Below are 129700 nucleotides of genomic sequence, written 5' to 3' on the forward strand. Positions count from 1 at the left end.
AAACAAAAATTAGAGGGACTGAAAGTAGGTTGGTTCATGAACCTGTAATGAAGAACAAAGCAAAAAGAAATCAGGGTAGAGGTGGATGTTGCAGCGGCGGTGGTGAAGACAGCAGCTGCTAGAGGCGACTAAGGTAGTTGCTGGTGGTGGTTCGGCCATGGATCAGTGGACAGAGGAGAAGAAGAAAAAAAGAGAAAGGGTTGTGGCGGTGGACTGTGGCAAGGAAGGAGAGTGTTGTGGCACTAGGGTATCGCGAAGAAGAGCGTCGCGGTGGGTTCTGGGCTCGCGGAGGTCTACGACGTTACCGGCGGAAAGAGGAAGAGTGAGCTGGATTGATGATCATGGTGAAGAAAATGAAACTGAATTTGAGAAGAGAAAGGATTTTGATTTTTTTAAATATTATTTTTGTAAATCATGTTGCTTGTATGCGAAGTTTGTATTCGTAGGTTTTGATGAATGACAAACCAACAAACGACATGAAAGGACAAATCAACAAACATCTTAAATGAACAAACATGAAGAGTTGAAAGCAAACACAACAACAACAAGAAACTCAAGTCCACAACTTTTGAAGACATGTATAGAGTCTTAGGACTTAGGTAACTTCTTGTTAAGAACCAAATGTTAAATCTCTCAACACACACTCACAAAATGTTTTGATGATTCAATGCTAGCCAAAAGGTTTTAAAAACTTGTTTTCAAAGGTACAAAAGCATAGGAATTGACTCCAACAAGTTTGAGATCAATCCTAAGCATTTTAAAGTGTTTTTAAACCGTTCTTTGAGGTTTGCATCGATGCACACTTATCTTGCATCGATGCAAAGCATGCAACGACTTGTTGCATCGATGCAAAGATGCTTGCATCGATGCAACCTAGCTGAAAATTCAAATTTCAGCATCAAAGGCATATTTGCATCGATGCAAAGTGTTATGCATCGATGCAAATAATTCAAAAACATAAAAAACGGCTAGTTTTGACATAAATGCTCCATCCCATTAATTCCCCAACGTTTCTAAGGTTTGGGAAATCTATAAATGGATGGATTGAAGCCTTATTTCATAAGTTTTTGATATTAGAAAGCCATCTCGTTCATATTTTTCCTTCTACACATTTTTAAGTGATAAAATACACTTTTTGAGAGAATATATCATTTGGTTCAATAGTGCTAGACTTGTAATCACACACTCTTCTAGAGAGCACTCATTTCATCTCAACAATTCTTTGAGAATTGTTTTTTTTTCTTGTACACCTTGTAAATTGGAGTGTGATCTCCAAGTTTGAGTCAAGAGTTATAAACACTATAGTCGGTGAGGATACCAAAAGGTATACTAAGTACTCAAGGCAAATCTTAGAGAAGGTATCTCTAAGTGGAGTGGGTTAGTATACGAGTGGTGATCATATACCGTGAGGTGTTAGAAACTAAGGACTCGGATTGTAAAAGGTTTTGCGCGAGCACCTTGAAGCTTGGCAATAGTGGAACTTCTCAATTGCGATTGAGAAAGAAAGTGGACGTAGGACAAGGATTGTGCCGAACCACTCTAAACAACGTTTGCTTCTCTTCAAACTTATCTCTTCAATTATATTGCCTTTTTACTTTTGAACAAATAAATTGTGATCGAAAAGTAGCTTCGTAAGTACTTAAGGAGTGGCTTAAGTCCGATTGGTGAAAATCTTGATCAATTTATTTGAGTTAGTGTCTATTGGAAAGTAAAAGCTCCTTATAAATGCTTAGCAATTGAGTTAAGCTCTTGGAAAAATACTAGTACAATAACATTTTTATATATTGTTCTTAAATTTCGCAAAAAGATAAATTGTTGTTGCATTACTCAATTCACCCCCTCTTGAGTAATTGTGCATAGGTTCTACAATTTTTATTATTTTTATTAATAATGAAGGGTAATTTGGTTAAAAAAATATAATTAAAGTAAAAAAAGACAATTTTTTAACATTTTGTAATATTAAAGATAATTTTAATAACCAAAAAAGATTGAAAAAAAATTTAATTTTCGCTGAAACCTTAAAGACAAAATTAGTACTTACCTCCTTTATAATAACATAAGAGTCCTTCTTTTCCTCCCTTTGGTTTTGATAGGTTTATGACAAGAGTTGGCTCTAGTAAGAAAATATCAACTTATAATCGTGAATATTTAATAGATTGTAAAGCCAAGTTCCTCTTCAGCTTAATAACTAAAAAATATTTTTATTACTTGTTCTTAACGCGTATCTATAAGGCTGGTGTAGCATACATATTCTTAGGCCCTGATATAATTTCAGTTTTTTTTTTTTAGTATTGCTGGTTCTCATTTTTGTGTTTTGACATAAATACCACCATTCTTATATGAATATCCGAGTGTATGACTATATATAAAAGAAACAAAAGAATATTTATATGCCTCAGAACTCTGTTTCTTCCAACTTATATATATGTTTTTTTTTTTATAATTTTTTTTTTTTTTTTTTTTTTTTTTTTTTTTTTTTTTTTTTTTTTTTTTTTTTTTTTTTTATAATTATAATTTTGGTTATGTTTATACTTTTATTTTTTTTTTTTTTTTTTTTTTTTTTTTTTTTTTTTTTTTTTTTTTTTTTTTTTTTTTTTTTATTTTTATATTTGTGTTATTATATTTAAATTATATGTTTTTATATATAAAATAGTTATTTTGATTTAATTATGATTAAATTAGTAAACTAATAAATTAATAATTAAAATGGTTTGATGACTGATTTGATTTTTAAAATTTCGAGTATATATATAAATGTTGTTTAGTTTGTTTATAATATATCTTTTATCTTTTATATTTTAATATATCAACAATTGACTTGCATTGGTAGACTTTTGGGATCACTCAGCAAGTCACCATGCTAATTAAAAAGAGTGATAAATAATAAGTTGCTTAATAGTAAATTGACAAGTAAAACCCTTAAATGAATTTATGATTTGCGCAGGGAATTGATTTTTAGTTTTTTGTGGGAGATTTGTTAAAAAAATAAAAATATTATATGTATATTAAAATTAAGCATAATTTATATAATTTAAATTATTTTTTAATGTATATTTTATATTTAAGTGTATATTTTATACTAATAGTTTAGTTAAGTGATTAATTTTAGCTTACGTCCCAAAAAAAAATATTAAGTAGTTTTTAATAATAAATTGTAAAACGCGGATTAGTTTGTGGAAAAGTTTAGGAAACAGCAATTTTATTGAATTTTGGCCAGCATGTAACCAATAGAAAAATGTGACCTATTGGATGAAATCAAACACTAATTTCACACCATTAAATCATCATTGATGGCTATTTGATGGCTACTAATCACAAAAATTGCTAGCCCCTAGCATTGGTCTTAGTTTGTATATTTTGGTGTTTGTGCAAGTGAATTCAAGGTTGAAGTGATTTTACACATTTTGCATTCCTGTGTTGGCAATGAAGGTATCGGCATTGTTTCTGCTGCTGCTTCTAAATCTGAATCTTGGGAACTGCCAGCTGGATCAGCATCCTCCGGTTCCATGTCCGTTCCATTTGTACTGTGAAAAAAACAAAGACAGTTTTGTTCTTGAGCTAACCGGCTCTTCATCTTTAGTGAAACTCCCCGTCCGTCAAATTGATTACACATCACAAACTTTACAAATTTATGATCCCAAACACTGCCTTCCAGAACTCTTTCTCACACTGAATTACTCATCATTTTATCCTTTCCGATCCTATAGAGAGTTTTTCGACGATATGGAACTTTCTCTTGACGGTGAGACCAACCTTACTTTCTTTAATTGTTCTTCGACAGACTCCGACTCCCAGGAACAAGATACTTTATCTTGCCCGATTCGTGTGGCTGGCGATGAAGACGCCGTCGACTCAGGCTTGGTCTCCTGCACAAAACTGGTTACTAATCTTATGCAATTAAGGCCAAATCTGATACAGGGAAATTCAATCAACTTGGTATGGGATAATACAAGTTTTCCTAGTGGCCATGGATGCTTTGTTGGCTGTAACAGAGGGAAGCCTAAAGCATGGAAGGAGTATCAACCCATTATTTTACCCATTACAGGTGAGAAATTAAAACATGGACTCTTGCAGTACTCTCTCCAAACATGTTCCTAATTAATCCTTTTTTGAGTATAAATAATTTTATTGGCATCTAATGTTTTTGTGACTTTAGTACCTACTTCAATATGTGTTTATAATGGCATGCAGGTGCAGCTCTCCTTGTGTCAATACTCGGTGCCTTGTATTATATACATCGCTATTACATAAACAAAGGGGAAGATCAACAAAGAGTTGAAACTTTTTTGAAGGACTATGAGGCATTAAACCCAACAAGATTCTCTTATGCTGATATCAAGAGAATTACTAAGCAGTTTAAGGACAAGTTAGGTGAAGGTGCTCACGGAGCTGTATATAAAGGAAAATTGTCCAACAAAATTCTTGTTGCTGTCAAGATTCTCACTAACACAGACGGCGATGGCAAAGAATTCATAAATGAAGTGGGAACAATGGCCAAAATCCACCATGTCAATGTGGTTCGCTTGCTTGGCTACTGCGCCGACGGATCTCACCGCGCTTTGGTTTATCACTTCTTCCCCAATGGTAATCTCCAGACCTTCATTGCTTCGTCCAGCGACAAGGAAAACTTTCTTGGATGGAACAAGATGCATCAGATTGCTCTCGGCATAGCTAGAGGGATTGAATACCTTCACCAAGGCTGTGATCAAAGAATTCTGCATTTTGATATTAATCCTTACAATGTCTTGTTAGATGACAATTTCACTCCAAAAATTTCAGATTTCGGTTTGGCTAAGTTATGCTCCAAAAATCGAAGTACTGTATCCATGACTGCGGCAAGGGGAACTTTAGGATACATGGCGCCTGAAGTTTTTTCTAGAAACTTCGGCAACGTATCTTACAAATCCGATATCTACAGTTATGGGATGTTATTGCTTGAGATGGTTGGAGGAAGAAAAAACACAAACGAGAATCAAGAAACATTTCAAGTTCTATATCCCAATTGGATACACAATTTGCTTGAAGGAGATGACACATATATTCCAATTGACGATGATGGAGATTTTAGAATTGCAAAGAAACTTGCAATAGTGGGACTATGGTGCATCCAGTGGCACCCGGTTCACCGTCCCTCCATGAAAAGTGTAGTTCATATGCTTGAAGGAGAGGAAGACAAGTTGAAAGTGCCGCCAAATCCTTTTGAATCTGCCGCTGAGAGTAGTTCAAGTGCAAATATTCCAGCAAGATGCTTGAATTTGGAACTGGAAGTGATTCCAGAAACAGACTAGTTTGATTTAAGATAGCATATTATTAGGCATTTAACTTGCATTTGGTGTTTGCATGTATCTCTCTGAAGTGATAAGGAGAGTTCCTTTTTTCTGCATTATAAATAAAAAATTATATTTTAGTTTAATAAATTATATTAAGAGGAGTGTTAGGGGCAACAAATTGTGTGATTTGTAGCCATCAATTAATTATTATTGGTGATTTCAATGGTGTGAGATTTCATCCAAAAATGAGTGCTTTTGCTAGTTAACCCAGATTTTAATAAAACTGATCATTCCTAGACTTTTCCTTAAATTAATACTTATTAATTTAATAGACTAGTTATTTACTTAATTATTTATGCGTGCCATTAATTAATCATATTTAGAAAAAAAAATGATTTTAGTTGGTTACTGTTGAATTAGTAATTGGGTACATTCGACATATAATTCCATTAGATAATCAACGGGATCTACTTAACAACAAGCTAATGAAATGATTCTAATATTTTAAATTCTCATTAATTAGTGATTATTTAAATTTTATTTTTTAAAAATATAAAATTAATAATTATTAGTACAATTATTTAAAATTAATTGATTAAAAATTATTTATCTATATTTTTCCTTCAAGATGTACATGCACATATGTTATTTAATGCACATACATATATGTTATTTAACTTATTTTTCTTTTAAACTAATTCAAATTCTAAAAATACTTAAATTAAAAAAGGTTTTAATATCTGCTGTGACAGTATCATTGATAATTTTTTTATAATACTTTTATTCTGATAGGATAAGATTAATCTATCATGAATTAAAATTTTATTTAAAAATTTATTAACTAATAAGTTAATATATACATAATATAAAATTTAAAATCCTAATATTTATTTAAATTGATTAATGAACAAATTACTAAATCAATTCAAATCGAAAATATTTCTGAATTATCTACTCCAATATAATTAGTACGTGAGTCTCGCACTAGGTTCAATGTTTTAATTTAGACTCATTTATAATAATAAAGAACAAGAAATTCGTTTCTTACATCTGTGATAGGACATACAGTAGTTAGATGGATAATGTTAATTTGACAATTATTATATTGGATAAAACAATTATGTTAATTATATATTAAAATCAATCATCTATATATATAAAATATATATAAATATAAAACATATTTTAAAAATAAGTTAAATAATATATATTTATCTATAAATATATAATAATTAATTTAATAATTAATATTTTATTGGTAAAAAGGCTTGTGATATTAAACAAAAGTCTATAAATTATTAGTTTACATGCTTTTTATGTTAATTTGTATGGGTTGTGTGAAATTTCTTAATTCATATATATATATGACTAAAAAAAGTTTGGAGAGAAATAAAACAGGGGCTAGAATGTTGAGTACTTGATTAAGTTTAAACACTTCATTGATTCCTTCAAAAACAAAAAACAAAAAAAAAAAACACTTCATTGTCAAAAGAATATTACAAAATATTCCTAATAACAAAATTAAAGTTCTATACACTCTACTTTTTTAATTATTATTGTGGGTAAACACATAAACTTACATAATCAATAAGGAGAAAGAGACTTTCGGTATTAAAAGTGTAAGACTCGAGTTAAGTAGACTTAAATTGATCATAATTATTATCAAATTTTAATAAAAAAGATAACTGAATCAATTCAATATATAATTAACATATACGGTTTTAAAAATAACGCACAATAAAATAATAAAATCTTAGAGACAAAAAATAAAATTCAATAAATGTTATATAATATTTAAACTATAATAAATTATTAGAATACTAAAAATATTTTGCATACATTAAAAATAATTACCAAATCAACCATCATTATAGATATGAATATAAATATTATCTAATTTACTTTTAGTATATATTATTTAATTTATTTTTAATATATATTTTTTACATAATTATTTTTTTAGTCAATGTCAACTAATTTCTTAAAAAATATTTTATTTATTTTAAATTTTAAATTCTAAATTATAAATTTTTAACTCAAAATGTTAAATAATCAATTCTAAAAAATCGATTTACATTAAATAATTAAAAGTTAATTTTCCTATGCGCACAGATTTTTGCTTCTTTTGAGATATTAGGACGAGTAAACGACGACTTAAGTCTGATACAATAACACCAAAAATAAAAAATCTATGCAAGGAGTCAAGCGTAACTTGTGTGTTGTGCCGAACAAAGAAATTTTTTTTAACATAAATTTTAATAATTTAATTAATTTGTGCTCTAAAGCCAACTTCATCAAAGAAATCCACTTCACCACATGGCTCTCAAACGTAGTAATGGTAAGGAAAAACTCAGGTAAGTGACGCATGTGCGTCGACTTTTCAGATTTGAACAAAGCATGTCCTAAAGATGCTTACCCCTACCATGCATCGATAAACTTGTAGACAACGCCTCGGGTTTTAACAGCTTGAGCTTTATGGATGCATACTCTGGGTACAACCAGATTCTAATGCATCCAGAACGAGTCTTCACATCGTCTTGAACCCAATGATATGGGTCATCTTCCCTAACCTCAATAGCCTTCAACTTCTCTTTTAATTTCTCTCCCGCCATGAAAAAGTATACAGAAACGAACAGTCAAAGAAGAGTCAAGAAACGCTTACCTTTCGAAGACATAGCGAGGATAAGAAGATTATGAGCAACACAGCGTAATTCCCAAAAACAAAGAAAATAACTATTATTGCAAGCCCACTAACAAAGTGGGTAAATTAATTCATACCCACTAACAAACGTGGGAAACCAAAACGACAATAATCAGTAATAAAGTTGGCACGACTTACGAAGAGACAACTAAAACCCTTTTCAAATTCTTTCAAAACAAACTTAGCCACGTATGAAAGACAAAAAAGCTCGGCTACCGACCTATACGGAACGCTAGCCCACCTGGGGGGCTATGATGTGTACCACGCCATAATCGGCATTGAAATTCATTAACGGGCTGACCTTAAAGGTCGGAAATAAGCAAAACAGAACAAACAAATTCTAAAAGCTATCTCCGAAACTGAATGCACTACTCAATCACGTCTCCACACTTCAAAAAGATATCCATAACGGCAGTGACCAAGAATATCGGAACTAACCAAAGTTCAAAGCTCACTAACAAACCCAATACGCCTATAAATCTGACCCCTCTAATTCAGAAAGGCTCAGGTTCCAAACTCACTTTTAGTTATTACTCTTTACTCATTTATTATTCACCTACTTACTTGAGCGTCAGAGTGCTTTGTGCAGGTACTCCCACCGCCGTGTTTCAGAGGACCAAGGCCAAACTCATACCCACACTTGGACGACGTATAGTTCGACCACATATCCAAGAGTTCACTTCAGAGTCGTCGACCTTGGTCAGTACTGACGGAACATTTGGCGCCCACCGTGGGGCCCGAAAACTAACCCCACTCTATTACCACTCCCCTTTTTCTTTTTACTTTCTTGTTCTACGCAGGTTTCATCAAGATCGTGACATGGCAGACAACGGAATTCAAGTACCCAGTCAGGCCGAACTTATGGCCCAGATGGCCGAACTGCAAGCGGAAGTCAAGAGACTAGCTGAGCTATCTACCCAGAGCAGCAAACAAGAGGAAGGAAACTCCAAAGGTTCCACCTAAGGCGGTGCCGAACTCATAGGCGTCAAACCCCCTAAGGAGAAGCTGACCTTGGACAACCCGTTTTATGAGGAAATCACGAATTTCCAAATGCCTAAGCATTTCACACTGCCTTCCTCTCTTGAGCCGTATAAGGGGATTGGTGACCCCCGGGCTCACATTAAGAAATTTCAATCTATGATGTTTTTTAACGGACCTAATAACGATCCTGTGCTTTGCAGAGCTTTCCCTACTTATCTAGACGGGGCTGCCCTACTTTGGTTTTCAAAATTGTCTGCAGGATCAATCGCCTCCTTCGAAGATCTGGCTAGGTCTTTCATCGACTACTTTGCAGCAGCTTGGATCTATGTACATGGATCAGACTACCTAAGCACTATCCGCCAGGGCCCACAGGAAAGCCTAAAAGATTACATGACCAGGTTCACAGATGCCACCATGGAAATACCTGACTTAAACCCTGCCGTCCACCTACATGCCCTCAAAGCTGGACTCAGACCCGGAAAATTCAGAGAAATAATCGCGGTTATAAAACCAAAAACACTGGACGAATTCCGAGAAAGGGCAGCAGGACAAATGGAGATCGAAGAACTCCGAGAGGCCGACAAAACCGAAAGGAGACCAAGAAAAGAGGACGACAGACCCTCCAGATCGGCAAACATTAGAGACCTCGGCAAACCCTTCAAGCTCACCCCAAAATTCGATAACTACACCAGATTCAATACGAAGAGAGAGAAGATAATCAAAGAAATACTTAACGCCAAGATTATAAAGCCACCAACTAGAGCGGGAAGCTACCAAGATCAGCGATTCATCGACAAAAGCAAACACTGTGCCTTCCACCAGAAATATGGTCATACAACCGACGAGTGCGTGATAGCCAAAGATCTCTTGGAAAGATTAGCACGACAGGGCCTCCTGGACAAGTACATTGAGGGACGAAAACACAGGGAAAGCAACAGAGAAGAACATCATCAAACCTCGGCCAGCAAAGAAACCAATAAATGGCTGAACAACAACCCACCTAAGGGGGTTATAAACTGCATATCTGGAGGATTCGCAGGAGGCGGCGCATCCAATTCAGCACGGAAGCGGAGCTACCGTGCGATGTTAGCAATCGAAGGAACAACTCCACCAAACAACAAAGATATTCAGGACTTAGAAATCACTTTCAACCAAGCTGATATATACTCGGCCGCCCCTCACACAGACGACCCAGTAGTAATTTCCATTCAAACAGGCAACCTTCTGGTAAGAAAAGTCCTTTTGGACCCAGGTAGTAGTGCAGATGTTCTTTTTCATTCTACTTTCTTGAAAATGAATCTCTCTGAAAAACTAATAAAACCCTCGTCCGGAGAATTAGTAGGATTCTCTGGCGAGAGAGTACCAATCAAAGGTTACATATGGCTAAGGACGACGATGGGAAACAACCCATTATCAAAAACCTTAGACATACAATACCTAATAGTTGACTGCCCCAGTCCCTACAATATTATCCTCGGATGACCTGCTCTGAATATGTTCAGGGCAGTCGTATCTACTTATCATCTGTGTGTTAAGTTTCAGGCGCAAGATAACAAGATAGCGACAATACATTCTGATCGACAACAAGCTCGGCAATGCTACAACGCTAGCTTAAAAAGATCGGACATATGCCACAAACAAAGGGAGGTCCATTCAATAAATGGCTCAGAAATCTTGTCCTTGGCCGAACTAGATCCTCGAGGGGATACCCAGGAAAGACCTCAACCAGCAGATGAGCTACACAAAATCCAGCTAACTCAAGTTCCGGGACAGGTGACGTACATCGGCCAAGCACTAAGAGGACAACAGAGATCGGAATTGATAAAGTTACTACAAGACTACGCTGACCTGTTCGCCTGGACCCCGGCAGATTTGCCTGGCATTAGCCCAGATATCATCTGCCACAAACTAGCCACGAACAAAACAAGCCGACCTATAGCCCAGAAGAAGCGAAACCTCGGCACCGAGAAATCAAAGGCGGCCTTAGAAGAAACAGAAAAACTCCTCAAAGCCAACTTCATCAAAGAAATTCGCTTCACCACATGGCTCTCAAACGTAGTAATGGTAAGGAAAAACTCAGGTAAGCGGCGCATGTGTGTCGACTTTTCAGATTTGAACAAAGCATGTCCTAAAGATGCTTACCCCCTACCATGCATCGATAAACTTGTAGACAACGCCTCAGGTTTTAACAGCTTGAGCTTCATGGATGCATACTCTGGGTACAACCAGATTCTAATGCATCCAGAAGACCAAAGCAAAACAGCGTTTATAACTGAACATGGCAATTTCTGTTATAGAGTTATGCCCTTTGGCCTAAAGAATGCAGGTGCAACCTACCAGCGTCTGATGGACAAAGTATTCCGACACCAGATAGGTCGGAACATCGAGATCTACGTGGACGATATGGTCGCCAAGTCCACTAAAGATCGGCCACACTGCGACGACCTCAAGGAAATATTTGAACAAATCCGAGCATATAATATGAGATTGAATCCAGAAAAATGCGCTTTTGGAGTCCAAGGAGGAAAATTCCTAGGATTTATGTTGACTTTCAGAGGAATCGAAGCAAACCCTGAGAAATGCAAGGCTATACTCAACATGACAAGCCCCAAGACGATAAAGGAAGTACAGCAACTAGCAGGAAGGATAGCCGCTCTATCCCGATTCCTACCCGCGGTATCAAGTCGGTCATATTTATTCTTCCATGCGATCTTAAAAAACAAACAGTTTCAATGGACACCAGAGTGCGAGGCGGCGTTTGCCGAACTTAAGACCCTTCCATCATCACCACCCGTATTACAAAGACCTGAGGTCGGCAAGCCTCTATATCTATACCTGTCTGTTTCCAATCATTCCATAAGCTCGGCCCTCGTCGTTGAGACAGGAAGAATCCAACAGCCAGTATACTTCGTCAGCAGAGTAATGCAACCAACGGAACAAAGGTACCCGAAGATAGAGCAGCTCGCCCTGGCACTCGTGGTCACGGCAAGAAGACTAAGACACTATTTCCAAAGCCACACAATAGTAGTGAGAACAAATCACCCATTGAGGCAAGTATTAACAAAACCAGAACTGGCAGGACGATTGACCAAATGGTCAATTGAACTCTCAGAGTTCGATATTCAGTTTCAGACCAGATCGGCCCTCAAGGCACAGGTTCTCGCCGACTTCATCACGGAAATGACCCCAGACGATCACATTGAAACATAGGAGTTACACGTGGATGGGGCGTCAAGCCGAGAAGGGAGCGGGGCCGGCATAATCTTAAAGGAGGGAAATCAGGTGGTAGCCGAGCAAGCCCTCCAGTTTCACTTCTCGGCAAGCAACAACCAGGCCGAGTATGAAGCCCTAATAGCGGGACTCAAACTCGCCTTAAGCCACAAAGCGACGAATTTAACGGCACATTGCGATTCCCTCCTGGTGGTCCAACAAATCCGAGGAGAATTCCAGGTAAAAAATCCCTTGCTAGAACAATACTGGCTCATAGCAAAGGATCTAATTTCAAATTTCAGTTCATTCACCATATTACATGTACATAGAGAACAAAATGTCAGGGCGGACATACTATCTAAACTCGCCGCCACCAGGGCAGACACACAAACATCAACATTATCACAACACACACTCACAAAACCGAGCATTGAACTATTATGTGTCGAAAACATTAACCACTTCCATGATTGGAGGAAACCTTTCCTTGAATATATATGTACAGGTACCATACCCAGAGACGAGCTCCACCCTCAACAGTTTAAACGTAAAGCAAGCTTCTATACGAGAATATCAGGGGAGCTATACAGACGAGGTTTCTCACAACCATTACTAAGATGCCTAGACCAAGACCAGGCCATAGAAGTAATGAACGAAGTCCATGAAGGAGTATGTGGAAACCACATAGGAGGACGAGCTCTCGCTGCAAAAATAATCCGAACAGGGTATTATTGGCCGACCATGAAGAGAGATTGCATAACAAAGGTCAAAACATGCGACAAATGCCAGAAACATGAGGCGATCTCAACGAAGCCAGCCGAGGTATTACACAGCATGGAGGTAAGCTGGCCTTTCCACAGATGGGGACTTGACATCCTCGGCCCATTCCCAACAGCACCAGGACAGGTAAAATTCCTCTTGGTATCCATAGACTACTTCTCGAAATGGATAGAAGCTCAAAAGGTAACAGCTGAAAAGGTACGATCTTTTATTTGGAAAAATATAATATGTCGCTTTGGAATACCGAAAGAAATCATATCAGACAATGGTAGACAATTCACGGATAACAAGCTCGGTTCATTCCTAAAAAATTTTAACATTCAGCATCGTTTTAGCTCGGTGGAACACCCACAAACTAATGGGCAAGCCGAAGCTGCTAACCGAGTTGTGTTGCAGGCAATAAAAAAGAAGCTCGATAACGCGAAGGGAGAATGGGCCGAGCTCATCCCCGAAGTGCTGTGGAGTTACAACACCACAATGCATAGCACTACAGGCGAAACACCCTTCAAGCTAGTTTATGGCTCAGAAGCACTGATCCCCATTGAGGTCAGATTACCGACGTTAAGAACCGAGCTATACGACGAACAACAGAATCTAAGAGCCAGAAGTGCCGAGCTTGACCTAGCTGAAGAAGACAGAGAAATTGCCGCTATCAAACAAAGGGCCCAAAAAAGGATAATAGAAAGAAGACACAATAGGAAGGTGGCTCCGAGGATATTCAAGGAAGGCGACCTCGTGCTCAGACGAACAGAGGAGGCCAGGCGACCTCCAACTCATGGTAAACTCGCCGCAAATTGGGAAGGCCCTTTCCGTGTAACCAAAGTGCTCGGCAAGGGGGCATATCAACTGCAAACACTACAAGGCAAGGCCATTCCAGGAAACTGGAACGTCTCCTCTCTCAAGATGTATATGTCATAGTTTGAACGAAATGCGAATGAAGGTACTCTTTTTCCCCCTTAGAGCTTTTTTCCCCAAAGAAAGGGTTTTGCCTAAGGAGTGTTTTAATGAGGCCGAACGCCCTTCGAATCCAAATAAAGGTGATAAATTCTTCTGAAGTATAGCCTAACAATGACAAAATGTAACAAGGCAGAAACACTTGCTGTAAATCACCAATATAATATTACCAAACAGGCCTAACATCGGCCAAATTCCACCACAATAGTCAAACCGACCTAACGTCGGCAAAGTACCATACACGATTCAAAAAACAAATCCAAAGTTCAGTCAGTCAAAACAACAAAAGTTATAAATACAAACAAACTAAGAAGGAGCATTCTCGCCATGCTCCTCCACGGTACCATCCACAACTAACTTTCCACCTACAACTATTTTTGTAATATCGAGCTTGTCGCAATCAAAATCAGGAGCCAGCAGAGCAACCTGACTCACAGCACGATCAAAACCATAAGAAAACATCTCCATCCCAGCTTCCTCTAGCTCATGCACGCGGGATGTAAGCCGACCTTTGGCCACATCGTGCTCCTTAACTTCAGTTTGTAACAAGCGAATTTGATCCCGCAAACGAACCACCTCATCCTCAGCCTCCTTCGCTTTAGCCACAGCACTGGTAGCGACATCATCTTTTTCCTTCACAGCCTTTTCCAAATCAGCAATCCGAGCTGTGTATGACTTCTCCAAAGTGGAAACTTTGTCCACAGCTTCTTGTTGCTTAGCCCCAACGCACTCAACAGTCCGACCAACACAGAGTAAGAGAGAAGCAACAACCTACCAAAGCATTCGTGACATAAGTACAATACAAAAGATCGAAAGAACGAGAAACAAAAATAAAACATACCTGAACGAATTTACCAAGCGCCTCCATACCAGCTCGGCGAATCATAAGCATGTCCCCAGGATACCGTGAAGCCATCTCAGAAAGCTCCGCAAAGTTAAACTGCTCGCTCCAAAGGGAATGCGAACTGGAGCCCGCAATGAAACCATGAAGCTTCTTTTGCCGATCAAAGGCAAGTCCACTACCACCCACAGCCTCATGACCACCTTCAGAAATGACCTCCAAAGAAGTATCATCCCTCTTCCTTTTAAACGAAGATGCAGGATGCGCGATGGACGACAAAGCTTGCTCACCCCCATCCTTCCGATCACCAGCGCTACCAACCCCTTTCTCCCTCTTCTTGTTCAAAAAAGACTGCAACTTGTTCGGATCCAACAAAGGAACTCGGCCACCTGAACGAAAACCACCAAACGTTACATAAACTCGGCAAAATACCCAACACTCAACAAAAAACATCAGACGCATTACCTATATAAGCCCTTAAACCCTCATTATCACCTGAATCATATAAACCAAAATATCAGGAATAGACAAGCATTCCCCAGCAGCAACACTCTCAACCAGAAAACTCATCACAAACTCCTCTTCCTCACTCCTCTCAGAAGTTTCGAGAATTTGAGTCGGTTCAGAACACCAGTAGAGGGGAAATTTCTCGCTCAACTCACCATCCAAATAAAAAGGATACTCAGATTCGGCAGACCGAACTTTGATAAAAGGGATTTGAAGTTCTTAAAAGAGGACTTATAAAGAAGAAATACAGACCGCCCCGGAAAACTACTTAAACAAACCCACAATCCCTTACGAACTCCCTTTGCCTGAAAAAGAGAGAAGAATAAAGACAGCGAACAAGAGAGGAATTCCATTAGACATTGAAATGCGCGGAAAAATGCCCAGGAATTTGGGTGCAACTGAGACGGAGCACAGTTTAGCTGAGTGAGGACGTCACACTCAAAAGAAGAAAAAGGAAACTTCACCCCAAGTTCAACCATGCATGGAGTATACATATAAAAATACTCCCAGTCACCCCTTCTCTCACAAACCCTATCACTACTGGAGCAGGGCTGAAACTCGACAACAACACCAGAACCTCCCCTCACGAAATCTACGCCCCTCAAATCAGAAAGGGATTCGACGCTGATGAAGGAAGACGAACGAGTCTTCACATCGTCTTGAACCCAATGATATGGGTCATCTTCCCTAACCTCAATAGCCTTCAACTTCTCTTTTAATTTCTCTCCCGCCATGAAAAAGTATACAGAAACGAACAGTCAAAGAAGAGTCAAGAAACGCTTACCTTTCGAAGACATAGCGAGGATAAGAAGATTATGAGCAACACAGCGTAATTCCCAAAAACAAAGAAAATAACTATTATTGCAAGCCCACTAACAAAGTAGGTAAATTAATTCATACCCACTAACAAACGTGGGAAACCAAAACGACAATAATCAGCAATAAAGTTGGCACGACTTACGAAGAGACAACTAAAACCCTTTTCAAATTTTTTCAAAACAAACTTAGCCACGTATGAAAGACAAAAAAGCTCGGCTACCGACCTATACGGAACGCTAGCCTACCTGGGGGGCTATGATGTGTACCACGCCATAATCGGCATTGAAGTTCATTAACGGGCTGACCTTAAAGGTCGGAAACAAGCAAAACAGAACAAACAAATTCTAAAAGCTATCTCCGAAACTGAATATACTACTCAATCACGTCTCCACACTTCAAAAAGATATCCATAACGGCAGTGACCAAGAATATCGGAACTAACCAAAGCTCAAAGCTCACTAACAAACCCAATACGTCTATAAATCTGACCCCTCTAATTCAGAAAGGCTCAGGTTCCAAACTCACTTCTAGTTATTACTCTTTACTCATTTATTATTTACCTACTTACTTGAGCATTGGAGTGCTTTGTGCAGGTACTCCCACCGCCGTGTTTCAGAGAACCAAGGCCAAACTCATACCCACACTTAGACGACGTATAGTTCGACCACATATCCAAGAGTTCACTTCAGAGTCGTCGACCTTGGTCAGCACTGACGGAACAATTATTATTATTATTATTATTATTATTATTATTATTATTATTATTATTATATGACTAAAGGTCTGCGAGATAGGTCGTCCCTGGCCCTGAGTAAGTGGCTTTGCCAATATCGAGGGGATAAGGACGGATGGTTCTTTTAAAAAAATATTATATAATTTATAATAACTTTAATATTTCAATTTAATAAATTTACGAGAAATTCATTCACTAAATCTAGGCTAGGAACGAAATTAGTTAGTTGGATTCCTGGTATTTATTGATTTTATTTTAAGAGTGTTTGTTATTAACAAATATCCTAATGACATTTTTTAGTCTAAATTATATGTATGAATTAAATCTAAAATGACACTGGTATCATTCTGATAAATTGAAACGTACGCTTATCTCCAAAACTCAATTACTCAAAAGTGAAACACGTAATGACACGAATTTATTTCGTCTTGTGCTTTACAGCTTTAGAATCAAGAAGTCAACCTCACTTTCTCCATTTTTCGGTTTATATCTCTTTTTCTAAAATACACTGATACAAGACACTGATATGAACATTGGATGCTAAAGTATACCAGACATACATGCACACAACTTTTAAATTTTTATAAAAATACATATAAAATATAAATTTTTTTTTATAAATTATAATAGTATTTTGATATTTTATTAATATTAAAATATAAATTATTCTTTTAATTATTTTTAATATCTTTTAATTATATAAAATTTTTAAAATATTTTTTATTTAAATAAATAATAATATATATTATTTTAAAATTTATTTTAAAAATATATATTAAAAATAAGGCTAAAAATACTAATATATGAGGATATTTAAATGTATCTAAATGAGTCTAAATTTATTTTTTATTTTTTATAAAGACGCAATTAGACATAAAAAATTTGTATGTCAGACGAGTGTTAATGAATATCGTATTTAAAATATATCTAATATATAAATACAATAATTTAATAAAGTGTTCTTGTATATAATGTACTGACACAAATACGACACGACACAAGATACACAGACATACGAATTTAAAATTTTCATAAAATACAGAGATACAATATATATATATATAAATAATATTTTTTAACAATTAATAATATATAATATTTTTTAATTTATTTTAAAAATATATAATAAAAATAAAATTAAATATATTAATACGTAATAATATTTAAATATATTTAATATCTAAATATATTTAAAAAAATATAATTAAATATAAAAAATATTTATATAAAATATATATCAATAAATGTCATATTTAAAATATATTCCACACGAATAAAAAATACTCCAGATTCCAATTATTTCATGCATAGGTCCTGACTTTACAGGTCTCTTCCCACTTTTTTTGGTCGGTTGAATTATTGTTCTCACTTCTCAATTCTCACTCCAATTAATACCGTCCTCAATCGTTTTTTGTGTCACATACAACCATTTATTGATTTAAAAAAACGATATCTATACTAAAAATTAATTACTAAATTAATTATTATATATTTATATATAAATATATATTATTTAATATATTTTTAATATATCTTTTACGTTTTTATATAAATAATAATTAATTTTTTATACACAAAACATAATTAATTTGTTTAGCGTGTTAAAAAATCAATAAAAAATATAATTAAATATTTAACCTTTGTTTAATTCGCTTTTTTAAAGTAAAAAGTTCTTATCCTCTCCCTCCATAATTTCTTTCTAGTTTTGTTGCGTGTCCTTCTTTTTTCTCCAATAAAGATGGAAGATATTGCAATGGAAATTTTCATGAAAATTTAAAATTTAAATTTAGATTATTTATTTTTTGTTTATTAAACACTAAATTTTAGACATTATAGTAAATATCTATATACAAATATGGGATATTATTGTATATACAAATATGGGATATTATTGTTTGAGATGGTTGGTGGAAAAAATAGATTATTTTGTGATAATAATAATGTATAGATAATAAAAAAAATAAAAAAAAATGTAAAAAAAAATGTAGAGATAATATGTATAAAAAAATAGTTTCAGCTTTTTAATTTTCATATTAAAGACGAAACGATATTTTTCACCAATATTAAAACTGAATGTGTTATTCTTAGGTGTGGAAGATGATAACAAACAAATCGAAAGGTCAAGATTTAGGGAATCATAAATTGAACACTCAGATTTGAGTTTTCTAAAATTTTTTTCACAAAATCTATCTTCAGATTTAGATTTTTTGAATTTTTTTAAAAAATTTTCGCAAAACCTACCCTTAGATTTGGGTTTTTTTATTTTTTTAATATTTTTATAAAACCTAACCACTAATTGACTTTTTCTTTAAAATAAAAAAAATTATCTTTCATAAATCAAATGCTCAGTTTTGTTTTTCTTTAAATTTGAATTTACTTTATCACAAATCGAACCTTTAATTTTTTATGTCAACTAAATCTGAGTCTGTGAATTACAATTTAAAATAAAAAAAAATAATCCTCATATTAACAAAAAAGTGAAAAATACACTACTAATCCATAATTAAGCATAATACATGCTCATTCTCCGTTAAAAAAAAGAGTCAATAGTTCCCTATCAAATAATTACATACATTAAATTTTTTTAAGTGTCCAAAAATAAATAAATAAAAAAGAAACACTGAATATGCAACAGCTAAGTGACGGGAAAATTACTGCAGGTAGAAGACTAGAAGTCTAACTAGGGCGTAAGAACAAGTCAACAACTAACTTGAGTTCGTACGTGCGTGTATATAGGGATATCTTTCTATAAATTTTAAAATTCTTCGTTAGGTGATACTGTTAAAAAAAATAAGTCAATTATTAATTTAAAACATGTTGCCAAATTTAAATAGTAATTAAAAAAAGTTTTGACAAAAAAGGGTTCATCTGAATATTTTTTGTTAGCATAATATCTATTAACCTAGTCTATTTATGACTAATTCGTAGTGATAGACCTAAATTTTATTTAAAAATGTGTCACTAATTAATAAATAAATAAATTATTCGACTAATTCAAATTAGTTAGTTCATCTAAATAGTTAATCAAAAAAATAATATCATTGTCGGTTAACGAAATTGATGTATAATCCTTCTCTCAAATGCATTTTATTTGATGTTTCATAATAATTTTAATATGATTAATCATTTTTCTTATTAATATGAAGTACCTTTCTTATCAATACTTAATATCATTTTTATCTTGTAATTATATATCTTTCTTCTTTTTCTTTGTTGTGTGGGATCTATTTAGTCTTTTACAAATTGAAAACTCTATTATTTGCAAATTTCTATTTAAAAAGACAAGAAACAGCACAGGAGTACATTTATGGGGACCTGATTGTACCTGAACTAGCCATGTAAAAGTCGAGGACAATTATTGTATTTGTATTGTAACTACTTTCTTCCGAATCTGAATTTTTTAAATTTTAAATTTATATTTTAAAAGTTAAAGTGTGATATTTTATTTTTAAATAATTTTTTTATATTTATTTTTGGTTTTACCTATAAAATAAATAGTAAAAAATTACACTTTATTTTTTAAAATAAAATTCAAACTTTAGAGAATTCAAAATTCTCGCTTCTAGTTTATGAAATGATAAATCTTTTAAAAAATAATCTAAAATAATTTAGTAACGTTACAAATAAATTTACAAATAATAATTTTGAATAATATATAGTTGATTATTTGAATCTGCTCAATAGTCTTAGATCAGAAGTTATTTTCACATGTAAAGAGAGAAAGTAAATGTAATACATGAATTATAAAAAATAATTTAGATTTGTCCAGCAATTAACTCACTAATTTATTTAAATAAAAATTAGAATTCAAAATTTATCTTATACATATTACAATTCATTAATAATTAATAAATCTTTAAATAAAATTGTGATCCACAACAAAGTAATGTTTAGTCTACTGAGTTTGAAATACAATAAAAAACTAAAAAAATATTCTTATTATTACTATATTAAATTTACTAAAAATATTATGTGTACACAAAAAGTCAACTACTATATTTATATCTAAATATATATATTAAATTTATTTTTAATATATATTTTATATTTTAATATATATTTTATATTATTGATTTTGTATTTAATTTTTTATATATACCTAATATGATTATAAATTTACCATCATTATACGTGTATTACAAAAAAAACTACCCATTGAACATTGCATATAAAAATACATATTTATTAGTATTATTTGTGTTTCTCCTTCTCGGGTAGTAAGCTTCATCTACATGCATGCTACCAATCTCACCATAACATTCAATTAACTTAAAATAATTTTCATAATTTATGTGATCAACAAATTTCACTCTTAAACTAGAGGGAACATAAGTACTACCAGAAATAATCAGTCTCACAAAATAAATTCGTGTGGCTTGATGAGAAGCTCATGCTTGTTTCTTGGGCTTGGATCTGGCCCAACGGTTTCTTTTTTTACAGGTTTAAGACTTTCCAAAAATCGCATGTAAGAGGTACCACAAGAATTTTATAATTTGATCATTTTTTTATGGAAAAGTATAAAGAACCAAAAGCTTATCAACCAAAAACTAAACAAAATTACATTAATTTATATCAATAATTAATTAATTTTAAATTTTTTTAATTCAAAATTTAAAATTTTTTAAATTGATTAAGTAAACCTAATTAAAACCTATAAAAACCTTTCTCTTTTTTCTCACATTAACCTATCCACTTCCAACAATCACAAATTCGAAAAATATATAAAAGAACATCCATTTAATATGAAAAAGAAACATTCTAATACTTAGTAGAAGAAACATCCATATATATTAACTCGTAAAGATTTTGAATTCATCCAAATGTATTTGGCTGATATGCTTTTGGTTCCCTAACTTTACTCTTTTTTTATATCTTGGGCTCTGGTAATAATTAAAACCCATTTCTGTTTTTTTTAGTCTGAAAAACTATAGTTTATTTCTTGGAAAAAATAATAGAGATGAATTTTATTTAAAATTAAGAAAATACTGTAACTAAATTTATAATATTAATTAAGTATTCTGATTTTATTTAAAGAATATGTTGTAATTTAATTTAATTTAATTTAATTTAATTTATAATATTAATTACATTTATTGCGTATTTTGAATTATTAGTTTGCCTTTTATTATTTGTGTTTCAACTTTTGCTATTGAGATTCACATGCATGATACTAATATTATCATAACATACAATTAACTTAAAATAATTTGAATACTTTATGTGATCAACAAATTTCACCCTTAAATTAGGGGGAGCATAAGTAAATATGCCAGAAATAATCAGTCTTACAAAATTAGTCTCCTTCTGGTATTGATTATATTAACTATTGCCTTCTCTAGCCATTGTATATATTATTGAGTTAAAACTAAACAAAGATTATATTTTGTTTATTCTATCAAAATAATAATATTAATACAAGCGTGCCCACAAAGAAATAATCAAATTGTCATTCGACTGGTTTTAATAAACAAAAGCGTACAACACATAAATATAAATAAAAATACAATATAGAAAAATATCACACTTGCTATACTTGTCCATTTACTTAACAATTAACATAATAAGAAACAAGATCATAAAAAGCAAACTGGACTAGTCATCATCCAGAAAACTTCAACAGAGGGTTAGTTACAATTTCCTCCTCAAAACTTGAAGAGCCAGAAGAATTATTTGAAGTAGTTTCTCCTAAGTCAATCTCAGAATCTCTCTGAATAATATCATTTGGATAATGCGAAGGCTTTGGAGGCATTTCAATACTTGCAGCATCCCCTCCTTCTAACATTTCCACTACTTTATTCATTGAAGGACGATCACTTGGCTTCAATTGTATACATTACAGTGCAGTTGTGAACATCTTTTTTGTTAGTTCGCTTGTTTCTTCATGCATCAAAATTTCCAATCTTATTTCATCACTTTTTTGAGCTAATTGATGTTATATCCAAAATGAAAAGTAAAATTGGTTTGAATGCTCTTCTTTGACTTGCCATTTCCATCAAAAGCATTCCAAAGCAATAGACATCAGCTTTGTAAGATACTGCTCCAATATTTTTGTAGAACAATTCTGGAGCCATGTAACCAATAGTTCCTCTTGCTGCTGTCAAAGATACAATACTGTTATCAAGAGGATTAAGCTTTGCAAGACCAAAGTCTGAGACCTTAGGAATGAAGTTCTCATCAAGAAGAATGTTATGAGGCTTGATATCAAAATGCAAAATTTGCATGTCGCAACCTTCATGCAGATAAGCTATACCACGAGCCACACCAAGAGATATTTCAAAAAGTTTATGGTATGTCGATGATATACTATCCACTTTGGAGAAGATAAACTTATCTAAAGAACCATTCGACATAAATTCGTATACAAGAGCGCGTTTTGAACCCTCAACACAAAATCCAATCCACCTTACTACATTGGCATGATGTATTCTACCAATTGTAGCAACTTCACTGATGAAATCTTGACCATTACCCTTGGCTTTACCCAACATTTTTATGGCTACAAAAGGTCCACTTCGTAGATTTTCCTTGTATACAGACCCCGAATCCTTCTTCTCCTAGCTTTTCCTTAAAATCTCGTCATCTTCTTTATCTCTTTATATGAATACCTTATTGGAATGAGTTCGTTCCATTGCAAAAATTCCTCAATGTTTTCATAAATTGATGCATGTCTTCTTTGGCATATGTAGATCAACATTACTAAGAAAAATACGAGACTCAATATGAATTTGACGATCATATATGGCACCATAACCCGTCCCGTGAATACTCCTAGCTTAATAATAGCAAATACATCTGCTGTATAGAAGGTATCTCCTCCATCTTTTCCTACTACTTTTCGAAGTCCTGTGTAAATATAAAATTTACGATCAATTTAAATATATTGGTTGCTAACGATTACATAAAGTTGAACATGGTGTGCAAAGAATGTAATTTGATATTCTATAATTGTAAAAAAGTTTTACATACATAATTAATTGATATAAGAAAAAGCACCAATTTAACTCTTAAAGAAATTAAAAGAATGGCAAATTAATTAGTCTCTAAAAGACATTTTATATGTTCTATGGTACCCTAATAATGTCTTCTTTGTGACAGATCAGGACTCAATAGATATGGAAATCACACCATGCAACTGAAAATATTTGCCAAGAAATGAGAATCTACCTTTCAAAATTCCATACGCGTAATCTGTAGAGAAGAATTAGTGAAAAATTAGCAACATGGCAAAGACAATAAACTACCATTAGTGGATGCACAATAATAATACTCTTTCCTTTTTAAAATAACTATCTTTTTTACTTGTTAGTATATTAAATTTTCAATGAATCTAAAAAATAAAACACTTATTTTAAAAAGGAAAGACTAATAACTAAGCAGTATTTCATTGCTTTGTATTATTTTATGTTTAAGGCGTAACTTGTATTGCTTAGTTGTTTATACCTAAGCTATTGTCTGTAATGTATTGTTTTGGTGATTGTTCATGTTGTTTAAAATAGTCATTGTTTACCTAACATTTTTTTATATATTAACTTTGGATTAGTGCTATAGTGTTAGAGTGCGAGCTCCTTAATAACAAGAGGAACCAAAATGACCACAAACCGCATCACCCTTAAAATAGAGCTCATCTCCTTATTCTGTTTTCCTCATTCCCAGTTTTGCCATCGATGAACACTTTCTGAGTCTCTTCAACAACGTAAAAAAAGAAAACCCTAAAACAGGAAAAAAAGCCAATAATGATATTAGAAACAAGAGATTAGATTGGAGAAAATATTTGTATATTATTGAGTGTATTTAAATTATTTATTTAAATTGTTTAAAATGATAGAATATAAAAAAATATTGATAAGTACTAAAGAAATTATAATAATAAAAACATAGGCTTAGTTTGGTAAAGTTTCTATTTTTCAAAAATAGCTTATAAAAGTTAACTTTTAAAAGATACTTTTTTTTAAATTGTAGCATTTATGTTTGGTAAATCAAATAAAAAATAGTTTTTAATAAACATAAGCAACATCAATTGTATTTGGTAAAATAGCTTTTAAAATTTAAAAATATTATAATAGACATAAATACAAGCATTAAATTTAAAAATTAGTTAATATATGAAGTTATATTAGACTTTTAAATTTTAAAAAGCACAAACCAACTTTAAAAAGTTCTATACTAGGTGCTTTTAAAAGTATTCCGATTTTTTAAAAACTGCAAGCACAAGCACATGATTTTTTTTATTTACCAAACATAAAATGAGCAGCTTGAGCTTTTAAAAAATACAAACACCGCTTCATAAAACTTTACCAAACCAAGCCATAATCTCGCATAATAAATATTAAGATATTCTAAATAATACTAATTGATGCTAATTATATTCTAAATGAGAGTTAAGTTATCTTCGTTACAGGTGGATATGACGGTATCCTCTCTCTTATCCATGGCGGCCACCGCCTCAGCCGCTGCCCTAACCATGTTAATATACAAGGCTCGCCGCAAGAGCTTCCTTCAACGCCCCGACAAAGGGGACCTTTCAACGCTCGGTCCACAATGCGAACCCGAATGCAATCCATGTGGCAAGATCCTATTCTTTTCCCGAATCGGAACGTCAAAAGCTCTGGCGCAGCACCTCCGCTATATGTTAGCCTCAAACGGTGTTACTTTAGAGCTCGTAGATACGGTTGATTACGAGCCCGAAGACCTACCTAAGGAGAACCTCGTCCTCATTGTTGCTTCAACTGCGGAACATTGGAACCGATCTCCGCCACAACCGCCTATCAGCACGAAAGATACCTCCCTACGTCTTGCAGAAGAGGACTTCGCCAGGTGGCTCAAGGAGAAAGTGAGTAACTTTGAGGGTGAAGTGTTTGCTGTGAAGGCTTGCACTTTCAGTGCGTTTGGTGTGGTCGGTAGGGTTTCCGAAGATGGCAAGAATTTGATGGCTAAGGCCGCCAATCACATTAGGGATTTGGGTCACGCCACTCAATTCAACCCTGATTTTGATTTTGACAACTGGTGGCAAAGGGCTGTCGGGGTTTTGAAAGGTGCAGTTTTGGAAGATACAGTTGCTGTTGGCAAGTGCCAGCAATCTGAACCTGATCGCTTTTATGTTTTTGTGGAAAATGTTGAGGGTGTGGGTTCTTCTACTACCTTCACCCGCAAGATGTTAACTGTCACTGAGGCGGACTTGATGAAGAATGGCTGTGTTGATCTTGAAGAAGCAGGTCCTGTTACTCCTCTTGCCAAAGGTATAAAAATTGATTCCTCGCTATCACAGTCCCTAGAATTCTGTTCCGTTGGTGGTGTCTTGTACTTCGTCCCTGGTAGGTTGATGGGTGGTATTCCAAAAGAATATGGGGTGATCATGGACCTACATTACCCCAAAAAATTCTGGTGCCTCAAATACGATGGTTCTACTTGGATTTGGAAATTATTGGGTAACACGTTCATCAGTCGTAATAGAGCTTTAGTAGTCCCATATGATGGCAAGTTGTTAATCTTTGGGGGTGGTTGGATTGAGATCTATGACCCAAAATCAGATTACTGGGATAGAAGGGAAGTACCTTATAACGCCTTGATTCAAGGTTCTATGGATCCTGAATCTTACTTTTTGTGGGAGGACAAGAGCACCAAGCATCATAAGACCCTCATTTTCTTGTATCGTTTTAGTAAGTTGGGAGGACGATCGATTGTGTCATATGATGTTGAAGCAAACAGATGGAAACCCATTGAGTGCCAATTTCCAAAAATTCCTCTTAATGTGTTCTGTCCTACAAAACTTGTTCTTTTGGGATCTAGTGATTATCTCCTAGTTGTTGAGGAGCTAGCCTCTAATTGGTATGTGTACGACTTGTCTAGGAGGATGGTTATGGCAGATCTGCATATAGATGGTCTGGACGATACTTGGCGGGTGTTGCATGTTTTCTGTTGTCATCACAACCAGAAAGAAAAAGAAAGTCTGATTTATATGTTCATGCAACAGAATGAATCTGGGCTTCATGACCTTGTTCATTATGCCAGAGTCAAGATCAAAACGGATAGTCTTTTTTCTGTCAAGGTTGAATCCAAGGGTTATTTTAAAGTTGGTCCCTATACCAAACTCTATATGTGAGCATCTCTATCCTCTTTGCTTATATTATGCTGTCTCATACTTTCTGAATCTATCCATTGAACTCTCGACAGGTTTGCTGTTGGAGACGAAGACATTGAAGGGAAGAATGCAGCTTAGTTGTTGTTGTTGTCCTCTATTAACCCCATGTTCGTAAACTTCTTTTTTAAACTATAGAGACGTGTTATTAGGGACTGTTTATTAAGCTAACTCTTTATTTTTAAAGGCATCATTTTTCTGCATCTAAAGTTATGTTTTTCCAGATTGAAATGGGCTACGCTTTACGGTTTTTTTTCCTTGTCCAAGTTACATAATTCAAATAAATAGACAATATTATTTTTATTCAATCCGTTACTTTATAAGCATAGTAATATTATATACCGATAACTATTTTATATAAGCGTACCTCTATGTTTTACATTTTTGTCTGAATCCCTTCTATGTATATTAATAATATATATTTTAATTTTCTTTTACTAAATTAACATTTATTAACACTTAAATATATTCTTTATAGGTTTAATTATTCTGTTGGTCTCTATAGTTTATAAAATTTTCAATTAGGTCCTTATATTTTTTTTCTTTTTAATTGGGTTCTTACATTAATTTTTTTTTTCAATTAAGTCCCTTTTAGTAGTAATTGGCTTAATTTTATAAGAACCCAATTAAAAAAAAGAATTGGTATAAGGACCTAAATAAAAGGAAAAAAAATGTAGGGATCCAATTAAAAAAATATTTGGCACAAAGACTCAATTAAAAAAAAAAGTATAGGGACCTAATTGAAAATTTCACAAAAACTATAGGACTAACAGAATAATTAAACCTTTTTTATATTATAATTATCTATATAACTGCATTTTAAATTTAAATAGTAAAATATAACAAAATAACAATAAATTTATATTATGCCCAAACAAAATATTTGTTAATATTATATCCATAATCATATAATTGACCATGATTCTTGCATCATTGTTATTTCTACACTTGACAGAACAACAATACCAACCAAAGGATAAAAAAAATTTAAAAGACTAAACAGAGGCGAAATTTTGTGTAGACGATGGGAGCCATGGCCCCTCAAAAATTTTGTAAAAAAATTACTAGTTCTTGTCTAAATAAAATAAAGTTAACTCATTTGGTTAATTTGATATTTTTCCATTTTGTGTATCCGGGTTTAATTTTTTTAAATCAACATTGCTAGTTAAATGTCATTGAAGTATTAGCATTGTTTACATTAATGAATTTGGATATTAGCATTGTTTACATTAATGAATTTGGATATTTTATTTTGCTAGGAAATTAAGATTTTATTTTTTTGCAATATATTATTTAATTGTAATGAAAATAACAATAAAGATAAATAGTTTTGAGATTTTTGAGAGATAGATATGGTCAAAAATTAATTTATAAATTATAATTAATTTTGTATAATTAAAAAACTGCTTTTTAAAAATAAAAAATAGTTATTTTTTAAAATCAATTTATTAATTTTATAATCGATTAATAGTTGATTTTATTATTTAAAATTAGTTTAATTTATTAACCTAAACTAAATTTTTTGTTAATCAAAATCAAATTTAGTTAGTTGGTTAACTTTAACTATATATGTAGTCTTACATATTAATAACAAATTTAACAAATAATTATATTTATAAATTTTATTTTAATATAAATATTATTGCATAATTTTTTTTGCTAAAAGTTTTGACCCTTCCAAAAGTTTCATTCAAGTTCTGCCACCAAAACTACATATTTTTATAGGAAGCCACTCACATAAAGATGCTTAAAACATCTTTTTTTAAAGATGTTTTTAATAATTAATATATGATTTATATAATCGATTAAATTGTGTTATTTTTGTCAAAATTAGATAAAATAAATCGATTTGACCAAAAAATCGATAAACCAAATCTTGAACCGATTTAAATTAATATTTTTTATAAAATGACTATAATACCCCTATTATAGAAAATGACTTCAAATATTTCTACTATATATTTTAAAACTCTAAATTCTAACCTTTCTCTTCTCTTGATGCCATCATAGAATTAGAATTTAAGATTTTCAAGATTAATATATATAATAAGAATATTTTAGTCATTTTTTATAATAAGAATATTGTAGTCATTTTTTATAAAAAAGAATATTAATTTAGATCAGTTTAAGATTTGATTTATCGATTTTTCGGTCAAATTGGTTTGTTTGATCTAATTTTGACAAAAATAATACAGTTTGATCGATTATATAGGTTAAATTTTAATTATTAAAAAACATTTTTAAAAAAGATGTTTTAAACGTCTTTATGTGAGTGACTCCCATCTTTATAATAATTAACTTCTTAAAAATATAAAAATCTTAAAAATCTTATATATTTAGCAAATGTGTTAAGAGGGCCAATTTTCTTTGACGCATCGATTCCATGCTTGTAATCTATGCCCTGCCAAAAAGGTTTAGAGAAGAAAAAGTACACATCAAAATATTAGAAAATTCTTTTTAAAATGTAACTATTTTCAATCCATGATAGATTTCATTATTAGTATTTAATTTTTTTAATAATTTTCTCAAATAATATACTACCAAAGATAAAGAAGGTACATTTGTAATAAGACTAAGCAGAATTTTCTCTCTTACTTTCTGATATTTTTGGGATTTGGATCCTTAAAGTTTGAATTTCACTTTAGAGAGTAAAGTGTGATCTTACACCATTGAATAGTTTCTCTTTCATATTTATTTTTGGTCCTATCTATAAAATCAATGGTGAGAGATCACACTTTACTCTCTAAAGTGAAATTCAAAATTTAGAGAATCCAAATCCATACATTAAAACCAGAAAAAAAGATATTACAAGTTTTCTTGGATAAATTACTTATCCAACCATACATTAAAATACTCAAACTCAATTTGTTTTTTCAATTTTTTTTAGAGAAAAAACTTTAAACATCCTGACAATTATCTCAAAAGATAATGAGGTCTTTTAAAAAAAAAATTCTTTCTGGCCCTTCATCTTTATTTTTATAAGACTGATTAGCCTCTCTGTCAATATCTTTTTCTATATTAACAGAATAAACTTACATGACATGTTAACTGTTGATATATCCGTTAAGAGCCAATTAGAATTGACATATTCTTTTTTGTTAAAAATCTCATTATTTTTTGGAAATAATTGTCAAGGTTGTTTTTTTTTATTATTTTTTTAAGGTGAATTCTACTTTACCCTTTCTAAAATAAAGGATAAGTTATCCTTTATGACATATAGAGTGATTATTGATAAATTATCTTTTTATCAGAGCTCTAAAATTCACGTTATCTTCTTTTTTTTTTTTTTCAATTGCCGCTGTGTTTCTCTTAAAACTTGATAACATTGTCATTTTCATCATCCCCACCAAATACACCTCTTCTTCAATTTTAAAATCCTAATTCCTCTCAAATCCAATTACCATTTTCAATCAATTAGGTTAGAATTTAAACTTGTTCTTACGCTTTTAATCTTCAATTTCAACAAGCACATCTATCAATTTTTCAACTCTCTCCTTCTTAAGATTTTCTTCCTAAGAATTTGTTTTTACATACTTTTTGTAGGGATATCTTGGATTTCAAAAACAATTCATTGACTGGCACTTATGATGAACAAATCTTGTGCTATAGATGGTGTATTATTTTGGAAATGTCTACTCTATATATACATTTGGTTATGATGAAATATAATATGCAACATACAGCAACTTATCATTATTATTGTATTATGACATTGTTAACATTCTGAAAATGTTACTTTAATTAAATGCTGAGATGTTGTTAAATACATGTATTCTTAGCAAAGTATAGGTTGAAATTTGATTATCCAATATGAAAATGAAGGAATTTGTATGTTAATATTGGATAATTCTATATCATTAGATATAATCTCGCACTATTAAAAATACTAATAATTACTAATTAATAACTATAAATCACAAAATTTACTTATCCCTTATCACTCCTCTTAAAAAAATACCACACCTCTTTATTATACTTGTACTTTTACTTAACATAATAAGAAACTAGATCGTAAAAAAGCAAGTTGCTTTGGTCATCAACCAGAAAACTCACATAGGATTGGTTGTAATTTCCTCTCCAAAATTTGAAGAGCCAGAAAATTCATTTGAAGTAGTTACTCAAACAAATTTGCAGAGAAAGCATACATGTAGTAGAATGTTGAGTAAGTTTTAACACTTCATATTGTCAAAATAATATTACAAAATATTGCTAATAACAAAATTCTACACAATTTTTTGTAGGTAAACAAATAAACTTACATAATCAACCAAGAGAAAGAGACTTCTGATATTAGAAGTGTACATCGAATTAATTATATGTCTATATTATATTACTAATTTGACAATTAAAATATTTTACATGCTATTTTTTAATAATAATTAAAATATTTTCTAATAATAATCAGCGTGCCCACAAAGAAATGAACAAATTGTCATTCAACTTATTTTAATAAACAAAAGCGTACAACCCATACATATAAATTAAAATACAATATAGAAAAATATCACAGTTGCTATACTTATTGTCCTTTTACTTAACATAATAAGAAACAAGATCATAGAAAGCAAATTGCACTAGTCATCAACCAAAGCACTTTCACATAGGATTGGTTGTAATTTCCTCCTCAAAATCTGAACAACTAGAAGAATCATTTGAAGTAGTTACTCCTGAATTAATCTCAGAATCTTTGTGAATCATATCATTTGGATAATATGAAGGTCTCGGAGGCATTTCAATGCTTGCAACATCCCCTTCTAACATTTTCACCACTTTATTCATTGAAGGACGATCACTTGGCTTCAATTGTATACACCATAGTGCAGTTATGAACATCTTTTTTGCTAGTTTGTTCGTTTCTTCATCCATCAAAATTTCTATCTCTATCTCATCACTTTTCTTAGCCAATTGATCGTATATCCAAAATGGAAAGTAAAATTGGCTTGAATGCTCTGCGTTTGGGTTTGAATTTCTTCTTTGACTTGCCATTTCCATCAAAAGCATTCCAAAACTATAGACATCGGCCTTATAAGATAGTGCTCCAATATTTTGGTAGAATAACTCCGGGGCCATGTAACCAATGGTTCCTCTTGCTGCTGTCAAAGTTACAATACTGTTATCAAGAGGATAAAGTTTTGCAAGACCAAAGTCCGAGACCTTAGGAATGAAGTTCTCGTCTAGAAGAATGTTGTGAGGCTTGATATCAAAATGCAAAATTTGCATGTCACAACCTTCATGCAGATAAGCTATACCACGAGCCACACCAAGAGATATTTCAAAAAGTTCCTGGTAAGTCAATGATACACTATCCACTTTGGAGAAAATAAACTTATCTAGAGAACCATTGGGCATAAATTCGTATACAAGAGCACGTTTTGAACCCTCAACACAAAATCCAATCAACCTTACTACATTGGCATGATGTATTCTACCAATTGTAGCAACTTCACTGATGAATTCTTGACCATTAGCCTTAGCTTTACCCAACATTTTTATGGCTACAAAAGGTCCACTTCGTAGCTTTCCCTTGTACACGGAACCGAATCCTCCTTCTCCCAACTTTTCTTTAAAATCTCTTGTCATTTTCTTTATCTCTTTATATGAATACCTTATTGGAATGAAATTGCTCCCTTGCAAAAATTCCTCAATGTTTTCATAAATTGATGCATGTTTTCTTTGGCATGTGTAGATCAGCATTACAAAAAAAAGTATGAGACTCAATATGTATTTGACGACCATGTATGGCACCATAAACCATCCCGTGAATACTCCTACATCAATTATAGGTAATACATCCTCTTTAGAGAAAGAATCGCCACCATCTTTTCCTACTACTTTCCGAAGTCCTGTGTAAATATCAAAGTATCAAACAATTCAAATATATTTGTTGCTAACGAACACATAAAAGTTGAACATGATGTTCAAAGAATGTAATTTGATTTTCGTTACGGTAAAATAATTTTACATGAATAATTAATTGACATAAGAACAACCATCAATTTAACTCTTGAAAAAAATTAGAAGAATGGCAAATTAATTATTCTTTAAAAGATATTTTATGTTTTGTGGTACCCTAATAATATATTCTTAGTCACGTTAAGAGTTAGGACTCAATATGGAAATCACACCGTGCAACAGAAAATATTTGCTGAGAAATGAGAATCTACCTTCCAAAATTCCATACGCGGAATCTGTAGAGAAGCATTTGTGAAAAATTAGAAACATGGCAATGACAATAAACTAGTATTAATCGATGCACAATTGACAATAGTAATGTTCTATTTTCTAAAAATAATTGGATCATTTATTTTTTAGATTCATTTAAAAATTAATGTATCTGGATAATTTTTATGTTTAAATGCATTAATTTTTTATAAATTTTAAAATAAAAAAACACTTATTTTTAAAATAAATAAAACAACAGTTAAGCGGTATTTTATTATTTTGTATTGTTTTATGTCTGAGTAATATTTTAAACCAGTTCTTAAAAAATTTTAGTTCGACAATTTAATTCTCAATAAATTTTAATCACTAAATAAGTTTTTAATTTTTTATTTTATTAGATAGATCAGCTTTTGTGTCAAATTTTGATAAAAAATTAAACAAATCAGTTTATAATATTATTTAACTTATTAAATTTTTAAAATTCTTATATTAGACTTTATATATAGACGAACAATCTTATGTAAGGATTGATTTGGCTAACAAAATAAAAATTTAGAAATTGATTTAGCAATTAAAATTTGTTGCAGAATTTTTTAGTAGAAAATTTTTATGGATCGATTTAGGGTATTACTGTTTTATGTTTAAGGTATTGCTTAGTTGTTAATACCTAAGCTATTGTCTTAAATAACTTTGATGATAGTGGTGGAATTTAAGAGATGCTGAGAAAGTTGTAGTGGCAATCAAGGTGTTAATAGTGGTGTTGGTTATGTTGTGGTGTTGGGTGACAGTGGTGGTGATTATGGTAGTTTGAAAGATAGGATAATAGAGATAAAAGGAAAGGGGGTAAAATTGGTGGTAGTTTGAGAGTGGAGACGGCAGTGATGGCTGCACTATTATTAAAGGAGATGAGAGGATGAAAGAAGAAAGTAGCTGGCATTTAAATACTGTGTTTTGTCTCTAGAAAAAATGACATCTTCTTGGCACAAGAACTGATTTGTCCTAATGTCCAACTATGTAAATTAATATTTTATGTCCTTATTTTTATTCTCTATCTATATTTTTTTAATAAAATATTTTGATTAGACACTAATTTAACCGATAAAATTAAACTTTGAAGATTTCTTTTGTATTTTAATGTAATAATAATTGATTCAACTAACATAATAATAATAATAATAATAATAATATATGTGATCGCTAGGAAAAAATAAAATAAGTGCAATGGTATAAGATAAAAAATAGAAAAGAAAATACAATTAGAAAGAATGAGATAAACAATATTCCTTGAACTAAATTATATTTATACATAGTTCCAGACATAAATTTGATCCATAAAAAATTCTCATGTCGCACACTAAATTAATTCGTCTTAATAACTAAGAATAAATGACTATTTGTACCCATAAGAGATGAAAACGCTGACATTTGTATCCATAATAGCCTGAAACTAAAGTTATACCCACGATAGATGTCTTTCGTGTGACAAAAGTGCTCTGATTTGGATATGAGCTTGGTTCGTGGGAATCCGATCCTACGTGGCACTCCCTCCCTTATCTCCAACCCCTCTCTCTCTTACTCACACACACTCTCTCTCTCTCTCTCTCTCCAAATCTCACTCTGACCCCTCCTTCCTTAATACTCGCTCCCTCACCATCCACTCCGCCCTTCACGCCAACAAAGCCATCCTCTTCTCCCTGCCCACCACCTTTGACCCCATCAAGGACACCCTCCTCACTCTCATGCTTTTCAACCACTCTTCCTTCATCCTCACCTTCTCCACCTCTCCTTCCTCTTCCACACTCCAAATTCGGGATGATACTTCTCAACCATCTCTTCATACCGGTCAACCAAGCCAGCCCAATAACCGTGCAGGTAGTAAGAATTCTCAAGAAAAACAACATCATCATCGTCCCCCTCGTCTTCATCTATCTCTTTTCCAGACTCATTCTCCTCTTCATCAATTATGAAAAAAAATTCAAACTTTGAAAAAAATCAGGCACTCCACAAATCAGTAACACAAAAAATCAAAGTGAAGGAAAAAAGGAACCGCGAATGAGGAACGCAGATATGAACGTGTTGATAATATTTATTTCTCAAATAAACGTTCTAATTTTTAACAGCATCTCTCTCTTTCTCTGAATACAATTATTCAATTAAGCTAAGCAAATGAAGCACCCATCTTTGTACAAAAGAGAGAGAGAGAACAAAAACAACATAGAGACAGAAGACATGTCTGCTTTTGATACCTACAGCGTCGACTCCGATCACCACCAAAACCACGCCGACGAAGACAACTTCTCCGGATACGGCGGCTACTCCAATTTCTCCGGCGGCAATGTCTCCGTCGTTGACCACACTTCTCCGTCTGCTTCACCAGACATCTTCAGGTTCAGCGATCTGGATCCAAGCTACTCCCAGTCTCCCTTCGAACTGGTGCATGTAGCAGAAAATGGTAACGACAACGGCTACCATGACGACAGCGTTTTTGTCTCAGACAAACCAGTGCTTCCAGCGCCTACAGAGATGGAATCAGAGGAATGTTACGCCCTTCGTGAGTGGTGCCAGTGAGAAGTGAGAAATGATAAAAAATTTTGTAAATTTGGAAGATTAAAAAAACCTTAATAAGGATGGGGTTGTTGATGTTGACGATGAGAGGAGAAAGAGGCTGTTGAGGAAGAGGCAGAAACGTCGAGAAGGGAGAACGGTGGGTCGATAATGTTGATGGCTATGGTGGTAGCAAGGAATGAGAGCGGTGGTAGGGACGCAGAGTTTGGAATTGAGGAAGAGAAGATGGGGAATAAAATTATAAATTAAAATTAGATTATATTTAAAGGGTTTGGGGGTTTGGAGTGCCACGTAGGATCGGATTCCCACGAACCAAGCTCAGATTCAAGTCAGGGCACTTTTGTCACACGGAGGGCATCTATCATGGGTATAACTTTAGTTTCAGGCTATCATGAGTACAAATGTCAGCGTTTTCATCTCTCATGGGTACAAATGGTCATTTATTATAGTAACTAATTATATGCATACTGTGAGAATAAAAGAAAAGCAGAGAGAAAACAAAGAGAGACAAACAAAAAATAAAAGAGAGAAAATTCTGGATAGTTAATGAGTTTTTATAGGAAATTATTTTATAGTATGCTCTGTTGTTATTTAATATATTTATAAAAGTTAGAAAATTATATAAATGAGTGAAAACAAAATGTATTCAATTAAAATTAAAATTAAAGGAATCCACATCCATAGCAATTATTCATTTTCTTTCTTTTTTCTCTTTAATAATTATATAGCGAATGTATTATTGTGAGTAATGTTCAATTTTATATTACTTTCTATCACATAGGGTGAAGTTTTCTACAAGCAAGCATAAAAGCAGAGGGTTGTTAGACTACGTGTATACTGATATTTGGGACCCGACTAAAGTTACTTCCAAGGGTGATTCCAGGTATTTTGTTACTTTTGTTGATGATTATTCTAGGTATGTTTGGATTTATTTCCTCAAACATAAGAATGAGGTATTCGATACTTTTAAGCGGTAGAGAGCAATGGTTGAAAACCGAACAGGTAGGAAGTTGAAAAGTCTATAATCTGATAATGGCACAGAGTATATGGATAGGGATTTCAAGGAGTTCTGTGACCGAGAAGGCATTGCAAGACACTGGACAGTTAGAGAAACACCACAACAGAATGGAGTCACCGAACGACTGAATCGTACGCTACTTGAGAAGGCAAGGCGTATGCACTCTAATTCCGATTTTGGCAGAGAATGGTGGGCAGAATCGGTTGCTACAGCTTGCTACATAGTGAATCGATCCCCACATTCTTCTCTAGATGGAGACACACCTTATAAGGTATGGTCAGGAAACCATGCAGATTACGAGAAACTCAGAGTCTTTGGATGCACAACCTATTATCATGTCAAAGATAATAAGCTTGATGAACGATCTATGGTAAATTTGTCTAAAGATATGGTGCCAGATGATGGTAATGTTGGAAAAAATTTAAATACTCAAGTGGTGGAGATAGAGTCTAAATACCAACAAATAGACTCTAGCAATGTTCAGGTGGAGCATCCTAATGCTACTCGAGATGACGCAGAGGATGAACTTGATCATGAGAAAATTCAGCGAGAAAATGCACATGCATTACAACAGCAGCAGCAGGATTCTTTGGCATCTATTAGGTCAAAGAAGAACTATAAATTTATTCAGAAGTTCGGGTCAGACAAGCCTTTGAGACATTATGGGCAGGTAAACTTGGTAGATTATGCACCCTCAGTGGAGGATGATGAGCCGATCACCTTCAAACATGCTATCAAAGACAAAGATAGAGAAAGTTAGTTGATCGCTATGGAGGAAGAGATGCAATCTCTTCATAAGAACAAGACATGGGATGAGGTCCCATTGCCTGTGAAAAAGACTGCAATTTGTTGTAAGTGGGTGTATAAAGAAAAGAAGATCCTACTAAGTCAGATGGTACAAGATTCAAAACTAGGTTAGTAGCAAAGGAATTTGCACAGAAAGAAGGTGTTGATTACAATGAGATATTTTCTCTTGTGGTGAAACACACTTCCATACGGGTGCCTTTAAGTCTTGTCGTTCATGGTGATCTTGAGTTAGAACAACTAGACGTGAAGACTGCATTCTTGCACGGTGACTTAGAGGAAGAAATCTACATGTATCAACCTAAGGGTTTCAAGGTTGAGGGTAAAGAAAGTCAGGTATGTCGCTTGAGAAAATCGCTATATGGATTGAAACAATCTCCCCGGCAATGGTATAAGCGATTTGACTCCTTCATGTTAAAACAAGGTTTTTTCAGAAGTAATTATGATTGTTGTGTATATATTCGTAAGCTTCCTGAAGGTGATTATATCTATCTTCTATTGTATGTGGATGACATGCTTATTGCCTTTAAGAGTAAGGTAGAGATAGATATGTTAAAGGTTCAACTTGGTAAAGAATTTAAAACAAAAGACTTGGGTGCTGCACGAAAAATACTAGGCATGGAAATTAAAAGAGAGAGATCAAGCCAAAAATTGTTCTTGAACCAAAGAAGATACATTGAGCGCGTCATTGAAAGGTTTGAAATGAAAAATGCTAAATCGGTGGTAACGTCGTTGGCTCCACAGTTTAGGCACTCTGGTAACAATCTCCCACAACAGCAGAGGATAAGGCTTACATGGAAAATGTACCTTATGATAGTGTAGTAGGTAGCCTAATGTATGCTATGGTGTGTACACGCCCAGATATTTCATAGGCAGTCAGTATTGTTAGCAGGTTCATGGTAAACCCGAGTAAGGCATACTGGGAAGCAGTTAAGTGGATATTAAGATACTTGAAGGGTACCATTGACACAGGTTTATGCTTTAGTGGAAAATCATGTCAAATCAGCGGCTTTGTTGATTCTGATTATGCTGGTGATCTAGATAGAAGACGTTCTACAACTGGTTATGTATATAAAATACAAGGTGCTCCAATTAGTCGGCGATCGATGTTACAAGCTACAGTGACACTATCTACTACAGAGGTTGAGTACATGGCAGTAGCAGAAGGAGTGAAAGAGGTATTGTGGCTAAGAGATCTTCTAGATGATTTGGGGTTGAAGCAATATTGCGTGAATCTGAGTTGTGATAGTCAAAGTACAATTCATTTGGCTAAAAGTCAGGTTCATCATGCTCGTACCAAGCATATTGATGTAAGATATCACTTCGTGCACGATGTTATAGAGAAAGGTAACATTTCTCTTATATAAAAGTACACACAGATGAAAACCCTGCTGATATGTTGACTAAAGTAGTGTCAGGAAATAAGTTTCAACACTGTTTAGAATTGTTCAATATTGCTTCATGTTAGGCATTACATGGAGAAATAGAGGAACTACGATTGGTTTGATCCTGAACAAGGGTACGTAGGCAGTCATTGTAAAACGATGCAACCGGATATGAATATCACACTTTGATCGTACAAAATTTGAGTAAATTTCAAATTGTGAACGAGGTAGAGAATTGTGAGAATAAAAGAAAGGTAGAGAAAAAACAAAGGGAGATAGACAAAAGATCACTACAACAAATCCTTAAGATAGCGACGGTTTTTTTGCGGCGGTTTTGTAAATGTGCCGCGAATAGACGAATTGCGGCACATATAGCGGCGGTTAGAGGTGGGGCTGCAATCAGGAGGACATTTAGCGGCGGTTTTGCTAAAACCGCCGCTATATTGCTGTAAGGTTAACATTTCGCGGCGGTTTTCTTCAAACCGCCGCTATATTGCCGGTCAGGTTTGTATTTCGCAGCTTTTTTCCGAAAACCGCCGCGATATGTCCTTTTTGTTAGGCATTTTACGGCGGTTACTTTTAAACCGCCGCAAAATGCGTGTTACCACATATTGCATTGTTTTCTTTAGAAATAACCATCTGGGTATAATATAGTTAGATGAAGACTACTTTCTGAAGCTACATATGTTTAAATCATTCTTACTTAAACTCGTAACACTTTTTCTACATTCGGTTTACGATAAAAAATTCACAAGTTACTCGTAACCTTTATATGTTAACTCATGTGAACAAATTCACCACTAAGATTTTCTTGAATACGTTATTGGCATTTAAAAATTGCATTCAAGCATGGATATAAAAGTAGAAAATAAAGGAAAACTCTGATATTTATGAAGTTAAAATAAAGTTCTAGAGAGCATACATCAAAGGTACTCCTCTTTGAAGTTATGCCTTACTAAACCTAAACCAAGAATAAACATGTACAACTGTGACCCAAATCATTAAACTAAGGAAATCAGCGTAACTGTTATAATAAAAGATCAACATTTCTCTCCAACATCATATTGACCTGGCGAAAAAAACTCTGTTATGAATCTAGCGGCTTCACGTTTCAGAGGATCTGATATTTCATCTCCATACCAAGGCAATTTATTCAGATCAAAGCACCTTTTTTTAACATGTGTATCATCTTGTTTATCTTGTTGGTCTTCTAAAGTTTCATCCTCTTCATCCGGAACCTTATTCAGATCAAACTGCATGGATCTATCAACTGCGACAGAGGATACATCATCTAAAATGTCTTCTGAATCAGACTCTTCTCCGTCTAGACTGTCAGGAACTATTTCTCCGGAATATTCAGGTACGACTGAAAATACCAATATGCACATAACAGAATGAGTATATATAGAAGGAATTGAGAACTCTGGAGTTATTAAATACTGACTTAGAAAAAAACCAAACTACAAGATGCTAAGACAATTTTATTACTAAATGCAAATTTTCAACAATTACCATCACCCTTGTTAGTAGTTTGTGCAGTTTTCTTAAACATAAGCTCTGTAGCAATTGTTGTGCTTGCAGAGGATGACAACAAGTCCTCATTTTTTATCGATCCTGTTCCACCGTCATGTTATGTTCACTATTGTTTTCAAAACGTAACACTAGTGAAATTATATTATGTAATACATAGCAAGATTATAAAAAATGAAACCCTAATAACAACTGTAGAAGGAATAAAGATTTAACGTATACTAACATTTCCATACTAAAATCGATGAAAGAACCAAAAATTCGGCTTTTACTCATGAGGATTCACGATAACATAACTATTTAACTGAAAAAAAAATACACAAGTGTAAAGTAACCAAAGAAAATAACGTACAACGCTGAGTTTATTTAACTTAGTTAATAACAAAAAGATCATTTTTAAAACACATTAAAATGCTTCATACAAAGCATTATGCGACATCATCGAAATTCTTTGAGGCATTTTCTATGAGGTCTTCTATATCCTCCTCCCTTGTCAACAGTAAATCTCCAATGTCACCTTCCGCTGACATGTTCAACCCTGGCTGTGGAGAAAAACCAACTTCAGCTTCTTCATTCTCTTCTCCCATATCATACAAATCCCTTGGTTTCACATGAACCACAACACTTCATTCTTTAGCTACTTCATCATCCACATAGTATACAAGCTGAGCTTCTGATGCCAATATGTACGGTTCATCTTCTTCACGATTACCAGTGTGTATTGGACGAGAGAAATTAACGCTGGTAAGCCCCAAATGGTCTTGTTTGATGCCTCTACTGGTAGTGGTATCAGCCCAAACACATTTGAACAATACCACTGTGAAGGAACAACTGTAATTCAACTCAATTATGTCTATAATTTTTCCGTAATACGGAACGCCACCAACAGCCACTCTATTATCACGCATGCTTGCGTAACTTCTCGTATTAGATGATACATATACTCCACTATTTTGTGTTTTCATCCCGTTTTCCTTTGTGACAGTTCGAAACTTGTACCCGTTAACATTATACGCCCCAAAACGTCTGGCCTGAGTCATGGGACCGCACGCAAGCAACTTCAGCTCTTTCGATTGAATAGTACTTTCCCGAAGAACCTGGAACCACATAACATTCACGCTTAATATTAAAGTCGGTTTTAAAAATGTAATAATTCCAGGCTAAAAAAACATTGGTCAGGTTGGTATTCTGTCAACCTGAGCATTGAACCACCGAGGAAATTCTGCATGGACGACACTATCAATCTTAGCTGGGGACCTTGTCTGATGACGCATGCTTCGCTTTGTATTTTCCCTAAATGTACTTTATTGTAGAGAAGAAAATTAGTCCAACTAGAAACTAGGGTAAAAGAGTTACGTTGGTGTGTTAGAAATACATGCGTATACTTACTCAAGGAACGGAACAACGGCATCGCAGTTGACTAGCACATGACGATGAGCTTGATGTTTTTCCATTGGAGTGAGTTCGAAATGCGAAACTGCCCCTAATGCCTTGCCAATAGCTGGGAAGATACTCTCATCTGAATTGTGAGGAACGTCAACAGGCTCATCGTCAACTCGCCCTGGTCGGTTAATTCTAGTCTCAATATTATCCAAATACCTAGAACAGAAAGTCAGGATTTCCTCAGATAAATAGCCTTCTGCAATTGAGCCTTCCGGTTGTGCTCTATTACGAACATATTGCTTCAGACGTCCTAAATACCTTTTATATAAATACAATAAAATACTCAGTATATACATAATTAATTGATTTGAATGTACTAAAGGGGTTTATCAGTAAGCTAACCTCTCTATTGGATACATCCACCTATAATGTACGGGTCCACCAAGAGTAACCTCATCAACGAGATGCACGGTGAGGTGAACCATGACGGTGAAGAAGGATGGAGGAAAAATCATTTCCATCTGACACAAGGTTTGCACAATATGATTCTGAAGCTCAGCAAGCTGTATAGGGTTTATGGCTTTTCCACAAAGTTCTCGAAAAAATGACGACAAATTTGCAATCACATTGGACACCGGACTTGGAAGTGAAGACTTCACCAAAATTGGGAGTAATTGTTCCATCAGAATATGACAGTCATGACTTTTCAACCCAAATAACTTGCGCTGTCGCAAATCAACACAACGGGCAACGTTGCTAGAGTAACCATCTGGAAATATCACATTCTGCAAAGTCTTCAGGAAAACATCCTTCTGTGAATTCGACATCGCAAATATTGCAGAAGGATATTTACCACCTTCCCCCGGCCATAATTCAGGCCTTATACCCATGCATTGTAAATCTCTGCGAGCTTTTAGATTATCCTTTGATTTGCTGCTATCGTTTAAGATAGTGAATACCACATTGTCACACACGTTTTTCTCTATATGCATCACATCCAGGTTATGACGCAACATCTGATCCTCCCAGTACGGGAGGTCAAAGAAAATTGCTTTTCTAAGCATCGAATTGCTTTTCATGTTTTAATTCTTCTAAACTAAGTTTTTTATATCTGAAAATTAGTAAAATTGGTTTTGTTTTTGCCATGAGTTGTTGAAATATGAGTGATTATGTTGTAGTTTGTGTAGTATGTTCTGATGGTGAGTTGGTCATGATAGGTCTTGGCATGCCTTCGCTTGCTTATCTGAAAATGCACTTACCAAAACTTTTCCTCTAACTGCACTTTGAATTCTGCATTCACGCTTCATATCTTTTTCATTGTTAGGTAACTTTCTTTTTCCTCTGCTGAATTATTTTGATTATGCTTCTCTGTCTTGACTCTTGACCTTAAAAGGTAATCAAATATCTTTTCTTTTGGTGCTGTATTTTACTTTGCTCTCTTTATAGTTAGTTAGTTAATATAATACGAGTTTTATACAAATTTTTTTTATAAATTATAATTTTTTTTGTCTCTTTATATGTTGTAGAAAAAAATTAACTTGCATATATTCCACTACTGGAGAAGGAAAAGCTCACAAAGCCATTGTTACAGCCACAAAATTATCATTTGAAAGAGGTAAGTACAATTTTTGTTCTCCTTCACTAGTTCGTATTCTTGCCTTTTTTATCATGTCTTTAATTTTTTATACTTTTCATTGTTCTGAATCCCCACCTGTCTGATTTTAGTTGCTTTTTGTTCCGTCCCTTCTGTATTTTTTTTCTTGTAATTCTGCATATGTTAATTGTGGGTTTATTTTGTTGGTTGTTGCTGCTGCTATGTTATGGCTTATGAGATAAGTACTTCTTGATATGGTTTATTAATTGTCGTTGAAGTTATGTTATCAGCTAATTAATTTGGTATGGTTGCTGCTTATACTGTGAGGAAGGTGTTATTAATGTTAGTTTCACCTTGGTTGATGGATTTTGATTATTTGTGCATTCTTGATTAAAATTCAACTAACCTTTCTATTTATTGTAATATTATACCACACCACTATTATTTGTTTATATACTGTTGGATATTGAATATCCAATTTAGTATAACCGTTGCAGTTTGTCAAGCTTGATTATTGGCCTTTGATAATAAATAATTTTACACTTATACAAGTTGTTTTACTTACCGGGTCAAGAATTTAATTGATATACACATTTTTAATTATGACACATTCAAATTTATTGAGAAACCAGTTATTAATCCTATTAAATAGTAATACTTCAACTAACATTAAAACTAGTTAATGTTTTTTATTATAAACTTATTTAATTAGACTTAGTTGATTATGATGTTAATTTATTTTAAAAAAATAAATTCTAATATTCTATCAGTCTATGATGTATCATGTAATGTGCCTTATAGTGTTCCATATAGATTTTATAATTTTTTATTCCCTATTTTTTGGGTATAATTTGTATTCTCTATTTGCTTTAAGCGTTTTTTTACGCTATGCTTGTGAGTTGTCTACTAATATTGTTTTATATACAGGTTTTTAAGGATGCCTAGGAAACCAAGGTTCAATATTATACGGGAACCCCCGAAAGATGCCGGAACTAATGACGGTACTGAGGAGACAACGGTTAGTGTTTGTGGTTAAGTTTTCTTGACGTAACCTTTAGTGAAAATTAAATATGTCCTTCAGTTGACTCATCGAACCGCATTAATTTTCCTCCCGGCAAAATTACTAGTTTAAGAAATAAAATAATTCTCAATATTAATTCGTTCTCTAACATATAATTCTAAATACTTTCACATTGCGTTAAGGTTGGGACCACGACTAGAGGAGCTCAGACATCACGGGAGGAAACACGTGATAGGGTTCCTCCGATATCATCCTCAGCTAATAGAGCTCCGGCAACTCGTATGAATGAACCGTTTCGTGCACCGCGCATCGACCATAGGAATGCACAATCGAGTACTGCTGATGACCCTCAAACTCCAACAGACAACACAGAGACTCGGCATCGCGCGGAAGTGGCTGATCATGAATTAGCGGATGAGGATTACGACCTAGAGGCGGATGAAGTTCCGTCGTTTGATGACCACATTGACGACTTGTTTGCTGCCCAAGAAGTCGAAGGTCAGCATAACAACAAGAAAGCCAAAGATACAGATTTCTGGGAAGTTACTGTTATCGGTAAACATTTTTTTCCTCTCCTTTTAGTAAACAGTGATTTGTATAGTCCTTTACTTCTATTTTTCTTTTGTGCAATGATTAGAGATTAATTTTGTTTCCAATACACTTCTTAGAAGACGGTGTTAAAAAAGTTTCTAAGCTAAGTGTGAAGGAGGCTATAGCCCTCCCTTCCAATACGAAGATAGTACTCCCATTTAACAGTCAGCTGCAACCGATTGGTCAGGCGGCAGGATTACTAAGTGGTTTCATAGGGAATTTGGGTGCGGATTATTCCCTGTTCCCCATACAATTAGAAAGTTGGAAGCTGGTGAGCAAAGCAAAGAGAGATCATGCGTACAACATGCTTAAGGTAAAACTTTAAGCTTCTACAATTTAAGCAATTTTAGTTTTCGGTTTTTTCTTTTTAGGTTGTTAGTAAAATTTTGATATTGTGTTTGTCACATCATCATTTAAGCACTTCTCATTTATACGTAATTGCGACTGCTTGTACTGGATTTGAGGGTCATACTTCAATAATTTAAATTAGCCTGTAATTGTTGTGGCATGTCTTAAATATATCAATCTTATACTTGTCTGTTGGTCCTTGTTAATGATGATGTAAATGGGTTGCCGCGGGTCTTTTACTATGAGGACGATGCTGGAGGAAAAATAAAGCGTGATATTTTGAAGAGGATAGGAAAGAACTGGAAGGATTCAAGACACCACTTGTTTCATAGGTGTTACAAACAAATAAGGACTTATGAGGAAAATCTTCGGCATCACCCGAAAGGAATAGACAAAAATGATTGGAAAAAGTTCGTTGACTATCGCCTGAATGAAGACACCCAGGTAAGCCTTGGTATATTTTAATATTTCCACATAAAAAAACATGTGTATACATAGTAATTCCCTTACATTTGATATTCATCATATCTTTCTCATTTGCATTTATTTTATTACTTGTTCATAGAAAAAGTGTAAACAGAACACTTTAAATCGGAGCAAGCAAGTTTACACACATACTGGGGGCTCCAAAACCTTGGCACGAAAAAAAGACGAAGTGGTAATAAGTCATCATTTGCATTAAGATTTCGATTAAGCTTCTTGAAAAATATTGTTGTTTACTAAATTGTGTCGATATCAATGATATAGGAGAGAGAGCAAGGGAGGCCCGTTGGTAGAGGAGAGTTGTTTATCATGACTCATAAGAAAAGAGATGGCTCGTATATCCACCCCGATGCGCGTGTTGTTAGTGTAAGTCATGTTTGAAAATTTGAAGCAATATATAGCTTACTGTATATATCATGCTACTGTTAACTTCTTCCTTTCCAATGCTGTATATTTTTAGGAAGCAATTTCAAATGTTGAGAGGCAGGATGGATCCTCTAAGCAGCTTTCACAGAATGACTCGTTAGCACAAGTTCTCGGAAAGGAGCACCCAGGACGAGTTCGTGCTCTAGGTGCTGGACCATGTCCCACCCAAATCTTTGGTAACGCTGCTGGAATACCATTGGGTTCTGCAGAGTCCAATGCAGAGGATAAGAGGACTATTGCAGAATTGACGGCTAAGCTAGAAGAAGAGCGGGCGAAGTGACAATCAATACATAAGGTCTTGGGATATGTAGTCCAACAGTTAGGAGGCAATTTGCCAGTTGAGATTGCTGAAGAGCTGGCTTTTGTGGGCGGTACACCGGACTCGTCATGCGTAGGGCCATCTTCATCTGGAAACCACGACCCGCAACAAAAACTTTGAATTTCAACTAATGGTCTTGGATACCTTTTACATTTAAGTTGGTTTAGTATGTTAGGCTTATTTTATCAAACTTGAGCATTCTTACTTTATTTTGGATGATATTATGACAATTTTGTTATATATGTTATTTTTGCATAACTTTAATTTGGTTTGTTATGTTAATTGAGCTGTTTTACTTGGTTTAAATTAGTTAAAAAATAAAAAAATTAAGGTTTAATAAACACTCTTTGTCAGTATGTGGTAAAATAATAGAAAATGTAAAATTTTAATGGAAAATTTGAGTTTGGCGTTGGTTTTGAAACCGCCGCAACACTATAATTTTTTTTTTGCAGTCCGCCATTTAGCGGCGGTTTGTAACCGCCGCAAATTGGATAATAGCAATTCCCTTCACATACTGCGGCGGTTTTTAACCGCCGCTAAACCTAAATGGCATTTTGCGGCGGTTATTCCAGCGGTTGGCTAAAACCGCCGCAATCCGTTTTGCCGCGCCCTATCTTCCGGCGTTCCCAGAAACCGCCGCGAAATGTTTTGCGGCGGTTTGAAACCGCCGCTAAACGGCTACAGGAACCGCCGCTAAATGGCGTTTTTGTTGTAGTGGATGGAAGAGAGAAAATGGTGGATAGTTAAGGAGCTTCTATAGAAAACTATTTTATAGTATGCTCTCTTGTTATTTATAGAAATTAAAAAACTATAAAAATGAGTGAAATCAAAATGTATTCAATTAAAATTAAAATTAAAGGAATTTACATTCATAGCAATTATTTATTTTCTTTCTTTTTTCTCTTTAATAATTATATAACAAGTGTATTATTATAAATAATGTTCAATTTCATATTACTTTCTATCTATTAGAAGTCAAAATTTCAAACTCAACACATACCTTCTGCGATTATTTGGAGCTTCGACACCATTCCTAAATGACAGTAGAAATAAATTAGCTCTAGAGTACTGAAGATAGCAAAAATAATACTACAAATTATTTCGTTTCAGTATTGAAGAAAAGAGTATATTTGACCTGTGTGCTTCACATGTTGATATAGTGCTTATACTGGTGTTAAAGAAAAGTATCTTACACCCATATTTTTTTTTGTATATGTATTATGTTTTGTGAAATAAAAATAAAGAAGTGATTGAGAATCACCAATTTTAGGATTCTATTAGTATAAAAAAATGGACTTATATCCCCCTATAATACAATTAAAAGAAATGTTGACTCTTAGCATGTGATAAAAATACATAATAAAAAATAATATATTTTGATAAAAATTCATACAAAATCAATATTTAAATTTTAAATTTGACAATTAATAATTTAATTAAATATATTAAATTATTTAACGATTTTTAAGTATCAATTTTAGTAAAAATAACCGTAAGTTTGTACCTAATATTTTTCGAATGGAAATAGTATATGTTTCTGTGATAGAAAAGTTTTGTATCTGTATTTCTATTTTACAATTAAAAAAAATCAATATTTTTGTGAGTAGAGTATCCAAATGCAGCCTAATCTTATAGAAAAGTATTTAAATGTATTTTAATTAAAATATTAATGTTTCAGTAATTTTGATAATTAATTTTAATTAATATATATCAGATATTTTTTATAATTAAAATCATAACATAAAATTATTTGAAACAATAATATACTAATTCTTCCAATCTGATAATCTAACTATCGAAAGCGAAGCGTTGATGGAATTATAGATTCTTACGACATTCTTTCCCAAAAAGTGGTGTGTAACAATCCTCCGAACATATGAGACTACTTTGAGCGGTTTGGTCGATTGCGCAAGAACTCCCCTTCAGTCCACACTTATATTCACAAGCACCAGGTACCCACGAAAGCTCAAATCCATAATTGAGCATCCTATGAATCTCAGCGTATGAATAGTTATGGTTGCAGCTCAATAATGATTCGTACTTTGGCCATCTCGGTGGAGCAAGAAAGGATGATGAGCAGGGAGCAACCAGCTTCACATGGCAACCATCTCTTAATTCAACCACCGTCAACCCTCCAACAACGGCATAAACATGATGGCCTTGTTGAATGCAAGAGGCAGTGTCCACATATCGTGGATCGTCCCTCACCGGATTTCTGCACTCCAAGAAAACCACGTTATAGTCTAATTCTACAGTTTCGACTTGTGTGGAGCCATTACGAAAATCAGTCTGTCGGTATTGACTGTCTTCATATGGTCTGCTTTCATCTTCATTCCTCAAATAGGATCTGGTTATGGAATAGTGAGGAAGGGTGGAGCAATCATCCTCTGAGATGCCGGGATCTACGAGTCGGATTGTGAAGTTATTGTAGTTTATTGATTCAACATGGTAGTTCTTCCCTGGGAACAAAGCTAGCACGGCGATGTTATTCTCGCAAGCCAACTCATACCTCTCATCGCCACAATTTTGTGGGTCATCCTTCAGCCGGAAAGGATGACTTATGTTGGTGACTTTGCCGCACGAAGATGGGGCACATGTTGTGTTAGCATCCATGGCGGCGGAGGCAACAGTGGTAATTAGGAGCCTGTTTTCATGGTGATTGATGATTCATGATCAAAATTGAAAATTCTTGATTATGTTATAAGCTAAACCAAAGCATCCAATCCATACTTTGTTGAGGGCAAAATTGTCTTTCCATTAGTCAACAGCACTGACTTGGTAGACTTCTCAGCAAGTCAGCATGCTAATAACTGCTTAATATATAGGACAGGGTATCGAACAACAAATAAATGAATTTCAATCTGCATTAATTAATCCTTAGCTTATTCCGGAGATAATGTAGAAAATAAAAATATATATATATATTAAGCAGTTTTAAACTTTTAATAATAAATTGTAAAACGCGTATTAGTTTCTATATTTTGGTTTGTCCAAGTCAATTCAAGCTTGAATTGATTTTGCACATTTTGCATTCCTCTGTTGGCAATGAAGATATCAGCATTATTGTTTCTGCTGCTGCTTCTGAATCTGAATATTGGGAATTGCCAGCTGGATCACCATCCTCCGGTTCCATGTCCCGTGCGTGTGTACTGTTCAGAAAACAACACCAATATTCTTGAGCTGCCTGGCTCTTCTTCTTCAGTGAAATTCCCCATCCGTCACATTAATTACACATCAAACACTTTAGAAATTTATGATCCCAAAAACTGCCTTCCAGAACTCTTTCTCAGACTCGATTACTCATCATTTTATCCTTTCCGATCCGCAACATATTATTACAGTGGTGATGGGGAAGTTTCTTTTGATGATACGCGGACCAACTTTACTTTCTTTAATTGTTCTTCCGCACACCCCGACTCCCAGGAACAAGATACTTTATCTTGCCCGATTCGTGTGGCTGGCGATTTCGAAGATGTTACCGACTTAGGCCTCGTATCCTGCACAAAACTGGTCCGTAAGGTTATGCCAAGTTTCGCATATCTGATACAGGAGGGACATAATTCAATCAACTTGGTATCGAAGACAAGTTTCCAGAGTGGCCATGGATGCTTTGTTGCTTGCAACATATCCAAGAAAGAGTCTGAATTGGAGACTCCTAATGAAGGGAAGCCTAAAACAGGGAAGGAGTATGAATCCATAATTTTACCGATTGCAGGTGACAACACGTGCACCCATCAAACTCTCTCCTATATGAATTTCCATTCTTTTTTGTGAGTGATTTTAGTACTTCAATGTGTTTATATATAATGGCATGCAGGTGCATCTCTCCTTTTCTCAATACTGGGTGCCTCGTATCATGTATATCATTATTATAGAATAAAAGGGGAAGATCAAGAAAGAGTTGAAATTTTTTTGAAGGACTACGAGGCATTAAACCCAACCAGATTCTCTTATACTGATATCAAGAGAATCACTAAGCAGTTTAAGGACAAGTTAGGTGAAGGAGCTCATGGAGCTGTCTACAAAGGTAAATTGTCCAGTCAAATTCTGGTTGCCGTCAAGATTCTCAATAGCACAGAGGGAGAAGGAAAAGAATTCATAAATGAAGTGGGGACAATGTCCAAAGTTCACCATGTCAATGTGGTTCGCTTGCTTGGCTACTGCGCCGACGGATCTCACCGCGCTTTAGTTTATCACTTCTTCCCCAATGGTAATCTCCAGAGCTTCATCGCTCCGTCCAGCGACAAAGAAACCTTCCTTGGATGGAACAAGTTGCATCACATTGCTCTCAGCATAGCCAAAGGGATTGAATATCTTCACCAAGGCTGTGATCAAAGAATTCTGCATTTTGATATTAATCCTTACAATGTCTTGTTAGATGACAGTTTCACTCCAAAAATTTCAGACTTTGGGTTAGCTAAGTTATGCTCCAAAAATCGAAGTACTGTATCCATGACTGCAGCTAGGGGAACGTTAGGATACATGGCGCCTGAAGTTTTCTCTAGAAATTTTGGCAATGTATCTTACAAGTCCGATATCTATAGTTTTGGGATGCTATTACTTGAAATGGTTGGAGGAAGAAAAAATACAAATGCAAGTCAAGAAACATTTCAAGTTCTATATCCGAATTGGATACACAATTTGCTTGAAGGAGATGACACATATATTCCTATCGACGATGATGGAGATTTTAGAATTGCAAAGAAACTTGCAATAGTGGGACTATGGTGCATCCAGTGGCACCCCGTGCACCGTCCCTCCATGAAGGAGAGGAAGACGAGTTGAAAGTGCCGCCAAATCCTTTTGAATCTGCAGCTGCGACTAGTTCAAGTGCAATTATTCCAGCAAGATTCTTGAATGTGGAATTGGAAGTGATTCCAGAGGCAGACTAGTTTCGTTCAAGATAGTATATTATTTGGCATTTAACTTGCACTTGCTGTATATTATTGGGGTGTTATTATAGATTATACTTCTGTACTATATAGTATATACAAATAAAGTATTCTTCCAAGTTTACTTGTACATGAGTCTGTCACACACTACTCACTAGCTTCAATGTTTTAGACTCGTTTATAAATAACAAAGAACAAGAGATTCGTTTCTTAGATCTGTTATGGGAAAAACAGTTAGTGACTTACTTAGATGGATAATGTTAATTTGACAATAACTATATTTGTGTAAAATGGCTTGTGATGTTAAACAAAAATCTATACAGTATTTTGCATTATGCTTTCGACGTAAATTTGTATGGCTTGTGTGAAATTTTTTAATTTATGTCACTCATAAAAAATTGCAGAGAAAACATGTGGTAGAATGCTGATTAAGTTTTTAACACTTCATCGTCAAAATAATATTACAAAATATTCTTAATAACAAAATTTCTACCCTCAAAATTTTTTTTCTTATTTTTGTGGATAAGCTTACATAATCAACTAAGAGAAAGGGACTTCTAGTACCAGGAGTGTACAGAGGTCTGATTAGATTAGACTCGAATTGGCCATAAATTCGTAATTGTTATCCAATTTTAATAAAAAAAATGTTTAATTTTTCCTGTTGATTTTTATAATTTTACAAAATTTTTAATTAAGTCTTTAAAATTTTTTTTAATTAAGTCATTGTACTAAATTTTATTTTTAATCCATACTTTTTTTTATTTGAGTCTCTGTACTCATTTTTTTTCTAATTGAATTTCTATATAATTAAACAAATTACTATTAAAAAGGACTTAATTAAAAAAAATAGTATAAAATTTAATTAAAAAATATAAAAACTTAATTAAAATTTTTACAAAATTATAAAAATTAACAGAGTAATTAAATCTAAAAAAAATAATTGAATCAATTCAATATATAATTTTATGAGCCCAATGTCACGGTAAATTTTTAGAAAGTTAGATTTAACAGTGTTTGTATAGTTTTCTGGAATATTTGAGAATACTCTAGATGGTTCCGAAACATTCTAGAATGTTCTAGAAGGTCCTGGAATACCCTAGAAGGTTCTAGAAGACTTTAGAAGATCATGGAATATTCTAGAAGAGTGTGGATTGATATAAAGGTATGAAGAGTTGTATGGAACAATCTAGAAGTATTTAGAAAGTAGTAGTAGGATATATATTTATAAAGAAGGTTCTAGATGATTAATCTAGACCATTGATTAGATTTAATCCTAACCATCCATTGAGGAGGTGGATGGCTATAAATAGGAGGTAAGAGTTAGTGTGGGTGTGTGTGAATCATTTGTAACCACACTTGAGCAATAAAGTGTTCTTCCACCAAAGCTTCCTTTCTCTTGTGTTCTCTTGTATTCTTAGCTTTCTTGCTAAGTATTGAGAGTTAGACTGACTTGGTCTTAACTCAAGAGGTTGAGTAAGTCCGAGTGCCGGCACGGTAGCGTTGGAGTGTGTCCAAGGCCGTGACAACTTGGTATCCGAGCAAGGTTCGAGAGGGAGCACAAGTGATTTGTGGGTATGGCTTCAAATATCACCATGGAGCATGTTGAGTCACAAAGGGGAAGGGATACTATTCCTTCTCAATGGGGAGGCAAGAAGGTACGTTCTTCAAGTGAGCCTAGAGGTAAGGACTCTAACTTCTTAGAAGAAAGAGTTTCTATGTTGGAAAATGTTTTATCCTCTATGGATGAGCGGTTCCAAAGGATAGAACATGACAAGGAGACCCTCGAGGCTCACGTGTTGGGAGAATTAGATGCTTTCAAAGAAAGCATGCTCCAAATCGAAGAGAAGCTTGTGAATTCCTTAAAGCTATTTGAGGAAGTTCGAATTTGGTTCGAGGAGGCGAAATCTCGACCAACCATTATAAGGGAGACAACAAAGATTGATCTCCCTAAGCCAAAGGAGTTAAAGGGCGTAAGGGACGCTCGCGAGGTGGAGAACTTCCTATGGAAATCTGATAATCTACTTTGTGGTGGAGGAGAAAGTGCGTAGATATAGAGAAGGGTACTTGCAACATAACCACATGGGAAGATTTCAAAAGGGAGTTGAAAAGACAATTCTTCCCTGAAAATGTGGTTTATGAAGCAAGGAAGAAGTTGAGGGAGTTGAAGCACAAGAGTACAATTAGTGACTACGTAAAGGAGTTCACTACTCTCACGCTTCAAATCCCCAACTTAGCATCAGAGGATGCATTGTTCTTCTTCATTGATGGACTCCAACCTTGGGCAAAGCAAGAACTACAAAGAAGGAATGTTAAGGATGTCGATGAGGCCATCGTGGTGGCCGAATCACTCACTGAATATCATAGGGGAGACTCTAAACCCAAGTCTTCCTCCAAGCCTAGTTTTGCTAAAGGTGGAGGAGACAAGGGAAAGAGTTTCTCAACCAAGAAGGAAGAAAAATACTCTTCAAAGAAAGAGTACGAAGAAAAGAAGAAGGCTTTCGTGCCCAAAGGAGGATGCTTCGTGTGCAAGGGACCACACCAAATGAAGGATTGTCCCAAGCTAGGGACTTTGGCATCTATCGCTGAGGAACGAGAAGCTCAAACTCAAGTAACTGAGTGTGTTGGATCTATCCAACACATAAATGCTGTGAAGGCCAAAGAGGCAAGCACTGCAGAAAAGAAAGGCTTGATGTATGTCAAAGCCTTTATCAATGAAAAACCCGTCATGGCTATGATCGACACTGGTGCTACACACAACTTCATCACGCCTGATGAAGCAAAGAGGCTTGGGTTGAAGATCACCGAAAAGAATGGCTGGTTCAAACCCGTGAATACCAAGGGTGAACCCCTTAAGGGAGTAGCAAAAGGGGTTGAGATGACTCTTGGTTCTTGGAAGGGCCTTGTGGATTTCTCAGTAGCACACATGGACGATTTTAAAATAGTCATCGGACTCGATTTGCAAAGGAAGGAAAATATAATACCTATGCCATACTACGACGTAGTATGTGTCATGGAGAAAGGGTCTCCATGCATGGTCCCTACAGTATCTAAAGTTGGAGGACCACCGATACTCTCTGCTATGCAACTCAAGAAAGGGTTCAAGAAGGGAGAGATTACATATTTGGCTCTATTACAAGAGGAGTCAACATCTGAAAGAGAAGGCGTTCCTCCCAAAATCAAGAAAGTCCTTGAAGAAAATAAGGATATGATGCCTTCCGAATTGCCAAAACAACTACCACCTAGGAGGAAGGTGGACCACAAGATTGAATTGGAGTTAGGAGCAAAACCGCCTATCTCAAAACCATACAGGATGGGGGCCATTTCTATGGTTGAAGGAGATATTGTGCATACCATCAAAGAAGGGTTGCATCACGATCCATTAGCCAAGAAGTTGGTGGAGTTGGCTAGAGAAGGTAAGACCAAAAGATTTTGGTTAGAAAACGACCTTCTCTACACAAAAGGGAGAAGACTATACGTTCCTAAATGGGAAAATCTGAGAAGGAAGTTGGTAAGAGAATACCACGACACCAAGTGGGCTGGTCACCAAGGTCAGCGAAGGACCTTAGCACTCATTGAATCTTCTTATTATTAGCCTCAAATGAGAGATGAAGTGGAGAGCTATGTGAAGACTCGTCTTGTGTGCCAACAAGACAAGATTGAAAATAAGACACCAAGTGGGTTGTTAGAACCTCTGCCTCCATCAGAGCGACCGTGGGAAAGTGTCTCTCTAGATTTCATCTTTGCCTTACCAAAGTCCGAGGGGTTTGGATCTATTCTCGTGGTAGTGGATCGATTTTCGAAGTATGCTACCTTTATACCTGCCCCTACTGACTGCACTGTAGAGGAAGCAGCACGACTATTCTTCAAGAATGTGGTGAAGTACTGGGGATTGCCTAAGAGCATCATTAGTGATCGAGATCCACGCTTCACAGGACGACTATGGACAGAGCTGCTCAAACTCCTTGGGTCGGAGCTTCATTTCTCAACAAGCTTCCATCCTCAAACCGATGGGCAGACTGAGAGAGTGAATGCCTTACTTGAGTGTTACTTGAGGCATTTTGTAAGCGCTAATCAGAAGGATTGGACAAAACTCCTAGACATTGCTCAATTCTCATACAATCTGCAAAGGAGTGAGTCTACAGGGAATAGCCCATTCGAGATTGTGACTGGACAACAGCCACTTACACCTCACTCTCTTTCTTCCTCTTACTCAGGGAAGAGCCCTGGAGCTTATCATATGATTAAGTCATGGGAAGAACAAGCAGATGTCACTCGTTCTTACCTCGACAAAGCTGCCAAGAGGATGAAGAAATGGGCAGATAAGAAGAGGAGGCATGCAAGCTATCAAGTGGGAGACAATGTAATGATCAAACTTCTTCCACAACAATTCAAAGCCTTTCGCAAGGTTCATAAGGGCTTAATCCGCAAATACGAAGGGCCATTTGAGGTCATTGGACGTGTTGGGGAGGTTGCTTACAAAGTACAACTCCCTCCCTCTATGAAGATCCACCCGGTCTTCTATGTGAGTATGCTTAAACCATATCATGAAGACCAAGATGAATCGAGTAGAGGTGACTCGAGTCGTGCTCCGCCTGTGGTGATTAGATCCTTCGATAAAGAAATCGAAGAGATCTTAGCTAATCGCGTTGTGAGACGAAGAGGGGTACCACCAAGTATTCAATATTTGATCAAGTGAAAGGGCTCCCGATAACTGAAGCTAGTTGGGAAGCTCGTGAAGATCTGTGGCAATTCCAAGAACACCTAGAGCGCTATCATGAACAGAACGCGACGAGGACGTCTGCGCATTAGGTGGGGGAGAATGTCACGGTAAATTTTTAGAAGGTTAGATTTAACAGTGTTTGTATAGTTTTCTGGAGTATTTGAGAATACTCTAGATGGTTCCGAAACATTCTAGAATGTTCTAGAAGGTCCCGGAATACCCTAGAAGGTTCTAGAAGACTTTAGAAGATCATGGAATATTCTAGAAGAGTGTGGATTGATATAAAAGTATGAAGAGTTGTATGGAACAATCTAGAAGTATTTAGAAAGTAGTAGTAGGATAGATATTTATAAAGAAGGTTCTAGATGATTAATCTAGACCATTGATTAGATTTAATCCTAACCATCCATTGAGGAGGTGGATGGCTATAAATAGGAGGTAAGAGTTAGTGTGGGTGTGTGTGAATCATTTGTAACCACACTTGAGTAATAAAGTGTTCTTCCACCAAAGCTTCCTTTCTCTTGTGTTCTCTTGTGTTCTTAGCTTTCTTGTTAAGTATTGAGAGTTAGGCTGACTTGGTCTTAGCTCAAGAGGTTGAGTAAGTCCGAGTGCCGGCATGGTAGCGTTGGAGTGTGTCCAAGGCCGTGACACCAAGATATTTGCTTCTTTGGAGATATTGAGCGTAAGAACGAGTCAACGACGACTTACCTCTGACGTAATAATACGGTAATACCCAAAACCTAAGCTACGAGTCAACTAGTCAAGCGTAATTTTTTTTATAAACTTTTAATATTATATTTATATTAAAATCTGCTATTAAAATTAATTATTAACATAAAATATATATTAAAATATAAATATATATTAAAATATAATATTTTTGGTAAATTTTATAATTCTTTGGTTCTTAGCTTTTTCGATGGTACTGTTTAGAAAATAATAAAAATAGGCAATAATTAATCTAAAATAAATTGCAAAAATTCATTTGTAGCTAAAAAAGCTAGATATTTCAAAAGATATTTATAAAAAAAAAAACACCCCCTCAAACATGTTCGACAAAATAAGCCATGATCTGAATAGTTAATAAAAAAATAGGATTTAGTTATCTTGGCGGGTATCATAAAGATATATTTTAAGAAGTTAATAATAAAATTTTTTAAAGTTTTTTATATATTTAATATTTTAAAAATATAAAAAATATTATCTTTTAATAATTTTTATTAAAATATTTTTATAGTACTTTTAAAATATATCTTTAAGAGAAGTTAGTTAAATAATAGACTAAATATTTAAACTAGTTTTAAAAATTTTTTAGATCAGACATTTTATTTCTAAAAATCTTTTAGAATGATTTTTTATTGATAGATTATCTTAATTGTTCTAAAAAAAGAATAATTTGTCTTATAGTAATATATTTTAGAGTTTAATTATACTGTCTTATTATAAAAAAAAAATTTGTTAACAATTTATTTATACATATTAAAAATTTAATTGAAGACAACGAAAATATCATTCTATCCAACGAAAATAATTTTAAGGACTTTTATATATTAAAGAATAAAAATTTATTGAAAATCAAAGTATCTTATTTGAAATTTTTTAGGAACCAATTTTAATGTTTACCCAAAATATTAATCCAAATTTTATGTTAGAAAATACTTTATCAATATATATGTTTTATAACTATTATACCCTTATCTTTTTCAGGTGGCTTATTTAATACGTTTGAACTTTTTATACATTGAAAATTAAGCTTTTTTATTTATAAAATAAAAAAGACTAAAAGTTATTTAGGTTCATAGGAAATTTCTCAAATACTTTGTCAATATGTTTGAGAACTATTATCTTCTTTTTGTGTGGTTACAAAATCTATCCTTGTCTTCCTCAATTATATGTTAGGAAATGTTTGTCAATATGTTATAGAATTATCATTTTCTCCTTCTTTTTGTGTGGCTGCATCCTTTTCTTCAAATGCCTTAGTTAGTACGTCTTAAGTTCTTTATTGAAAATTCAGCACTTTCTTCAATTGATAAAATAAAAAAGGAATAAAGATTCTTGAGGTTTATAAACAATTTCGCAAGTAATTTCTACCCCAAATTATGCATTACGAAATGCGACTTGTGATTATGACAATATGTGCCATAAATATGATGACTAGTCGTTTGTGTTAACACGTTGATTAATAAATAAAAATCAGATTTTGTATGTCCCAGCGAGTATTTGACAAGTAAGCATTGAATAGTTCCTCACGCAATTATTCCATCATTCACTATCCAAGTTGAAAACTCTACTATTTTCAATTTTTTATTAATAAAATGATTAAAACAAGAGTAAGTATATTAGTATGAGAAAGTTTTGGGCAACATTTTTATTAAAATTTGATCAATAGTTAATCAATAAAAAAATAGTAATTACATATTATTGGACAATCTCACACTATTAAAATTACTAATAATAACTAATCAAAAATGTTTGGTAACCAAATAAAATCAACCAAAAACAGCCATAACTTACTTTATTTAACATTCATTAATTGTTGCGACAATTAATTAATGCTAAATAAGACAAGTTCTAACTGTTTTTTTTTGTCTACCTAGCATTACCCCTAAGGTAATGTATAGTTGATTATTTTAATCTGCTCAATAGTCTTAGTATCTTTTTTCCACATGTAAAGAGATAAAGTAATAATGTAACACGCCAATGAGTAATAGCTCAAATGGCATAGTCTTCTCATACTCAATTCAGAAGTTGCGGGTTCGAATCTCCTATCTTTGGTAAAAAAAAAAAAAAAGGTAATAATGTAACACATGAATTAGCAAAAATTTGTTCTAATTACCATTACCATATGAAACTTACTAGCATGTAAAATTACATAGTATTATTTGTGTTTCTCCTTCTCTGCTATTAATATTCACCTGCATGCATGCTTACCAATCTCACCATAACATACAATTAACTTAAAAAATAATTTTCAGATGTATTATAAATTATGTCTTGACAACCACAAGTACACATAACAAATATTTCAATGATTGATAACCTCATTATGTTTTTCCTATAATCAGATGTCTAAGAACAAATATATATATTACTGCACTTTATTTGATATACTAAATGATTCGTTAGTTATAATCCAGTCCGAATAATATACTACTATTAAATCAAACTAGTCTGTTTCTGGGATTACTTCCAACTCCAAATTCAGACGTCTTGCTGGAATAATTGCACTTGAACTAGTCGCAGCTGCAGATTCAAAAGGATTTGGCGGCACTTTCAACTTGCTTTCCTCTCCTTCAAGCATTTGAACTACACTTTTCATGGACGGACGCTGAACCGGGTGCCACTGGATGCACCATAGTCCCACTATTGCCAGTTTCTTTGCAATTCTAAAATCTCCATCATCATCAATAGGAATATATGTATCATCTCCTTCGAGCAAATTGTGTATCCAATTCGGATATAGAACTTGAAATGTTTCTTGACTGGAGTTTGTATTTTTTCTTCCTCCAACCATCTCAAGCAACAGCATCCCATAACTGTAGATATCGGATTTGTAAGATACGTTGCCGAAGTTTCTGGAGAAAACTTCTGGCGCCATGTATCCTAACGTTCCCCTCGCTGCAGTCATGGACACTGTACTTTGATTCTTGGAGCATAACTTAGCCAAACCGAAATCTGAAATTTTTGGAGTGAAACCGTCATCTAACAGGACATTGTAAGGATTAATATCAAAATGCAGAATTCTCTGATCACAGCCTTGGTGAAGATATTCAATCCCTTTAGCTATGCCGAGTGCAATCTGATGCAACTTGTTCCATCCGAGAAAGCTTTCCTTGTCGCTGGACGAAGCAATGAAGGTCTGGAGATTACCATTGGGGAAGAAGTGATAAACTAAAGCGCGGTGAGATCCGTCGGCGCAGTAGCCAAGCAAGCGGACCACATTGACATGGTGGATTTTGGCCATTGTTCCCACTTCATTTATGAACTCCTTCCCATCTCCGTCTGTGTTATTGAGGATCTTTACAGCAACCAGAATTTGATTGGATAATTTACCTTTGTAGACAGCTCCATGAGCTCCTTCACCTAACTTGTCCTTAAACTGCTTTGTAATTCTCTTGATATCAGCATAAGAGAATCTGGTTGGGTTTAATGCCTCATAGTCCTTCAAAAAAGTTTGAACTCTTTGTTGATCTTCCCCTTTGTTTCTATAATAGCAATATATATAATACAAGGCACCCAGTGTTGAGAACAGGAGAGCTGCACCTGCATGCCATTATAAACACATTGTTATTTGTCAGTCAACACATAGTTATTTTTAGCCATTTGAAATTATGCCACCAAAGAACTCACCTTATATCTATAGTTATAGTAATTACTTATTCTTATATAATTTTAGCAACTCCTAAAAAATATTATTAAAATTATAGTCATAATTTTTATTTTTTAAACTAAAAAATATTATTTCAATTTTTACAATATTTATTTTAAATTAAAATATTATTAAAATTATATAGACACTGTCATGGATATACCTACTAAAATCAATCATATTAGGTCCACAACAAAATGCTTAAACTTGTCTATCCAATGCAAATAGAATAACTTATTCTAGTAATAAGAAGAAAAAAGGATTTATCCAAAAGTCAATGTATAAAAGCTGGCAAAATAATGGTGTTTAATCCAAGTTTAAGTTTGTGACCTGTAAGGGGTAAATAAATGGATTTATAGAGTTGAGTTCCCTTGTTGGATTCGTTGCAAGCAAGAAAGCATCCACTCTTAAAAGTTTTTGTTGACCACCCAAAGTATAATGATGGACTCAACTGTGTCCGATAGTTACATACGGAAATTGGCAAGACATGACGGGCCAATTTTGTGCAGAATATAAGGTTGGCCTCGACGACATCGTCCTCATCAAAAGAATTGTAAATCGGGCAAGATAACAGATATTCTTCGTAGTAGATTCCTCCGATGAGGATGCCTGCAGGCACAACTGAAGAGCAATCAAAGAAAGTACAGTTTGTTGGCTCTAGAGAATCATCATAACTATCGAAATCAAGTGAATGTTTAATATATCGGAAAGGATAAAATGATGAGTAGTTGAGTGTGAGAAAGAGTTCTGGAAGGCAGTTTTTGGGATCATAAATTTGTAAAGTTTGTGATGTATAATTAATGTAACCGACGGGGAGTTTCACTGAAGAAGAAGAGCCAGGCAGCTCAAGAATATTGGTGTTGTTTTCTAAACAGTACACACGCACGGGACATCCAACTGGATCATCGTCACCATCCCCATCTTGATAGCAAATTCCTATGCTCAGATTCAAACTCACAAGCAGCAGCAGCAATAAGGCTGGCATGGTCGTTCGCGGCAAGCAAGCTAAGGGAGAAATTTTGTTTCTGCTGACACTTGACAGAATAACAAACTTTTTCATAGAAATCGCCAACAACACAATTATAAATCGTAGAAAAAACGGATGCAAGGGAGAAATTAATGAGTCCATACAGAATAACCATCCAGGTATTAGGGAGATGTTTAATTTTAGGGTTCACCAAGGATCAAACTCTTGATTTTTCGGATCTAGAGTTTTGATACTATGTCATGATACCATTTATCACAAAAGCTTACATTGATAGAAAAAGTTAACACTAATAGTTATATCTCTAATACTCTCTAAACCTCCATTGTACACATTATACACATATTCTATTAGTTCTTTATACTTTTCCAGAAATTAATATACTTAGTAAGACCAAATTGCTTTATTCCAAGTCAATATTATACCAGTATTGACTAATGCAAAGACAGTTTTGCCCTTACCACATGGTCTATACTCCATGGTGTTCAACAAATTTGTTTAGCATCTCAATTCTCACACATACATCAATCATGGTGAGCAGAGGAAAAGCCCTCTTCTGCTCATCATTACTCTTATTGCAACAAATTTTAACTTGCGCAGCGAATCAGAAGGATAACGGAGAAGCATGTAGGCCTTCCTCTTGCGGCAAAATCAGCAACGTAAAACATCCTTTCCGGCTGAAGGATGATCCCGCAACCTGTGGGGATCCGAGGTATGAGTTGTCTTGTGAGAATAACAGGACGCTGTTATATCTTTTTCCCGGTAAAACTTACCAAGTTGAGGCAATAAACTACAGCAACTTCACGATCCGGCTTGTAGATCCCGGCATCTCAGAGAATGACTGTTCTACCCTTCCTCGCTATTCTTTATCCCGTTCCAATTTCAGTGACAGTTACGTACCCAACTTCCTGCTCTCCAAAGGCGTCAATGAACCATACGGAACCCTTCAAGATCGAGTTTTTGTTAATGGCTCGACAACGGAGGAAGTCGGAATAAGAGTATTCGAGCACGTGATTTTCTTGAACTGCAGCAATCCGATCAAGGACGATCCACGATTCGTGGACACTGCCCCTTGCATTGAAAAAGGTGATCATGATGTTTATGCTGTCGTTGGAGGATTGAAGGCGGTTGAATTAAGAGATGATTGCCGTGTGAAGATGGTTGCTGCCTCATCCTTTCTTGCTCCCGCACAGCGAAACTTGTCATACGGTGAAATTCATAGGAGGCTCAGCTACGGGTTTGATCTTTCTTGGATGCTGGGCGGTGCTTGTGCATCTACTTGTGGGAAGCTCAATTATTGCTCATTCAACGAAACCGCTCAACGACTCATTTGCACGGAAGGCTGTGGCAGTCCGACGGGCGTCCAATGCAGTAAGTTTTATATTTTTGGCGAAAACTAGGTTCAGTTGGTTTAAAGTGAAGTTGATAACTTAGAGTCGTTAGATAAAAATTTAGTTAAAATTAGTTAAATCATTTCACGACTTCTCAGTTATCAATTTCATGGATAAATTATGTTATCCTCATTAAATAAAGCTGATTAAAATTTTATTTTTTATTCACTTAATTAATTTTTTTAATAAAAATGTAGATATTTTAAATGGAAAATTATACATCAAATAAAAAGTATCTCATGTTCTCATTTGTTAAAAATAGAAGATAAATAGTATATATACTTATTGGGAACCTTCTTCGTACTTCTATTTTTGTTTTCCATAAGTAGATGACTATGTTCAAAGAAAAAAGGTTGAATTTCGAAATAGAAATATAAAGACAATAAATAAAGAATTCTGTTTATATAAAAGTTTGTCTTAAATATAAATTTTTTTGTATTTTTTTAGAACAGAAATATTTACAAAAAATAAAAATTAATCTCGGTAAGAATAAGTTCAAAATTACTTTATTTTATATTTATTAATTATTTTTAAAAGAAATACATAATATCAGATGTAATAAATATGTAATCTTAAATATTATATGCATAAACTTATAAATATTAAGTTAAATAAGATAATTTTAGATTCTTTCTAAAAATATCCATTTTTATTTTTCTATGATGTATTTATTAGCTTATAAAAATTATTAGGTTTATTAATACTTTGTATTATATGTTTGTATCTTCATTAGAAATCCTACATTGAAAGGTTTAGAAAGTAATTTTTTGTAACCTAAAAGGTTTATGTAAATCCTAGCTCAATTTTCTCTTTTTGAATTTAATATTATTTTTGCATTTATGCTATCTTCAAAATTAGGGAGTTAATATATTTCTACTGTGATTTAGGAAAAATTTCAAAGTTCCAAATCATTGCAAAAGGTATGAACTTTTATCCCTTCCGGTGTTGTTTTAATTTTTTAGGCATTAGGCTTTGTTTGAAGGGGAGTGTTAGGTAAATAATGACTATCTTGAACAACATACATAATTATTAATTAAATAAAAACACATTACATTTTTAAATTATATATCTAAATCTTAATATTAAAATAACTATCCGTACACTTAGTAGAATGAATATCCAATATATCTATTATTCACATTATTTAATATTTTTATTGTCTACTTATAATATTATACTTTTCCTTTTTAAAAGGCCCATAAGTCGGATTGGGTTGCATAAAAATAAAAAAAAAAGTCCATGAATCATACATGAATAGAACTATATTCGTTCAAGTTGTCTTCATCCCTTAATAAACTTTAACTCACTTGGCATATATTCTCTTTCCTATTTTAAAAGTCTAGAGTTCAAATTCTAGAGATTGCAATTAAAAAAAAAAGTAATAAAAATAAGAAAAATATGTAAATGTGTTGTATACTTAAAATTAAAAGTTGTCTTCACCAAAAAAAATCCTTGTCAAGGAAATTAGCTTAGGTATTCAACTCTAAGCATTACGAAGATTAGAACTCAAACTGTTGCTTATTAGTTATCACTTCATAAAAGTTATTTGCTATTTATTATTATTTTCTTTTGCATTAATGGAAGTATATTATCTTTATCGTGTGTCTAATTTTTTACTGATTATTTTCTACAGATTTTGCATATGGAATTTTGAAAGGTAAATCTCATTCTTTAACTTATATATTTATTTTTTATGAGTGATAAAATAGTAAATTTTCATTCATCAAAAGTATAAGAGACAGTAAATTTAATATTATAATTATAATAATATACTATAAGAGAGTTATCAGGTGTACCTAAGAACACCGGTATTTCAGTTGAACCGTTGATTTTAATTAATATATATTATATATATTTTTTATAATTTAGAGCAACGGTTAAAATAATTGGAACACTGATATTTTCGGTATACCTGATAATTTTTCTTAACCGTTGATCTGAATTATAAAAAATATATATAATATATATTAATTAAAATCAACAATTAAAATAACTGGAATACCGGTGTTTTTAGGTACATCTGATAACATCAGTGTTCTAATTATTTTTACCGTTGATCTGAATTATAAAAAATATATATAATATATATTAATTAAAATTAACTATTAAAATATGTTTTTAAGTACACCTGATAACTTTCTTATACTATACTGTATATCAGTATATAGATATAGATACTATAAATTTATTTAATTTAATTATCGACGTGGGACATATAACTCAAAAGTCAAAACACAATAATCTCTCCGATTTGTTAACAGATATTTTTTTAAGGGTCTTTTGTTTTTCAGAAGATTTTTTTAAGGTTGAAGCTAAGCCACATGTACGAGCACAAAAGCATATTGCCAAGTATCCAAATTAAATTTTAAAAACTCATTCCCACATGGAAACCTGCTAGTTGATTGACAAACCATCTGCTCGATCTGCTGCTACTTTATTTGAGTAGTAGTATAATTTTGAAAGATCTCATGTAGTTCATATGATTAGATTTTGTCATGTTATGATGTGTAACTTATCAATTATCATCATTTACCTTTTCTTTCTATTTTTAATTAGTGTTAGATCAGATTGGTTTTTTTTGAAAAAAAATTTATTTAATTTTAAACCTATTTAAATATATCTTTTAAAAAAACTATTTGTATTAAAAAATTAAATTACTTAATTTTTTAAAAGCTAATCATATCTTGCTTTAAAAAAAAAAAGATGTTTGTAATATTTAATTTTTTTAAATTTATTCAAATATAAAATAATTTTTATTTATTAAAAAGAGATTTTTTAAAAAAGATAAAGAAAATAAATATTTTAAAAGCCAATAAAATCTGACTCTTACTTGGATATGAAAGCTGAAATTTTGATGAGAAATTAAGAATATTTTTAATTTACAATATTTAATTACAAGAAGTTTACACAACCTTGTTCTTTTTAACTAAATATATGATAAAGATATCTTTTAAATTTTGTCTAAATTATATTATATGTATACAAAAATTAATCACTAATACTTGGCTACTACATATAAAAAATAAAAAATACTATGTATTTGATATTTTATAGAAAAAAATACAACTAAATAAGTTTGATTATTTGTTTACTGTATGTTTCATTATTCATTCACTATAACAGAAGGTTTGATAATTTGTATGGTTGACTATCTATTTGAAAAAAATAATAATTAATATTAATAAATATAATAACTTATTTGATATTTAATTTTTAGTGTGCATAAAATATTTTTATATAACTAAACACATACAGTTCTAAATATAAAAATAAAATTATCTCGCTATCTATATCTATTTTTGTGTCTCTGCATGTATGCACTACGGAGACATGCAAAATTAAGGACAATTTTTTTAAATAAATAAAATAAAAATCAATTTTATTTGATTACACATTTTTATAAATTAAGACATAAATGTATTTTTTACGAATTTATAGAAACCGTTGCTAGCAATAACAAATTATGTGTATTAGATGTTGAATATAAATCATTAGAAGCACTAGCGATTTACGTGATATATTACCAATGTTCAAGTGTCCAACTTTAAGAATGGCTAGTTATCAAGAGCTTTCAATTTGAAATAGATACTTTCTTGTGGTAACTCAAGTTTTCATGAATCAAATATTCACACTTCTATTTAGAATGACGTCCCTCATTTTGAGAGTTAACAATGTCAATTTTGGGAAGAAGATAGGTTCGCAGGTGTTACTCTTGAATGGCGCTCTTTAAGTGGCGCGGCCAAACTTTCTTTTATTCACGCTATTAACGTGCATATAAACTTCATAAATTAACGTTAGTGCATGCATGCTTAAGGCCTTATATATGCATTATTAGTGAATCAATGATTAAAGTATGCATGCATATGTTATTAATTAATAATAAAATGCAAAAAACATGCATACACTAACGTTAATTCATGAAGCTTATATGCATGTTAATAGCGTGAATCAAAGAATGAAACATGCATGTTGAAAGCGTTGTTAAGACCACTTAATGAAGCATGCAAGCAATACATATTATTCACAAAACAAGTAAAGCATGCAAAGAAAGTTTGATTCATGAGAGAAACTTGAGCGTTACCACAATGAAGCTTCCATTTCAAATTGGAAGCCCTTGACATACTAGATACTTTTAGAGTTAGGCACTTAGGCATTGATAACATATCCAACATAAATCGCTATTGTCTCCGGTGATTTACGTTCAACATCCAACACACATAAACCGTTATTTTCTGTAGTAGTTTATGCTCAAACAACCTTCTACAAAAATTGATGTTGGTTCACCTCCCAATGCACGTAAATTGTGGGCTGCCAGTAGCAATTTACGTTTTCTCCTAATCTGCTACTACCAATAGCGATTTCTATATATTCATAACAAAATACATTTGCTTCTTCGTTTTCAAAAATGTGTAACCAGATAAAATTGATGTCTATTTTATTTATTTAAAAAATTACCCTTAAAACATATCCTATGACGTTAACAATTTTGAAACAAATACACCCAATAGAAAGTTTTACATATTCTTTTACAAAAATTCGAAATATATATTCAATTTAATTTAAATTAAACAAACTTGGAAATTGTTTCTCAAAAACAGAAAACATGAATAATTAAAAAATTAATATAATAAAATGGTTAGATAATAGATATAAAGGCTATTTAAACACTAAATCATCCTTGGATGAATAACATTACTGTTAGCAATATAGTCCTTAGACAAAAAACAATCGTTCATTTGCATTATTGGTTAGGACATGGCTATAAATAACTTGTTTCACGTAAATTATATATATATTTTTATACAGGATTTCGCAAAGTGGTAGGCAAAGATACTGGTGAAAATTTCTCTAAAATGGATGTGTTAGCTGTTATTAAGATAGGAGTATTCACAGGAAGATTTCTAGTGCCTTACATAGTCGTCAAACACACATTGGGTGTCATATTTTTTTCTGCACTTCTCATCTACACATTCCGAAGAAGACATATATCAATTTATGGGAACATTGAAGATTTTTTGCAAGGAAACACCTTCATGCCAATAAGATATTCATATAAAGAGATAAAGAAGATGACAAGAAATTTTAAGGAAAAGTTGGGAGAAGGAGGATTTGGTACAGTGTACAAAGGAAAGTTAATAAGCGGGCCTTCTGTAGCCGTAAAAATGTTAGGTAAAGCCAATGGTAACGGGCAAGATTTTATTAGTGAAGTTGCTACAATTGGTAGAATACATCATACCAATGTGGTGAGGCTGATTGGTTTTAATGTCGAGAGATCAAAACATGCTCTGGTATATGAATTCATGCAGAATGGTTCTTTGGATAAATATATCTTCTCTAAAGAGGATAGAATATCTTTAACTTATCAGAAGATGTTTGAGATAGCTCTAGGAGTAGCTCGTGGTATGGCTTATTTGCATGAAGGTTGTGACATGCAGATTTTGCATTTTGATATCAAGCCTCACAACATTCTTCTTGATGAGAACTTCATTCCTAAGGTCTCTGACTTTGGTCTCGCAAAACTATATCCTCTTGATAATAGTATTGTAACTTTGACTGCAGCAAGAGGAACAATTGGTTACATGGCTCCTGAACTGTTCTACCAAAATATTGGAGCAGTATCTTACAAGGCTGATGTCTATAGTTTTGGAATGCTTTTGATGGAAATAGCAAGTCAAAGAAGAAATTCGAATCCACATGCAGAGCATTCAAGTCAACTTTATTTTCCATTTTGGATATATGATCAGTTGGTTGCTGAGGAAAATGATGAGATTGAGATGGAAACTTTGATGGATGAAGAAAGGAGTGAGTTAGCAAAAAAGATGTTTATAATTGCGTTGTGGTGCATACAACTGAAGCCAAGTGATCGTCCCTCAATGAGTAAAGTAGTGGAAATGTTAGAAGGAGATGTTGCAAGTATTGAAATGCCTCCAAAACCTTCATATTGTCCAAATGATGTGATTCAAAGAGATTCTGAAGTTGACTCGTCAGGAGTAGATGCTTCAAATAATTCTTATGTATCTTCAAGTTTTGAGGAGGAAAGTACATCCAATCCCTTGTTAAAGTTTTCTGCTTGAAGACTAACATGGTTTACTTCTTTAGAATGTGAGGTCGACTTTAGGTGAAATTGATATTTCAAAGCTGTTTAATGAAAATTTAATCAAATCAATCAAATTATCTAACGATTCTTAAGTATCAACTTCCCCACATGAGTTTCCACTCAAATTTATAATGAAATTCTACACTTGTACGTGTGTACGTATTAACGTTGTATGTTTGTTTATTCAACATTATTCATTAATCAGAATTGTAAATCCAATATAATTATCATACATACATACAACAATAAAGAGAACAAACCAAACTTACTATTATAACCAATGAAGATTATCCAACAAAAGAAATTCCAGCTCCGGACATTTTTACCAAGTTGGGTTTCCAATTATATATTGTACGCCTTTGTTTACTAAAACCTGTTGAATGACAATCTGATCATTTTGAATTAAACAAAATCTTAGAGTTTTAGGCTTTAACTTTTTACCCAATTCTCAACTTTTTAGCGCTGTTACTTGATCATATTATTATGATCATATCTTAGAATATGGTTTAATTTTCTATATACATTTAATTTTGAAAGATGGCTTTAATTTAGATGTATTCATAATTTATTTTATGTGTACTTATATAATTTAAATGTATTGTGAAAATTTAATATAATGTCCTTGTGTTCAGAGCACATTCAAAAATAAATAAGTCTATAACATATCTAAAATAACATAATAACACCTAAAATACTTTTTAAACACATTTAAAATCTGTTTGAATTCATCTAAAACAAGTATCATTAAATATTTAAGCAACACCCACAATAAAAAAAATTCTATGTTTTAAAAAAAAATTTCTTTTTACTTTTTGTTTTCGTTTTTCTTGCTTCCAGATTAAAAACATCGTATGCTTTTTGCAAAATTCTTCATTGTTTTTGTTTTCTTTGTTTCTTAGATTAAATACTTTAGTATTTTTTTAAAAGTTATAATTTCAAAAATTTTAATTAAATTCAATTTAAAATAATTGATATTTTAAAGTTTTGAAATTAATGTTGAATGTTAAAGAAAAAAGAACATCAAATTTATATGCGATTATTGTAATTATATTTGAAATTTTTGTAAAAAAAAAATAGCTAAAAATTGGAAGAGTTTAATGAATAATATCTGGTTAGATTGAAAAATAGAAAATACACTATGCAACAACCAAGTGACTAAGTGAAGATTACAATGCAAGTAGAAGTTAGGGCGTAAGAAGAAGACAACGACACGCAATAATAACTTGAATTTTTGTAGATCAGAATTTTTTACTATAAATTTTAAAATTCTTCGGTCTATTTCTTTCGGGACGAACGCTAATTCAGTAGTACTGTTAAGAAAATAAAAAAAATGAGTCAATTATTAATTTTAAAATTTCTACCAAAATTCAAAAGTAACTAAACGAAAGGGTCCGACAAAGTATTTCAGAAGATAACATTTTCTTTTTCTTAAACTGCTTTGACAAAATAAGGGTGACGTAGTTCTTTTTTTAATCCGTTTTATTTGGTGTTTCATAATAATTGTAATATTATTAATTTTTTTTATTAGTTTACCTCCTTTAACGGTTCTTAATTTAATTTTTTGATTTTATTTGGTGCATTGGAGATTTAGAACAGAATTTTTAATTTTTTAAATGGAGAAGAAAAGAATGATTGTGTCATGAGATGGATTATATTTATATTTTTAATTTGAAATTTCGAATTTTAAACATTTGGTCATCTTGACCGTGGAACCTTAAGAATATCTATTTTTTTTTTGAATTTGTATCTACAAAGCAACATTAACTCTTATAATCCAATGTTCAAACTAGTTCAGAGGTCGGTTAATGTTGGACTGGTACGATTTCAAAGGTTTATAACGGTTATTTGTGGTTCAATAAGAAGATGTTTAGTTGGGAGGATAAGAGGAATTGGCTTTGATTTTGGCGTTAACTTGTTTTGGAAAAGGACAAATTCTTGGCCTGACTATATCTTCGGAAGGCTCTTTCTACTGCTGTATTTTTGTTTTAGGAGAGACATGTCGCACACAGATAGCTGATCACGATGTTTTTCAGGTCAAGAATCGGTTTTACATTGCATTCGGAATTGTCTAAAAGTCCAGCTAGTTTGGTAATTAAGCTTTCGAGATCTCCGATCAACTACTGGATTTGATGAGTTGGTTCTTACATAATAGCAAACAGCTCCCCTTTAGATTCTTTTCTGGCCTCTGGTAAATTTGGCATTTGATGAATAATGAGATCTTTCATTCTCACAAGCCTTAGACCACAGATAGAGTGGTTGGTATGGCTTTGTCCTTGAAAAAGAAACTCTAGAATATTTTTGAATTGCAACGAGTGTCTATCCTCTCCACCATTAGTGACTCTTGAATTCTTCTCGGTGAATACCTTTAAGATTAATTATGATGTTAGCTATCTTGAAAATAGTGCTCGAGTTAGTTTTGCCATTCATTTTGAATACATACTACTCGTAATTTTTTATGTATTCTTACTTATTTTAAGTTAAAATACATTTGTAGGTGCTCATCATTATCAGTTCTCTTAAAGCTGACATATATTTCATCCATTTCAAACTAAGACGAGTTTAACCCTAACTAGACTAGACGAGTTATACACACAAGACTCTCTATGCAGGAATACTAAATATTTCATTTTGTTTGCACTTCAGCTAACACCTTGCGGGAGAACATATCACTCTTCTAAAGAAAGGGGCATTAATAACATTTTTCTAAACAAAGGTTATATACTTATATTTAACTTATTTTATCAAAATAACAATATTAATACGCACATGCTCACAACGAAGTGATCAAATTATCATTCAATTGGTTTTAATAAACAAAAGCGTGCCGCACATAATATAAATAAAAACAATGTGTAGAAAAATATCACCTCTGCTTTGTTATACTTGTCCTTTTACTTAATAAGAAACTAGATTGCAAAAAAGCAAATTGCTTTGGTCATCAACCAGAAACATTCACATACGAATGGTTGTAATTTCCTCCTCATCAAAACCTGAAGAGCCTGAAGAGTTATTTAAAGTAGTTACTCCTGAATTAATCTCAGAATCCCTGTGAATCATATCATTTGGATAATATGAAGGCTTTGGAGGCATTTCAATGCTTGCAACATTCCCTTCTAACATTTTCACCACTTTATTCATTGAAGGACGATCACTTGGCTTCAATTGTATACACCACAGTGCAGTTATGAACATCTTTTTTGCTACTTCACTCGTTTCTTCATGCATCAAAGTTTTCATCTCTATCTCATCATTTTTCCGAGCCAATTGATCGTATATCCAAAATGGAAAGTAGAATTGGCTCGAATGCTCTGCATTTGGATTTGAGTTTCTTCTTTGACTTGCCATTTCCATCAAAAGCATTCCAAAACTATAGACATCAGCCTTGTAAGATACTGCTCCAATATTTTTGTAGAACAATTCCGGAGCCATGTAACCAATTGTTCCTCTTACTGCGGTCAAAGTTACAATACTGTTATCAAGAGGATTAAGTTTTGCAAGACCAAAATCTGACACTTTAGGAATGAAGTTCTCGTCAAGAAGAATGTTATGAGGTTTGATATCAAAATGCAAAATTTGCATGTCACAACCTTCGTGCAGATAAGCTATACCACGAGCCACACCAAGAGATATTTCAAAAAGTTTTTGGTAAGTCAATAATACACTATCCACTTTGGAGAAGATAAATTTATCTAGAGAACCATTCGGCATAAATTCGTAAACAAGAGCGCGTTTTGAACCCTCGACACAGAATCCAATCAACCTCACTACATTGGCATGATGTATTCTACCAATTGTAGCAACTTCACTGATGAATTCTTGGCCATTTCCCTTTGCTTTACCTAACATTTTTATGGCTACAAAGGGACCACTTATTAACCGTCCTTTGTAGACTGAGCCGAATCCTCCTTCCCCCAACTTTTCCTTAAAACCTGCTGTCATCTTCTTTATTTCTTTATATGAATACCTTATTGGCATGAGGGTATTTTTTTGTAGAAAACCTTCAATATTCTCATAGATTGATATATGTCTTCTTTGATATGTGTAGATCAACAGTGCAAAGAAAAACATAACACCTAATGCATATTTGACGATCATGTATGGCACTAGAAACCGTCCTGTGAATGCACCTACCTTAATAGCAGCTACTACATTTTTTTTTCCAGAAATTTTTTCTCCGGTATCTCTGACAATCACTTTGTTGTTAAATCCTATGTAAATACAAAAATATAGACCAATTTAACCGGTAATGCCACAGAAATAATAAACAAAATTATTTAATTTAATTTAACATATATAATTTTATGCACATAACATTAATAATAACATATTTATTACCGGCTCGCTTTTATCCCAAGAGAATATTATTGGATGGGAAAATAAAATCGTCCAACTCTAAATAATACGCTACGGAATGACATTTTACCTGTCAAAAATCCATATGCAAAATCTGTAGAAAACAATCAGTGAAAATTTATTAGAAATTAAACATGGTAAAGACAGTAAACTACCGTTAGTTCGTTGAAGCAAAATAGTAACAACTACTTATTTGAAGTAATAAGCAACAGTATATTGCTTTGTATTATGCCATGTTTAAGGTCTAAATTTCGTATTGCTTCGTATTTATAATTATATCCATCTAAGCTATTTTCTTAAATATAGAGCTAATTGAGATATAACGAACATATATATATATAAGTAATGAGAAAGTTTAGGGACAGTAATTTTTGTGTGTTGTGGTCATCATTTAACCATAAAAAAAAAGTGAGTGATCTCTTATCATTGAATATAATCTCACACAATTAAAAATATTATTGATAGCCAATTAATAGTTATAAAACACAAAAATTGTTGATCCCTAACACTCCGCACTCCTCATAAATAATTATGTAAGAGCGGATTAATGTTGCAGCGGTAGGTCAATAATTATTTTCCATGTATGATATTATAGATTTAAGTCAATACCAGAAATTTACTAAAATTAATATACATGATACAATGTTAAAAAATAGGTATAAGTTATATTTTCAAATTTGAGGTATTGAGCGGGCAAAATAGGTATAAGTTATTATTTAATATTTTATTTAAAATACAGAATATATAATCGATAGATTTAAGAAGTAATAAGTACTACGTGTACAATAAAAAAGCATTCAATAACATACAATATATAAATATTATAAATGGTAAAAACTCGTGCATTTATTTTCATACGAAGTCGATAGTTAAAAATTATTAAATAATAATTCAGTCGAATTTATTAAATCATTTAATAATTTTTAAATATCAACTTCATATAAATATAATTGTATAAAAATTTTTGCAGTTACAAATCCACAGACATAACATCTTTCCCACAAGTAGTAGTATACATACAGTTGTTTCAAACTAAAATACATGTACTTTTATACTAAAAAGTAAAAAAAAAACGCAGACTTTTTAAAATCTGAAATATAACATTTTTTGCATAAAATATACAGACTTTTCAATAGTGTTCAAAATAGGCATATTTTTCTGTTGTATGTAGAACAGATATAATCCTTTCCTTTTTGGTCTTTGATTATAGATTTATAGTCCTATACTCCTAGTCTCCTATTCATAAATTTGATTCATGGACTTTACCCTTTTTGTATGCCGATCAACTCGCCCTATTATAATAAGTTTTTCAGAAAAAACAAAAGACAGAAAAAAAAGTAGAGAACAATTCTATGTAAGAGATAAAATTCATACCTTCTGCAATGATTTGGAGCTTTGACACGTCACCTAAATGACAGTAAAAATGTATTAGCCGGCAATGGTAGTTGAACACACAAATTTCTTTGTTAATAACAAACAAAGATTCTTTTCTTTTCACTGAAATACAATATATGGTTGGAATAAAAGTCACATTTTAATTTGAGGAAGAAATGAAAAACATATATTGAGATTTTCTAGTATTGGCCTGACCCTTGGCTCTAATGTGATTAGGTTATACTTTTTTTTAAGTTTAATTTTAATATTATAAAACGTTTTACACAACTGTACAATTATAATTTTTTTTAATGACAATTTACGCCAGTGGATACAAAAAATGATTATTTTTGTTGACGTAATTAGATACACGTGTAAAATTATTTTACATTGACAGTGTATTAAAATTATTTTTTTTTTTATGGAAATAATGTTTAGAGTTTAATTTTCTTACGGCATTCATTGAACGTTATCGGAGTGAAACAGCGATCCGCTCGGCAAGTGATGAGATTTGGAGAGGTTTCGTTGAAGAAGCAAGAACTCAGCTGGCCACAGGCAGATGAACAAGCACCGCCGATCATCCAAGAAAGATGAAATCCGTAACTGAGTTTTCTATGAATTTCAGCGTATGACAAGTTTTGGTAGATGAAGAATGAATCCTTCCACGATCTCGGTGGAACAAGAAAGGATGAGGCAGCAACCATCTTCACACGGCACTCATCTCTTAATTCACCCACCTCCATGTCTCCAAGAACAGCATAAACATTGCCTCCTTCTTTAACGCAAGGGGCAGCATCCACGAATCGTGGATCATCCCTGATCGGATAGCTGCAGTTCAAAAAGATCACGTTCTCGAACATTCTTACTACATCATAATGAGTTCGTTTTTGAATAGTTCCATATGGTTCACTGTATTTGGGGATATCCATGTAGCCATAGCTGTCACTGAAATTTCTAGCGGACAAAGAATATCGGGGGAGGGTGGAGCAGTCATCCCCTGAGTCTGAGATGGCGGGATCTACAAGCCGGATCGTGAAGTTATTGTAGTTTATTGCCTGCACATGGTAGCTTTTACCGGGGAAAAGATATAAGACGGTCCTGTTATTCTCACAAGACAACTCGTACCTGGAATCCCCACAGCTTGCGGGATCATCCTTCAGCCGGAAAGGATGCTTTATGTTGGTGATTTTGCCGCAAGAGGAAGGCCTACATGCTCCTCCATTGCAACAAGTTTCAAAGAGCAACTGTAAGAGTAGTAGTGAACACCACAAGCCTTTCCCTCTGCTCATCTAGGAATGCCTAAATCAAAACGGAAATCTACTTTGTTCAACACTATGATGGATTATTCTGTGATAAACAAGACTCCATTCAAGTTTAACTTTAATTGTTTGGACGTTAATTACTTATCAATTCAATTTTTTTAGTTTAATAATCTAACAATATATTTTATTCTATATTTTTAAATATTAATAATTAACTGATAACTAAAGTAATAAATTTTAATGATTATTTAATATTTTTTTAATTACAAAAAGAATTAAAAAAACCAAACATACAAAAATATTAAATAAATATTATTTATCTTTGTACTTATCGTATATTAAAAAAAAAAACAAATATTCACTCCTTAAAAAATTATTAACCCATCCTACAATCAATTTTTTTATCATTTTGAACTTGGTGCATTTACAAAGCAAGAAAACTTTGATTTCCCATCTCATCTGATATTATCACTGACCATGGCAGCATTATTATTGGTGCTGCTGCTGAATTTGAATCTGGACATGGGAATTTACCATGATGATCCGGTTCCATGTCCCGTGCGTCTCTACTGTTCAGAAGACAAAACCAATATTCTTGAGCTGCCTGCCTTTCCATCCTCAGTAAAACTCCCCGTCACAAGCATTAGCTACACATCAAACACTTTACAAGTATATGATCCCAAACACTGTTTTCCACAACTCTTTCTCACACTCAATTATTCATCATTTTATCCTTTCCAATCCATTAAACAATCACTTGATTTCGATAGTTTTTATGATCCTCTACACCCAACAAACTGTACTTTCTTTGATTGTTCTTCAAGCGTGCCACCAAACATCCTCAGCGGCTACTACGAGGAACAAGATCTGTTATCTTGCCCGATTCTTATTGCTTTAGATGACGACAACATCATCGAATCCAACCTTGTATTGTGCACAAAATTGACTCGTCATGTCTTGCCAATTTCCGTATGTAAGATACAGTGGAATTGGGAACCATTATACTTGGTATGGTCGACAGAAACTTTCAAGAGTGGATGCTTTGTTGCTTGCAACGTATCCAACAATGGTACTGAACACCATGAATCCGTTCTTTTACCCCTTACAGGTAACAAACTTAAACTTGGATTAAACACCATTATGGTATATTTACTTGGAAAGTTCAATGTGTTTATAATGTTATGCAGGTGCAACTCTCCTTGTGCTAATAGTGGGTGTCATGTATCATATATATTGCTATTATAGAAACAAAGGAGAAGATCAAGAAAGAGTTGAAACTTTTTTGAAGGACTACAAAGCATTAAACCCAACAAGATTCTCTTATACTGATATCAAGAGAATTACTAAGCAGTTCAAGGACAAGTTAGGTGAAGGAGCTCATGGAGCTGTCTACAAAGGTAAATTAACTAATCAAATTCTGGTTGCCGTCAAGATTCTCAATAAAGCAGATGGAGATGGGACAGAATTCATAAATGAAGTGGGAACAATGGCCAAAATCCACCATGTCAATGTGGTTCGCTTGCTTGGCTACTGCGCCGACGGATCTCACCGCGCTTTGGTTTATCACTTCTTCCCCAATGGTAATCTCCAGAGCTTCATTGCTCTGTCAAGTGACAAGGAAACCTTCTTTGGATGGAACAAGATGCATCAGATTGCTGTGGGCATAGCCAAAGGGATTGAATACCTTCACCAAGGCTGTGACCAAAGAATTTTGCATTTCGACATTAATCCTCGCAATGTCTTGTTAGATCAAAGTTTCACTCCTAAAATTTCAGACTTTGGTTTAGCTAAGTTATGCTCGAAGAATCGAAGCACTGTGTCCATGACAGCAGCAAGGGGAACCTTAGGATACATGGCGCCTGAAGTTTTTTCTAGAAACTTCGGTCATGTGTCTTATAAATCTGATATATACAGTTATGGGATGCTATTGCTTGAGATGGTTGGAGGAAGAAAGAATACAAACATGAGTCAAGAAACATTTCAAGTTCTATATCCGAATTGGATACACAATTTGCTTGAAGGAGATGACACATATATTCCTATCGACGATGATGGAGATTTTAGAATTGCAAAGAAACTTGCAATAGTGGGACTATGGTGCATCCAGTGGCACCCCGTGCACCGTCCCTCCATGAAAAGTGTAGTTCAAATGCTTGAAGCAGAGGAAGATAAGTTGAAAGTGCCTCCGAATCCTTTTGAATCTATAGCTGCGACTAGTTCAAGTGCAATTATTCCAGCAAGATTCTTGAATTTGGAATTGGAAGTAATTCCAGAAACAGACTAGTTTAATTAAGTGAGTTACTTTAGTTTGGACTATTTAAGATTCGTTAATTCATCTCTCTCTCTCTCTAAAATTCATCTCTTTCTCTATCTTTCTCTGTATTTATCTGAAATGGCCTCCATTCATTTTTAAAAGTGCAGTTATTTACAGTACAACTAAATAATTGTTCACGACTTTTACAACGCTAAGGTCAAGTAGACAGCAAGGCCTCTATTGAATATACCCTTGTTCTTATCTTTTTAATAGAAAATCAGAAATAGAGTGGTCAATTTGGATAGTAAATGCCGGCACAAATTAATTTTAAAATTGAATTGAATTTAGTGTAATTTACCGAAAACAGAATTTGGAGCTGAAATATGTGGATATAGAATTTCCATTTTTCATAGTGCGAGAAAATGAATCTATCACTTTGATTTGATCTGAAAAAAAAGTGCATTTTATATTCTACAAAAAAGAAAAAGAAAGGCTTCTCACTGACTAGAAAAAAAAAATTCTTACAGATTGCAAAAAGGTTAAAAGAAAAAGAAAGGAATTCACTTAAAAAGGAATATTTTCGGATTTCACCCACGAATCACAACAAAACTATACACACAATTTTCAGCCGAATGCCGGAGTTGCGTAACTATTCCATATGCTACTTGCCAAATACCGTGTCGGACATATAAAAATATCATCTTATTTTTATTTATTAATCAACAAGTTAACAAACCACTAGTCATTATATTTATGGGATATATTATCATATTGATAATCATTTCGTAATATTATATATAATTTAGAGTATAAGGCTATAAGCTACTTAAGAAATTGTCATTATAAAAGTGCTTAGTTTTCGTCAAGAATTTTAGACGTACAAAGAACAAGATGATAAGTCTACAATATGTGGCATCTAGAAGTTCAACCGAAATTGAGTATAGAGCCATAACAAATGCTGCTTATGTGAAGCTGTGTGGCTCACCAATTTGCTCAAGTTTATTGATATTACCATTGATTTTGCCATGTTGTTTTTGTGATAATATGCCGACCATTCAACTCGCTTCTAATCCTACTTTTTATAAAAGATCCCAATATATTAAAATAGATTGTCGCTCTATAAGAGAAAAAGTTAAAACAGGCTTCATCAAAACAGCATGTACACACTCTATTCTTAATTTAAATCATTTATTTTTTCATCACCAAAGTCTCTGAACTAATATACAGCACATAAATTTAAATAAAAACAAAAGCAATATAAAAAATATCACATCTGCAACATATACTTGTCCTTTTACTTAACTAATAAGAAACAAGATCGTTAAAAAGCTAGGTCATGGATGGTAACATTTTTCTGAAGCAGCTCAACTGCGACCTCTGAAATCGACATATAGTTTCTATTGATGCATAACGGTTCGTCGGTTCCTAGCTTCATAATTGAAATAGATGTTACACATACTAATTAACGTGGCGTTCTATCAGGAGCTAAGCCACTTTTTTATATATATTTTTGTAGGTATTTTTTACCATACATAACAAAAAATTAAAAGGTGAAAAACAACTTTCTTTGATTACAACATCACACACATGCACACACACCAAGTGCTAGTTAAATGTTTAATAATATGTTGAATCAAACTAGTCTGTTTCTGGGATTACTTCCAATTCCAAATTCAGACGTCTTGCTGGAATAATTGCACTTGAACTAGTCGCACCTGCAGATTCAAAAGGATTCGGAGGCACTTTCAACTTGCTTTCCTCTCCTTCAAGCATTTGAACTACACTTTTCATGGAGGGACGGTGAACCGGGTGCCACTGGATGCACCATAGTCCCACTATTGCAAGTTTCTTTGCAATTCTAAAATCTCCATCATCATCAATAGGAATATATGTATCATCTCCTTCAAGCAAATTATGTATCCAATTGGGATATAGAACTTGAAATGTTTCTTGACTAGCATTTGTATTTTTTCTTCCTCCAACCATCTCAAGCAATAACATCCCATAACTGTAGATATCGGATTTATAAGATACATTGCCGAAATTTCTAGAGAAAACTTCAGGCGCCATGTAGCCTAAGGTTCCCCTAGCTGCAGTCATGGATACAGTACTTCGATTTTTGGAGCATAACTTAGCTAAACCGAAGTCTGAAATTTTTGGAGTGAAACTTTCATCTAACAGGACATTGTAAGGATTAATATCAAAATGCAGAATTCTCTGATCACAGCCTTGGTGAAGATATTCAATCCCTTTGGCTATGCCAAGAGCAATCTGATGCAACTTGTTCCATCCAAGGAAGGTTTCTTTGTTGCTGGACGAAGCGATTAAGCTCTGGAGATTACCATTGGGGAAGAAGTGATAAACTAAAGCGCGGTGAGATCCATCAGCACAATATCCAAGCAAGCGAACAACGTTAACATGGTGGATTTTGGCCATTGTTCCTACTTCATTTATGAACTCTGTCCCATCTCCGTCTGCATTATTGAGAATCTTGACAGCAACAAGAATTTGATTGGACAATTTACCTTTGTAGACAGCTCCATGAGCTCCTTCACCTAACTTGTCCTTAAACTGCTTAGTAATTCTCTTGATATCAGCATAAGAGAATCTTGTTGGGTTTAATGCCTCATAGTCCTTCAAAAAAGTTGCAACTCTTTGTTGATCTTCCCCTTTGTTTCTATAATAGCAATATATATAATACAAGGCAGCCAGTGTTGAGAACAGGAGAGCTGCACCTGCATGCCATTATAAACAAAATTCAATTTTATAAAACTAATAAAATATTTTTGGGATAGGCATAGTTCTTGGCAATATACAATAGGGCAGAGTCCCTTGCTTACTCTATTCAAACATAAATGATATTCTATGAAGATAAAATAATAGTAATAGTATTGTCTCACCTATAACGGGTAAAATAATTGATTCATAGTATTGTGTCCCCTTGGGCATCTTGCAACCAACGAAGCATCCACTATGGAAATTCGTTTCCGACCACACCAAGTAGAATGAAAAATCCCTTATAAATTCGGCGTGCATTGGTAGAACCTGATGGGACAGTTTTCTGCAGCGCACAAGATTCGTGCGGACAACGCCGTCGTCATCGTCGGCCGCTTGAATCCGGCAAGGTAACCTCGTGTACTCACTATTTGAAGAAGGACAATGGAAGAAAGTAATGTTGGTGGGTTTAAGTGGATAGTTTTCATCATAACCAGGGGCAGAGTAACCAAAATCTCTTCGAATGAATCGGAAAGGATCGAATGATGAATAATTGAGTTTGAGAAAGAGTTCCGACAAACAGATTCCGGCAGCATACACTTCTAGAGTTTTGGATTTGAAATTAATGTGACGGACGGGGAGTTTTACCGAGGATGAAACTCCAGGGAGCTCAAGAATATTGGTTTCGTTTTTTGTACAGTACAGACGAACGGGACATTGAACAGGGTCACGGTGGCTAATTCCGATGTTGATGAGATTGAAATTGAGAAGCAGAAGCAGGATGAATAATGCTTCCATCGTCATAATGTGAGTTTGAGAAATTACTTGAATGTTTCTTTCCTTGGTTTTTGTATGTGTGAACTCATTGACTAATATAAAGTTTACTCTAACATTAAATAGTTGGAATTGAACACGTTACCGACATGCTTATGCATTGGTTTCCAAGTCAATGGCAAAGAGGATTTTTCAAAAGTAGTTAGTTCATTGCCACTGAATACATGCTTGAAAATGGTACATGAGTTTGAATTGTTTACCCGAAAAATCTATTAGATGTTGATCCTCATTTCATAGTTGACTCTAATTCGAATTAATGTCTACGCTAGAAATAGCTGCTTTAGCTATACAATCTGCAACAATATTTGTATTTCTCTGAATTAAAAGAATATAGTATCTCCAATTCTAATTCATAATCTTCTATATATACTATTTCAAATCTCATTTTAGAATATCCTTACCAAGCATCCTTTGATTTACCAAAAAAAAAGCTTTTAAACAATCGGTTTCACAAATAACCTCACAAAACCCACCGTCCCAAACTAGAAGTAAACTTCTCGAAATCAATATTAAAACAGTTTGGTCCTCACCGCAAGTTGCTAATTCATGATCAGTGATGAGCAGTAGGAAAGGTTTCTGCTTCTCCCGCTTAAAGTTGCTGCTCCTGATTGTTACAGTTGCAGCAGCTGCTGATCATAACAGAACATGTACGCCCTCCGCATGCGGCAAAGTCACCACCATAACACATCCTTTCCGGCTGAGGGGCGACCCTGCAAGCTGTGGCGACCGGAGGTACGAGTTGTCTTGCGAGAATAACATCACCCTCTTATATCTTTTTCCCGGTAAAACCTACCATGTTCAGGCAATAAACTACAACAACTTCACGATCCGGCTTCTAGATCCAGCCATCTCAGAGAATGACTGTTCTACCCTTCCTCGCTATTCTTTATCCCTAACCAATTTCAGTACCTTTGGGGATGACTATTATTACAAAACAGTCGCCGAAGTCGGCACCGGAAAATACGAATTCCTTCAAGAACGAGTCTCCTTAAATGGCTCCACACCGGAGGAGAACGCAGTGAGAATGTTCGAGCACGTGGTGTTCTTGAACTGCAGCAATCCGGTGAGGGACGATCCACGATACGTGAACACTGCTCCTTGCATTAAAGAAGGCGGTAATAATGTTTATGCTGTTCTTGGAGACTTGGCGGTGGTTGAATTAAGAGATGATTGCCGTGTGAAGCTGATTGCAGCCTCATCGTTTCTTGTTCCACCGAGATTATGGCAAGATTCAGTGTTCATCGAAGAGAACTTGGCATACTCTGAAATCCATAAGAAACTCAGTTACGGATTTGAACTTTCGTGGATGTATGAGTTTGCTTGTGAAGATAAATGCGGGATGAAGAATTTTTGCGTATTCAACGAAATCACTCAGAACATCACCTGTGGGGATCCGGATAATCCCGTCTGTGATTACACTTCACTGCTGAACTACAAATGTGGTAAGAAAATTAAAGTTGCAGATCTATCTATCACTGTTGTCTGATTATTTTCAAAATTAGAGAGCTAATAGATTTTTTAATTACTGTGATTTAGGAAACGTGTCAAAGCTACAAATAATTGCACAAGGTATGAATTTTATCCCTTAAGGCGACTACTTTTTGTACACTCATTGTAGATGTTAGAGTTCTTGAAGAAGTGGGAGATTACAAACAGAACAATACAGAGCAAGAATCAGACCTAGATATGAATGAGAGAAGGAAGCAAGAGTTGGAAACTTTTAAGTATAAAAGTTACAAATCTTGTTTGATGTCAAATTTAGGTGTCAAATGTGGAAACATGTGATATCTATATTAGTTTTTTTATTGCCTTCACCATGTTGCTAACTTTTCACTGATTCTTTTCGACAGATTTTGCATACGGAATTTTGAAAGGTAAGTTCTCATTCCATACTATTTATGTACAATTGCATGGTGTAATTTTCCTATTTGTTTGGCATAAGTGTCATGAGGAGTATAAGAGAGATTTTAGTTATTTTAGTTAACACTAAGAAAGCTTATTAGTAATATTAAATCATTCATAACTTGGGTTGTACTAGGTAAACAAATGAGGCAAATGATTAATTATCTTTTAAAGACTAATTTGTCAAACTTGTATTCTAGTCTTGTGTCTTCTAAGACTCAAATATCTGATTCTTTTTACATCTACATACATTATATATCAAATAATAAATTCCTTGTACATACTTTGAATAAAGTTTTATATGTGTTCATTGGTAGCAAATACATTTAAATTGATCCATATTCTTATAATTTAATTACACAGGACTTCGCAAAGTGTGGCACACGGATAGTGGTGAACACTTCTCTAAAAGAGATGTAATACCTGTTGTTAAGGTTGGATTATTCATGGGATTGTTTCTGATCTCATACATAATCCTCAAATACTCAATAGGTGTCATGTTTTTCTTTGCATTGTTGATCTACACGTTTCGAAGAAGGCATATATCAATCTACGAAAATATTGAGGATTTTCTACAAGGAAATACTCTCATGCCAATAAGATATTCATATAAAGAGATAAAGAAGATGACGAGAGGTTTTAAGGAGAAGTTGGGAGAAGGAGGATTTGGTGCAGTGTACAAAGGAAAACTACAAAGTGGGCCTTTTGTAGCCATAAAAATGTTGGGTAAAGCCAAAGCTAATGGCCAAGAATTTATCAGTGAAGTTGCTACCATTGGTAGAATACACCATGCAAATGTAGTAAGGTTGATTGGGTTTTGTGTGGAAGGTTCAAAACGCGCTCTTATATATGAATTCATGCCAAATGGTTCTTTAGATAAATATATATTTTCTAAAGAAACAAATGTATCTCTAACTTCGGAGAAGATGTTTGAGATATCCCTTGGTGTGGCACACGGTATGGCTTATCTACATGAAGGTTGTGACATGCAAATTTTACATTTTGATATCAAGCCTCACAACATTCTTCTTGACGAGAACTTCATTCCTAAGGTGTCAGACTTTGGTCTTGCAAAACTATATCCTCTTGATAATAGTATTGTGACTTTGACTGCGGCAAGAGGAACCATTGGTTACATGGCCCCAGAATTGTTCTATCAAAATATTGGAGCAGTATCTTACAAGGCTGATGTGTATAGTTTTGGAATGCTTTTGATGGAAACAGCAAGTCAAAGAAGAAATTTAAATCCTCATGCAGAGCATTCAAGTCAACTTTATTTTCCATTTTGGATATATGATCAGTTGGCTGCTGAGGAAACTGATGAGATTGAGATGGAAACTTTTATGCATGAAGAAAGGAGTGAGTTAGCAAAAAAGATGTTTATAATTGCATTGTGGTGCATACAACTGAAGCCAAGTGATCGTCCCTCAATGAATAAAGTAGTGGAAATGTTAGAAGGAGATGTTGCAAGTATTGAAATGCCTCCAAAACCTTCATATTGTCCAAATGATGTGATTCAAAGAGATTCCCAAGTTGACTCATCAGGAATAGATGCTTCAAATAATTCTTATGTGTCTTCAAGTTTTGAGGAGGAAAGTACATCCAATCCCTTGCTAAAGTTTTCTGCTTGATGACCAACATGGTTTACTTCTTTACAATCTTGTTTCTTAGTTATTAAGTAAAAGGACGAGTAAAGACAGTAAATTTTTTAATGAAGTTGTGCGTGTGTATGTGTGTGTGTTTGTTTAGTCAACATTATTCATTAATCAGAAATTCAGAATTGTAAATCCAATAAAATTATCATACCTACAGCAATAACGAGAACAAACCAAACTTACAATTATAACCAACGTTGGAATATTAATTTTCAACATGTACTGTGATAACAATACAAATCTTTCACAACATGTTAACATTGTCATAATAATACAGTTATAATGATAAGTTACTCTTGCATATTGTATTCATAACCAAAGATATATAGAGTACACTGAAACAGCACATTCAGCACAGCACCTTCCCCGCTATAGATATATAGAGTACACATTTCCAAAATAATACACCATCTTTAGTACAAGACTTCTCCATCGTAGCGCTAATCAAAGAATTGTTTTTCAAATCCAATATCACTACAAAAAGCATGTAAAAGCAAATTCTTCTTTCAATTTTTTTCTTTTTCACTTTCCTTTTTTGGGATATTTACAAAGCCAATCATGAGTGCATGAGTGATATATTTTACAAGAGTTAGTTAACTCCTTTATCTAACAGCATCAACAGATGAATCTATGAGAAGGCCTATTAAAGTTTTGGAAAAAATGTTACAACTTACAAGAGCATCTCCTACCACTTCACATCCAATGTGAGAGCTTCTGGAGGAAGAAGAACCGGTCGCAATTTCGTATATGACATATTAGACATCAAATTAGCCCATGAAGCTGAATCGGATTCGATAAAAGGCTTCACTTTCTTTATCAAAACCGGCTTTAGCCTGTCTGCCTCGACTTTCGCCAATATCTCGAACCAAAACCTCTCTACACTGGGTCTTGTTCTCCAATCAGGTAATGTGCGACTAAGTGTGACATTACTCCCTATGTCTCTTTCCAATTCTAGAGGGAACTTTACAGCAGCTGATGCTTTAATGTTTGCTCTCACGAAGCCAAAAAACTGATCTTGAAGAATCTTATGACCAACAAGACTCCTCAGAATCTTCTCGAACACACTTAATTTAGAGCTTAATTTATCAATGGGGCATGCTCGCTTTCTACGTGTATGGCCATGGTAACATTTTTCTGGAAGCAGCTCAACTGTGTCCTCTGAAATTGATGTAGTTTCTATTGGTGAATAACGGTTCCTAGCTTTATAAGCTACTAATGATGCAGACCCGAATATGCGTATGGGAATTAACGGCATGCACGTTGACTGTAGAAAGGGCCAAAATGCACTTCTTCCCTTGCTATATAACGCAGTCCCATTTATTCGCAGATCAAGATCAGACGAGTAGAAAAGAGATATTTCTTGTGCTTGTTTTACTTCTATTGTAATACCTTCACCAACAAGGATGTGTTTCAAACCAGTATAAGAAACATTCATCTGCAAAATCAAAAGGTATTGAGACATCAAAACAGATAGTAACTAAACGAAAAATTCAAAAGATATATCTTAGCTTGCTATTTGCTTAAGAAACAAGAATGTTATGTCATTGATGGCATATAAATGTTAACTCTAACGACATCACTAATGACAGTAAGATTTCTTTGACTTTGAAGCATTAATTGTCACAGATCAACGTCAAATGAAGATAAAATGCTTAACATATGAAGCAAAAATCAAAGTACAGGTTCAATGGTTCATAAATATGAAAACAATAAATGAAGCCGTATTTAAAGCTATAACATATCTAAGAAATAACAGCTAGTTACTTTCAATAACAAACACAGTGAAATAATACTTGCACCTTGTTCTTCATCTCAAATTTAAATCCACATGAAGAATATTTATTTCAAATCTGTTACAGTTTAACATTGCAAAAATGTTTTTTATTGATTCCAATCACTTGCTATATTAGTAAAGCAAATTACTTAGGAAATGGATTTAATTGGATAACAGTGTAAAAAGATTATTTTTAAACTCTTAACTCCCCTAACAACTCCTTCAAAGTTCAAACTCTATGATTGGCTATCACTTAAAATTACTCAAAAAAAAAATATAGATAAAAAATTAATCTAACAGCGACATAAGAAAGAAAAACAACAACTTCCAAGTGAACAAGAAAAGAAACATGAACTACAAGTTCAACTACTTCTGCCACATAGAGATCTGAATAGAACAGCAACAGAAAACTACTAAAAAACTAAAATTTAGATGAGAAATCATATCATACAGGCAATGATAGTGAGAATCTGTGAGTGTCATCGACAACCAACTCAAAAGGACCTTCCAAATTGATTGAATCAAGAACAGCCGTGGAGCTAACACGATGAATCAGAGACCCTAAATCCTCTTCCACCGATTTGGGCTTCCTCCTCAACTTGCCCCAACTCGCAACCTGGTCAGAGAATTTCACAGAAAAATTGCTCTTTTTCCCAAACCCAATTCTGAACTCGAAGTTCTGAAACGTTCCGAACCTGAACCTGTTCCCAACAGATTCCGAATTAAGAACCCGCAAATCGTTCAAATCCCACTTCTGCTTCAACGAGATTGCCTTCAATACATCCTGATTTCAAGGAATCAGGTAATCAAAAATTTTAAAAAAAAAGTTTTTTTTTTAAATTTTTTTAGGTTTTTTTTATAATGAATAATAAAATAAATGAACAGAAAGGGGGAAGGGAGTGAGAGGGGGTAAGGTACCTGTAAGATGAGGGTGAGGTTGGAAGAGGGGTTTGAAGAAGAAGAATACGAGAAGGGAGTGATTTGAAGAAGAAAGAGGAAGAAGAAGGAGAAGGAGAGTGAGAAACGACGAGAAAACATGGTCGTTAACGGCGGAAAGCGGCTGAGATATGTGTAAACGGTACGACGTTTTGGTTAGTCGGTTGGATATGTAGATTGTAGTCTACTCTACTCTAAAAAAAATTGCTTCACTATCAATATCATTATCCTAATTTCTCTCAACTTACTTTAAAATAAAACGGTTCTGAAACTAGTAGTTTTTTACAAGTGGATTAATCACAATTTCTTTTTTCATCTGATTTTACTAAAATATATTAAATCAATAGGTTTATAGTTATAGGTTTCAAGATGAATATTATTTTGTATTAAACTAGTTGAAACTTAGTGATATTTTGTAAAAAAATGCTCTATTGCATTAACAATCACTATATATATTTATTTATAAATATTATTCATATTTTTTAACTAAATATTACTAAAATAATCAAACGTGAGTATATTAAAATTATCTGTAATAATATAATAATAATAATTTTTTGTATAAGATATCGAATATATATTTTTGTAAGCAGTAATTAATTGGTGAAATTTTTACATGTAATATGATTGTATTTTGGTAAGTATTCTAACAAAAAATGTAGAGACATTAGATAGTAGAAATGAAACTAATATTTAAAGATTGAATAAAATTCATGCTAGAAGTGATATATCTGCTATATATAAATAGGATAAGAAAGTGTGGTGTTCTTTTTTTTTTTAAATTGTATATTAAAAATAAGATTAATGTTTATTTTATTTTATATGTTAATATTTTTAATTATTGTGTTTATTTATGCAATAAGAAATCCAAGTATTCGACTACTCCAAAGCTTAGGCTTTGATAATTTTTATTTTTAAGGGAGTTTTTTTTGCAAATTCTAATTTTTATTTAACGTGATGAATATGTAAAATTATGATGACACAAAAAAAATCATATTTGTATTATTATTTGCTACATTAGTAATTGTATAATTTTTTATGGTAAAAACACACACTTTTTTATTATTTTTATTTTTTATGAATTATTTTTAATAACAAAAGTAAAAAATATACTAACAAAATATACATAAAAAAGATAAATGTTCATTTTTGTTTATAAGTGGTTTGGGCCCAAGATCTAAAGGAAAGAAAACTTACTGCATTACAATTTTGCTGAACTTCATAGCAAGAAGATGATAGAATAAACATGAAGGTGACTGTTTTCAAAATTTAATTTTCGCTTCATGTTCCTGTCCGAATTTAGCAAGAGCATCAGCACAGAAATTCGTCTTTTTGTAGAGATGTTTAACTTCAACATCTTCTATCTTTATCAAAAACTCCTTGATGAAACGAATGAGGGAGGAGTTACCATGAATTTCTGGTGACATCTTCTGAGTCAGCGTTATAGCACATTTTGAGTCTGATTCCACCACCAGCTTCTTAATTCCCAGCTCAAATGCTAGTTTAACCCCAACATACATGCCCCAGATCTTAGCCATGGTAATGACACAAACTTCAATGTTCATTGAGAAGCCGGCAATAGTGCAACACGTTCATCTTATAGTCTAAAATTAAAGTCATAGTTTAAATAGCTAATTTAGTTCCATAAAGAATCTATAGAAGTCTATCAGATCCAATCAAACTAATTTAAGAAGCTGTGCGAATTAATCTATCCGATTTATTTGGGGCACGAATATCAGAATATATGTCTGACCCAATTTGTAAGGCAAGCAAGACCTTGTAATCCACTACTTCAAATACCTTCTACAATTAAAAAATAAGGATGACAAAAAAATATGTACCTATGGATATTTCCAAAAATTACCTACGACGGAGGATTAATCAAGACCTATAAAACTCTCCACATAGACGACGATCCGCCTGCAAATAAATAAGAACGAGAGTGGATCGAGAGTGGAGATTGAGGTATCCTCATGAGACCCACAAAATTTCTATAAAGAGAAATTTAGTTAAATATCCTTATGTATGTGTATATATGGTTATATCATTCTAATTTATTTTCAACTTTTGTGAAAAAATTTTTTATTTCATTTTATTTTAATTTGTATGATAAAAATTTTGTATATGTTAATTATGTTAAATTTGTGTTGAAATTGTGTTTTAATTTAAAATATTTAATTGAATTGTAATTAATTTTATTATGACTGTGTTAATTTTTTCTATTTTTTAAAGCTTAATAACAATGGATATTCAACTGGATGGAAATAAATAAGGACTCGTGATGAGAATAGGACGAGACAAGGACATTTTACTAAACGGAAACAGAAAATAGAAAAAGAGTTTTTTTTCTATGAAGATTTATTGCCATCCTTATCTATAACTCAGCCACTATTTTAACGTGGGATAATTTCTCAAATAATAAAAGAGAAATTATTTACTACTATAAATAAAAAGAGACTAAAAAATAATGACTAAGTTGTTGCTTACCTCTATAAATATATTATCAAACTCAAGTATTTTTCAATTTTAATTCATTTAAGCTTGCTCTAAATTTTTGCTAATTTAAATATTAAAATTTTTTACATGTATTTCCACACCATTTAATATCTACCATACCGACAACACAAATCAAATTTTTCATTTGAACCATATGTCTAGGTCCAAATCTCTTTTGGTTTAGGTATTATCTCTTAGTGTTACATATAACATTTGTTCAATAAAAAATATAAAATTTAGGGACTAATATAACTTGTAATTTTAAAAAATTGGCACTTGACATCCAAGTTTTTTTTTTTTTGTCAGAGACATCCAAGTTTTTTTTATTGTCGTTATTATTATTGTTATTACTATTATCAGAGAAAATAGAAAACCAATGTAGTTGTATACTAATGTTTTTAAATTATATTTACTGTTATTAATATTGCTCGTATGCTGAGGATTTTTTTATCCACATATTGCAGCCTACTAGGGTTATTAGCGGTGTCAAGAGACAACAGAATATGCCTTTACACGACCGGATTATACCGTATCTAGAGACCGCGGGCTTGTATCACTTGGCTAGACTGAACAGTCAATGGTTATGGGTTGATGAGCCTCTACATAGCGCATTCGTTGAGAGGTGGCGTCCTGAGACCCACACCTTTCACATGCCGTTTGGGGAGTGCACTATCACTTTGCAAGATGTGGCATATCAGCTGTGTTTGCCCATACAAGTGGATATCGTCAATACTCACCAGGGGTTTGCAATGCCGGAAGGCCTCGATGCAGGGTGAAAATGTCCAGAAAAGACAATGAAAGTACACCGTATAATCATCGACCTGATCCCAAGTCGAATAGGAGAGGTCTTTAACACTGTAACTATCCCGGCCATGGTCGACTATACCCCTAGCATTCACCGTGGCAACTCGGCATACGACTCTTTCCAATCTCCGTATATTTGTGCTACTGCTTTCTGTTTTACCATCCAAACTTTCCTGTAACTAGGCCTGAACCCGTAATCAGCTTCTGTGGCTTGTTCCGACCTTTACCGTAACCGCAGCATCCGCCATAACCAACGGATAAATTTTCGCACAGATAACGTGATAATCAAGCTGCCGGTGATCATTAGAAATAGAGGTGGCCAAGCAAGTGTGCGAACCGTTGTACCTCCTAACCTCCCAAGTGCCCTTTCGTGTACGAAGCGATATGCGAATCAACCAACTACAACCCTTGCTGAACTCCTTGCATTTTCCATGATACTTCAGATGATCCAATTCCAAGACTCTGTACTCAACACCTCGACGGATGCTATAGTCCTTCACATTCAGAACAACTTCATCTTTATTCTGGAATGATTACCCAATCTAAAATTCTGTAGAAGAATCTCCAATTGTAGCACCTCCGTCTACCTGTTGACCAAAAGCCTCCAAGTTTAGAGTGGAGAAGTGTGGAGGGTACTGCTATGTGCCAAAACTTGAAGGGTCATGCTGTGTATGTGGATTGGCACCTGTATCATCATCGCTGTTCCCAATGATATCTACAGGCTCCTAGTCAGAGTCATCGTCCCGCATTGCATTCTCAACTCGATCAGGTTTCCGAACCCTTGAACATCATGAATCATGCCAACACCGGTATCCACCTCAAATGCCTGCTGTAGACCCCAAGATTCTCCAACTGTACAGAAGCAACTACCTCCGCTCGATCTAAATCAGCCGCAAAGGAAGGGGATGCGACCTGCGAAACAAATGGTCCGGCCGCAGGCATCGAACTAGACGCACCACCTGCGGTAGTCGAGCTATAAACTGGAGCTGATGTCCCAAAACTATCGACACCAACCTCCAACTTCGCATACAACTCGTGTATTCTGACATCCGGAAAACTCCTAACACAATGAAACAAAACCCGAATATCTTCATCGGCCGCTATCACAAACGTATCATACTTAACATCGGTCGACACAACTGCGGTGGGAATCTTGTAGAATAGCTTCTTCACCCACTTGCTCCCAAATACTCCAAATTTCTGCAAGATGTTGTTCTTTACATCTGACAAAGTGCTTGATGAATTAATAAAGACACTCAACGGTTTTCTGTCAGTGAACTTCACACTATATTTTTTGCTTCTTTGAATTTTTCCAAAGTAATGCACTAAGACAAGAAAACTCTCTTCCTCACTTGCCGTTGTGAGAATGCTCCTCTTCAACAGCTTGAATCATATATATAGAATTCTTCTTTTCATAAACCGTGACAGCTAACAAGTTCTGCATTTACATAATCCTTCATAAACCGTGACAAGTTAGATGATTTTATGGTCAAATTTCTGCCTTTGTAAACCGTAGTTACTTACCGCAGTTTATGGTCTTTATTATTCAGTCATAAACCGACCGCCTAAAATGATTTATGTGTAAATTATAAACCGTGATTATCTATTACAGTTTACATAATAATGAATCAAGATACGCAAATAAAAAAATTGTGATCGTTACATTTGAATAAATATTTCTCTCATTTATTTTATTAAAGTAAATTGTCCAAAAAATAATCCTAGTATTAAAATTAAACATTCACCTCCTCGTTTTTTACATGTACAGTAAAACCTGCTACAGCAGCATAGGACGCTGATGAACCATTTACATCTCCATTCACTTACCTCCACGTGGCACAGTGTACCTGGTTCTCACGCGCCCCTGCTGCATGATGCATGCTTGCCAATACCTAAACGTCGTCGTTTCAATTGAAGTGAATTACACGCGCCTGCACTGCATTTTACAAAATAGCAGGCAAGAAAAACTCGATGAAGCAGCATAGACTGTGGCATACCCCATACAATTACGAACGAGACCCAAATGAAAAACAATGAAATAATCAAAGAGAAATGACCAAACTCAAGGTTGCTCCATAGATTTCCCAAAAGGGAAGAATTTTTCTTTTTTAATTTAGAAAAAACAGTTTCACACTTCGTGTTAGGGTTTCTCAATATCGCTTTGGAACCTAAGGTATGCAATTTTCTTTTATATATATATAAATTTTTTTTTCTGATTTCTATTCGTTTTTTCTGTAAATCATTCGCATTTTGTTCTAGTTGGCTAGATTAGCTTTGATCGTCTTCTGATTTTTTTATTTTCTTTTCCCTTTTCAGGTGCTGTGTGTGGTTATTGATGTTGAGAAAGATCAACATTGTAGCTTGAATTTTAACAAAAAGGGGGAGAAAGAAACAAGAAGAAGAAGAAGAAGAAGAAAGAGCTAGGGATTGTGAATTGAATGTTTGATTTTTGTGAATGGCCTGCGAGAGCTGTGGCTGTGAAGGGAACTTGAATGTGAGAAAGCCTCAGTTCTATGAGTTTTATTCTTCCACTCCTGAGAAGCTGGTAAAATTCCTCTACTCTCTCTCTCTCTCTCTCTCTCTCTCTCTCTCTGTTGTTGTTGTTGTTGTAATTGCATGTTTTCAAGCTTCAAAATCATAATTTGTCTAATTATACTCAGTGTTATGAAATGTATGAAACCATCATAAGTTACCCAGTGATACCAAGTGTTATGTAAAATGCGTGAAATCCTAGCTAATTCTGACATATCTAATAATATACTGGCATGCAATATATTATGATTTAGCAAAGTATGTTGTATGCACAAAAAATATGTTATACATTTTCAAAGAAAGAGAAAAAGAGCTCATATATTTAAAGTGATGCTGGGAAACTAGTCTGTGTTTGTGGATACAGCGGAGTACTAAACTTTCTGAAAAAGTGACCCTTTGTGAGTATTGTTGTAGAAAGTGGTCCTTTGCAAAAGCGGTTATCTAATTCTGTTGTAGTGGTTCACAGTTTAATATCTTCCTACGCTCCCAGTGTCACTGTCTCTAAGCGAGGAATGAAATTGGTTCATCTCATTTATATTGCTGCATTGCTTCTTGGGATTTTGATGTTTGAAAGAGAATTCTCTTGTTGCAGAAAATTCCTGCTGCATTCATTCATCACTTGCAGGGTAGGGCTGATGGCTTAGTTTCAGTAACAGGCCCTAGTGGAAAATCTTGGCCAGTTCAATTGATTAAGATGGAAAATGATATGTTCTTCCATCAGGGATGGCCATCGTTTGTGGGAGATCACCGTCTGGAATGCGGTGATCTGTTGGTTTTCAGATATGAAGGTTACCTAAATTTCACCGTGCAAGTATTTGATAAGAATAAATGTGAAAAACTGGGATTTAATTCTGAATGCAGTCAAAATTCAGGCAACTTTGATAATATAAGAGGTCACAAAAGAGATAGGAATGAGAAATCCTCTCTGGATGTTATTGTTGAAGGGGCTACAAAGAAAATGAGAGGCAACAATGCCGACAACCAGGAACTTAAGCTGAGTATAGTTGGGAAAGACATATTGCAATATGAGTTAGTAAAACCTATTAGTATGTTCAAAGAAAAAGAAGAAACTTCCAGAGCATGTTCAACTAATGACATTCCGTTGCCTTTTCATGTGGGAAATAGCAATGAAGATGAAGGTAAAGTTAATTTTATTTATCTATTTTGAGTCACACAGAAAAGGTCTACTAAAATTAATCCAATCTTGCACGATGAACTGGTACTTTCTACAAAATCCTAAACTCTTGCTTGCTTGAATTGTTCAATTCAATACAGATGCTGATCAATATATTCTGAATGGTATTTCACTATCAAACTTAGCAGCACATGATGAGAAAAAAGTAGCTCGATCATTTACTTCATCTTTTCCATATTTTGTAAGGATCATGAAAAGCTTCAACGTTAGCGGTTCATATACTCTGGTGGGTTGCTACGTTCCCTGCTTCTTGATTTGAGAAGGTTTTTAGTAGAATGTATTATAGAAATTGAGTTTTTAACAATTACAAATATTACTTCTCTCTAACCATATGCATGAAAATATATAATGTGGATGTAAGTTTTACACACATAAAACTCTTCTTGATACTGATTTCTGATTGGGATAATGCAGAATATCCCGTATCAATTTTCAATGGCACATCTCCCAAACTGCAAGATAAAGATTATCCTCCATAATTTGAAAGGAGAACATTGGACTGTTAATTCTGTGCCATCAACAAGAGTGCATACAAGTCACACTCTCTGCGGAGGATGGATGGCCTTTGTGCGTGGCAATAACATAAAGGTTGGAGATGTCTGCATTTTTGAACTCGTGCATGAGTGTGAATTACTTGTTCGTATTGCTGGAGGTGGAAAAGATCTACAAGACCCGGTTGCGAAACCAGATTTAAGTAACCCTAGTGCAGGACATGCTATCACTTGCCATAAGGCTTCAAGATATATGTCGGTGAATCCTAAAGACAACCCAAAAAACATAATAAACGTTGATCAATCAGTTAAAAAGCGGTCAAAGGTTGGTCAAGAAGCTGCTTTTTCCATTGAATTAAGGAAATCTGGTAAAAGATCAAATTCTTCTAAGAAAACGGGGCTTGGCAATCGGACGAAAGCTGCCAATAAAAAGTTGGGTAAGTTTTTTTCTTCTCCATTTGTCCAATAGGTTACCTTCTCAACGCTAATTTAATGTAGTTGCTTATCTTCTGTTTCTCAACAAACATTTAGGACTTTGTTTTATTTCTTGAGTACAAGGATATAATCAACTCCTAGAGTAAATGCTGAACTATTTTTTAATTATGATTATTTTAAATTTTTTAAATTTTTATTTGTAGAAGTTTCTACCTTCCATATCATGACATCATGTTGCATTTTGAACTATATTTGAACTATAAGCAGAGACAGCTGCTCAGAAGAGGCATCGTGTTGAAGATGAATTAAGCTCACAAGCTAATGCTGGTTTGAGAATGTTGTTTGCACTCGATGAACAAAGAGTGGCTCAAGCCTTTACTTCCCCTTTTCCTAATTTTGTGAAAATCATGAAAAAGTTCAATGTCAGTGGATCATACACTTTGGTGAGTTCTACAAAATCATTTAGCTTCCACTTTCACATGTTCTTTTATAGAGTATGCATTTGATTTCAATGCTAAACCATGAATACCTGTCACATTGTAGAAAATCCCATACCAGTTCTCTGCTGCACATCTCCCAGCCTACAAAACAGAAATTATTCTTCGAAATTTAAGAGGTGAAAGTTGGACTGTGAACTCTGTACCGGACGCAAAAGGCAGAACGGTGCATACCTTTTGTGGTGGATGGATGGCCTTTGTTCGCGATAATGACATCAATTTTGGAGACACATGCATATTCGAACTTGTTGCTCAGGGTGAGATGCGGGTTTATATATCTGGGGTGGGAAAGGAGGGGCTTGAACATCAAAATGGTCAAGTGAAACTTAATAGATTATTGGCCAACGTTCCATCTACCTGCTAACGTTCTTGTTTGTGAGACAGATAAGTTGATCTTTAAATGGAGATGTTTTTATGGTGAGAGTTGCAGATCTTTTGCATGTAGCGTATGTTTCAGTAATTTTGTACTCTTTAGTGGTATATGTTTAACACTTCACCATTCACATCTCAATTCATCATCACCCCAAGATATTTCATATTAGAATATATTATTAGTAATGCTTATTATGCCATTGCTTTTGAGTTCTTCTCAATGTGATTGCCTATTAGACTATATTAATTGCTGCCTATTATGTCATAATCTAAAACTATTGTATCACTGTCCCTGGGTTCATGCAATATTGGTCTCATTCAGGTAATCAAGGTTAGCATTGTTTGATTTTGTCTTTCTGAAAATAGTTTATGCATTGCTTAATCATATTCCATATCGATGGGGTCTTGATTTATAAGTTAATTGTTGCTTTCTTATGTTGGCCATGGTTAAATTATCTTCCATAATCACGTATCAGCAATATAACTCTTGATAATGATGCTTTTTGTTTTCAGCATTTTGTATAAAACTGTAAAAAAAATTTCACAAAAAAAAAGAGATTTTATTGTTCACTTTTTTCTTACAGGTTTTTCTAATTTAAATTCTCACGTACAATGATGTGATGTAATTTAAACAGGTTATAAGGTGCTTTTAATACATGTGACGTGTGTGATGTCTAAAGTAGAAGTTTTAGGCATATATTCGTTAAGAAGATTAATCATTTCTATATATATCTCTGCTTGATGCTGTGTTCAACAACTTTTCCAGTTTTCCATCTTGTGATAATTGGTGCCACTAGATTCCATTTTCTCAAAAGTGGTAATCAAACTTGTGTTGGAGAATCATGAAGACTGGTGAATACTATTTACTATCTTAATGTGTTGTAGCATCAGTCAATCTCTCTGATTCCTTCTGCCACAAATTCAATTCCTAAAATCTCGAGCCGCAAGGAGTATTCAATTTGCCATTTCACCATCCTTGTACTATTCTGTTATGAATCTTATGATTCTCACTTAAACATTTACAATTTTCTTTTCTCTAGTCATTAAATTTTGTTAAATATCAACTATGACTGGCTCAGAGACTATATGAGATATGAGACATGCAAACACATTAGGAATACTATAATTTCATGCAAATGTTTTTTATAATTTTAAAAGATATTGTATTAAAGAGTATCCTAGGGGGCTCATTTTTTTGGATATGTAAATTCTATGTGTATTGTGCATGGTTATGGAAGTGGGTGGGGACAGTTTTTTTTGAACTATCAAGTGAAGAAAACGGACAGTTCGATTTCTTTATTAAAAAGTTTAAGAACACAAATCGGATGGTCCGATTTGTGAGAGGACAAATTGGAGGGTTCGATTTGTATTTTTAATTTTTTTTTATTTTGAAAACAAAAATCGGATGATCTGATTTTAATATTAAAATATTTTTAATTGTCTAAAACACAAATCGGACGGTTCGATTTGTGTGCTGTAAATTTTTTTAATTTTTTAAATACAAATCGGATTCTTGACACCATAACTGCGTAAAGCATCCATACATTTCATAATTACGTTGTACGAGTAAATCCCCATAATGGTTCCTGAGATTCAGTGAATTATTCAATTTGGTCCTTGAGGTTCCAATTTCACTATAGTGGTTCTCTAGACTCAGCTCTGAGCACCAATAATAGTCCTTGGGTCAATTCCGGTGCTGACTCAGTTAACGGAGTGCTGATGTGACACTCCTTTGCCACGCTGGAGGTTCTCAAAACGATGCTGTTTTGGTTTGGTGCCCATTCTTGGGCTAAACGATGCCGTTTAGGTGTGAAAGTTGCATCAAAATAGGCCCGATTAAACATAGGAACTCCTTCGCCTTCTATACTTTCACTCTCGTTCTTCTTTTTTCCTTCTTCAATGGCGAAATATTAGAGGTCAGTTTCTTGGGATTCTTTGTGTCACGTGATGACAGTGACGTTGACGAAGTGCGTTTGATCATCTTCTCCTCACTTGGAAGCTAGGTCACGCTGCATTATCGAGTGAGTGAAGGTAAGCTTCGTTTTTTTTAAAAAAGTGATTATTTTATACAATGACGGTGTTATTAATGTCACTGATGCAAATGACTGTTAGCGTTTTTTTAGTTGCTAGGGTTTCATACATTTTTTGGTGGATTGGGATTTACGTTCTATTTTTTTAATAGAACAGAGATAGGATAAAATTACATAAAGTAAATATGTAATTTAAAAGATACATAAAGTAAAATTCTAATAGTTGAAAACAGAATTGCCATAGATACATGTAATAATCAAGTTTATATTTGATGCTACAAAAGAATAAAAGGTGTTGCACGAGAAATAACATCCCTTCCATAAGCTCCATATTCAATGTACCTAAAAAGATGCTTGACATGGATTGGAATTTGGAATGTTATTATACTGTTATTTAGATGTAGACACTTTAAATGTGTTTTACGTGAGGAACTACTATAAAGAATTTGGATACACTGACATAAAGCACTGTTGGTGGCTCCTTCTTGGTAGAGGCCTGGAGAATGGTTTAAGAAAATTGAGTAGCGACAAGGAACTAACAGAGATGGTCATTTGTGATAACAAGAATAGAGGAGTGGTTGATGTGTACTAGAACATAGTATTTCGATTCCAGAGGTATTAGTAGGCAAGGAGTTAGTGATGTATTTGAATGATGATGATGGTGGTAAAAGTGCTGCATCTCTTGCAATTGGAACTCATGAAAAAGGTGTTGCATCTGGTTCCTAAACACATTCCTAGCCCCAATAAGAAGGAGACTAATGAAAAAGCTAAAGAACCATCATCCAACAGCTCCTTAATTGTGACCCCTGTGAATGTCTAGCTTGTGAAGATTGAGCTCTTTTAGCCAACTGAATCTGAAGTCAACCCAAAACGAAAGTCCTCTTCACCGGCATCATCAATCCCAATCAATCCAATGTGAAGTGCTAGCTCAGGAATAGCAGCAAGGATGGCAAATTACATAAAATTTGTACCAACTCCAAGATTCAAGACTCCAAAAAAGAGCTGAAGACTTTAGATCATTATATATATGTATATATAGGCTTTTATTTTTTTGAAAAACTTCGACAGTGTTTGATTAAAGATGTGCAGTCTTAAGTGTCATTTTTTGGTCTATGACTATGGCTGTGGGTAAATATTATACCACAACCTTTTTTGCATTATGTTTGGTATCTTGTACATATGATTATAATATTATGACTCCTTATAGTGATTTATTATTTCCATTCGTTATACTTATTACTTGAATCAGGTAGGCATCATTCATAATCTGATGCAATTACATGACCAATACTTTGCATATATTTCATTATAACAACTTCAGATTTTTTTATTCATATATTTTATTCATTACATAAACTAACAACAAAAGAACATTATTATAACAACTTCAGATTTTTGCATTCATATATTTCATTCATTAAATACATAAACTAACAACAAAGTGCATTCAAATTTTACATAACATTATAACAAAGAATAATATCATTAAAAGCAAAATCAATACTAACAAATGAAGAATCATTTCTTGATTTCTAACATCATCTTCCACCTTTGCTAATCTTCAGGCATAGTTTAGCTTCAGTTCATCATTTTGATTAACAAGTTCTGATTTTTTGACATCTTCATCTTGCCCAGTGTTTGTCCACATAAACCACCCACACTACCTCTTCTCATTTTTTTGAAACAAAAAAAAATTTAAATATACTGCAGAAACAAAAAAAGGTTTGTTTGGATTCAAATATGTCCCATACCATCACAAAACCGGACGGCAGCCACAGCCACACCATTCTGGCACGGGTGCTGTGTTCCCACGGTTAGTAGTCTTCGCACAGTATCCATTTGAAGGTGACTTTATCAAACTGCCTGCAGCAATGCTCCCACTTCCCATAATAGTTTATTAATGTCAAATAAGTGCAGATGATCAAAGAACTTTGATTAAGAAGAAGAAAAAGAAAAAGAAGAGGAACGCAATCTGAACATTGAGAATGAATTAGGGTTTTATAATGGGAGAAGGACAAAATTGGGTACAATTACAATCTTTTCAGGTCATCAGCCGTTGGAAACCTCCAGCGTGGTAAAGGAGTGCCACAACAGCACTCCGTTAACTGAATCAGTACCGGAATTGACCCAAGGACTATTATGGTGTTTGGAGTTGAGTCTGCAGGACCACTATGGTGAAATTGGAACCTCAAGGATCAAATTGAGTAATCCATTGAATCTCAAGGACTATTATGGGAATTTACTCTACGTTGTACACCATTTTCCTTCCATATCTAAATTAAAAAGTGATCCTAAGGAGTAACAATGTCCGCCATTTAAGAATAGAAAACTTATAAAAATTTTTATCCATTAAAAGCTTCAACTTTTTCTTTAATAGATACTATAACTATGAAGTTGCTTAAGATTTTAAATTTAGAAATAGCAATGTTAAAAAGAAAATTGATATCAAATAATATGATTTAGGAATGTTCCTTTTATCAATTGATCATTTGATCTCATCTCCTTAACAAAAACCCTTTCAAAAGAAAAAAGAATGGTCATGCTATGTATATACTAGTAAGTTATAAGTTATTTATATAAAATATAGGCTCAAAACATATGTTAAAAATATATAGAATACCATAAGTAAAAATATATGGCTGATGTAATGGTTATTTTTTAATGTATATATACATATAAATCAATCATACATAACCATCGACGGACACACATAGAAGAGGCTGAGGGCAAATGTCCCACTTACTAATATATGGGGTATATATAATAGATGCCCCATTACTTTAATTATTTACTTTTACTGTTAAAAATATTTTAAATTTACTCACATATTAAATATTAAAATGTTTTTATCTAGATAAATTTTAATAGTTTATTTTGTCGTTTAACTAACCATTTATTTTTAACAAAAAATACAATGACCTTTTTGGTGCCTTAAAAGTAAAAATACAATAATTCCATCCTACTTACTTATTTATCTAAGAAAAATTGCAGTTTTTTAATTAACGATAAAAAAAATGAAAGCTGAATATATTATCTTTAAATTCAAATGAGATACAAAAAATTTAATTTTGTTAAAAATTAATTATAATATTATACTAAAAAATAGTATATACAATATATTATTTTTGGCCTTATATAAATAATATTAAAATTATTATTTAATATTTACATAATATAAAAACATGAAAAAAATTAATTATAAATTTATTTTTAAGTCATATTGTATTAGTTACTTTCATATATTAACTGACATGTTTTAGATTAATATACATAATTATGCTTAGATTTTATATTTTATATATACATATGTGTATGTATGCGCATGTTTGTTAATTTTTGCCTCCATTACATACCAACAAAATAAGGCAAGTCTACCTTACATTTTATTTTTTGTATATACTTTTTAATATTTTTATTTTACATATTTTGTAAAAAAGATAGCAGGATTAAAGAAAAGGAATTGTTTAATTTGAGTTTTTATTTTTTATTTTTATTTCCAATATTTTTTAGAAAATTGTGAGGAAGAAAGATAAAAAATTTTAAAAAATTAATTTTTGTTATTTTTTCTTATTTTTCATACAAAATATTAAAAAATAAAAATACAAACTAAAAAACTCTAAAACTATATTTTCTATTTCCACTCCATGTTATAACTTTTAATTTTTCCCAATTTTTTTAAAACAGAGATATACTAATAACAAAAAATAAAAAAATTCCACAAAAAAAATCTATTGCTATATATTGGAGATATGAAAAGAAATTAGTATACAATTTTTTTCCTCAAAATACCTCTTACCATATAATGTATCAGAAAATATTGGCTCATTTTTTTTATATAAAAATGATGTGTGTATCAAAATACCTTTTATCATATGATGTGTTACGGAGGTTAGGAGGTAATACATAGTTGTGATGGTGCTATCTTTTTTTAACTGATGGTAAAAGATTTGGACTTTTTTATTTATGTGAGGAGAGAGAAAAACACAAATTAAACAGTCCGATTTGTGAGGAGCAATTAACGATTAACATTTTGCATAATGAAATCGGACTCACCGATTTTATGCATATGAAATTTTTGTTAATTTCGTTAGAACGTTAATCAAATGGTCCAATTTGAGTTGTTTCAAAATTTCAAATGGTAAAAAGGCGATCGAACCATCCAATTTGTTTGGTTATATATACACAAGTTAGCCGAAGTCTTCACTTCTTCTTCTTCGTCTCTAAATATTCATCTTTTCCTTTCCATTGTTTCAAAAAAAAATAATCAAAGTTGAGAGTGTTCAATATGAGTATATTATCATCGATGACTGAGTTATGTTAAAAGTATATTATTATGGACAAATTTTGTTACAAAAATATGGAGTGAAATTTGTATGTAATAATCCATTAGATATTGTTATTCCATTTACATTGTCATTTGAAGAACTAAAAAGTGTGATTTGTGAGAAAATGGATTCTCAAATATCTAAGAGAGTGTATTTTGTGCAGATATCCTATTTTGTGTTTGGCGGGTTCGTTCAATTTCAAACCAAATATGTAACTGATGAAGCGAGCATGCAATAAATATTTTCAGTGTATATTGAAACTCGGTCAGGAGTATCGTTCATCGAGTTGTATATTGAGTTCGAGCAATTTGAAGCGGACCAAGGTATTGAATTGGAAGATTATAACGGTGAAAGCGAGGAGGAGTTTGAAAGTAATTATGAGATCGTTGATGCGGGTGTAGACGAGAATCAAGTTGACAACATTATAGAGACAGATGTGGCAGATGTGGTAAATGCACTAGCAAATTAGTATCCATTTGAGGAGCCTATTTTCATACGTTCGTTGGACTTGGATGCCATGCATGCACCAAAATTTTCTTAATATGTAAATGCAGGTATGTTATTTGTACATTTGTATGATAGCTTAATATTATAGATTGATTAGAGTATATGACCAACATATGTGATATGTGAAATTTAATTTATTAAATAACAATGAATAACTAATTTATTTAGTTAAAAAATAGAATAATTACCTGTTGATGTATATTTAGTAATTGTTTATGTATATTTTTTAATTTAGTAAATAGCATTTGATTACTTATTTATATTTTTATTTGGATAACAACAAATATTGAATTATAATTTATGATTTATACATAGATTTTATAATTTAATAGTAATTTATTTAGCTGAAATGTAGCTAAAATATAAGGTCTGACAAATACAAATAGACCTTATATATATTTCGATACCAATACATGTAAATATCTAAAGGATGTTGTGAAGGCACTAAGGATGCAACAAGAATATAATTATACCGATTTGTCCATTGCATTACCTAAAAAGAGTGAATAACAAATCAATCTTGATTCTTAAGACCAGTAAGTACTTTGTCGTGTGCTTCACTTAGATCTTGCTCCTGATGAGAAACACTTTGGGGCAAATCAATGAGAAACACTTTGGGGCAAATCAAACTGTCTCATCAATCTATTAGATGCAGGCCACTCAACGCATTCAAAAGATATTAATGGCACCATGACACTCCAAATAACTGAATGTTGACGGATATCAACGGGAATCACGTCTATCTCAATGCGATCAACACTATAAACTTCTCAAACAAATTGGACATATTGAAAGTAAAAGAGAATTACACACAAAATAATAGTACAGTTAAACAAAAACAAATACTTATTTATTACAACATACTTGTCCTTCTTACATATCATCCAACTACCTCCTAAAGTAAGCAAGAGAATAAAATCTGTAAGCTCAGCACGCTCCCAGTTACGCCACCTGACATCAGATAATCCCTTAATTAATTTTTATCGTAAGAATTAAAATACAATGTGCTGCACTTTTTAAAAGCAAATAGTAATTAATTTTACCTATTTGCAATCGAAAAGAGTTGAAGATGACTAAAAATTAGCGTAAAAAATAGTAGACGGCTCCAAACACAGATAAACAAAAATATTAGTGAATATTTATAATAACAATTAGCTCAATAATTATTCAAAAAATTTCTAAATTTATTTTATTATACTAACTGATATTTCTAACAATAAATAATAATATTATACGTATATATCTAATATAATATTTTTACTTAAATCTATTACTATTATTTTTATTAAATTAAAATATTTAATAATAAAAATTTACATAATTTAAATAACAAAAAATAATTAATAATATAAAATTTCGGTTTATTAATTTATTTTATTTTTAGTCTTCTAGCTATTGTTTTTAAATTTGTAGGTGGTGTTGTTCTTTGCTCATCCAACAATGAAAAAAATGAAGAGAGAAGTGGAGTTGAGGGAATGGGTTTCGGATAGTGAGAAGGGTGAGAGTGCCAACACTGGGAGCACTGCATGCAAGCCACGTATTTTGGGTACGCAAATCGGACGATTCAATTTATGTACCATCTGATTAGTATAATCCAACCGTTCGATTACTTTTTCTTTCATCAGACCATCCAATTTATTCAACACTTCCATCACAGCAGTGTCAATCACCCTACACCCCAATAACTTTGCTATACACCAGCTGCTACCCCATATCAAAATTAAAAGGTTCCACAATATTTTATTAATTCTAAAAAATAAATCTATAATTTTTTTAAGTGTAATATTCTTACCATCTTAACTAATCTCAAGTTTTTTATTATTATTATTTTATAAAAAAAGTGAATATTTATAATTTCGGTAGCATTTCGAAATGGGAACCCTTTTTCTACTGTCTAGTACACATTACACAATATACACACGCACACCGCTTTGATCGATCGAATCGAATTGAATTAGATTCCTTATCATCATTTAATTTAACGTCTTGTGTTTATGTTGGTGGGTTTTACACTAACACTATTCTGCTAGGGTGTCACGTGTTTCTACCTTTTTGGTTTTTGGGGTTTGAGCCCCTCTAAGCTCTGCTTCTCAGCTCTGTCAACTGTGAACAATTCCCGTTAACCCCTCTTCATTTCTTCCATCAAAACTCAAACTTTTCTCTTCTTTGAGCTGAAGAATCCAGATCATGGAAGGATCAGAGATTTCCCATCACAACAGATCCTGGGTTGAAGACATTTATTGGAACCATTTTCAGTTCCTCCATTTCGCAAAGTTTATGCCCAGCTCTTATAATCAGCACCTTGTAAGCATCTTCTTCCTCACTCTTGTAAATCAACGAAAATTACATACCCTTTTAACTCTGTGTAAGGAAATGAGTGATTTTTAATTTTGGGGTGTGGGGGAAATTGAATTTGGGGATTTTAGTTCATGCACGGTGTCTGCATACCCTTTTTGCTCCATTGATTAATTTTTTTCCTTTCAATTTGTTTCAACTATGTTATTTGCAATGTAGGGCTTGTGATTCGGTTCTGCAGAAAGAATTTTTGTTTAATTCAAGGTTGTTTTAGGTTCTGCAAAAAGTGATTCTACAACTAGAAAATTGTTATATAATTGAAAAAGTTTGAAAATGGATTTTTTTTTAATTTAACCAAATATAAGAAAGAAAAATTGATTATTTTTTAAGTATTTATTTATTTGTTTTGGTTTTTTGGCTAAATAAGCTGAAACAAACACACCCTTACTTCTCTGAAATTCCAAAGTTGCTAAAACACCTTGTTTTGCTTTGAAAGAGTTCTGTGTTTTTGAGCTTGCATTGTAGTAGAGGAAAAACATGCATCATCATTGTAGGTTCCGCCCTTACTATGATCCTCACTGTGAACGGTGACAATGTTTGGATCTTTTTAATTGAAGGAGGAACCAAAGCAAAAGAAAGTAATAAAATGGAGAAGTAGAAAATAATATGTGGGTTGTTCATGCATAATTATTTTGGTGGTTGTTATTCAATCACTAGCTATACTTGAGATATGTAGTGGTAAATGTTTAGGGTTTGAGTTACATTGTGTTTGGAGTTATGTTGCCTACACCAAGATCTCTCTCCCATGCATTGAATGGAGTGATAAGATTTGGCCCTCCAATACCTGTTAACCTGAATCAAGCTTTTGTTGCTTTCCGATTCATTCATGTTCAGGGGATTTTCGCAAATTTGGCATATATCCAAGCACAAGTGTTGTACCAATGTTAATAAGCAACATATTTTTTTCTTGTCTTCTTTTTCTCATAGCTGGAATTTAAATTTTGACTATAGGCACTTCCCAAAGCATTTTATGGTAATTTGAAGAAGAAGCTGCCAGAAAATGTGAGCCTTCGAGGTCCTGGTGGTGCCCTGTGGAATATAGGGTTGACAACAAGAGAAGATACCTTGTACTTCACACACGGTTGGAAACAGTTTGTGAAAGATCACTCCTTGATAGAGAATGATTTCCTGGTATTTAAGTTCAATGGTGAATCAACATTCGATGTTCTAATATTCGATGGGAAGAACTTCTGCGAGAAGGCTGCTGCTTATTTCGTTCGAAATGTCGGAAACGGGAATCCAGAAAATGGGATTGGACGCTTGACAATGAGAAAAGACACTGAGAACTCTAATGCTGGTGTAGCATGTGCATCGCCTCAGAAATCTGTGCATGTTAACAGTTTCCCAGTGCCAGACGCTGTGCCTGTACGCACCGAACCTCCTAGTGAGAGAAATTTTAATGGCGATGTTGAATTCTCCACCCCTAAAGAAGTTGTTAATGTAGATGGTGATGCCGGTGTTGAAGTTGATGCTAACGGAGTGACGATGTCAGAAGGTCGCACCCGCACTACTGGTAAAAGGATTAGGAAGCCGACTCAAGCTTTTAACCATTTCCAAACTAAGCGGAGACCAGTAAGGGTGACAAAAACATCTAATGCACATAAGGAAGTAGCAAACGTGGTAATCGGTAAAGTTCTACTCTTCAAATAAGAACAGAATACCTTGTGTTTCATTTTATGGATATTATATCTTCAGAAAGCAAAATGTCACAAAGTTTCAAATGGTTAGCAATTCCAACTTCAAGTAGTTGAGCACTGCACTTTTGACGTAAGCATTTGTTTGAAACACAAACTAGTTTTTCGAAAATATTAGACTTTGGTTGGCTTCTAAATGAAGCAAATCTCCCTTCAAATATGGTATATTGTATTATGTATATTAGATAATTTGCTTAAATCTTAGAAAAATGTTGTATATTATATGATGTAGTTACATTATGGATTGTGATTTCAGATTTTTTTTATGTTATATCCTTCTGTAACATACACCCGTATCCTAATTTTTGCAAAATTTTCATATCCTTTTCCCATATCCATACCTAGTACTGGTTAAGTAGCCTCAAGTGTATGTTGTAGACTTGTAGTCTGAAACTTAACTAGAGTTTTATATCAAAACTATACGACATCAGTCTAAGGATTACCCTATTAAGTGGCGTTGGCGAAACTTAAACCATCCGAATAGTAACAGCTGCTCTTTCTTGAGAATTAGGTTCTTTGCAAATGTTTATTTCAATTTGAATTAATATTTTAGCTGTTTAATGATATGATACTTTACTGTTGCTCATATTAACAGATGCAGATGCAGATCCTGAACCTGCTTCCGCGGGTAAAAGTGAGGGTGGGAATTATGAATTATATGTCTCACAGAGGAGGCCTGTCACTGAAGAAGAGATGAATAGTACCCTTCAGATGGCTAAGGCAGCATGTACCGATGACAGCCTCTGTGTTGTCATGCGACCAACGCATGTTTATAAGAGATTCTTCGTGGTAATAATTTGCCTCCTCAGCTTTCCTTGTTAGGATTTGTTTTTGGTTTAGGTTCTAATGTGCCATGAGTTTTTGCTTTCAATTTTATCCCAATACTAAACCGGTTATTTAAACTTTGGTCTTGATATACACTATCCTGAGTAGCCTTCTTTTCTTGTGAAACTTGGGCCTCTTTTTTTCTGTTTTCACTTTTTATATTTTAATGTTTTTGGTTTCCAAGATTTTGTGAAGGAAAATATGAAACAAAAGATATGATTTATCATTTTCATTGAATTCAGCTTTTTTTTTCTCCAACAATTTCTAAAGAACAAAGGGGAAAAAATGAAATGAAAACAGATCCCATTTAGACCTGGGTGCGATTGATTTTTACTCTATCTATTGCTACTAATTGTTTTATCTTTTGTTGTTACCAGTCGCTCCCGAATAAGTGGATACTGCAACATATCCCTCCACGAACTCAAGACATTATATTGCGTGTGGTTCATAGCGAATGGCTTGCAAAATACAGCTACCATAACCCTAGAAACACCGGAGGACTGAGCGGAGGGTGGAAACGCTTTACCCTGGATAACAACCTGGAAGAGTACGACGTGTGTGTTTTCAAACCCGGAGGCCTGATGAACAACACATTGATCTTGGATGTCAACATTTTCAGAGTTGTTGAGGAGATTAAGCCTTTGACACAAGTGAGAGCTGCAGGATCAGCCAAAAAGAGTGGTAAGAAAAAGGCCTTAAAGGCCATCCAAATATAATAGAACCTCTCTTGTTATCCCATCTTTGTGGATATTTCATGTTGTCTTGAATTAGTGTAATTTGTTGTTGGAAGTGTAATGTACCTTAAAACAGGTCGGAACTTAGTAGTCTTATGGGAGAGACTTAGTTCCTCATGATGTGTGTATTGTATGCTATTCTCGGATTGTGTTAACTTCTATGTGTCTTCTAATGATAATTTAGTGTTAATCCTCTCTATTGCAGCACCCTTTGTAGGCCTTTTTAGTCTTTAGGCTCAATTAATTACATAGCAAATCTTCCTATCCCTTTCTTAAGTTACATGTTATATTTTTCACTTCTAGATGATTCAAAAATCAAAGTATTTGTCTATTTGTAATATTTAGGTAGTATTTTTTCCCCCCTTTCAATGATACCCTTAATGATCTTAAATGTGGGACATATTGATACAATAGAAGAGTAATGAATCTAGTTTTTCTGTAGGGTTAATTTTGTCTAACAGAATTTTTAGGATTTTGGCAGATAAATTTAACTTAGGAATCTATTGTAGATAATGGGAATTGTGAAGGGTTTAGTGTATACTCTCTTTTTTTTTTTAAAGACCCTTATTCATATATGTATCAATTAAAAACATTTTAACATCTCTAAGACTTTGACACAAGATCTTATATTAAAACAATAAATTATTTACTATTTTAACTAATAATAGATTTACTATTATTATTTACAACAACAACAACAAAGCTTGTCCCACTAGATGGAGTTGATTACATGAATCTAACGACGTCATTGAACTCTGTCATATATCATGTTTACAGAAAGACTGTTTACATGTAGATCTCGTTAGACTACCTCATAGATGGTATTTAGGTCTTTTTCTGCCTTTTACCTTTTGTCTATCTTCCGTTTTATCTACTCTCCTGACTAGGTGTTCTGTTGGTCTTCTTTTTACATGTCCAAATCACCTGAGATGCGATTCTACTATTTTTTTCACAATGAGTGCTATTCCAACTCTTTCCCTTATATCTTCATTCCTTATCCAATTACGTATGACCACTCATCCATCTTAACATCTTCATTTCTGCCAGATATACCCAAGATACTTAAAACTTTTAACTTTTCGTAGGATGTTTTCTCCAATCTTCAACTCTATATTAGGGTTTTGCTTTTTCAGACCGAACTTATATTTTATATATTCCGTCTTGCTACGGCTTATATGCAGACCATACACTTCTAGAGTTTCTCTTCATAAGTCCAACTTCTAATTTAGGTCTTCCCTTGCCTCTCCTATAAGGACGATATATCATTGGCAAAAAGTATGTACCATGGCACAAGCTCTTGGATGTGTTCTGTGAGTACTTCCAAAACTAATGTGAAAATGTATAGACTTAAGGATGATCCTTGGTGTAATCTTATACCAATAGAAAATTTCTCTGTCACACCACCTTGAGTCTTCACACTAGTTATGGCCCTATCATACATGTTTTTAATTGCATGAATATATGCGATTCTTACTCTCTTCTTTTCTAAAACTTTTCATAAGACCTTCTTTGCCACCCTATTGTATGTTTTTTTCAAATTAATAAACACCATATGTAGATCCCTTTTATTACTACAATACCTCTCTATCATTCTTCTTAACAGGTATATCGCTTCGGTGGTGGATCTGTCTGACGTAAATCCAAATTGGTTCTCTATTACTTGTGTCTCTTTTCTCAACTTCCGTTCTATTACCCTCTCCTATAACTTTATGGTATGACTCATGAGGTTGATTCCTCTATAGTTTTCGCAACTTTGTATATCCCCCTTATTCTTGTAGATATGTACCAACGTGCTCTTTCTTCACTCATCAGGCATCTTTTTTTACCTTAAAATCTCATTAAAAAGCTTGATTAATCAATTGATGCTTTTTCCTTCAAAACCATTCCAAATCTCAATCGGGATATTATCAGGTCCTGTTGCCTTGCTATTTTTCATCTGCTTTAAACCCTCTTTTACCTCGAAGTCTCGAATCTTTCGATAGTAGTCAAAGTTTTGATCTTCTTCTCTTGTGCATAATCGACCAAGGCTCGAAAGAGTCTTATGTCCTTCATTAAATAACACGTAGAAGTAGTTCTTCCACCTTTTGTTAATCTTCTCCTCCTGAGCCAGCACCTTTCCATTCTTATCCTTTATGCACTTAACTTGATCCAAATCTCTCGTTCTTCATTCACGACTCTTTGCGATTCTATATATACATTTTTCTCCTTCTTTCGTGCCCAAAGACTAGTAGAGACCCTCATATGCTCTTATTCTTACTTTACTTACAGCCATTTTTGTCGTTTTCTTAGCCGTCTTATATTTTTCCCAATTATCTGCATTGCGGCGTAAAGGTCATTCTTTAAAGCACTCCCTTTTTATCTTTATTTTTTCTTGTACACTCGCATTTCACTACCAAGACTCCTTGTCTTTTGGTCATATCCCTTTAGAAAGCTTCTTTGTTCCTCACATTTCATCCGCCACCACCTTGTCCTTGAGTTCCTCACCTTTTATCAACTTTTGCTCAACGCGAAAATCAATGGCGAGCATCCTATGTTGTGTTGTTAAATTCTCTCCCGGGATAATTTTACAATTAATACAAGATTTTTGGTTGACTCTCCTCAACAAGAAGAAGTCGATTTGAGAGCTTGTCATGCCACTCTTATAGGTTATAAGATGTTCGTCTCTCTTTTTAAAACACCTATTTGCGATGAGAAAGTCAAAGGTTGAGGAAAAGTTCAAAATAGTTTTACCCTTGGCATTGATCACTCCTTATCCACAATAATACCAACCTCATTCATATTCTTCACGTTTCCTGTATACCAAAGTTTGAATCCAAAAGTATCCAATTCTCTAGCATTCGCATCAACCCATTTTGTTTCTTGTAGACACACAATGTTAATCTTCCTTCTTGTCATAGTGTCCACCACCTCCATGGATTTTCCTGTTAGAGTGCTTATGTTCCATATCTCAAATCTCAACTTTCTGTTGCTCTGACATTTGCCTTTTATTTTGTGAACTAGCTTATTTACCCTCATCCGTTCACGAAAATACGGGAACCATTGCTCATTTAACACTACATCCGAACACTGATGCAACGGCTCTTATTCATTTGACACTATACTCGAGCCATACAGTGCGTTGCTTCCGAGTAACGACCTAGCTTTGGCGCAATAACATCTTTAATTCATGTCATGAAGATTCGACTAAATTTTTATGTTGATTGTCGAAGACCTAACACAACTCTTCTCTTTTATCCAGACTTAAGACTGGCTATATACCGTAAGTGTAACATAGGCGGAGTTTTATTATTATTTAATTAATAAAAATATAAACTAATAAACATGTTAGTGCATATTAATGTAATGGTATATGTAATGTTGCTAAGCACGTTATGAATGTAGGGATAGAAAAAGGGGTGGTTAGATGATCCATGTGTATAAAGCTTAAAACACTAAGAGTAAGATATATAAATCATTCATTCATATATATATTAGTTTAAATTTTTTAGATAAGTGGTTTGATGAAAATCATGCAAAGGGTTAAATAATTTACCCTTTCTTAAAGTAATTTGCCTCTTATATACCAACTTATTTCGTTGTACATGTCTTTCTAAAGGAAACACTAAAAATATCCTTCTCTTCTATTTTCAAATTGCCATCTAACCCTCCTCTATCCACTTCCACGGTTCTACTCCACACCACCATCCTTTTTTTCTGTAGATGCTCAATCTTTATATTTTGATTACTAAATGAGCTCTTTTGTCTTAAATTATTTTGTAGGGATAAGTTTTAAGTTTTATATAAATTGATGATTTTTTTATTTATTGTTCTTCATTTTAAAAATTAGAATTTTTAGAAGCACTAACTGGTTGTTAATTGGTTCCATAATTGTTTGGTAGTGTGTCTAAAATTCGTTCTAATTGAGAAAAACCAAAGATGGTTAAATTGAACAAAATTATAGACGAAGGGGAATTGATTCTAACCCCTAAATGGTTTTCAAACGTTCACTAAATTAAAAATTCAATAGTTGGCCATTGAGGAGTGTTTATTTTATTTTATCTTATCTTTTTATTTTTAGTTATGATTTTAATATGTCTATTTTTTTTCCCCTCCCTTTTTTTTTTTTAATCTCGGACCCTCTAATTATTATGATGTACAAATATTGCCCTTTTTCTGTTCATGAAATTTGAAATATATGTTATCTTTGTCATTCTAACAGATTCATATCTTTGGCCAGAGTAAATTCAAGTTTTCAATTTGTTAATCGGGTTAAGCCCACATGAGGCCCATAGGACTTGGTAATGTATATGCAGGGCTCATGAATAAACTCTCTATTTCTCATTGGGTTTTCTCATATGTGAAATTGAACATATACCATGGAAGATGGAACTTATTAGTTACTAACTTGCCAAGATCCTGGTTAGAATTATTGAAATTAATATTATTCAGTGTTATTGCATTGAAAACATTATTCAGTTGGTAAATTTTTGTTGTTCATACACACTCACTCACTCACACCCACTAAAGATTTTATAACAATCCAGCTACAGCTGGGATTTAAACTTGGGATGTAGCAATTATGAGGCAAATATATGGGTCATTGGTGCAATGCTTCTGCCACATTATTCAGTTGGTATTTCAAAATATGTGTATGAAATGTTTTTTCTTGGGTTATTATATGTGTATGGGCTTTTTGCTAGGTCCGCTAGCCATAAATCCTCAGCCTCAACCATCTATCTCTTTGGAGTCAAGATAATTGTTAGTAATCAATTTGGTTGATTTAATTGTTAATTTACTAATTTATTTAAATAAATATTAAAAGTTCGAATTTTGTTTTATTTGTAGAGTAATTCATTAGCCAATAACAAATTAATCAGATATGTAACAAATTAGAATGAAAAAACACGAGAAAACAAAACATAATTGTTAGTTTCATAGTAGTTTATTTTCAGCTAGTAAAAGAGTAATTGTAATATTTGTATGAGCTTTTCTTTTGTCTAAAGAAATAAATTATTAATAAATAGTATACGCTTAAATATCACCAAAAAGTTAAATACACGATATAATAGTCGAATATAGATTTATATAATTATACCAAATACTGTCAGCAAAAAAATAAAAAATAAAAAATAAAAAATTTAACATTACACTTTGTTATCGCTTATCTCAAGGTATAATATTTCTAGATCAACTTGTATATAATTGCAATTGTCATCCAAAATTTTATTATTCAATAAACTAAAAAAAAAATTGTCTTACACAATTCTATTGTAAAATCATCAACTTAATAATTTTTAAATTAATTTTCAAATACTTAATTACTACACCGTAAATACTAATTTTAATATAATTGATTGCCAATACAAAGTCTTTGAATTTAATGGTTCTTAAATTATAAGTTATTTTTACTCATAGTTTGAGTTAATAAACGTTAAATTGAAAACAAAAACTTTATTAAAGTGAAAATTCAAGTGCAATTGACTTTACGTGAAGTTGATAGTTGGGAGTCGTTAGATGAAAATTTAGTCAAATTAATCAAATCATCTAAGGACTCTTAGCTATTAACTTCACAAGTCGACTGCACCTGAATTTTCACCTTAAAAAATATTTTTGTGAAAATTATTTAAAAAAAAAAGACTAAACCTCATAATATAGAAAGTTAGAAACATAACTAATGTACTTATTAGTAATGGATTCTATTATTCTAAATTAACCTCTTAAATTTTAGATAATTAATTTTAATTATAATATCAATTTTTTCTTCTACCATTACCACCCACTCCCCTACTCCACTGGCACTACCCCTAGTCTCTCAGTCTTGTCTCCACCGTCGCTGTTGCTATGTAATCTCTCTCCACCGAGGCTGCAATCTGTGACCTCATTGCCGATCTCCGCTCCTCTCCGCGGCTGTTGTGCTCTCTGCTCACTCAGTCTCGGTCGCTTCCTCTCTACTCTCTCGCCGCCGGTCAGATCTCTTCACCCTTCTCCCTCTTCTAGTTTTGTGTGCCTCTCTCAATAGCTTGAGTTCTGATTAATTGATTACTGAATATTGATGACTTGATCTGTTAAGAATATGTATTAGTTCAATTTTTAAATTTCTAATTTATTAGATTAGTTCTGGTTTTGAGATGAAAATGACGTCTGTGATTAAGCTTGGTTAAATTCAACAGGAGCTCCTTAATAGCCTTAATTTGCTTGTGTATGATTAAACCTTGTTACATTGTGAAAGAATAAAGTAATTAACATTCTGGAGCTTTAATTTGCTTGTCATTTGAATTTAATTAAAGACAAATGGAAGGAGATAGGCCTTAGTTTGCTTCTGTTTTGCTTGCCAGTTAGGTTTACTAATCCATCTTCATTAAACACAATGTAATAAGTGCCTTGCATGTAATTGTTTGCAGTTCTGGATTTATATTTTGTTCCTTTTTGACTCTTGGACGCACAACATTTCAAATGCCTAACAACTTGTGATACGTGCGCTGTGTAAAAGCATTTGCTACATCTTTACAGGTTATTTTCTTTGAAATTACTTGCTTTCCTTTGATCAGCTGTTTTACTAAATTTGGACCTTAATCAGAATTCAGAATTGTCAATAAAAAGGATGAGTTCAGCTAGGATTCGGCTAATATCAGCCAATTTTTTGAAATGATCCTTTTATCCTAATTTCTAAATCTTAAATCTTAAACCCTATCTTAATTCTAATCCTAAACTCTAAACCCTCCAAAAAATGAGGGTTTAAAAAATAATTTATAAATTAAAAAAAGTTACCTAATATTGGCTAATTAAAAGTTGATTCCCTTTTCTTATTCTGTGTTTTGCTATTTTGGTTGTTCCAGATTGCAATTAGGCACCAAATTTCTATTAATTTCACAAAATGGAGTTGCTGGTTCCACTTGCATTGCTTGTCAGCGTCTTCCTCGCTTTTCTTCTTTTGTCCCCGCGACATCCCAAATCTGGTTACTCTCTTTTCACCTTTATATATATATGAAATTTGGTTAATATGCTTTATTATGGTATGCGAGTATCTGATTTCTTTTGCATACTTACCAGGGAGTAAAGGAAAATCAGCTCAGCCTAGCTTAAACAATCATAAGGTACATATTTGTAGCTAAGTGAATTAGTGAAGTGCTTTATTTCTGTGGATTCTGTTATTACATAGAAGTAGAACCCTTAAGTAGTTTAATGTTGTTAGTGACTTTGTGGTCACTGTCATTTTGTTATTAATTTTCTTTCCTATGAAGAACATAAGCCTCTGGGTTTATTAACTAAGAACGTTATGGATCCAGGTGAAACCAATTGAATGTGCTAAATGTCTTGGCTTCGTTGCAATTATTAATAAGCTAAGCTTGTTTAAGATTTTCTGTCATTTGAAGGGTTTTGCAGAAGAGGCATAATGTAATAGCTAAATCCCACTTTATCTCCGTACGATTGTATGAATAAAAATTGGTGTTTAACCATTTCTTTCTTTAGTTTAATTCTTTATTTTGTATTTATTTTTTTTAGCAACTTTGAAATTGAGGAAAATTATGAATTGTGGAACTTGAACTTTTGGGTGAGGTTCTTCTTAACCAGGATTATGGAGTGGAACTGTAATTTTTGATCCTATGCTTCACCTACTGAAATATAGTTCCCACTTTGATCTCCAAAGGAGAACTATCATTTTTGTATGTCATAGTGTGAGCAGAATTTAGTATGATAAGATGAAAATAGTTTTTCCATAAGCTTAATTACACTGGCAACAGTGAAATAGTTTGAATGAGCATGAATGTTGAAGCACATGTTGCAAACTGAAAGGGTTAAAATTACTTTAAAACAACAATAAGTTGATTTACTTTTCCCCAAAGGTAAATTTTACAGGGGAAGTGAGTGTGTTTCAATCACAATTTTGTGAGTTCTTTAAAAATGCTTTATTTTGTTTTTATCTACTTTTTAGAGCATTTTGTATACTCTGTTGTGTCCAGGCATCAAAGTCGTACACTAAATCTGAAGTCTCAACGCATAACAAGAGAACAGATTGTTGGATAATTATCAAGAACAAGGTATGTTATTTTTTTGTTGCTTTATACTTTCATTTATGAATGCATTACTCCTCGGTTTTTTCTTTCCCACATCTAGTCTTTTATTACCATTCTGTCCCATTTAAAGGATACATTGTTTCCTAATAGTATGAATTTGGGGTTTCAATACTCTAGGTATATGATGTTACCTCTTATGTAGAGGAACATCCAGGTGGTGATGCCATTCTAGCACATGCTGGAGATAATTCAACTGAAGGGTTTTTTGGGTATGTGCTTATTCTATTACATACATTTACATTGTTATATATTTATATATATTTGGTTTCTTACTGAAAGTTTTTTCTAAATTTTCCCTATAATATTTTTCTTGTTTCCTTCTTTGTATATACTAGTTAGACCTTTTCTTATTATACTTATAGGTTTGTTGTTTAGAGAAACGTGAAGAGCATAAAATATCTAACCCAAAAATGCTTTTAATATTTATGAAGAGTTAGATTCTTATTATGCATATGTAAAGATCGTGTCCACTTAAAATTGTGGATTCATCATGCCATCTTATTATTTAAGAATACTATATTGATATATTTATTGAAGCTGATGGAGTTTTCTGACAAAGTAGCCATAGGTCTTATGCTGGTTTTTCACATGATAACAACAATAATAATGTTAGTCAATAGTTGCATACATGATGACTACAACAATAATTGTGGATAAAAAACATGAGCCGAGCATCTTTTTAGCTTCATGATACACCCTCAGATAGTCTATCAGATTCCAGTTTAGCTCCCTTCCTCTTCATCCCAGATATGTACATCCAAATTTTATCTTTGACATGCCTTATACCTATCAATATGGTTATAACCTTATACCTATCAATATGGTTATAACCTATAATTAAATAAGCTTAGAAAATTTTATAGGCCACCATTATTTGTATTTTCTAGCAAAGAATTTTGGTTTTGGCCATAGGACGTGAATGTATATTGTTATGGCACATACATAGTACTATTAGTTATAGTTCTACATCCAAGTTCTGACTTCTGACATACATAAATCATATGGTAGCTTTAAAAGTAGGCCGTAATGGGTGAATACTTTTTCGTCATGCTTATCTCCTGCTTTATTCTTTCTCTTTTTGTATTTGGTCAAAATACTTGTTTTGGCAGTGAAGGCAATAAACATTTATTCTTTCTAAAATATCTTCTCTCATCACCCTTCAATGACAGGCCACAGCATGCAACTCGAGTGTTTGACATGATTGATGACTTTTACATTGGAGATTTGGAGCAATAGGAGCTATGTTATTGATTTATGGTTTGTGATATTCAAGAGAAATGTCGTTTGAGATTTTTCAATTTTTTATTGCTTGTTACCCCCAATGAGCATAGTGTAGCTGAGATAGTGATCACATAGTGGCTAGGGGGAGAGGGAAACCTAAGAAGATTTTGAATGAGTTGATAAGAAGAAATTTGGGCTGAGTTCAAATGTAATTCATGACAGGGCTTAATGGCGTTGTTTTGTCCATGTAGTTGACCTCAACTAGCAGGACAAGGTTTTGTTGTTTTTGTTGTTATCCCCTTACATTTTGCACTTTTTTGCCAATCAATTGTCTTTGTTAGTCATTAATTGAAGCATTTGAACTGTGAAGTAATCTTAGGCTTTGATATCAATTGTGCATTAATGGAGAAATTGATTGAGAAACAATGAATAAGCATGAACCCATAGGTAAGATACTAAGATGGATCTTGTCATCTTGGAGGATGTGTATAGATTGCAAAGCCATCAACAAAATCATTGTAAATTGGAATTAAGATGATTTAGTGTGTTAAAAATGTAAAATGTCATTTTTACCCTTCATTTAAAAACAACATGTAGAGATGTATAGATGAATGATGGATCTATTATGTCTATAGATACATATACCTAAGTTAGATGGAGGATTAATAAACAATTATAATTATAATAGTATAGTTTTCACTTTCACGCAACAAATAACTTACATACCTTAAATATTATTTATATTTTAAAATACCAATCTTGACTGGTTTGTTTTCTTAGTTTGTACATATTTTTCAAAGTTTGATTTTCTTATGTTTTCTTGAAGAAAACTACTTTAGTTACAAGTTATAGATGAAGGGATTCACTTAATTAAATAAGTTCTGGACATTGTTCTATTGGATAACTTTTCCACTAATCTAATTGTTGAATCTTATTATGGTTTTATAAGGAAATTTAATATCATATTAAGGGTTGATTAAGGGTTCATCTCTTACAGTAATATTTATTAAGTGCATTGTTTTCCTTTTTGTCTTCTTTCAAGCTTCACACATGATCCACATTATTAAACAATGCCAAAGAGCAAAAAAGAATGCTATGAAAGTTTATGCAGCTACAAATGGATGTGTATGTTATCTCATATTGGTCAATTACTCTCTTGAATTCTTCTGTTTGTTTGCTTTTCTTTTTCTTTAAATTCTTTTTATTTAAAAAATGTTTTCACAAAACTTTGGGCCACCATAATTTTGATCAAAATGCAAAAGCTTCATGAACACTTTATCAGTACATCTTATATTATACGTTTGTCCTTTTCTATGTTTCTCACAACAGTAATTAACAATGTTAGTTTGATGTCTTCACAATATATTACATAGTTATTCAATAGCATCTATTTTTTTAGATAAATATTTCTATAATAGATGTAGAAAATAGTTAATTTTATTGAAGTACACATGTACAAAATTTCCGTAAACATAGTGCGTCAAGACTAAATTTAAAAAAGTATATAAATGTTTTTTATTTTATTTCCAATATAAAAATTGAAAACCAAAATTGATTTGGTTTTGTTTGGTATGTAATATATTATATTATGTGGATAGATTTTTCCCTTTTTCAATGGCCATGCCAAAGGGATAAGGGGAAATTTTATTCCATTCTGATTTCTTTTTTTTTAATTATTTTGTAATATGATATGTTGATTGATTTGGGGGTATAAGTAGTTGGTGTTTAGTGGGTGTTTATGCTAAGTAATTTTGTTAGCAATGTGTGTTTATGTTATAGGAAGAGTTTTAAGTGTATCAGAAATATCGATGTTCTGGTTATTTTAATCATTGATTTGAATTATAAAAAATATATATAATGTATATTAATTGAAATTAAAGTTAAAATAACTAGAACATCGTTGTTTCCGATACAATTAAAATGTTTCCTATACTATATTTAATAATAGAAAAATATATGTTGGCTCAATATAATAAAGAATTAACTACAAACAATACATCTTGTTTACATTAACAATTATTATGTGCTACTCTTTCATTCTAGGAATTCTTCAATGGGCCAAAGCGATTGCTAAATTGAAACAATAATTCTCTTGGCCTTTTCCTTTTCTTCTATACCTTAGTGGATCCAGATTCATGATTTTGCTAGGCTATAGATTCTTATACTGTGTGAAAGCAATTATTAATTTCTACAAAAAGAATACATATATATAATGTGTATGGAACATAAAAAGATGTTAAAAACAAACGCCATGGGGTTGGCTTTATTTTCCTTTGAGCGAAAAGGAACAAACGGTTTTATTCTTTTTCTGTGTTGGTATTTTGGTGTTTTATTTACTCATGGCATGACAATTGACAACACAATAAGTAAAGGAGAATAATAATTCCTCAAAATAATTAAATGTTGTAACAAATTAAAGGTCATTCCATTACTATAGACGAAATATGAATCATTATAAGCCTTGAAGACCCAATCAATATATGGATAAAATTTCTTTAAGTTGTTATTTGTCTGTAGTTGATCAATCAATTACTATAAAGTGAGATTTAAATTTTAATACTTATTTAAATAAAATAAAAAATGATTATTCGAGTAATCTAAGTTGGTTTATTAATTACGTAATTTGACCTTAAAATTTGTTTTGCTAACATATATATACTGGTAGTATATAAAGACATAAGTGATTAATTAGTAGTCCTTTACCAATATGGGTTACTGAAATAGTAGGCAAACTCATTCTCTAATCTGATCAATTCCTAAGAATAAAAGAATACTTCTGTTAAAAGAAGTAGTCACAATTTCTAGAATCGGATTAGTAAACAATCCAATAACGAAATCTATATATACGTAAAGTAAAGACTTTGAAAGGGGAAAAAAACTCATTTCTTTAAGTTGATCGGCCTAAATAAAATTGACTAATACATACTATTAGCTAGATTATTAGTACTATACATATAGGTTTAATTACTCAATTAATTTTTATAAATTTACTAAATTTATAATTAAATTTTCATATTAAATAAAAATTTATAATTAAATTCTTATAATTTAAAAATTTTATAATTATTATATTATCAATTTTTTATCTAGTTGTTATTTTTCCAAACCAATGTAATAATTTTAAATATTTGTTTTAAATAGAATAAATTATTATTTTATTTCAATTTTAAAAAATTTTAAACAAATTTAATGTTATTTCACTGTTAAATTTGACACAAATAATTAATGGAATGAGTGATATAGATTTTTGCAACATTTTTAATTAGGACATATCTTCTTATTTTTATGTATTTTTGTAACACTTTATATTCTCATCCTTCTTCTTGTAAAAATTAAAACTCCAAATTTCAACTATCAATCATCAATGCTTTAGAATTAAAGAAAAAGGGTTTATATTAGTAGAGTTTATGTCTTAATTTTACTTACGTATTGAAATCGAATGCTATTGATCTTTTAGTATACTAATTGAGTAATTGATCATGTTAAATTTAATGATGGAATAATATTAGATCTGTTTAAACTTTTTAAAATTAAAATAAGATAGTTAAAATGTTAAAAACTAAATTAAGATTTAACTTAAACGTTTAGGACTAAAATAATATATATTTTACTCTTTTAAATATTATATAATTCATTCCACATCAAATAATACCAAAAGCATATATTCCAAAAGAAAAAATCCATTTTTTTAACGATTTAAGTTAGAAATGACCTGATTGAAAATGTTTATCAAATATAAAAAGTTAAAAATTTAATTACAAATTTTTAAATTATAACACTTAATTTAAAATTTTATAAAATTATAAGAATCAACATAATAATTGAACCTATTATATACAGTAATATATAAATTTCACAAAATGTGAAGATTTAAAGGGTTAGGGATATTAACTACAACTTTAATTTGAAATTTCGATTTTAATGATTGATCACACACATATTTTCATTATACCCAACATTTTTTCTTTCTTTCTTATTTCTTTAGGTCGATCTTGTAGTATAGCGGGGCCTGAATAAAATTAAGAAAATAATAAAAGAAATTGGTGAGGTGTCCTATACAAAAACTGAATGCTGGCACATGATTTTCTGCCTTTAGTGGTCCCTTGATAACATAACTATATTCGGTAATGTTTCAGCCACATTTTCTATTTTATTTGCAGCTACATGATTTATATGGGATTTTAATTTAATTAGCATCCTTAATTTTGTAAGAGTATTATTGATACTCTAATTACTATAAGATGATTTAATCAAAGGTCTTGATGATCATGAACAAAAAAATATTTTAAAAACTTATGACATGGTGAATTTTTCTTTTATTTTCACCATAAACTAAATAAAAACCTGAAACATTTCTCTAACATATTTAGCAGTTTTCAAACAAAATAAAAATTAAAAAACACTCTTTTGTGTGAGATCCTATATCAATAAGCAAAGGCTAGAAGAGTTAACTGTCTCTGCAAATAAACTTGTAAATAATTAAGGTAAAAACTCACTTATGTCTTAATGTGAAATTGATAATAATTAAAAATTATTAAATGATAATTTAATTAAATTTATAAAATTATTTAATATTTTTCAACTATTAACTGGTAGAAATTCACGTGTAGTTAAATTTTCGTAAAGTTGATAATTGAGAATGGTTAGATAAAAATTTAGTCAAATCAATTAAATTATTTAACGGCTCTCAACTATCAATTTTACGTGAGTTTTTACTCTATTAATTTTATATAAAAATAATAACTACACATGAGTGTTCACCAATAATAAGAGTAAAGTTTCTCTTTTAGTTACTTGCAACATTTATACAGATTAATAAAGAATAATTTTAAATCATATAAAAATTAGTCAATTTCTTTACTAAAATTTATTTTAACAAAAGAAAAATAAATTTTGAAAATTATAATACATATATAGTAGTTGAGAGTTGAGGAGCCATAAATACAATTTCAGTTTGGTAGCACTTACCAATGTGTAATCTGTGCCTTTCTGAAAGGTTGGTTCATATGACTATTGATCTTTCACAAACCAAGCCTTGTTAAGGTAGACATTCCTCTTCCTACACCTATGACAAATATTTGCATTTTTGGATATTTCAACATGCAATAATTTTAACTCTTAATAAGTATTTGTTGAGTATATAAAAAGTGCCACCTACTTCACCTGTTCACCAACATTCGATTTGAAGATCCAAAATTAAAGATAGTAATTAAGATACTTGGCATCGATATTATTAATTTTGAATATGAATAATGAGGGTTTCAAAGCCACATGAACTCGTCAAAATCGTACATGCTTCTGGTGAAATGAATAATTATAATCATGACGTCAGCAGCAGGGGATATATATAAACGAGCATGATGATGATGTGGTGTGGTACCTGTTGAATTTATTTTCTAATCATGCATTTGAGCTTGAAAGCAAGCCTCTTATTTCTGTTCATGAATTATAGTTCAAATGATATAGTTTTTTTATATTTATTTTAATATTTTTTTTAACTTTTTGAGTTTGGATTTTTTTTACTAATTAAAAGAAAAAAATAGCTAGAATTAACCATATACAAAGAAAAAAAAAAGGCGTAATGTGAAATTTGACATATATATGTTAAAGAGAAATTGAAGATTGAGCTACTAATTAGATTTATATGTGTCAATTCACTTTACTTTGGATAACTTGTCCTTTTTTATATACTTATTCTTTTTAATTACTGTTTTTATATATTTTTTAATTAATATATCTAGACATATTGTCCCGAAACATAATAATAATAATAACAATTTTATTAGATGTATATTAAAATCAACTACTAATAAAATTAGTTATTAGTATAAAATATATATTAAAAATAAATTAAATTATACATGTATTTATATATAAATATATAATAATTAATTTTAGTATAATAATAATAATAATAATAATAATAATAATAATAATAATAATAATAATAATAAAAGGAGTATGTTATATTTTGACCTAATCCATCATAACTTTGTGGTATGCTTTGTAAGATGTGCAAACAGCTGCTATATACATCACTTTCTCTTAATCCATTTTTTATAAAGTAAAATAAAATTTTTCTTGCCATAAATATATAAATTTGCTGTGATTTGTGAAAATGTGATCAATGTGTAAGAAAAGGAAGCTAGTTGGCATTTGAGATTGAGTTGTATAATAGCTAACTAGGTATATTATATATAGGCCAATTTTATAGTGTTTATAAATTATTGTCTAAATTTTGTTTAACTAATTTTCTTTTAGTAAATTTTAATTTTTTTTAATTATTATTTTTATATTTTTTAATTAAATATTAATTTTTATTTTTTTAATAAATTAACCACCACCTTTTAAACACTGTAACATTTATTTATTATAAATATATGGGGTTTGATGAGATCATTGGTATCTATCTTTTTTCCTTTTGGAAAGGGAATTGAAGGGAGGATATTGACCTGAGTGAATCACTTATTAGTGAATTATTATCTCATCATTAATAATCAAACTTTGAATGACTATTTGCCATTTGCCAACCCTGCACTTCTTTGCCTAAAAGCTGCCATACTTTACAAAAGGGCCAAAGCTGTTACAATTTTTAATACCAACTCTCTCAAATATCTTTATGGGAATTGATATTGATTTGTTCTTACATACTGCAAGAGAAGACTACGTCATATTTAATTATTATTATTATCATTATTATTATTACAAATTAAAGCTAACTATATGTTTTTAAATAATAATTGAAACGAAATAAAAAACTAGTAATTTGTAGCACTAATTCAAACTTTGACTTTTGGATAGAGTTATTCTAATTTAACTCAAAATTTTGAATTCAAAATCTCGATATACATCACCAAGTTAAAATTTGAAAGAGAGAATTTAAATAATAATTACAATGTCTAATTATCTTGAATTTGATTTAAATTGTTTCTAATAGAATAATTAACTCCCATCTAATGCATTTTTAAATATAACTTTTTGAAATATAATTTAATGAATATTATTCAAAAACATTTCTATAAATCTAATTAATTAACAATATCCTAGGTTAAAATTTATACTTTTCTTTCTAATTTTTTATCAATAAAAAAAGTATATATATATATATATATATATATATATATATATATATATATGGTTTCAAAACATTTTATAGAGTTGTTCAATCACATTCGTTTTTTCAATCGATTATTTACGCAGTCAATATAAAAATTAATTATTTTTACTAATTTGTCATTATATAATTTGATGCACATATAAAACTACTTTATACCGAGAGAATGCATCAAAATCAAATTCATAGTTATATATCTAGTATTTCTTAAATTAGTATGAATTAAATTTTAGACCTTTTGTTCTTCAAATTTCCAATACTATATTATAAAATTATAAAGTGTTAAATGAAAAAATTAAAATTATAGTAGTAATAATAATAATAAGAAGAAAGCATATATATAAAAAAATAAAAAGAATAAGTAAGTATTAGTTATTTGATGAGGAGTAGCATGTAATGTGGTGGAGCACATGAGCCTAAACGGCGTTGATTTCGGTGATTCCTTGCTTTCTTTTTTGTCGTTTTTGGTTTGATACTCAAAGGGAACAGGGCAGGGAAGAAGGTAGTGAAAATTATAACTCAAACTTCGAAGCAAATTAAAACAAACAACAAACACATGCTTCCTTCTATGCCCTCTATTCCCACAATCACCTAATATTCTTCTCACTATTAGACAATTCCCTATTACCATTTATTTTCTATCAAATGTCCTCAAATCTCGAGCTCTACTCATTTTTTTGGTTAAACAAATACGTAGATTCAATACTACTGGTTATTTCAAAGTTAGAGTACGTCTTTAATTCTTTTGGAATTTTAATATTTATGAATTAAATAGTCTTTATATAACAGTGAGAATCATACTCGTGTTTTTATGAAATATGCACCAATTCTTATGTATCAAATAATGTAACAATCATCTTTTGGCTGGAAAAATTCAACATTGTTTTTGTTTTTGGTTTTGTAAGTATTCTTGCAGAAATTAAATTTTAGTATATTTTTTTTAAATGATAACTTTAAAAATTAGTTACTTTCATATATTTTAAATTTTAGTATTTTTTTTAATGATAACTTTTTAAATGATAAATTTAAAAATTAGTTACTTTCATATTTTTTTTCTCTTTTTGTTTCTTACAATATCTTCCAGTTCTGTTAGGTTGGTGACTAATTTAAAAATATTCAAATTTGTGATACTTATTTAAGTAGACGAGTGAATTAACTACTCAATCAATTCGAATTAGTTAGTTATTACTTTTTGCTAATATCTTACCTAAAGTTATTTATTAAATAAAAAAATTCATTAGCTTATCATGTTTATTAATTATTTATTTGTGTAATTAAAATGTATGCGATGCAAATTATTATCTTTTTTTAGATAAAGTAAAATTACGAATCTTCAAAGACCAGTGACTATGGAGAAAGTGCTCCACGAGATGATGGTATGACAGTAAAATTTTTTCAAAACTTTTGAAATATACTCCGTGATGATGTGTTTCGAGCAGTTAAAAGCTTTTTTTCAGGGGACAAAATTTTGAAAGGTTTTAACCACACTCAAATCTGTCTTATACCTAAAATTTCTGATGCTAAAGACATGACTCAGGTAAGACCAATAAGCCTATCCTCAGTCTTTTACAATATTATCTCTAGTATTTGTACATAGACTTCAGGGTATGATAAATAGACTAATTAACCCTATGTAGAGTACTTTTATTAAGGGCAGATTAATCTTTGATAATATCCTAATTGCTCGTGAGTGTATGCATTACTTGAAGAACAAAAAAATGGAACTAGAAATTGAAATGACGCTAAAATTAGATATGAGTAAGGCATATGACAGGGTGGAATGACACTTTCTTTGGTCTATATTAAAGAAGTTTGGTTTTGACTCCCGGTGGATTATGTGGATTTGAGAATTAGTGACAAATGTTTCTTATTCTGTTATTGTGGAAGGACAACCCTATGGTTTCTTCAAACTAAATAGAGGTATTCGACAATGAGATCCTCTATCTCCTTATCTTTTTTCTTTTCTATGCAGAAGGTCTCTCCTTCTTGCTACACAAGGCAGAACAAAATAGACTAATTCAGGGTCTTCAGATACATAGGAGATGTCCCAAGGTCAACCACCTCGATGATTCCATCTTATTCTATAAGGTTAATCTTGAAGCATGTTCAAACATCCTGTATTTATTGAATTCTTATGAAAGCATCAGCGGCCAGAGGGTAAATCTTAATAAATCTGCTGTATTCTTTAGTCACAACACTCCCTCCACTATTCGTACACTACTGGCTAACTCTATGAATATTAATCATATTGGGGCTCAGGATAAATACCTTGGTTTGCCTTCTACAGTCTCTAAATAAAAAAGGCTTCTTTTAGTATGATCAAAGAGAAGGTTCGGAAAAGAATCCAAGGGTGGAAGCGCAATCTTCTATCGTCAGGTGGTAGACATGTATTGCTTAAGGCAGTGGGAGAAGGTATTTTTATCTATACATTGTCTTGCTTCAAGTTGCCTAATGGTTTAATTTTGAAAATTTACTCTTTACTTTCTCAGTTCTAGTAGGGACAAAAAGGTTCTGAAAGGCGGATGACTTGGATTAGTTGGGTACTATGACTCGCCCACGAAGATAAAGAGGAATTGGATTTAAAGATCTCAGAATCCAAAATATGGTGCTTTTACGCCAACAGTTTTGGCGACTCGTAACACGGCCTGCTTTTCTATTATCCAAAATCTTAAGAGGTAAATACTTTAGCAATGGTAATGCTATAACGGCAGAAATTGGAGTCTTACCTTCTTGGGGATGGAGGAGCATACTGGAAGGGCGAAAGATTGTTGAAAAATTCTTAATTGGGCTGTGGGTACTGGAGAGAATATCCGAACCTTTGAGGATCCTTGGCTGCCTCCTCCGTATTCTTTAATGATTTCTGACATGCCAAATAGACAGGCTATTTCTGAGTTAGTTCCAAGAGTTAAAGATTTAATTACTGAAGATATAGAAATTGGAATCAGAATCTCATTCAAGAATTATTTCCCCAAGAAATTGCAAACAGGATTTTGTCAGTTAAAATTCAGCAGAATAGGGATAAATTGCAATGAGATTTGAACAAATTCAAGTAATATGATATAGCTTCAGGTTACAGAATTGGCTATTTATTTTACCATCCGCCTCTAGAGCTTTGTCCTAATTATATGCAGAAGAAAAAGTCGTGGATTGATCTATGGAAGTTAAACTTGCTTCACAAAGTTAAGCTATTTATCTGGAAAGTTCTTCATGGCTGGCTTCCGGTGCTTGTTCAGATTCATCGCCGCATCCCATCTATATCACCTATATGCCTCTACTGTCATGAAACAACAGATACAGTCACTCATTGTTTGATCGATTGCTCTAGAATTAAAGATATATGGTCTTAGAGTTATCTTCGTGACTGTCTTCCCCCTCAAAGTCCTAACGACTTTTGGATATAGTGGACTGCATCAACAGAGATGCTTAACCCGTTAAAGAATGCTTATCGTAATCTTCAATTGCTTGCCATCATTTGCTGGAACTGCTGAAAAGCTCGCAACCAGTTGATTTTTGAAAATTCTACTTCAATGCCGGCTGCCATTCTAGCAAGCTCTGTCAAATTGTTCTGTGAAATCCAAAACACTCCCAGTTTAGGTCGTCTTCTTCATGAGGCAAATTTTTAGTTTCATTCAATTTGATTTATCATTCTTTCTTCTTTAAGATTTTTCTTCGTTTTTCAACCACGCACTATTGGATGAATACCTTCAGTGTAGTGTTTATAAGAAATCCCCACCTTTTATTATACTGTCCTGTTTTTAGACATCTTTATATTTTATTTTTTAATAATTAATGAAATATAACCTACTATTTTTAGGGGAAAAAAGGGTAAAATTACGAGTTTTATAGTGTAGAATTTATCATTTAATTCTCGTGTAATTTTTTTTTTCAAGCTATCATGATGGAAATCAATGTCATACGCCAAAATCATATGGTTTGGAAGATTGAG

General features: G+C 32.8%; 13 protein-coding genes, 1 long non-coding RNA gene and 2 pseudogenes across 22 annotated transcripts; 10 read left to right on the forward strand and 6 right to left on the reverse strand.

The window, feature by feature from the left end:
- The first annotated feature begins 3372 nt into the window (after window positions 1–3372).
- Window positions 3373–5448, forward strand: LOC112756184 (rust resistance kinase Lr10-like). The gene is made up of 2 exons (XM_025804651.3): window positions 3373–4045; window positions 4192–5448. The coding sequence occupies exons 1-2, from the start codon at window positions 3424–3426 to the stop codon at window positions 5286–5288; spliced, it is 1719 nt and encodes a 572-aa protein (XP_025660436.1). The 5' UTR covers window positions 3373–3423; the 3' UTR covers window positions 5289–5448.
- A 16947-nt stretch (window positions 5449–22395) lies between these two features.
- On the reverse strand, window positions 22396–23598 carry LOC112754247 (rust resistance kinase Lr10-like; annotated as a pseudogene).
- Window positions 23599–25133: 1535 nt separating this feature from the next.
- Window positions 25134–27140, forward strand: LOC112756187 (uncharacterized). The gene is made up of 2 exons (XM_025804653.3): window positions 25134–26891; window positions 26967–27140. Exons 1-2 carry the CDS (start codon window positions 25168–25170, stop codon window positions 27010–27012), a joined length of 1770 nt encoding a protein of 589 aa, XP_025660438.2. The 5' UTR covers window positions 25134–25167; the 3' UTR covers window positions 27013–27140.
- A 4212-nt stretch (window positions 27141–31352) lies between these two features.
- Window positions 31353–49173, reverse strand: LOC112756188 (LEAF RUST 10 DISEASE-RESISTANCE LOCUS RECEPTOR-LIKE PROTEIN KINASE-like 2.1). The gene is made up of 4 exons (XM_025804654.2): window positions 48393–49173; window positions 47561–47593; window positions 33096–33119; window positions 31353–32774 (listed from the first exon to the last, which is right to left on the reverse strand). The coding sequence occupies exons 1-4, from the start codon at window positions 49171–49173 to the stop codon at window positions 31528–31530; spliced, it is 2085 nt and encodes a 694-aa protein (XP_025660439.2). The 3' UTR covers window positions 31353–31527.
- Window positions 49174–49591: 418 nt separating this feature from the next.
- LOC112757921 (rust resistance kinase Lr10-like) lies at window positions 49592–51582 on the forward strand (annotated as a pseudogene).
- A 5041-nt stretch (window positions 51583–56623) lies between these two features.
- Window positions 56624–58110, forward strand: LOC140173804 (uncharacterized). Its single transcript, XR_011862961.1, has 2 exons — window positions 56624–56898; window positions 57880–58110. It is a non-coding gene; the product is annotated as an uncharacterized lncRNA (long non-coding RNA).
- A 1019-nt stretch (window positions 58111–59129) lies between these two features.
- Window positions 59130–62122, reverse strand: LOC112757922 (rust resistance kinase Lr10-like). Of its 2 annotated transcripts, XM_072198443.1 has the most exons (3): window positions 61988–62122; window positions 60872–61150; window positions 59130–60435 (listed from the first exon to the last, which is right to left on the reverse strand). In XM_072198443.1, exons 1-3 carry the CDS (start codon window positions 62004–62006, stop codon window positions 59339–59341), a joined length of 1395 nt encoding a protein of 464 aa, XP_072054544.1. In that variant the 5' UTR covers window positions 62007–62122; the 3' UTR covers window positions 59130–59338. The 2 variants fall into 2 exon arrangements, with proteins under 2 accessions (XP_072054544.1, XP_072054543.1); XM_072198442.1 differs by lacking the exon at window positions 61988–62122 and having other exon boundaries at window positions 60872–61670.
- LOC112756190 (LEAF RUST 10 DISEASE-RESISTANCE LOCUS RECEPTOR-LIKE PROTEIN KINASE-like 2.3) lies at window positions 61964–69187 on the forward strand. 3 transcript variants are annotated; one of them, XM_072198440.1, is made up of 5 exons: window positions 61964–62238; window positions 62323–62897; window positions 63805–63837; window positions 64551–64574; window positions 67724–69187. In XM_072198440.1, the coding sequence occupies exons 1-5, from the start codon at window positions 61964–61966 to the stop codon at window positions 68989–68991; spliced, it is 2175 nt and encodes a 724-aa protein (XP_072054541.1). In that variant the 3' UTR covers window positions 68992–69187. The 3 variants fall into 3 exon arrangements, with proteins under 3 accessions (XP_072054541.1, XP_025660442.1, XP_072054540.1); XM_025804657.3 differs by having other exon boundaries at window positions 61964–62897; XM_072198439.1 differs by lacking the exon at window positions 63805–63837 and having other exon boundaries at window positions 61964–62897.
- Window positions 69188–71841: 2654 nt separating this feature from the next.
- LOC112756191 (LEAF RUST 10 DISEASE-RESISTANCE LOCUS RECEPTOR-LIKE PROTEIN KINASE-like 2.1) lies at window positions 71842–76167 on the reverse strand. The gene is made up of 4 exons (XM_025804658.3): window positions 75196–76167; window positions 74742–74774; window positions 73438–73461; window positions 71842–73222 (listed from the first exon to the last, which is right to left on the reverse strand). Exons 1-4 carry the CDS (start codon window positions 76028–76030, stop codon window positions 71967–71969), a joined length of 2148 nt encoding a protein of 715 aa, XP_025660443.1. The 5' UTR covers window positions 76031–76167; the 3' UTR covers window positions 71842–71966.
- Window positions 76168–76415: 248 nt separating this feature from the next.
- On the forward strand, window positions 76416–78444 carry LOC112756193 (rust resistance kinase Lr10-like). Its single transcript, XM_025804659.2, has 2 exons — window positions 76416–77111; window positions 77191–78444. Exons 1-2 carry the CDS (start codon window positions 76481–76483, stop codon window positions 78285–78287), a joined length of 1728 nt encoding a protein of 575 aa, XP_025660444.1. The 5' UTR covers window positions 76416–76480; the 3' UTR covers window positions 78288–78444.
- A 1269-nt stretch (window positions 78445–79713) lies between these two features.
- Window positions 79714–81936, reverse strand: LOC112756195 (rust resistance kinase Lr10-like). The gene is made up of 2 exons (XM_025804662.2): window positions 81158–81936; window positions 79714–80992 (listed from the first exon to the last, which is right to left on the reverse strand). Exons 1-2 carry the CDS (start codon window positions 81774–81776, stop codon window positions 79896–79898), a joined length of 1716 nt encoding a protein of 571 aa, XP_025660447.1. The 5' UTR covers window positions 81777–81936; the 3' UTR covers window positions 79714–79895.
- A 426-nt stretch (window positions 81937–82362) lies between these two features.
- LOC112756194 (LEAF RUST 10 DISEASE-RESISTANCE LOCUS RECEPTOR-LIKE PROTEIN KINASE-like 2.1) lies at window positions 82363–85505 on the forward strand. Of its 2 annotated transcripts, XM_025804660.2 has the most exons (4): window positions 82363–83248; window positions 83343–83375; window positions 83657–83680; window positions 84072–85505. In XM_025804660.2, exons 1-4 carry the CDS (start codon window positions 82363–82365, stop codon window positions 85337–85339), a joined length of 2211 nt encoding a protein of 736 aa, XP_025660445.1. In that variant the 3' UTR covers window positions 85340–85505. The 2 variants fall into 2 exon arrangements, with proteins under 2 accessions (XP_025660445.1, XP_025660446.1); XM_025804661.2 differs by lacking the exon at window positions 83343–83375.
- A 138-nt stretch (window positions 85506–85643) lies between these two features.
- Window positions 85644–88397, reverse strand: LOC112756197 (protein TUNICAMYCIN INDUCED 1-like). Its single transcript, XM_025804663.3, has 3 exons — window positions 88056–88397; window positions 87589–87921; window positions 85644–86798 (listed from the first exon to the last, which is right to left on the reverse strand). The coding sequence occupies exons 1-3, from the start codon at window positions 88173–88175 to the stop codon at window positions 86049–86051; spliced, it is 1203 nt and encodes a 400-aa protein (XP_025660448.1). The 5' UTR covers window positions 88176–88397; the 3' UTR covers window positions 85644–86048.
- A 4877-nt stretch (window positions 88398–93274) lies between these two features.
- LOC112756198 (B3 domain-containing protein Os01g0723500-like) lies at window positions 93275–97116 on the forward strand. Of its 4 annotated transcripts, none has more exons than XM_025804665.2 (7): window positions 93275–93546; window positions 93690–93918; window positions 94498–95044; window positions 95181–95326; window positions 95515–96028; window positions 96294–96469; window positions 96570–97116. In XM_025804665.2, the coding sequence occupies exons 2-7, from the start codon at window positions 93829–93831 to the stop codon at window positions 96885–96887; spliced, it is 1791 nt and encodes a 596-aa protein (XP_025660450.1). In that variant the 5' UTR covers window positions 93275–93546; window positions 93690–93828; the 3' UTR covers window positions 96888–97116. The 4 variants fall into 4 exon arrangements, with proteins under 4 accessions (XP_025660450.1, XP_025660449.1, XP_072054546.1 ...); XM_025804664.2 differs by having other exon boundaries at window positions 93292–93546; window positions 96291–96469; XM_072198445.1 differs by having other exon boundaries at window positions 93352–93546; window positions 94372–95044.
- Window positions 97117–105185: 8069 nt separating this feature from the next.
- LOC112756199 (B3 domain-containing protein REM16-like) lies at window positions 105186–109562 on the forward strand. The gene is made up of 4 exons (XM_025804668.3): window positions 105186–106061; window positions 107064–107739; window positions 108402–108595; window positions 109009–109562. Exons 1-4 carry the CDS (start codon window positions 105945–105947, stop codon window positions 109345–109347), a joined length of 1326 nt encoding a protein of 441 aa, XP_025660453.1. The 5' UTR covers window positions 105186–105944; the 3' UTR covers window positions 109348–109562.
- A 5483-nt stretch (window positions 109563–115045) lies between these two features.
- LOC112756200 (cytochrome B5-like protein) lies at window positions 115046–118988 on the forward strand. Of its 2 annotated transcripts, XM_025804669.3 has the most exons (7): window positions 115046–115309; window positions 115746–115854; window positions 116181–116300; window positions 116395–116438; window positions 117306–117383; window positions 117537–117628; window positions 118589–118988. In XM_025804669.3, exons 3-7 carry the CDS (start codon window positions 116219–116221, stop codon window positions 118653–118655), a joined length of 363 nt encoding a protein of 120 aa, XP_025660454.1. In that variant the 5' UTR covers window positions 115046–115309; window positions 115746–115854; window positions 116181–116218; the 3' UTR covers window positions 118656–118988. The 2 variants fall into 2 exon arrangements, with proteins under 2 accessions (XP_025660454.1, XP_025660455.1); XM_025804670.3 differs by lacking the exon at window positions 115746–115854 and having other exon boundaries at window positions 115077–115309.
- Window positions 118989–129700: the final 10712 nt, after the last annotated feature.

This window comes from Arachis hypogaea, chromosome 6 (assembly GCF_003086295.3).
Source record: "Arachis hypogaea cultivar Tifrunner chromosome 6, arahy.Tifrunner.gnm2.J5K5, whole genome shotgun sequence".
In the NCBI taxonomy this organism is placed as follows: domain Eukaryota; kingdom Viridiplantae; phylum Streptophyta; class Magnoliopsida; order Fabales; family Fabaceae; genus Arachis; species Arachis hypogaea.

Coding starts and splice junctions, on each gene's coding strand:
- LOC112756184 (XM_025804651.3), top strand. CDS start 3,424: ATGAAGGTATCGGCATTGTTTCTGCTGCTGCTTCTAAATCTGAATCTT. Junction 4,046..4,191: donor CATTATTTTACCCATTACAG/GTGAGAAATTAA, acceptor AATGGCATGCAG/GTGCAGCTCTCCTTGTGTCA.
- LOC112756187 (XM_025804653.3), top strand. CDS start 25,168: ATGAGAGTTAAGTTATCTTCGTTACAGGTGGATATGACGGTATCCTCT. Junction 26,892..26,966: donor CCCTATACCAAACTCTATAT/GTGAGCATCTCT, acceptor AACTCTCGACAG/GTTTGCTGTTGGAGACGAAG.
- LOC112756188 (XM_025804654.2), bottom strand. CDS start 49,173: ATGGATGCTAACACAACATGTGCCCCATCTTCGTGCGGCAAAGTCACC. Junction 47,594..48,392: donor ACTTTTTGGGAAAGAATGTC/GTAAGAATCTAT, acceptor ACTGTCATTTAG/GAATGGTGTCGAAGCTCCAA. Junction 32,775..33,095: donor CGCGTATGGAATTTTGGAAG/GTAGATTCTCAT, acceptor ATATTTACACAG/GACTTCGGAAAGTAGTAGGA.
- LOC112757922 (XM_072198442.1), bottom strand. CDS start 61,670: ATGGACTCATTAATTTCTCCCTTGCATCCGTTTTTTCTACGATTTATA. Junction 60,436..60,871: donor CATTTATTTACCCCTTACAG/GTCACAAACTTA, acceptor AATGGCATGCAG/GTGCAGCTCTCCTGTTCTCA.
- LOC112756190 (XM_025804657.3), top strand. CDS start 61,964: ATGCAAAGACAGTTTTGCCCTTACCACATGGTCTATACTCCATGGTGT. Junction 62,898..63,804: donor TCCGACGGGCGTCCAATGCA/GTAAGTTTTATA, acceptor ACTGTGATTTAG/GAAAAATTTCAAAGTTCCAA. Junction 64,575..67,723: donor TGCATATGGAATTTTGAAAG/GTAAATCTCATT, acceptor ATTTTTATACAG/GATTTCGCAAAGTGGTAGGC.
- LOC112756191 (XM_025804658.3), bottom strand. CDS start 76,030: ATGAGCAGAGGGAAAGGCTTGTGGTGTTCACTACTACTCTTACAGTTG. Junction 74,775..75,195: donor GATAACGTTCAATGAATGCC/GTAAGAAAATTA, acceptor ACTGTCATTTAG/GTGACGTGTCAAAGCTCCAA. Junction 73,462..74,741: donor GCTCCAAATCATTGCAGAAG/GTATGAATTTTA, acceptor TGTTTTCTACAG/ATTTTGCATATGGATTTTTG.
- LOC112756193 (XM_025804659.2), top strand. CDS start 76,481: ATGGCAGCATTATTATTGGTGCTGCTGCTGAATTTGAATCTGGACATG. Junction 77,112..77,190: donor CGTTCTTTTACCCCTTACAG/GTAACAAACTTA, acceptor AATGTTATGCAG/GTGCAACTCTCCTTGTGCTA.
- LOC112756195 (XM_025804662.2), bottom strand. CDS start 81,776: ATGACGATGGAAGCATTATTCATCCTGCTTCTGCTTCTCAATTTCAAT. Junction 80,993..81,157: donor AATTATTTTACCCGTTATAG/GTGAGACAATAC, acceptor AATGGCATGCAG/GTGCAGCTCTCCTGTTCTCA.
- LOC112756194 (XM_025804660.2), top strand. CDS start 82,363: ATGAGCAGTAGGAAAGGTTTCTGCTTCTCCCGCTTAAAGTTGCTGCTC. Junction 83,249..83,342: donor ACTGCTGAACTACAAATGTG/GTAAGAAAATTA, acceptor ACTGTGATTTAG/GAAACGTGTCAAAGCTACAA. Junction 83,681..84,071: donor TGCATACGGAATTTTGAAAG/GTAAGTTCTCAT, acceptor TTAATTACACAG/GACTTCGCAAAGTGTGGCAC.
- LOC112756197 (XM_025804663.3), bottom strand. CDS start 88,175: ATGTTTTCTCGTCGTTTCTCACTCTCCTTCTCCTTCTTCTTCCTCTTT. Junction 87,922..88,055: donor ACCTCACCCTCATCTTACAG/GTACCTTACCCC, acceptor CCTTGAAATCAG/GATGTATTGAAGGCAATCTC. Junction 86,799..87,588: donor GATTCTCACTATCATTGCCT/GTATGATATGAT, acceptor TTGATTTTGCAG/ATGAATGTTTCTTATACTGG.
- LOC112756198 (XM_025804664.2), top strand. CDS start 93,829: ATGGCCTGCGAGAGCTGTGGCTGTGAAGGGAACTTGAATGTGAGAAAG. Junction 95,327..95,514: donor TTAGCGGTTCATATACTCTG/GTGGGTTGCTAC, acceptor GGGATAATGCAG/AATATCCCGTATCAATTTTC. Junction 96,029..96,290: donor AGCTGCCAATAAAAAGTTGG/GTAAGTTTTTTT, acceptor TTGAACTATAAG/CAGAGACAGCTGCTCAGAAG.
- LOC112756199 (XM_025804668.3), top strand. CDS start 105,945: ATGGAAGGATCAGAGATTTCCCATCACAACAGATCCTGGGTTGAAGAC. Junction 106,062..107,063: donor GCTCTTATAATCAGCACCTT/GTAAGCATCTTC, acceptor TTTTGACTATAG/GCACTTCCCAAAGCATTTTA. Junction 108,596..109,008: donor TTTATAAGAGATTCTTCGTG/GTAATAATTTGC, acceptor TGTTGTTACCAG/TCGCTCCCGAATAAGTGGAT.
- LOC112756200 (XM_025804669.3), top strand. CDS start 116,219: ATGGAGTTGCTGGTTCCACTTGCATTGCTTGTCAGCGTCTTCCTCGCT. Junction 117,384..117,536: donor GGATAATTATCAAGAACAAG/GTATGTTATTTT, acceptor TCAATACTCTAG/GTATATGATGTTACCTCTTA. Junction 117,629..118,588: donor TCAACTGAAGGGTTTTTTGG/GTATGTGCTTAT, acceptor CTTCAATGACAG/GCCACAGCATGCAACTCGAG.